Raw genomic sequence first — 125,029 nt, 5'->3', positions numbered from 1 at the left:
TACATCAATATGGGTATTTTTGTGTGTTTAAATGCTAATATTTTAGAAGAATATCTGGCTATTGACTGAAAAGATTGGATGGGATATTGAGCGACTTCAGGTTATAGAAGTTCAGAGGAACTCAGGAAAACACAGGCAAATAATTGAGGTTGAAATAAATGGTGAAGTTTACAATTTATAGGATGTGGAGGGGATTGGACAGGATGCCTGGATGATAAAAATGATCAAATAATGATTTGGATTCCTAATGAAATCAACAGTCACTTATTTCTCACCCTTGAAATGCTGTGCAAGAAAATTTAAAGTAGCCAACACATTTCATCTTCTCTCTAAGAACTCCTGGAGAGGTTGGCAGACTATGGCCAAATCTGGACAATGGCTTGTTTCTGTATGGCCCTCAAGCTAAGAAGTGTCTTTACATTTTAACAGTATTGTTTAAAACAAAAACAAAAACAAAGGCTGGGCACGGTGGTTCATGTCTGTACTCTCAGCACTGGGGAAGACCGGGATAGGAGGGTTGCTTGATTTCAGGAGTTCAAGACCAGCCTGGGCAACGTAGTGAAACCTTATCTCTACTAAAAATACAAAAAATATTGCTGGGTGTGGTGGTGCATGCCTGTAGTCTCAGCTACTTGGGAGACTGAGGTGGGAGGATCACTTGAATTCAGGGTTTCAAGGCTGCAGTGAGCAGTGATAGCACCACTGCACTCCAGCCTGGGCAATGGAGCAAGATGCTGTCTCGAACAAGCAAACAAACTAAAAACTAAAAAGAATGTGTGACAGAGACTATATATGGCCTTTAAACTCCAAACTATTTATTATCTAGCCCTTTTGCTGTGTTATAAATTTATCCACAGAGACACAGATATTGTACAGGCCTCTTACCAAACAATGCAAATTGAGAACTAAAGAAAAGGAGATCTTCACAAGAAAATGTTCTAACCAAGCACTTTCCGCTGTTCCAAACACAAAACTTAGAAGGTCCAGGAGAAAAAAACCCCAAAACTCCATGCGTAGTGGGAGCAGGGGTATAACAATAAGGGCTGACACTCATTCAGCATTTACTACCTGCCAGGAAGTCATCTTAAATATGTTCTACAGGTTTCTATTAATTTGCCACATTTACAGCTATGCAGCATGAGGCCCAGATAGAGAATGAATAACTTGCCAAAGGTTATACAGCTATGAAGTGGCAGCTCTAAATTTTAAACCTAGAAACATGGCCTCAGCTCCATTATGGAGGGAAAATCCTTGAAGATGTGAGAAGAGAACTATCTTTGAAGCTTGGAAGAGGCAGTGTCAAGTTGTTCCTACACCTAGCAGACAGCCACTAAAAGAGCTCTAAGTTAATTGTGGGAAGAGGCTTCTGGCCCCATGGATCAAAAGTGGTTTGTTGTTGTTGTTGTTGTTGTTTTTCTGAATCAAATCTTAAGTTTCCGAAAACTGTATATGCTTATCCAACCCTTTAAATGTGAGGACTTTTTTGCTCATCTGTGGTGATGGATATCACAAAAATTATGCACAGACCTTTTCTTCTTTCTTTCCCTTCCTTCCTTTTTTCTATTTATTTATTTATTTATTTTGAGATGGGGTCTCACTCTGTCACCCAGGCTGGCATACAGTGGCCCGATCTCAGCTCACTGCAACCTCAGCCTCCCGAGAAGCTGGGATATTTTTGAGATGGAGTCTAGCTCTGTAGCCCAGGCTGGAGTGCAGTGGTGCGATCTTGGGTCCAGGCGATTCTCCTGCCTCAGCCTCCCGAGGAGCTCTGATTACAGGCACCCACCACTATGCCCAGCTAATTTTTTGTATTTTTAGTAGAGACGGGGTTTCACCATGTTGGCCAGGCTGGTCTGACCTCGAGATTCGCCCACCTCCATCCTTCCTTCCTTCCTTCCTTCCTTCCTTCCTTCCTTCCTTCCTTCCTTCCTTCCTTCTTTCCTTCCTTCCTTCTTTCCTTCCTTCCTTCCTTTTCTTTTCTTTCATCAATTATCCTTAGTGAGCCTGTATTTTATGTGTGGCCCAACACAACTCTTCTGCTTCCAATGTGGCCCAGGGAAGCCAAAGGGCTGGACACCACTGCATGCCTCTTTGCAAGAGTGAATCCAATATGAGAAAGAAGGGAAGGCACAGATACATGGCTGAGCTGGCTGAGAGCACTGGGGAGAAAAACTGCCTTCACATCTCTGCCAAACTCTAAACAGCTGAAAATACTGGACAAGTTTGGTTAGAAACCAGGAAGAGCTTTAAATACCACTTGAAGTTGAATACCCAGACTGATTCTCTCGGAAAAACCAAACCAAACCAAACCAAACCAAACAAAAAACAACAACAAAAAAAAACACCTCATGAAAATCCAACTCCACGATCTATGACAAACATATTGTGAAATGACAGGAAAATACTTTTTAAGGTCCACTTACAGAGCTAAAAGTTCATTTCACAGTCGGTAGGTTAAAGTATCCCTCTTCAGAGGCCCACTACCTAACACATGGCTTGCTAAACATTACATTGAAACAGAACAAAAGTGTTGAGCTTTTGGTCAAAATTCTTACTTGCGTGGGGTACAAATGGCAACTTTGTTACATGCATATGCTCCATGGTGGTCAAGTTACATGGGGTATACGAGAGCTAAATAGCTTACATTGTACAAATTAAGTAACGTATCATTCATTCTTTCATCCCTTCTGAGTCCTGATTGTCTATTGTTCCACTCTCATGTGTGCAGTTTTTAGAGCCTGATTTTTGGTTTTTGGTGTTTTTTTTTGAGAGGGAGTCTGGTCTGGCTCTGTAGCCCAGGCTGGAGGATAGTGGCGCGATCTCGGCTCACTGCAACCTCCGCCTCCCAGGTTCAAGCAATGCTCTTGCCTCAGCCTCCGGAGTAGCTGGGACTACAGGCGCGTGCCACCCTCCCGGCAATTTTTTTTTTTTCAGTAGACGGTTTCATCGTGTTAGCCAGGATAGTCTCGATGTACTGACCTTGTGATCTGGCCGCCTCGGCCTCACAAGAGCCTGTGTACACTCACTATATTACTTGTTCCCTTCCTTAGGGGCAGATAGACAAGCAGGAAACACATTCCTCAAAGAACAGTAATACTTTTCAAAAGTTAAACTTCATCTGCACAATTGTCCCTATGACATATGTCTTTTTTGAATGGTAATTCTTATCAGTAGGAGCAGGTTCTGCATGTGGAATTGACTTAGCATATCAACAGCCTGTGACCTAACTCCTGCATTAGTGTGTTGAGCCACGACTACGTTTTGTCCACAACTTGTAAGTAACATGGATTTAAGACACGTCTCAAAATCTACAGCTTCCTTTCGGTGACAATTGAGGGGCTCTGAAAAGAGCCTTTTGGGGTTGGACAGACTTTTTGGGATGATAGAAAAACATTTATGCCCTCTCCCCTCGGATGCGGCGCGCAAGCTGGATGTCTTTGGGCATAATAGTGACGCGCTTGGCGTGAATGGCGCACAGGTTGGTGTCCTCAAATAGCCCCACCAGGTAGGCCTCGCAAGCCTCTTGCAGCGCCATCACCGCCGAGCTCTGGAAGCGCAGGTCGGTCTTAAAGTCCTGTGCGATCTCCCGTACCAAGCGCTGAAAAGGTAGCTTCCGGATTAGCAGCTCAGTGGACTTCTGGTAGCGGCGGATCTCGCGCAGAGCCACGGTGCCGGGGCGGTAGCGATGGGGCTTCTTGACTCCACCGGTGGCCGGAGCACTCTTGCGAGCCGCCTTGGTGGCCAGCTGCTTGCGCGGCGCTTTGCCGCCGGTGGACTTGCGAGCTGTCTGCTTTGTCCGTGCCATTGCTAAGTAGGCCTAACTACTCAACACAAATGAGAGAAAAAAAACTGATCATCCCTGTATTTATAGCTGCCCTCGCGTTCTGATTGGACAGTAGACTGTGGCATGCCACGTCTCACACACGGAATTGGCTCCCAGTTTAATCTGCCAGTGAAAGGGAGACATTCCGCCTCAGCTTTGGGTCAAGAAACGTAAAATGGTTTTGATAGCTAAAGAAAAACAAAAACGGAAACAAAAAATCCCCCTAAACTCTAGGAATTTTCATGCATCAAAATCCTGTTTAAATGTAAGCTTGAAAAATCTAAACTTGCCTTGCACTATTTGAATTATGTGGTGTCATTATTGGTTTGACAAAAAGTTAAGGAACGTGAAGGAAAAGTGAAACTAGAGTAAATTTTTAAGTGGAGGCATTGAAGGGGATATGAAACTCGAGCGTTGTAGGTATGCCAGTATTTCTCAAATTTAAACGTACTTAAGAATGTTTTAGAAGTTGGCCGACTTTTTCTGTAAAGGGCGATATTGAGGCATTTTGAGCGTTGCGGACTAGTGTCATAGTTACACAGCCCTTGCATTCATAGCGGGAAAGTAATCGACACAAGGTAAATGAGACCGGATGTTCCACTGTGACTTGCAAAAACCGGAGGTGTTATAAATTTGGCCGTCTATCAGAGAATACGACACTTTTAACCACTAAGTAATGCTGAAAGGGGCACCGAACCGCAATAAACCTTAGAGACTGCTTATGTAGAATCGCTAATTTGCCAAAACTGCCATACGTTTAGATGTTCTTAGGACATTAAGGCTCTAGTCTACAGCCCTTTCACAGATTTCATGGGTGGCCCTGAGAAGGGCCTTTGAGGAATGGGATAAGTAAGGAAAACACTCAGCCGCCAAAGCCATAGAGGGTGCGACCCTGGCGCTTGAGCGCGTAAACCACATCCATGGCCGTGACTGTCTTGCGTTTGGCATGTTCCGTGTAGGTAACTGCATCGCGGATCACATTCTCCAAAAACACCTTAAGAACTCCGCGCGTCTCCTCGTATATAAGGCCTGAGATGCGCTTAACGCCTCCTCGCCGTGCCAGGCGTCGGATGGCTGGCTTGGTGATACCCTGAATATTGTCGCGCAGGACTTTGCGGTGGCGCTTAGCGCCTCCTTTGCCCAGACCCTTCCCACCTTTGCCGCGCCCAGACATATCTTGTACTAAGTAAAATGCAACACAGCGAGTCTCGCAGCAGTACTTATACATATAGTGATAAATCGGACCTGATTGAGAACTGTCCACACCAGCTGCATCCGGTCAATCGCAGACCTTACGCCCTGCCAACGACTTCAGAAAAAAAATAGAAAGGGCGGTGCTTAAACTCCAGATTCTGAAAATATGCCCAATTAAAAGTTACTGAGCTCATCTTGCCCTTCCACAGTGTTTTAGGTTGACCGCCGCTGCAACGACATTCCTTTGGCTGGATCGTTGCAGCCTGTTTTTCCTGTCACTTCTTAGCATCGATTGCTGTAGTGCTTTGTGGCTGCTGGAATCAAGTGGCGCCATCTCTAGAGGGATAATCACAGTCGTTTCGGGCAGTTGTGAAATCGTGTGTAGAAACTGCTTCCGTACAATCTCGAAGTGATCAGCCTGTGGAGTGGCTGACTGCGAAAGACTACACCTGATGATAGCTCCAAGGTGGGATTCCTCACCTTTCCCAAATTTGGTTCTCTATTCTTTTCCTTACCTTTTATTCTTTCTGTAGCTGTCCTTTCTGTTCGTTTACCTCCCTCCCCGACCACATTTTTGGGGAAAGAACTGATTTCCTATTTTTTTCCCCCTCATTCCACCTAGAAACACTTCAGGAAGCTGTTTGAGAAAGAAAGGTGGCTTTTACCCTCTAGTTCCTTCGAGTGGTGAAGATGCTGCTTGAGCTCCCTCTTGTTCCTCTTTTCTGTTGAACTAGGAAATCAGCTGTGCCGGGAAACCCTGTCTTTTACATTTACAAATAAAATGCAGGAGGGAAAGACCAAGGATGACTTTATTCCAAGAAAAAGAGTTTCAAATGGCTGGACTCTGTGGCTTACGCCTGTAATCCCAGACCTTAGGGAGGCCGATGCAGGTGGACCACGAAGTCAGGAGTTCGAGACCAGCCTGGCTGAGATGGCGAAACCCCTTTTCTACTAAAAATAAAGAAAATTGGCCAGGCATGGTGGAGGGCGCCCATAACCCCACCTACTCGGGAGGTTGAGGCAGGAGAATCGCTTGAACCCGGGAGGCGGAGGTTGCAGTGAGCCAAGACCTCACCACTGCACTCCATGCACTCCAGCCTGGGCAACAGAGTGAGACTCCATCTCAAAAAAACAAAAAACAAAACAAAACAAAAAAACAGTTTCATGTTGGGTGACCTTCCTGACCTAGGCTGGCCCTGCTTTGCCCTGCCTTCCAGCTATCAGATTCCGTTTCTCAGTAATGTTTACCTTTTATATTTCAAAAGTGTTAGATTATTTATGCCTTTAACAAACATGTAATTTTATTCTAAAAGTCAGTCTCTCCAAGTATATTATGAACTATTCTATGATTACTGTATGTGCAAAACATTACATACTTATGTTGTATCAGTTAATCAATTTCTCGCTGAGCTAGGCTGGCCTCTCCCCCCCCTCCTTTTTTTTTTTAACAGAGTTTCACTCTTGTCCCCCCAGGCTGGAGTACAATGGCGCATTCTCTGCACACTGCAATCTCTGCCTCCCGGGTTCAAGCGATTCTGCAGCCTTAGCCTCCTAAGTAGCTGGGATTAAAGGCACCCGCCACCACGTTCAGCTAATTTTTGTATTTTTAGTACAGGCGGAGTTTCGCCGTGTTGGCCAGGCTGGTCTCAAACTCCTGACCTCAGGTGATCCGCCCACCTCAGCCTCCCAAAGTGCTGGGATTACAGGCATGAGCCACCAGGCCGGGCCTTTTCCCCTCTCTTTTAACAATGCAACCTAAGTGCTTAAACTTGAAGGTTTAAACCCTGTATCTCATGTGGAGCATTAATCTCAGCAATCCTCTTTTCCAACTACAGAAAAACTAGGCAGCATTTTGGACCATAAAACAAGGTATTGAATATGTTATTTTATAATTAATTTTTTCAAGATGAAATCTAGAAGCACTGAAAACCCTTATAAGTGCTCCTTTATCTGGTGAAGGAAACTGTAGAATAAGAAACTTTTATTTTACTCTGTTAGGCTTTGTAGTTGGGCCCTACAAATTAAATGGACAAAAGACAGATTAACAGGGGAAAAGATTTATTGCTGTATATATGCATATGGGAGCCTTCACAGAAAGGGAATAAAAGCCCATGGAGGCAGACAGACCCGGGGGTTTGTATACCATTTTAAAGAGGTGGTGGTTTCCTAGGGGAGTAAACTGTGGGAAGGAAAATATAGGGAGTAAACTAATGGAAGACAAGGATTATCTGATGAAGTCTTGTATGCAGGTTCAAGTCATCTCAGGTGGTAAGAATTGTCTCTGAGGGCCATTCTCCTCTTCTGATATAACCAAGGAGGACATCTTTACCAAGGGAAATGTCTTTTATACATGAAAGGAGTTGTGTTTGTTTTTGTTGCTTCATGAAAGAGAAACTTTTACCGTTTTCAGTGCTTTTTCTGTGTGAGCTGTTTCTCAAAATAATCCTTATAGCCAAGTGGTATATTTTGGGGGAGGAATATTCTGGTTGTCTATATAACATCCTGTAAACCAAAAGGTATCTGAGGCAGGTGTCAATCAATTTAGAAAGTTTGTTTTGCCAAGATTAAGGATGGGCCTATGATACAGCCTCAGGAGGTCCTGATAACATGTGCCCAAGGTAGTTGGGGTATAGCTTGCTTTTATACAGTTTAGGGAGACAAAAGATATCAATCAACATGTGTAAGATGTATGTTGGTTCGGTTCAGTAAGGCAGGACAACTCGAAGTGGGGGCTTCCAGGTTAGAAGTAGATTCGAGACAAAAGACTGCATTCTTTTGAGTCATTGATCAGCCTCCCATTGAATACACAATTTAGTCTGGCTCAGTGAATCTGCATTTTTACATAAATAATAGGGCAGAGGACGCAATCAGATACACATGTGTCTCAGGTGAGCCTCAGAAGGATGACTTTGAGTTCTCTTTATCCTTTGTCCACAAGGAATTTCCTTATGGGAAAATTGTAAGGGAGGTATGTAGCTTTTTATTATAGCTATCTTATTTAGGAATAAAATGGAAGACAGGTTTGCCTGACATAGTTCCCAGCTTGACTTTTCCCTTGGCTTAGTGGTTTTGGGGTCCTGAGATTTATTTTCCTTTCACAATCCTATGAAAGAGCTCTGGTTTACTGATTGCCTTGAAAATATTTTGCCCTTGGGCTGGGCGCGGTGGCTCACTCTTGTAATGCCAGCACTTGGGGAGGCTGAGGCTGTTGGATCACCTGAAGTCAGGAGTTCCTGGCCAGCCTGGTCAACCTGGTGAAACCCTGTCTTTATTAAAAATACACACGAAGTGGCCGGGAGCGGTGGCTCACGCCTGTAATCCCAGCACTTTGGGAGGCCGAGGTGGGCGGATCACGAGGTCAGGAGATCGAGACCATCCTGGCTAACATGGTGAAACCTCGTCTGTACCAAAAATACAAAAAATTAGCTGGGCATCACCGCGGACGCCTGTAGTCCCAGGGGAGGCTGAGGCAGGAGAATGGCCTGAACCCAGGAGGCGGCGCTTGCAGGGAGCCAAGATGGCACCACTGCACTCCAGCCTGGGCAACAAAGCGAGACTCAGTCACAAAAAAAAAAAAAAAAAGAAAACGAAAAAAGAAAAAAAATACACACAAAAATTATCTGGGCATAGTGGCGCATGCGTGTAATCCCAGCTACTCAGGAGGCTGAGGCAGGAGAATTGCTTGAACCTGAGAAGCGAAGGTTGCAGTTAGCCGAGATCACACCACTGGACTCCAGCCTGGGCAACAAAGCGATACTCTGTCTCTAAATAAATAAATATAAATACAAAAATGCTTTGCCCTGGGAATATTTACATTGTTGGGGCTCAGAACATAATTCCCCAAAGTATGGCATATTGACATGCTGTAGCTTCTCAGGAGGCTGAGGCAGGAGAATTGCTTGAACCCGGGAGGTGGAGGTTGCAGTGAGCCGGGATCATACCACTGCACTCCAGCCTGGGCGACAGAGCAAGACTCCATCTCAAAAAAATAAAGTAAATAAATACAAATAAATAAATAAATAAATAAATAAATAAATAAATAAGTGCATTGCCCTGAGAATATTTACATTGTTGGGGCTCAGAACATAATTCCTGAAAGTATGACATCTTGGCATGCTGAGTACTTTGAACTAAAGGAGATTGGAGGACCCTCAGAAGCAAAGTCTTTCCGACCTCCTCCTGTTCTCCCCTGGAAGAGAGTCATACAAACCAGAAGGTCTCTTCCCCAAAGTAGGTCACAGAAACTACAACTGTTCTCCCTCAAAGCAAGCCTTAAAACCTAGAAAGTTACCCTCCCTTCTCCCTTGAAGACTGTCATTCCAAAGGGGTCCTGCCATATCTAGGAGGATGGAATGCTATACAGAGAGGCCAAGAAGAATCTGGACAAGGTTTGCTAAGTTTCTTCAATACTGTCTTTGTCTAAACACATTTCTAAATGTCTGTCTATTCTTCATTGGAGGTACATATGAAAATAGATAGTTTTCCCTGGATCTTTGGAGCTTCATTTCTGAAGTCTCTAGTGTCAGGTAAAACTTTGATTAGATTCATTTGTTAGGCTTTACATTTGTCAACCTTTTTTTTTTTTTTTTTTTTTTTTTGAGACGGAGTCTCGCTCTGTCGCCCAGGCTGGAGTGCAGTGGCATGATCTCGGCTCCCTGCAAGCTCCGCCTCCCGGGTTCGTGCCTTTCTCCTGCCTCAGCTTCCCAAGTAGCTGGGACTACAGGTGTCTGCCAACAGGCCTGGCTAATTTTTTTGGAATTTTGGTAGAGACGGGGTCCCATCGTGTTAGGCAGGATGGTCACCATCTCCTGACCTCGTTATCCGCTCGCCTCGGCCTCCCAGAGTGCTGGGATTACAGGCGTGAGCCACCTGCCCCGGCTGTTAACCTCTTTTTTGTTATAGTTCAGGCTGTGACCCTTATGGTCTCCCAACTTCTGTGCTCTACAGCATTGACATCTGTGTTTTTCAGATATGTAATTTTTTTTTTTTCCCCAAGGTGGGCTCTTGCTCTGTCACCAAGGTTGGAGTGCGATCTTACCACCTCAGCCTTCCCAGACCCTGGGACTACAGGTGTGATCCACCATTCATGCTCAGCTAATTTTTATATTTTTTGTAGAGATGGGGTTCCACCATGTTGCCCAGGCTGGTCTCGAACTCCTGGGCTCAAGCGGTCCACCTGCCTCAGCCTTCCAACCTGCTGGGATTACAGGCATGAGCCACCACACCCAGACCCTTGAAAATTCTCTGTGTTAAATCGTTAAATCAGATACTTTGTTAGTTCTCTTCTCCTACCAGTATGGAAACAAATAGAAGATTTCTTAATTTTAAAAAAAAAGTTTGTTTCATTTAAATTAAGTACATTTTTAAATGACTCCTTTTTGTTTTCCTCACTTATGATAATGTTAATTGATATGACAGTTGCTCAGTATATCCTTGTTGGTTAACTGGAATATATTGTGTATTCTTTTCACATTAAAAAAGAGTTGTACTGCCTGAGGCAGGCAGATCACTTGAGGCCAGGAGAGTGAGACTAGCCTGGCGAAGATGATGAAACCTCGTCTCTACTAAAAACACACAAAAAATTAACTGGGCATGGTGGCCTGTACTTGTAATCTCAGTTACTCAGGAGGTTGAGGCACGAGAATCAATTGAACCCAGGAGGCAGAGGTTACAGTGAGTCAATATTGCAGCATTGCACTCCAGCCTGGGTGACAGAGCAAGAAGCTGTCTCACAAAAAAAAAAAAAAAAAAAAAAAAAGTTGTACTTCTACCATGCTCAAGATTGACTAGAAAAAAAGAAAACAAAAGAAATAAATAATAGAAATTAAAAAGATATTTTAAAAAGAGATTTAAAATACTTACTTTTCCTGGCCGGTCGCGGTGTCCCACGCCTGTAATCCCAGCACTTTGGGAGGCTGAGGCGGGTGGATCACGAGATCAGGAGATCGATACCATCCTGGCTAACACAGCGAAACTCTGTCTCTACTAAAAATACAAAAAACTGGCCGGGCGTGGTGACACGCGCCTGTAGTCCCAGCTACTCCGGAGGCTGAGGCAGGAGAATCCCTTGAACCCGGGAGGTGGAGGTTGCAATGAGCCGAGATCGTGCCACTGCACTCCAGCCTGTGCGACAGAGCGAGATTCCGTCTCAAAAAAAAAAAAAAAAAAAAAAGTTTTACTTTTCCAAGAGAAATGCTAGTAGTATTTTCATTTCCATATAATTCCCTCTATGCTCAAGCAAATGAATGAAGTGTGCTTATCTTTTCGATGTTCTGGGGGATGCTTGCTGATCTGCAGTTGTCTCTGACAATTTCTTAATGTCCTTACTTTAGAGTACTGTAACCGCCCAAGGTTGCCCTCTGCCTAGATAGAGCCTATTTATCAATACAGGGGAATTGCAATAAAGAAAGAGTAACTCACGCAGAGCCGGGCATTCGGGGAGTACAGGTTTTTTGTTTGTTTGTTTGTTTTGTTTTGTTTTAGCGGTAGCAAGGTTTATTGTGAAGAGCGAAAGGACAAAGCTTCCACAGCGTGGAAGGGGACCCGAGCTGGATGCCCAGGGAGTACGATTTTTAAGGATAACTTGGTGGATGGGGAGAAGCCAATGAGCCGGGAGTCCTGACTGGTCAGGGCTGAAAGCACAGGGAATCGAAGCTGTTTTCTGGCACTGAGTCGGTTCCTGGGTGGGGACCACAAGATCAGATGAACCAGTTTATCGATCTGTGTGGTGCCAGCTGATTCATCAAGTGTAGGGTCTGCAAAACATCTCAAGTGCTGATCTTGAAAGCAGTTTAGGGACGGTCTGAATCTTGTAGCCTCCAGTTGCACGACTCCTAAACCGTAATTTCAAATCTTGCGGCTCATATTTGCATCTAGTCCCCAGGCAAGAAGGAGATCTGCCCCAGGAAAGGGCTGTTATGGTTTATGGTTTTTGGTTTTTTGTTTTTTGAGATGGAGTCTCACTCTGTCGCCCAGGTTGGAGTGGAATGGCGCGATCTCGGCTCACTGCAATCTCTGCCGCCCAGGTTCATGCGATTCTCCTGCCTCAGCCTCTCGAGTAGCTGGGATTACAAGCGTCTGCCACCGCGTCTGGCTAATTTTTGTAGTTTTACTTGAGACGGGATTTCACTATCTTAGCCAAGCTGGTCTTGAACTCCTGACCTCGTTATCCACCCGCCTCGGCCTCCCAAAATGCTGGGCTTACAGTTTTTGTTTTTAAACTATAAACTATGTTTCTCCCAAAGTTAGTTCAGTCTATGGCCAGGAATGAACAAGGACAGCTAGGAGGTTAGAAGCAAGATGGAGTTGATTAAGTTAAATCTCTTTCACTGTCTCAGTCATAATTTTGCAAAGGTGGTTTCAGTGTTGGCCTCAATCCTTTTTAATATAGCTTAAAATTTCCATTTGATATGCCACCTATTTATCTCATTGACACCTAGTTTTGTTTGTTTTGCATAAGGCTTTAGAATTGGTTGATAGGTTGTGTTTTACATGGCTTTTCCCCCTCTTTGGTCTTCATTCACAAATAGTTTATTTATTAGTACTTCTAGTTCTCACTTCACCTGCTCCAATACACACACATAAACACACCACACACACAAAGACACCCCCCCCACATATATATGTGTATGTATATATATAGAGATGTGTGTGTGTGTGTATATATGTATATAAAACACAATGAGACCCTGTCTCAAACAAAACAAAACACCATTTGCAATTCAGTTTTTTCCTCTCCGTTAATTTATTCTCTGAAATCTTGCATTCTACTTCATTGGCCTTTGCCAGGTCAGAACCTTAAACATGAGACATGGAAACATCAAGTTTTCCTTCTTCCTTGGCCTCGCCTCAGAGAAATGACCATCCCTGCTCTCATCCTCAGAGCATCTTTAAGCGTTTTTTTGTTTTGTTTTTTGAAACAGGGTCTCACTGTTGCCCAGGCTGGAGGGCAGTGGTGTGGTCTACGGCTTACTGCAACCTAGGCCTCCTGGGTTCCAACGATTCTCCTGCTTCAGCCTCCCAAGTAGCTGGGACTAAAGGCACGCACCACCATGCTCAGCTAATTTTTGTATTTTTTGGTAGAGACAGGGTTTCACCACGTTGGCCACGCTGGCCTCCAGCTCCTGACCTCAGGTGATCAGCCCACCTCATCCTCCCAGAGTGCTGGGATTACAGGCATGAGCCACCGCGCCCCACCTGCATCTTTAAGCTTATAATGCCTCCAAGTGGTATTAAGACCTATTGAGACGCCAGGTAAGGTTATAGCCCCAGCAACTCCAGAGGGTGAGGGAGTAGTATTACTTTAGCCCAGGACTTCAACGTATCAGTGAGCTACGATGGCACCACCACACTTCAGCCTGTGACAGAGTGAGACCCTGTCTCTAAAAAAGCAAAACAAAAAGATCAATTAAAGAACTTTGAAGATACAGAATCCACTGCCCTTCTTGACTTCTCTTCCTCTTACTGTGCCCTTATTATTATTATTATTATTATTTGAGACAGAGCTTTGCTCTTGTTGCCCAGGCTCCAGTGCAATGGCGGGTGCAATGGCGAATGTCAAGGGATTCTCCTGCCTCAGCCTCCCGAGTAGCTGGGATTACAGGCATGCGCCACCACGCCTGGCTAATTCTGCATTTTTAGTAGAGGCAGGGTTTCTCCATGTTGGTCAGGCTGGTCTCCAACTCCTGATAGGTGATCCACCTGCCTCGGCCTCCCAAAGTGCTGGGATCTCAGGTGTGAGCCACAGCGACCGCCCTCTGCCCTCTTGCCTGACGTTTACTATGCCATATGTGCTATATTCTGAGTGCTTATGGTTTTTTTTTTTTTTTTTTTTTTTTGGAGACGGAGTCTGGCTGTTACCCAGGCTGGAGTGCAATGGCAGGATCTTGGCTCACTGCAACCTCCGCCTCCCAGGTTCAAGCAATTATTTTGCCTCAGCCTCCCGAGTAGCTGGGACTACAGTCGCAGGCCTCCACGCTCTGCTAATTTTTTGTATTTTTAGTAGACGGGGTTTCACCGTGTTGCCCAGGCTGGTCTCGAACTCCTGAGCTCAGTCAAACCGCCCGCTTCAGTGTCCCAAAGTGCTAGAATTATAGGCGGGAGCCATTGCTTCCCGCCGAGTGCCTACGGTTTTAAACCTGACTTGTAAAACTCTATCAGGAAACCTCTTAGTTTCTCCTGAAAGTCTTTCAACCTATCATTGAAAGGATCAGAATTTACTTGTAAAGAATTTAATTGGCTGGGCTTGGTGGCTCACACCTGTAATCCCATCCTTTTGGGAGGCAAAAGCAAGAATGTCAGAGGCGTGTGAACCAGAGCAACTCCATCTTAAACAGCAGCTGGTAAAATAAGGCTGAAACCTCCTGGACTGCATTCATAGACGGTTAAAGCATTCTAAGTCACGGCATGAGATAGGAGATCAGCACAAAATACAGGTCATAAAGACCTTGCTGATAAAGCAGATTGCAGTAAAGGAGCCAGCCAAAACCAAAATGGTGATGACAGTGACCTCTGGTAGTCCTCACTGCTACACTCCCAGCGGGCCATGACAATTTACAAACGCCATGGCAAGGTCAGGAAGTTACCCTATATGGTCTAAAGAGGGGCGGCATGAATAATCCACACCTCGTTTAGCATATCATCAAGAAATAACCATAAAAATGGGCAACCAGTCTGTTCTACGGAGTAGCCATTCTTTTATTCCTTTACTTTCTTAATAAACTTGCTTTCACTTTGCACTGCGGAGTTGTACTGAATTCTTTCTTGCAAGAGATCCAAGAACCCTCTATTGAGGTCTGTATTGGGAACCCTTTCTTTAACAGGAGGATCGCTTGAGCCCAGGAGTTCAGACCAGCCTACCAGCCTGGGCAACATAGCCACCCTGTCTCTATTAAGAATATATATTTTTTTAAGTTTATTCAAATGAAAGCTGGGAATAGCCATTTGGAAAATAGACTCCAGGATCAATGGAATTAATCAGACCGCCAAATATAAAAGTAAAGATCTTGCTTATATCGATAGAAAACAAAGAAATTTAGTAGAATTTTAAGTTTCTGTACAAAGGTGACTTACGAGTTACAATTTGACTAGTTACGGCTTGTTTTTATTTTCTTTCACATTTAAAAGAGTGTATTTAAAATTCCATCTTATACAATATGATAGTCAGGAAGTCTTTGTGTAAGATAGAAAACAGGGAAGTTCATCTATAATGAGACTCAATAGTGAAGAGGTAAGTGGTCTTCCCTGGTGTCCTGTAGTCATTTACAACATTTTACCACAAAAGGCAGATTTATAAGAGAAAAGGCTTACGAATGTGTTAACGTGCACATAGGAGACAACCGCAGAGTGTTTACCCACTTTCCAACTAGTATACAGAAGTTTACATTCTTTAGGCAGAAAATGTTTACAGAAAGAATGTGTGCTTGGGTCGTAGCTAAACAGGTTAACCAAAGGTTCTGAGAAGAGGGATTCTGCTGAGGAGCAGTAAATGATTACTAGGTAGAATGAGTGGATTGGGGAAAAGAGATTAACTTGTAAATAGTTCTCTTTGGAATTTGAATGCTCCTGGGAGACAACATTATCTTGAGGGTCTGTTCAGGTACGGTTACATTCTTTTTTTTTTTTTGAGTCAGAGTTTCACTCTTGTCACCCAGGCTGGAGTGCAATGGTGCGATCTCGGGATCTCGGCTCACCACAACCTCCTCCTCCCGGGTTCAAGCGATTTTCCTGCCGCAGCCTCCCGAGTAGCTGAGATTACAGGCATGCGCCACCACGCCCTGCTAATTTTTTGTATTTTTAGTAGAGACGGGGTTTCTCTGTGTTGGTCAGGCTTGTCTCGAACTCCCAACCTCAGGTGATCCGCCCACCTCAGCCTTCCAAAGTGCTGGGATTACAGGCGTGAGCCACCGCACCCGGTCAATGGTTATATTCTTGATCTTTTTTTTTCCATAATAGATAACGAGATTACAGGATAAAAAGAATAAAAAACAGTTGTTCTCGTTGGTGGGCTGGGACTTTAGGCCAATAAAGGAACTTCAGAGAACAACTTCATCTAGTGCTTTGAGATAGAGGATTTAGAGATTTTGCAAAGCATGGTCAGAGAGAACTTGAAGCTTCTTCAGTTCAGCATGTCAACCCACCATATTTTTGGTTATTAGTTTCTGAGCCTCAAGAAGATGTAACTGTCATGAGGTCTTGAGCATCATCTGGTCTGAGTTAGACAAAGGACAGTGAAGGAGGCAGATAATGCATAACTAAGATCAGTGATTGGAAGCGGGGAGGTCTGGATCTGTCCTAGACATTTACAGAACAAGAACAATGAGGAAAAGAGTTAAACTATAATCTAAGAGGCATAATTGAAAATATGCTACATGAATCAGTCTTCAGGGCTTAAGTTCACCTTTGGCATAATAAATTTAGAAGTCCCTGAAATTTTATTTTATTTATTTATTTTTTATTTTTGAGACGGAGTCTTGCTGTCACTAGGCTGGAGTGCAATGGCGTAGTCTCAGCTCACTGCAACCTCTGTCTCTCGGGTTCAAGTGATTCTCCTGTCTCAGCTCCCCAAGTAGCTGGGACTACAGGCGCACCACCACATGCAGCTAATTTTTTGTATTTTTAGTAGAGTCGGGGTTTCACCATGTTGGCCAGGATGACCTGGATCTCTTGACCTTGTGATCTGCCTGCCTCTGCCTCCCAAAGTGCTGGGCTCACAAGCGTGAGCCACCGCGTCCAGCCCTTTTCTTTTACAGTATGAATTGAGTGGCAATAGTAAGGTTGATGGAGTCTTGAGTTCAGCTCTTGTTTTTGACATTTACTTATATCTTGACCTCAAAAAAGAGAGCATTGGTTAGTATTCATCCACTATATTTTACTTATTCAATGACTTAAATTACCTCTACTTTCATGTTATCACAAATATCTTTGATGAATACTCTTGATCTGTCCTCATATGGGTCTACAGGAGAGTTTTCTTGGAGCATAGGCCTGGGCACAGAAGGAATGGTTCTCCAAACGTCTTTTGCAAAGCCACTATCACTAAACCACCACATGAGAGTGAGTTTCTCCATCTCCCATCCGACACTAAGTTATACCTAGTGCTATAAACTGAAAGTTTGTGTCCTCACAGAATTCACTGTTGAAGCCTAGTCTCCAATGTGGTGATATTAGATGTGGCCTTTGGGAGGCGATTAGGTCAATTTCCCAAGGGAATTATTTACATTTAATCTCTGTTCCCCAAGCCATTTATTCACCCTATTAATTATTTATTGTCCGTAAACAAAATTACCTATATTTCCCATCTTTTCTCTCCCTTCTGAAATCAGGCTATTTAAGTATTTCGGCCTTATTGGGATATTGGATGATCACTCAATGATTCTCTCCCATGTATACATCATAACTTCATTTGCCATTTCTCTTATTAATCTGCACTTTGTGAGTTGATTTTTCAGTGAAACTTCAGATGGCAAAGGGGAAGTTTTTCCCTTGGTTCTCTATAGTACTTGTATAGATTAAAAATTTAATGTAGCTTGTACTAGTTTCCATCTCAGAAAATTCAGTATTTCTAATCTTGTGCAGATAAGAAACCTTATTATTATCAACAGATATATAGAAAAACATGTTTTTTACATTTTAGAACCTTTTTGTTGCCCAGGCCGGAGTGCAGTGGTACAATGTTGGCTTTGCCACCTCTGCCCAGGCTGGAGTGCAGTGGTACAATCTTGACTCACTGCAACATTCGCCTCGTGGGTTCAAGTGATTCTCTTGCCTCAGCCTCCTGAGTAGCTGGGATTATAGGTGCGGGTCACCCCACCCGGCTAATTTTTGTATTTTTAGTAGAGACAGGGTTTTGTCGTCATGTTGGCCAGGCTGGCCTCAAACTCTTGACCTCAGGTGATCCACTCATCTTGGCCTCCCAAAGTGCTGGGATTACACGCATGAGTCACTGGGTCAGGCCTAGAATCTCTTTCATATTGAGAACCATATTTTTGGGAAACAGTTTTTGTAGAATCTCAAGATTCCATTTGAGTGGAAATCTACATAAGCTTTATTTATAATATATTTTCAGTGACTTTGTTTCCTGTCTTGTTTTATACGCTTTCAGGGCTTCATCACTTCTGGGAAGGAGGGAGTGGTTCTGAAGCATTTGTTCTCATCTTTTCTGCCTCCTAAACAAAAATGTTTCCTGTTTTGGAACACAAGATTGGAAAATGTTGCTTTGTGAAGCAGAAGCTAACAGAAATCATAAAAATAAATAAACAAATGAATGCTGGCCATTAGCAGAAGTGACATCATTACAGTGATTTGTTTCTGTGTTACTAATCAAACTGTATTATTTCCCAAATCTTGACCAATGACAAGAGTGACTTCTCAATCCAATCTTATCAGACAATTTAGGTGTATTTCCCCAGTTCCATGAGGATGAAGGTTGTTTTAAACTTCTGCTTTGATTTCTGAAGTTTCAATAATTTGAGTCTCTGGAATTAACCAACAGTAGAAAGATAAACAGGAAAAAAAAAAACAAGACATACAAATTTATTACCTGCATATGCACAAGAGCCTCACAAAATACAATGCTCCAAGAAATGATACTGTGGGCTAGGGGAGGTACCCAAATGCCGTTAGGATGTTGATCCCAGCCAGTGTCCAGGCCCTTGCCACTGTTGCCAGAAAGAATCCAAGGACAAGTCAGAAAATAGTGAAAGTACAGAGGTTTATTGCAAAGTGAAAAATACACACTCAAGGAAGGAAAGGGCAGGCTTACTCAAGAGAGTCAGTCTTGCCCAGCAGTGATTGGGACTTCTATCTTTGTGGGTTTCTTTAACCAAGGGGTGGAATATTCATGAAGATTTCTGGAAAAGGGTGACAATTTCTCAGAACTGTGGTGCTATCCATTTTTCCATGAAATATGGGTGTTCTCAGAACTGTCATGGTGTTGGTGGGTGTCTGATTTGTATGTTAATAAGTGTATAAAGAGGTCCCAGGTGAAATCTCGGTCAAATCCAGTGCCATGTTGGGTCAACTAGGACTTACTCAGCTTAGCAAACATTTCGGTTTTCAGGGTCTTTTTGGCTCCTAGCTTGTGCAGCTATTTCAACAGCTTCCTTTTTGCTAGTCATGTGAAACTGCTGCCTGGAATTTTCAATTCTCTTGTGACCACCCTATATTATTTCTCTCTCAGAAGGGCCAAATAATTGATGTTTTTATACCATTCTGAGACTACAGAAAGAAAAAAGGTCTTAGGACTTCTGGGGAGTTGGAGGAGGTGGTGACACAAGTTGTAGGAGGGTGAGGGAGGAAAGGCAAAGGTTTTCTTGTTATATAGATAAAGTCTCTCTGGTAATCGCAGAATAGCTGACAGCCTGTGACAAAGTAGTTTTCTCTCCTTTGAGTCAGTCTTAGATACTTCTTTAGGCAGGAAAAGGGGCCTCAGAAAAAGCCAGTACTTGCATCCATGGTTTACTAATGTAGATTTTCTTGATAGGTATAAATTTCTCTTACAAAAGAGTTTTTCAAAGCTATTCCTATGTTTGCAGTTTCTCTGAATAGCCATCTTGAAATAGGACAAAGTGTACTTTGGGATGGCATATTTTAGTCTCCCACAAGGGGTACTCCACACTAAGATTCAGAGATAAAATCAAGTTCAAGGAGTATTTTTTGTGCGCCTAATGTGTTTTCTGGGGCACTGTCCAAGGCCCTAGAATATACTACTGCATTTAACCTTTAAAGCAATCTCTTGAGGAAAGTAAAGTGAAGGAAATAAAACTCTTTTACCCCAAAAGATATTTCTTTAACCTATTTTGAAATGGCTGCCTCAGGGCCCGCAGACCAATGAGGCCCTGCGAATCATCAGTCTTTTGTGGGGGAAATTTCCATTTGTTGCCAGGCCTTCCCTTTCTAGTCCTTTCCTGGATCTAGGAGAGATTAACTGAGAGTCTGATACCTTTTTTATTTTTACTTTTTTAAGAGACCGTCTTGCTCTGTCACCCAGGCTGGAGCGCAGTGTTGCAATCATAGTTCACTTCATCCTTGAACTCGGTGGGCTCAAGTAATCTTCCTGCCTCAGCCTTCCGAGCAGCTAGAACTACAGGTGTGCGCTGCAACACCCAGCTTTTTAATTTGTTTTTCGTGGAGACAGGATTTTGCTGTTACCCAGGCTGATCTCAAACTGCTGGGCTCAGGGAATCCTCCCTCCACAACCTCCCAAAGTGGAGGGCCTGAGCCGCCACGCCCAGCCTGACAAGAGACATTTACCATCTATTTTTTCTGAGGACTGCTACCTGTGAGGTTTCAGCTACATAACAAGACCCCCCACCCCTTGCTAGCCAAGCCTCTTCCTTTCTCCCTCCTATAATCTGTTTTGCCAGGATCTAAGCTTGCATTCTTTCTATAACCTCAAAGTGATATATAAATTTCTGTATCTCATTGGTGGGTGGGTCTTCATTTTGAAGTCTCTCGCGTCTATGTGCTAAATACACTTGTATGCCTTTTCTTCTATTAATCAACCGGCCTCACGTCAATGATTTTCAGCGAGTTTCCAGGGATCCAAGGCCAGTGCCCGTTTCACAGTTAAGAATGGCATTTCATGTAACCTGTAATCTAATTGTTAGTTATGGGGTTCAGGACATGCTATCCCCAATGTTCGGCCCCAAAGGACAGCATGTGCAAGGATTTTGGCTTTCCCCTTGAAGCAGATTGACCTTGGATGTACAGATTTCCTCGGATAAAGTAAGACCCTTTTGTGAGATGGGCCCAGAGAAAAGGACCATCTTAGAAGACAAAGGACACAGGAAGGAATCAGAATGAACAAGCCTTGACGAGTTTCCCCCAGTTTACCCCTGTTTTAAAGTTGATTTAAGTCAACCAATGGTGTGACAGCTATCCTCCGTGAGAAAGTAAGTGGCTCTGAAAAGAGCCTTTGGAAACAAGTAGGAAACCCAAGCTAGAGCAGGGGATTATGCTCGCTCACCACGAATACGACGCGCAAGCTGGATGTCCTTAGGCATAATAGTGACGCGCTTGGCGTGAATGGCACAGAGATTGGTGTCCTCAAAGAGCCCCACCAGATAGGCCTCGCACGCCTCTTGCAGCGCCATCACCGCCGAGCTCTGGAAACGAAGGTCAGTTTTGAAATCCTGCGCGATTTCTCGCACCAGGCGCTGAAATGGCAGTTTGCGGATGAGCAGCTCAGTCGACTTCTGATAACGGCGGATCTCGCGCAAGGCCACAGTGCCTGGCCGGTAGCGGTGGGGCTTCTTCACACCGCCAGTCGCTGGAGCGCTTTTGCGCGCTGCCTTGGTGGCCAGCTGCTTCCGCGGTGCCTTGCCGCCGGTGGACTTGCGGGCTGTCTGCTTCGTCCGAGCCATAGTTGAGAAAGTTATGCTCTGAAAGAAAGCACTGAATGAACAGTGGCTTCTACCAGAATTTATAACGATGATCTGATCCTGATTGGTCAGAACTGCTGTGGGAATAACCTGATTGGTTCTTAGTACTATCTTCATTTGGTTCCTGCCACCTCTTCCCCCGCCAACCCCTCCCCCCGACGGAGTCTCATTCTGCAACCCAGGGTGGAGTGTGGTGGTGCGATCTCAGCTCACTGCAACCTCTGCCTCCCAGGTTCAAGCGATTCTGCCTCAGCCTCCGGAGTAGCTGGGCACTTGCCACGACGCCGCTAATTTTTGAGTAGAGAAGGAGTTTCACCGTGTTGGCCACGCTGGTCTCAAACTCCTGACCTCAAGTTACCCGCCCGCCTCGGACTCCCAAAGTGCTTGGCTTACAGGTGTGAGCCACTGCGCCCGCCCTCCGTGCCAATTTTATTTATTGTTTTCAACCAATCATGTTAAGATTCCCCCAATGAAAATATAATCTGACCTAGAATTTGTATAGGTCAGTCGTAGTCTTAAATTCATTTCCAATGGGTCATTTTTCCTATTTCGGATCGTGTAAAAATATATACAGTAGAACAATGTATTTGCTAGTACTTCCAAAAAGTAGTTCCGTTTTGTAACTGCTTAATTAAATCTTTTAATGACTATATCAACACCCAGAACAAAAACAACTTAAATTTAGTCTGGCACATTCTCCGCTAAAACACCAAAACCTTAGTTTTGCCCAGTGTAGTGTGGGAAAGGAGTTTGATAGGTGCTTGAACCAATAAATGGTATCTGACCTCTTCATTAACTGAGTTTAAAGCAACCCAATGGCTTATTGGATTAATTATGTAAATCATTGTTTAATTTCATTAGCATGCGCGGAATTATAGGTTTGGGTCAGTGATTAGATTTTTGCCAGTGAATCTGGGTAGTTCTGACAACAGCATTTTATTAGGATGGAGATTTTAGTTGATCAAAGGACTACCAGGTTCTGGTATTGATAAAGACCCATAAAAACAACAAAAATGTTGGTTTAACATTTGTTGTATTCACAGGAGCAAATGATCACCAGAAATACTTTTGTTTTTCTTTTTTTGAGACGGGGTCTCGCTCTGTCTCCCAGTCTGGATGCAGTGGCGAGGTCTTGGCTCACTGAAATCTCAAACTCCTGGGGCTCAAGTGTTCCTTCTGCTGTCAAGTTTCTTCTGCCGCCAAGTACAGGCAAGGGCCGCTGCGCCCTGCATTGATTTTTTCTTTTTCTTTTTTTTTTTTTTTTAGATGGAGTCTCGCTCTGTTGCCCAGGCTGGAGTGCAGTGGCGTGATCTCGGCCCACTGCAACCTCTGCCTCCTAGGTTCAAGAGATTCTCCTGCCTCAGCCTCCCTGGCAACGCTCGCCACCACGAACGGTTAATTTCTGTGTTTTTAGTAAGGACGAGGTTTCACCATGTTGACCAGGATGGTCTCGATTTCTTGACCTCGTGATCCACCCTCCTTGGCCTCCCAAAGTGCTGGGATTACAGGCGTGAGCCACCGCGCCCAGCTTTTTTTAAGAGGCAGAGGTCTCGTTATCACGGTGGTCTGGAAATCAAAGTCCCAAGAGATTTCTCCCCTCCCCACCCACCTGCCTCAGTTTCCCAAAATGCTGAGCACGCGTAAACCACCGCGCCCGGCCCCAAAATGTTTTTTAAAGACCTAGAAAGGTGTTTGTGGGGAGGGTACAATGAAGGACGGTCGTTTAACGGTATAATGAAGCAATTGGATAGTATTCACTAGGTCTGATTCAATACCTGCATTTTACCCAATAGGAAACTAATGACCTCAGTGCTTGAACTCGGCCACAAATTTCTGATAGGTTTGGAGAACAGTGCTCAGTTCTTCCGTAGAAACGGTGGGTGGCTCTGAAAAGAGCCTTTTGTCTTATAAGTTTACACTTTTAAAGTCCAGTCCTTACTTGCCCTTAGCTTTGTGGTGGCTCTCAGTCTTCTTGGGGAGCAACACGGCCTGGATGTTAGGCAGAACACCGCCCTGAGCGATGGTAACTTTACCAAGCAGCTTGTTGAGCTCCTCGTCGTTGCGGATGGCCAGCTGCAAGTGACGCGGGATGATGCGAGTCTTTTTGTTGTCGCGGGCTGCGTTGCCCGCCAGCTCCAGGATCTCTGCGGTCAGGTACTCCAGCACCGCCGCTAGGTAAACCGGAGCGCCGGCCCCGACCCGCTCAGCATAGTTCCCCTTGCGGAGCAGGCGGTGCACTCGCCCCACGGGAAACTGGAGCCCGGCTCTAGAGGAGCGGGTTTTGGCCTTGGCGCGAGCCTTGCCTCCCTGCTTGCCACGTCCAGACATGGTAAAACGACCTGTGACCTAAGTCAGAAAGTGACTGGAAGGAAACTAGAGGGACGCATTTTATAGCGGCTGCTGGGGGCGAAAAAGAAGCTGGGCCATTGGCTAAGCTTGCGGCTCTCTCTTAATGCAAATAAGGTTTCTGAAATACGTATTTTCATTGGACTATATTGATATCGACGTCATCTGAGTAACTTCCAATCAGACAGAAGAGTTTCTCAATCTCATCTGCATATAGACTTGTGAATAAATAGGGCATAACCTAGCTTGTCTTCATTCTTTTTTCTTGAGTGGTCTTTCACTCTCCTCCGCCATGCCTGACCCGGCTAAGTCCGCTCCAGCCCCCAAAAAGGGGTCTAAGAAAGCCGTAACCAAGGCCCAGAAAAAGGACGGCAAGAAGCGCAAGCGCAGCCGCAAAGAGAGCTACTCTATCTACGTGTACAAGGTGCTGAAACAGGTCCACCCCGACACCGGCATCTCATCGAAGGCCATGGGCATCATGAACTCCTTCGTCAATGACATCTTCGAGCGCATCGCGGGTGAAGCTTCCCGCCTGGCGCATTACAACAAGCGCTCGACCATCACCTCCAGGGAGATCCAGACGGCAGTGCGGCTGCTGCTGCCAGGGGAGCTGGCCAAGCACGCCGTGTCCGAGGGCACAAAGGCGGTCACCAAGTACACCAGCTCCAAGTGAGCTCGCCCGCAGCTGCCGACAATCCAAAGGCTCTTTTCAGAGCCACTCACGCTTCCAGAGAAAGAGCCGGTGCATTTTGCTTGTAGTCTTTTGAGTGGGCTACGGCCGGCCTCCGTTAGGAGGGAAGATGGCGGGAAAAAGTTGCGTGTGAGTATGTAAGCTCAGTCTGACAAATTTAGTTTAGGTCCTTAGGTGCCCTTGGGGAAAAAGCCTTGCAGTTGTGCTTTAAACTACAATCACAAGTTTGCTTTCGTTGACTCCTTCCTTCCTTTTTTTTTTTTTGTTTTTGAGACGGAGTCTTGCTCTGTTGCCCAGGATACAGTGCAGTGGCGCGATCTCGGCTTACTGCAAGCTCCGCCTCCCGTGTTCAACCAATTCTGCCTCGGCCTCCTGAGTAGCTGGGATTACAGGCGCCCGCCACCGTGCCAGGCTAATTTTTGCGTTTTTAGTAGAGACGGAATTTTACCATCTTGGCCAGACTAGTCTGCAACTCCTGATCAACCCGCCTCGACCTCCCAAAGTGTTGGGATAACCGGCGTGAGCCATAGCCCGCGCCGGGTCGGGTTAATCTTTAAATGCCTGTAACGTCCCCCTTCTCTGATTGGTCAACGCTCTATTTGAAAAGCCCGCCAAGGGCTGCAATTTGCCAGATAGTCTCATTCGGGTCGTGTTTTTCGAAGAGGTTCTCCGGGCATGGGAATGAATTTTCCGTTATCTGCAGGTGGGATTTTAAAGTCCATGATTAGGAATCCTGAGACAGAAGTTGGAGAATCCCTCATTTAAAGAGAAGCGGACCCCAGAAGAGATCACAGAAATAGGAGGTAAACCAAGAGCGTGGGAGTATAAGGGAGTGGAGACTTTCAAGGCATGATCCCCTCTTCTCAACAGTGCCTGAATTCTCAGCATTGCATCCTCTGCCACAGCGTTATCCTCTCTTAAATAAATAACTTCTACTGTAAATCTTTAAAAGCAAAATAGCAAGCCCCTCCACAATTCCACTCCAGGCTTTAAAATCACCCCGTAGCTTTTCCTTTATTTTCCTGCCGTTACTTCCTTTGCAGCTCTGGGTGGAAGGCTATCTCGGACGAATAGTGTCGTCTCTGTCACAGGTGACAAACAGCCCCGAATTATGCCAACTGGTTAGCGGGTCGTGCAAAATACATGTAGGATTTGCCGTTCACTACCCTAAAATGTTCTCTTCCCCAGTACCTTGTCATTAGTTTGGCGCCTTGGGCTTGGCGACAGAGCTTATGGACAAGCTAAGCTACTTGGAGAGCAGTCCCCTAATTTCATCATGTTCCTTAACTTGGCATCACATTTGTCGCCTCCCTTCATTCCTCGTCGCTCTCTTTTACGAGATTGCCCATCCCGCGTCCCTGAGAGAACATCTGAGGGATGATTAGCCTCCGAGTGGGTGAGAGAGCACGTGTGACTTTCTCTTGCCATCTTGTGGCAAAAAAAGCAAAAGCACAAGTTCAAGGCGTTGTGTTTTCTGGTCCCAGTTAAAATGCTTTCTTCTTAACTTTCTACTGAGTCAGTGGGCTAGGGTAGGGTTTCCATTTTTCACTCCTTTTAATTGCAGGATTCAAGCTTCTTCAAGAGTCGTTAGTGCGGAGGTTAAAAGGGAGCGGGAGGAGGGTGGGGGAGGTAAATAGAAAGAGCGAGGAGTGGGTAAGGGAGGAAGTCCTGTTGAGTTTTGTGATCTGGTCAGAGCTGTCCAAAAGAAATAAATAAAATCAAAAGCCAAAATGCTTTGTACCCTAAAATAAATAATAATAGGATCACGCTTTCTAGTTCTATTAGATTAAGACCCCACACTTACAACTCAATTTAACCTTAATTTTCCGTTTAAAGGCCCTGACTTCAAATACCAACTACACTGAGGGTTGGGACTTCAACATTAAGTTTTTTTGTTTTGTTTTGTTTTGTTTTGTTTTTTGAGACAGCCTCACTCTGCCGCCCAGGCTGGAGTGCGGTAGCGCAATCTAGGCTCACTGCAACTTCCTCCTCCTGGGTTCAAGCGATTCTTCTGCCTCAGCCTCCTGAGTAGCTGAACTACAGGCAGGCACCTGCCACCGCGCCCAGCTAATTTTTGTGTTTTTAGTACAGATAGGGTTTCACCATGTTGTCCAGGCTGGTCTTGGACTCCCAAAGTGCTGGGATTACAGGCGGGAGTCACTGCACCTGGTCTAAGTTTGGGGGAACACAATGAAGTCCATAACAGCACTTAAGACCATTTTCCATGCTTTCATCCCAACTTTCTATTCCAAGTTCTCCTTTATAAAATATCTACATTTAGCTTAATTTGCAGATAAGGTGACAGTTATGATATTCCTTAAACCAGAAGTTAAAAGTCAGTTGCTCACAAAGGCCCAGCACATTAGAGCAAAAATATCTGGATATTAAAAATCATGCCTTATCTCTATAAAGAGAGGTGCTATTTGCTATTTTTTTTGAAACACACTAACTTCTGACACCATATTTCATTTTTCCAGTTTTGATAGAGATAATCGACCAAGATATATTTAACTGTTTTCTTAATTCTGCTGTAAGAACAACCATAGCACAAGCATATTGATAAATGCCAACTAATATGGAAACTAACAGGACCAGTGGGAACTTGAGAAGTGAAGACAAAACCTGTGCAATTTGGTTTCACTGATTTCTCCCTTCTAGCAATGCAAGCACACGGACAGTGTGACTTCTAATTTTTCAAGATTATGTGCAGCTTAATATGAAATATTATAAATTTTCAATATTGACAACTAATAAAACATTTATATCATGGTACAGACTATTAAAAAAACAAATCTGCTGACTTCATCAAGCCCTTCACCTCTAAAATAGAGATCTCGTGAAGCCCTTCATCCTTGAAGTTGAGATCTCTGGACATTAACAAAGATTCCTGTATCCATGACAAGCTTTTCACCAAGCTGCTCTTTCTGCCATCAGGGCCCACATCAAATGCCCCGGACTTCCCAACTTTCTAAATCCTCAGCTGAAAGTAATTCTTTCCTCACTTGGCCCCTCTGGATAGCGCATCAGGCCTCACATACATCAGGCATTCAAGAGTTATTTTCTGCCAGTTAAGTAAACAGGCAAAGTGAACTAAAGAAAAAACAAAAAATTCAGTTCTCACGGCTATGAGGTAAAAGTGGTGAAAGACGTTCAGAGTTGTTCATCGTGGATTGAGTAGTTACCCGGGTAAATAAACCTGTTCTTTTCTATTTATGTTACATTTGTCTTATTTTTAAATTAATGTTATTCTTTGTGGGGGTGGGGACTTCCTAGCGAAAACCATAAGGCCTGCTAGACAAATTCTAAAAGAGCTGTAACACTATTTTTTATTATTAATATTATTCTTAATTGACAAATCATAATTGTATACATTTTTGAGAAAGAGTATGATGTTTTGATATATTGTTGGGGCTCAGAAAACTATAACCCAAAATGAAGGCCTCAGCAGCAGCCTCAGAAGCAGAAGCTTTTCCCTGACCTCCTGCCCTTCTGTCTCTGATCTGTCATTCTCCCTCAAGCTTAGCCACAGAAACTAAAATCTCTCTTCCCCAAGGCAGGTCATAAAAACCAGAACCCCTTTTCCCCAAAGCCAGCTGTAAAACCTACAAATATTATTGTAGCTCCCCTCACCCACCCCATTCCACAAGGCTTTTTGTATGAAAACTGGCCATTTATGGTCAGAAATTATCTGCCCTCCTTTGTTTGACTATAGGTCATAAGATCCCTATTCCAGAGAGGGACCTGCCCCATACCGAGAAGGAAGGAATGCTGCTCAGAGAGGCCAAGAAGAATCTGGACAGACAGGCCTTTCTGGGTTTCCCTACTGTGTTTATTATCATTAGATCCTACCCTTCATGTCCAATCATTTCTACAAGGCTGTCCATACTTTATAGAACCTTAAAAACAATGGACAATTTCCCCTGTATCTTTAGGCCTTCATTTTGAAGGGCTCCCATGTGATGTACAACTATGATCAATTTTTTTTTCTCCTATTAATCTGCCTTTTAGTCAGTGATTTTTCAGCAAACCTTCAGAGGGTGAAGGGGAAGCTTTCCTTTACTCTGTAATGTAATTCAAGGAGTGTTTCTTTCTTTTTCTTTTTTTGCCTTCACTCTGTTGCTGAGGCTGGAATGCAGTGGCACCATCCCGGCTCACTGCGATCTCCATCCCGGCTCACTGCTGTCTCCACCTCCCAAGCTTAAGCCTCATGTCTCACTCAGCCTTCCAAGTAGCTGGAACCACAGGTATGCACCACCACGCCCAGCTAATTTTTGTACTTTTCGTAGAAGGGGTTTTACCCTGTTGGCGAGGCTGGTCTGGAACTCCTGGACTCAAGTGATCCGCCCACCTTGGCATCCCAGAATGCTGGGATTTTCATGTGTGGGCCACCGTGCCTGGCCCCTTGCCTCTATAGTGTGTACTGAAGGAGTTCAGTAAATATCATCCCAAATATTTGCCGCATTGTAAATATGCCGCATTGTCATGCTGATTAATTCATGCTAAAGTCATTTGGGAAATAGCAAATGCACAGAGGGGCTTTTTCTGAATATCTTTTATTTGATTAAATGCAGATTCTCCAGGAGAAGGAAGTTAATTAATCATGAAAATCCTTCCTAGGCATTTTTATCTATCTTGGGAAGATTAACAGCAACAGAAGTGGAATGGAGAAGAGACTAGAAATTGGCTCCTCGTCCAGATAGGCCACTATCTACTCTGAAAGCCCATTCCTGTTTTCATTATCGTACTCTTCCTAGGTCGCTCCAACTCCCCTTTCTCCTTACTCCTCTATTTAAATAGAGAAAGAATTTAAGTTGTAGAGAGTTGATAAAATGCTGAATGGTTCCGAGTGATGAATGTGGAAAGGAGGTGGGGAGAGAGGAAAGCTAGTCTTAATACCCTTTTCCTCCAAACCTGAGCAGTTCTTGGCCAGAGAAATAGTCTCCCACACAAGGAGTTTCGTGGCATCTCTAAGAAATTCTGAGATTAGAAAATCTCTGTAGTTGGCATCCAAAAGAATAAAATGGGCAACTGAGGACTAATAATTTGAGGAATTAGAAAGTTTAAGTTCTATCCACCACTCGCCCTGGCTGCCATCACCTCATTTTATGTCATTTACTGGATTGTCTGTTCTTCCTGGTCTCTTTTTCCTCAACTAAAAGTGATTTCTAAAGTCTCTTCCAGAATAAATAGTTGGCTTGTGAAAATAGATCTCCTCCATATGGATCACATGAAGCTATCACTAACAAATGTCACATACCATAAGACTTGTTTCAATCATGGAAAAAGTAGTTCTACACTGCCAACCTAAATAACAGAGGGAGGCTCTCTAAAAGAAAATATATCTTGGGGGACTAGAGCATTGTAATGGGAATATGCATGCCAGAGTAAATAAGGTGAGTATATAGGAAGGTAAAAAAAAGACAAGGTTAAAAAATCAATTATTTACATAATTGTTTAGAAAGAATTATCCTTGACCATAAAGACTGAGGACTAAACTCTGATTTTTATCTTGCCCAAATTCCCAAATAAGGGGTCTGGGGAGTCATGCCCTACAAATCATAAATTCTCATCAGATGGGTTTTATTTAACCCTATATATCATGAGTTACTTTCCAACCTGACTCTGGCATAAAACATTATGAGACAAGGAAGAAAATCAAAATATTTTACACCAAAAACCATGTTTCTTTGCCATATTTTGAAATGACCCTGCAAAGTTGTTTTTTTGTGTGGGGGAAAATCTGCGTCTGTAAAGAATCTCTGTTCCAGACCCTCCCAATCCTAAAGAGATTAACTAAGATCTGAATAGGAAACATTTGTTGTCATCTATTTTCTCTAAGGGCAGCCACTGTAAGACTTCAAAAGAACTTGGTCTCCACAATCTTTTTGTTAACCTGAACACTCCCTTTCTGTTAATCCCAGGTCTTCAGACAAATTCAACCAATTGTCAACCAGAAAATGTTGAAATTCACCTGTAGTGAGGAAGCACCCCATCCCCACCCCCCACCCCAACACTCCTGCCCCGCCTGGGCATCCTGCCTTTCTGGACCAAACCAATGTATTTCTTAAATGTATTTGATTGATGTCTCCTGCCTCCCTAAAATGTATAAAAGCAAGCTGCGCCCTGACCACTTTGGTCTCATGTTCTTAGGACCTCCTGAGGGGTGTGTCACAGGACACAATCATATTTGGCTCAGAATACATATCTTCAAATATTTTACAGGGTTTGACTCTTTTCATTGACAAGATCAATAACGAAGGTAACACCAGTTCAAGGTTAGACAGACAGTTACTGGATGGATGTCCTTATAAAAATATTTTTGTGTAAATCTGCAAGGGCCTTTATACAAGGTTGTGGTTTTTATAATGTTTTGTGATAGTTTTTATGATCAGATATACAAATATAAAAACTCACTCCTCATGGCCTTCCTGGGCTCTATTTGTCAGAGTTTTCTTAACATTAGTGATTACATTTTGATTCTGACAACTTTCACAATACACTTGACAGTGTGCTCTGAGGTCCCAAAGTGTCTGTCTTTACAAAACGACTATCTTTATATAGCTGCTCTCTTTTCAATTTCATGCTTGCTAATAGGAAACTATATACAGAAAGAAGAATGGCAGCCTTGTACAAGATTAGGAGGTAAATTGAATTCACTACTTTGGAAGGAGGCTCTGTCTACAGTCACGATATCCAAGAATAAACTGAAAATTCATTATTAAATAGGATCCAGGAGAAAATAAAAAGTACAGTTCCGTTTTTCTTGTTTTTTTTTTTTTTTTTTTTTAAGATAAATCACATGTGTCCCTGCTTATCTGTGTGATTAGAAAGTTTCTTACTGAGAACAGTGTTGAGTTTGAGACCAGCCTGGGCAACATGGTGAAACCCTGTCTTTACTAAAAATACAAAAAATTAGCTGGGAGTGGTGGTGCACACCTGTAATCCTATCTACTTAGGAGGCTGAGGCAGGAGAATTGCTTGAACCCGGGAAGTGGAGGTTGCAGTGAGCTGAGATGGTGCCATGGCACTCCAGCCTGGGCGACAGAGTAAGACCGTTTCAGAAAAAAATTGTATTGCCATGGGGCTATATATAAGTAGGAGTGAAAACGAAACGTGACAGATGAACATCAAAGTCATAATAGACTTGCCCTGAGAAAGTCGTTAACAGGTCTGGGGATGGAATTGAAGAATACTTACATTTCATGAGTGTTTTCCTCTTTTCTCTAAATATAAAAGAAACTTGTAGTGAATATGTCATGATGTTAATAATAGATCAAATCCGTGTGGTCACTTTTAACTCTTCTATAATTTTTTAAAAGGTAAAATAAGGTGATGAGTAATGAAAAATGCTGATGTTTCGGTTTAGTGAATTGAAAATTGTGGCTATTAACTAATATTTACCAACTCACCAGTATCTAAGATGTACCAGGCCATGTTCTAGGTATGATGGCAACTACAGTGCCAAAACACAAAAATCTATCCTTTTAAATTTACTTCCCATGAGAGAGAAAATACTAAATGAATAAAGACACAATATACTGCATAGTAATAAGTGCTAAGGAAGAAAACAGACTAGGAGCAAGACATTTTTTGGAAGAGTTGTTATTGAAAATAACTTCATGGTCTGGCGAGAGGGTTCACGCGTGTAATCCCAATACTTTCGGAGGCCGAGGCAGGAGAATCATCTGAGCCCAGGAGTTCGAGACCAGACTGGGTAAAAAAAGTGAGACACCTTCCTCCCACCTCCCATCTCTACAATTAAAAAAAAAAAAAAAATACAGCTGGGCTAGGCGGGGAGCACTTGTACTTCCAGCTACTCAGAAGGCTGCTTAAGCCCACGAGTTCGAAGTTGCAGTGAGCTATGATCGCGCCACTTGGACTCCAGCCTGAGTGACAGAGTGAGGCCCTGTCTCAAATAAAATATAAAATAAAATATAAAATAATAAAAATAAAATAAATACTTCCAATTCTCTTTAACTGAATCTCTAAAATTTAACTACCTATAAACTGGAAACTAAACTTAAATTATAGTTTACAAAATGATAGTATGTAGAGGTGGAGGTATTTCAGCTCATGGACTTAGTATCAATTCCCGCTCTGTAAGATGGGATACCTCTGATTTCTTAACTGAAAGCTGCTTTCTCATTTTCTCCTCTAAGGAATGTGAATACTTCCATTTGCTGTCATTTTCCCTTTGATTGACCTAGCAAGGGAAGGAAGGGTGTTGACAGTATATCCCAAGTAACTTTTTGGGGGTGGGGGGAAAAAAAAAGGATAGCAGAGGATGGTTTCGATCCATCGACCTCTGGGTTATGGGCCCAGCACGCTTCCGCTGCGCCACTCTGCTACACGTGGGACTTTGCTCTGCCGGGAAATTCTTTGTGATGTTTACCTCAAAAGTTGGGGATTTTGGTTTTTTGGTACAGTTAAATAAATCTGATTTCCACCCCCCACCAAGGGCCACTAGTTCTATTTATGCTGCAAACATGAGGATGAGTTCAGCGTGTAGTGGTATCAAACATTCTGAAAGCAAAAAAAGGAAAACCTCGATGTTTCTGTAAGAAAATAGCCTGTCGCTACCCTGGCTGCTTTATCATGTAGTCAGGACGTAAGACTAAGGCAAAAAACCGTATAGGGAAAATATCCAACTTCTGAAATGTAATACGTAGTTTTCAAGAAGCATAAAACGTCACCGCTGCATTGGCCGGGAATCGAACCCGGGCCTCCCGCGTGGCAGGCGAGAATTCTACCACTGAACCACCAATGCTTGCTGTACAGGTAAGCCTTGCCGTCTCTAGGAATGCTTTGCCATTTTTCAGGAATCCAACTGACACCATCGACTTTGTTTTCAAAAAGATATTTAGGTAGCTTTCCGTTCTTATTGAATAGAGCCTCATAACAGAGCCTTCTTGCCTTCTTCCCTTCTTTTCAGGAAGAAAAAATCCCTTTCACTGCAACTTCAAAGCGTCTCTGGCAACACTGGAGGCTGGCCCGTGTGTGGGCTGCCCGGCTCCGGCACGGTCTCAGCGGCGCAGTTGGACTGCTCCGACTGGGCCTGCACCTTCACCACGCGGGTGCGGGCTCCTGAGCTGACTCTGTCCGCCGCTGCAGGGCCCTGGGTATCCACTTGCCGAGTGGTCTCAAGCTCCAGACTCTTAAGTTTCAGGAAGCGCTATGGAAGATGCCAAATTCCTTAGTTTGGGAGGCGGAAGACATTTTATGACCGTGGGGAGGCTCAAAGTCCAGATGGGTTCAGGAGGGAACGGGAGAGGTAGAATAAGGTTACATGAGCACCAAGAGTAAAGAAAATGAAGTGGAGGATCGCGGAGGAAGAGAACCCGAGCAGAGGATAAAGGAGGTAGGGCGGCCAAAAGAGGAGGGAGGAGGGGAGGAGCCAGAGGGAAGGGGAGGCAAACAGGAACCTAGTGTTGCTCTCCACTGGTCTCCCCAAAGAAAAGGGAGGCAGTGGGGGATTTAAGAGTTTTGTGGATTTACCTTATGCTTCAGTTGCCATGGTTATGGGGTGGCACTGGAAACTTCTTCCTGGCAAACTGAGCGCAAAGGTCTCATTGAAGAATAATTTCCACAACGGGTGCAGTGATGACTCTAATACAAATATAAAAATGAACCCGGGTAAAAAAAATTTGTGTAACTCAATGAGGTAATTGGTGAGGTGTTGATACCTGTTCAAAGGAGAATCCAAAGAGTGTTCGCAGCACATATAGGAGAATCCAAAGAACAGATGCTATTTATAGATCAGGAATATTAAAATAGGTGTGTAAATGAGGCCAAAACTGTTTTGGTGACAAGTTCCCCAAACGTGTTTAAAGAAGATGGCCATCCATTTTGTCCCTGCCGCAGTATATAATTAATTTGCATGTCCATAGATACGAAGAATTTTGTATTGCCATCATTATCTACAATTTGCAGAGTTGTAAAATAGTTCCCGTACAATCGGAATCAGATGACACAGAAAGATGTGTTATAGTTTTCCTTTGAAGCACAAATTTTTCCAGCAATCTTTTCCTTTTTAAGGTAGATTGCTGCTCAACCTTACCTGAGCATAAATGTAAGGGCCAAACTCAGAAGTTAAACTTGCTTTTGAAAGCTTATCAATGCCAAAAGCACTGGTCTGATATTCCTGATCATATTCTGGGGAAAGTCTTGGGTGGGGATTCTTTTCCTTTCTTTTCTTTTATTTATTTCTTTCTTTTTTTGTTTTGTTTGTTTTGGTATCTTTCTGTCGCCTAGGCTGCAGTACAGGGCTGGTGATTCTTAAGACCTCGGTTCACAGAATGTGAATGTTTGTGTCTCTCCAAAATTCATATGTTGAAGCCCCCGTTCCCCATGTGACATATTTGAAGGTAGCTGGGAGGTAATTAGGTCATGAGGGTTAAGTCCTCATGAATGGAATTAGTGCCCTTATAAGAAGATACAGGAAAGACGTTACCTCTTTCTGCCATGTGAGGACACATCATGGAGGTAACTGTCTGCAAACCAGGAAAAATACCCCCTTCAGAACCAGGCTATGCTGGCAGCTTGATCTTTCCAGCCTTAGAACTGTGAGAAATACATGTCTGTTTAAGCTACCCAGTCTATGGTGGCAGTTTTTGTTGTTGTTGTTTGTTGTTTGTTTGTTTTGAGATGGAGTCTCGCTCTGTCACCCAGGCTGGAGTGCAGTGGCGTGATCTCGGCCCACTGCAACCTCCGCCTCCCGGGTTCAAGCGATTCTCCTGCCTCAGCCTTCTGAATAGCTGGGATTACAGGCGCCCGCCACCACGCCCGGCTAATTTTTGTATTTTTGGTAGAGATGGGGTTTCACCATATTGGTCAGGCTGGTCTCGAACTCCCGACCTCGTTATCCACCCACCTTGGCCTCCCAAAGTGCTGGGATTACAGGCTGAGCCACTGCGCCCAGCCTATGTTGTTTTTTATAGCAGCCCAAGCTAAGACAGTGATGAAAGATCTGGACTCACTCTCTAGAAGCCTGTGCATGCACACACATATCTGCATTCGATTTCAGATATGGAACCTAGTTTAAATGAGGTAGGTTAGATATGGTGATCATAGCTTCTCTTAAAGGAGAACAAACTTGCTAAATAAATGGAGAGGACAAATTGCCTGACAGTGCACAAACCAGCCGCATCCTGGACTTATGGTTGGTGTCATGCGCGTTGGTGTGAAGAGACCACCAAACAGGCTTTGTGTGCACAATAAAGCTTTTTAATCACCTGGGTGCAGGTGGGCTGAGTCCGAAAAGAGAGTCAGCGAAGGGAGATAAGCGTGGGGCCGTTTTGTAGGATTTGGGTAGGTAAAGGAAAATTACAGTCAAAAGGGGAGTTGTTCTCTGGTAGGCAGGAGTAGGGGGTCACAAGGTGCTCAATGGGGGAGCTTTTTGAGCCAGGATGAGCCAGGAAAAGGACTTTCACAAGGTAATGTCGTCACTTAAGGCAAGGACCGGCCATTTTTCACTTCTTTTGTGGTGGAATGTCATCAGTCAAGGCGGGGCAGGGCATTTTCATCTCTTTTGTGATTCTTCAGTTACTTCAGGCCATCTGGGCCTATACGTGCAAGTCACAGGGGATGCGATGGCTTGGCTTGGGCTCAGAGGCCTGACAGTTGGAACATTCTGCAGCAAAGAATTAGAAGAGCAAAAAGGGGGAAAAGAATCCTCCAATAGGCGCAAGCACAGAAACCCGTGATTGGTGTCCTTAAATTGACCTATACTCATTATAGCAGTAAAAAACACACCCCAGGGGGATATTTAACATGCTAATGAGACATGCGATGTATGTGCTACCATGCAAAACCACAGTGCACCAAGAGACCACCCAGAACATGTTTTATAGCAATGTCCTCCTACCTGCTCATGAATAATCATGTAAGACTCCCGTGAGGCGAGTTTGTCCAGTATCAGCCAGTACTGTCTCTTGAGCAGCCCTCTCTGATCAGCTTTATCAGAGTGTACTTTCGCTTTGCAATAAACTCTTGCTTATTTAGGACTCACTTTCAAATTATTTTGTGCAGTGAAGTCAAGAACCTGAACTGGCCCACCAGCAACATTAGAAACCGTACTCCAGTAGTTCTAGGGCCTCTGCTCTCCCTCTTTTAACCAGGAAGGTGGTTTTCGGCCGGGCGCGGTGGCTCACGCCTGTAATCCCCGCACTTTGGAAGGCCGAGGCGGGCAGATCACCAGAGGTCAGGAGTTCGAAACCAACCTGACCAACATGGAGAAACTCCGTCTCTACTAAAAATACAAAATTAGCCGGGCATAGTGGGCATGCCTGTAATCCCAGCTGATCGGGAAGCTGAGGCAGGGGAATTGCTGGAACCCGGGAGGCAGAGATTGCAGTGAGCCGAGAGCACGCCATTGCACTCCAGCTTGGGCAACAAGAGCAAAACTCCGTCTCAAAAAAAAAAAAGTAGTTTTCATCAGTACCATCCCTCTCATGCTGCTCATTCATTCATTCTCACACCTACTCTTCAGCCTCGCCTTTGTGAAGGCCCCCTCCTTGGGGAAGCAGCTTAGATGGGAAGGGGACGGGGAGCAGATAATGTGTAAGTAGGTACACACCAAGCTGTATTCCTGAAAATCACCCACGAGGCCCTACTTCCCTGCCTCCTGCCACACATGCCTCCTCTCCTCCCACGCCAGGCCTTGTTCACTGTGCTTCAACCAATGAAGAGCCAGGTAATTCTTTGCGGCCTTCCAACCACAGTGTATTAGCCTGTTCTCATGATGCTATAAAGAACTGTCCAAGGCTGGGTACTTTATAAAGGAAAGAGGTTTAACTGAGGACTGGGGAGGCCTCGGGAAACTCTCAATCATGGCAGAAAGGGAAGCAAACACGTCTCTCTTCAAATGGTGACAGGAGAGAGAAACAAGAGCCCAGCAAAGAGGGAAGCCCCTTATAAAACCCATCAGATCTCATGAGAACTTACTATCACAAAAATAGCATGGGGAAAACTGCCCCCATGATCCAATTACCTCCCTCTGGGTCCCTCCCATGACACATGGGAATTATGGGAACTACAATTTAAGATGAGATCTGGGTGGGGACACAGCCAAACCATATCACACAGACTCAGTACAGGCTTTGCAGTTTGTCTTCCCTATGCCCATAAACCTCTTCCCCAAGAAATTCCTGCAGGTCTTTCACCTTCTTCAATTTTACTCCTCCTTTAAGTGTCCATTTGTCATCACTGAGGGCTTGCCTGATCACTATTTGACGCAGCAACATCTGCCTTCAAACAGAGAAATGTACACACCCTACCCCTCTTTCTTGCTTTGCATTTTTCTTCATAGCAGTTAGTTCCTTCTGACCTACCATAAATTTCACTTTATTTCCTGTCCACCAGATTAGATGTCCCCAAAAGAAATGGATTTTTGTCAGTTTTGTTTACTGCTGTGTCTGCAATTTCTGAAAATATGCAGGCACCGAGTAGATGCGCAGTAAGTACTTATCAGTAAAGTAATATCTTTTCCTCACCCATCTCAAGGTTCATGGCTGAGGCCCCTATAACAAAAGACAAATTAACAACAGAAACTTATTTATTCTAGGTTTTATGTGACACAGAAGCCTTCAGAGACAAATTTCAAAGATACCTGTGTATTTCTATGCTAAGTTTGATGAAGAAGTGGATAGCTGGGGAGAAATATCATTGTAGGACAGAAGGGGTATGATCTAATGGTAATAAACTGGGGGGATCTTAGCAGACCTGTTTAGATTCTTCTGTATTCCTATGTCTTCAGAGATAAGGACATTTCTTTTTTTCTTTTCTTTCTTTTTTTTTTTTTTTTGAGATGGAGTCTTGTTCTGTTGCCCAGGCTGGAGTAAAGTGGCACCATCTCGGCTCACTGCAAGCTTTGCCTCCCAGGTTCACGGCATTCTCCTGCCTCAGCCTCCTGACCAGCTGGGATTACAGGCACCCACCACCACACCCGGCTAATTTTTTGTATTTTTAGTAGAGACGGGGTTTCACCATGTTAGCCAGGATAGTCTTGATCTCCTGATCTCGTGATCCGCCTGCCTCGGCCTCCCAAAGTGCTGGGATTACAGGCGTGAGCCACTGCGCCTGGCCAAGATAAGGCGCAGTGGCCAAGATAAGGCTTTCCTCCAGGTTTAGGGAGGGTACCTTTGGAATGAAAGTGAGAGTTAATACTTCACTAATTCACTTTATGACCTACTTTAAAGGAAGGTTAAAGAGTGACCTTCCTGCTTCTGATGTTTTCTCAAATGCCAAGGTGCCATATTTTGGGGTAGCATGTCTTGAATCCCATCAAATGAATGAGTAAATTTGTACCCCTTAGCATGGTGTTGTTCACCTCGTAGACACTTGAAGGATGCAATGTTGGTTGGTTACTCAGCATTCAATTTGACAACAGCTCAATTTTCAAATAGTTTAAACCAGTGGTTCTCAAACTTTGGCATGCATCAGAATCACCTGGAGGGCTTATTACACAAAGATATTTGGGCCACAAACTCTAGGGTTTCTAAAGCAGTGTGTCAGAATAGAATGCAAGAATTTGCATTTGTAACAAGTTCTCAGGTGATGCCATCAAGGCATTCCATACCTTGCTGGCTGTAATACTAGCTGCGTCAAATCGGTATAGGTCTATAGCAATCTCACCTCCTGCCTCCTCAGAAGAAAGAATTAGACTGAGGGTCATAAGGCGGAGGGAGAGATAGAGGTAAGGTTTCGAGCAGGAGTGAAAATTTTATTATTATTATTGTTATTATTATTTTGAACTAGAGTCTCACTCTATTGCCCAGGCTGGAGTGCAGTGGGCACAATCTTGGCTCACTGCAATCTCTGCCTCCTGGGTTCAAGCAATTCTCCTGCCTCAGCCTACCAAGTAGCTGGGACTACAGGCACACACCACCACGCCCAGCTGATTTTTATATTTTTAGTAGAGATGGGTTTCGCCATATTGGTTAAGCTGGTCTCGAACTCCTGACCTCAGGTGGTCCACCTGCCTTGTCCTTCCAAAGTGCTTGCATTACAGGCATGAGCCACTGCGCCCTGGGAGAGAAAGTTTATTAAAACGTTTTAGAGAGGAATTAAAGGAAGTAAAGTACACTTGGAAGACGGCCAAGTGGGTGACTTGAGAGACTCAAGTGCGCTGTTTGATGTTTGACTTGGGACTTTAGCATGCTTCCATTGGCATGTTTCCAGGGAGTTGCATTCCTTTTCCCCTGATTCTTCCCTTGGGGTGGACTGCGCTCATGCACAGTGGCCCTGCCAGCGCTTGGAGGGGCTGCATGCACAATGTGTTACTGAAGTTGTACACATGCTTACTTGAGGCTTTCTTCTTCTTCTTCTCCTTTTTTTTTTTTTTTTTTTTTTTTGAGATGGAGTTTCGCTCTTGTCACCCAGGCTGCAGTGCAGTTACATGATCTTGACTCACTGCAACCTCCACCTCCCTGGTTCAAGCAATTCTTCTGCCTCAGCCTCCCAAGTAGCTGGGACTACAGGCATGTGCCACCATGCTTGGCTAATTTTTGTATTATTAGTACAGACGGGGTTTCACCATACTGGCCAGGCTGGTCTCGAACTCCTGACCTTGTGATCTGCCCTCCTCGGCCTCCCAAAGTGCTGGGATTACAGGCATGAGTGACTCTCATTTTTATCAACTTTTGTCTCTTGTTTTTAGAATTTTCTTCATGCTTAACAATCCTGATATTCTCATTTTTTTGCTCAAGTTTTCCTGTGAAAAACCAAGTTAACCTATAGTGTTTCTCTAGTGAAAAGGACATTTCTCTGTTAGATTGGCTGGACAACCTTGACTAGATAATTGTCATGTTTCAATTTCTGCCCGTGTACAATGGAAATAAGAACATCTGTTCAAAGAGATAAGAAATGTGATTTCTTTGAAAAGAATAAGCTGTTTCTTAAATAGAAGATGTAATTCAATTACACTTTTAACACATATGAAAAGAGTGGTTTAGTGGCAAACAACTGGAATTTGGAGGTACTGGCCAGAATTCAAATTTTGGAACTCCCTGTTACAAAGTATGTGTCAATCTGAGCCACAGTTTTTTTTGTTTGTTTGTTTGTTTTGTTTTGTTTTGTTTTTGAGACGGAGTCTTGCTCTGTAGCCCGGGCTGGAGTGCAGTGGCTGGATCTCAGCTCACTGCAAGCTCCCCCTCCCGGGTTTACGCCATTCTCCTGCCTCAGCCTCCGGAGTAGCTGGGACTACGGGCGCCCGCCACCTCGCCCGGCTAGTTTTTTGTATTTTTAGTAGAGACGGGGTTTCACGGTGTTAGCCAGGATGGTCTCGATCTCCTGACCTCGTGATCCGCCCGTCTCGGCCTCCCAAAGTGCTGGGATTACAGGCTTGAGCCACCGCGCCCGGCCGAGCCACAGTTTTTACCTGCTACTGAGGGACAATAATATTTGAAACATTATTGTAGCAGATACTCAGTGAGAACTTACTATGTTCCCAGAATTATGCTGAACCATTAAATTTCTGAATTCTTACAGTATTCCCTGTAATCCAGTAATAGTTACTATACCTATTCTGCAAATACAAACGCTGTTGCATTCTTGAGCTTACCAGAAAGTATTGTGAACCCCCAAAATTTGAGACAGGTCTCAGTTAATTTAGACAGTTTATTTTGCCAAGATTGAGGACACACACCCATGACACAGCCTCAGGAAGTCCTGACGACATGTACCGAAGGTGGTTGGGGCACAACTTGGTTTTATACATTTTAGGGAGACATGAGACATCAATCAATATATGTAAGAAGAACAGTGGTTCCGTCCAGGTAGGCGGGGACAACTCAAAGCAGGGAAGGGCTTGCAGGTCACAGGTAGGTGAGAGATAAACTGTTGCATTCTTTTGAGTTTCTGATAAGCCTTGCCAAAGAAGGCAATCAGAATATGCATCTGTCTCAGCGAGCAGAGGGATGACTTTAAATAAAATGGGGGGGAAGGTTTGCCCTGAGTAGTTCCCAGCTTGACTTTTCCCTTTAGTTTAGTAATTTTGATTTTTCTTTCACAGTATCAACAAAGTTTTCAGGATACAACTCAGACTTATAGTCCTTCCATAAATGGTCCTAAAATCATTTGTTGACTGAAACATGGAGGATTCCAGTTAGCCAGCTAGGCTATCAGGAGTAACAGTGAACTTCACACATTGCAATTCACAACTGCAATAGCAACTATGTTGTGACTGTCACCTGGCCAACACGATTGTAAAAGTCATAGATTATAGATGAACAGCAATTTTTAAGAGAAGTTAAATGTGAGAAAATATACATCTTAGAATTTATGAAATTTGGAATATAAACTGTGGGGCATAGAAGCAAACATCTATAACTGAACTAAAATTCTCTCAGGCTTGCAACAAAACGTGTTGTCAGGGAACATATGTTGCTATGATTTGAATCCTTTTAACTATACTGATAGATGTTTTATACTCTAGAACATGGTCTATCATGGGAAATGTGTGTGCGCTTGAGAAGAACACATATTCTGCTGATGCTATGTAGAGCCTTCTATAAATGTCAAATAGATCACTTAGGTTGATAATGTTCAAGTCTTCTATATGCCTACTGATTTTCTGTCTATTTGTTCTATCTATTATTGATGAAGGGGTGCTGAAATCACCTATAATCATGGCATACCTACCTCTTTCATCTCTACCAGATTTCTCTGTATGTATTTTGAAGTTTAGTTATCATGTGTATAAATGTTTAAGATTCACATGTCCTTTTGATGGATTGGTTTATTATTATTAAATGATTATATTCTTGGCAATATTCTTTACTCTGAAATCTACTTTTTCTTATAATAACATAGCCAATTCTTTTGATTAATGTTACTATGGCTACCTTTTCCAATCTTTTACTATTTACTTGTGTGTGTCATTATAGATACATATATATACACATACACAAACACACACACACATATATTTTTATTTTATTTTATTTTATATATTTTTTGGAACAGTCTCCCTCTGTCACCCAGGCTGGAGTGCAGTGGCACATTTCATGGCTCACTGCAACCTCCGCCTCCCGGGTTCAAGCGATTCTAGTGCCTTAGCCTCCCAAGTAGCTGGGATTACAGATGTGCTGCTACTGTGTCCTGCTAATTTTCATATTTTTAGTAGAGACGGAGTTTCCCCATGTTGGCCAGGCTGGCCTCAAACTCCTGACCTCAAGTGATCACCTTGGGGTCCCAAAGTGCTGGGATTACAGGTGTGAGACACCATGCCCGGCTAGTGTCCTTATATTTAAAGTACCTTTCGTATAGACAGCATATAGTGAGCCTTGCTTTTTTATCAGTCTGATGATCTGTGTCTTTTTATTGGAGCATATGTGGGGCACATTTTGGTACTGGAAATGGTGTTTAAAAAAAAAACCTGTGACATATTTATGGGACTATTATTGTTATTCTTAATGTAAATAACTTAGAAAAGTAAAATATGATAAATATGACAATGTATTTTGTGTCTATATTTAAATTATACACAGAGAGACAGACTGTATTATCTTCCTAATAATTCCACTATCCATATGGTGCTAATACTCATGCACCTTTTAAAAACTATATTGATTTCTTATATCTGCACAAAAGATTTTATTTTTTCACCAATTTTTGCCCTGTGGTCAATTCAGTGTATGTACTGAAAAATGATATAATCTATGTGTTTGTTGTTTTAAACAGGAAAATGTATACAGTTTACGAATTCTCATAAGATAGTAATGATACTACGAGTAGGAATACAGTTGGATTCTTGCTCATTTCCTTAAGAATCTAAAATTTAAAAATCTGACCCTTCAAAAGTAAATTTTATGCTCTTTTCTTTGGAAGATGATGGACTATATAGCCCTAAATGATACAGATGATGCAGTACCATGAATGATGGCCCTTCCCAAAAGATATGTCTAGGTGATAATCACTGGAATCTGCAAATGTTACCTTATATGGAGAAAGATGTGATTAAGAATCTTGGGAGGAGGCATTTATTCTAGATTATCTGAGTGAATTCTAAATGCCATCATGAATTCCTGTAAGAGACAGGCAAAGAGGGATTTGACTGAGGCTCACACAGAAAAGAAAGAGATATGAAAATGAAGCCAGAGCTGAGAGTGATGTAGCCACAAGACAAGGATGAGCAGGGCATGCCAATAGTCACTAAAAAACAAAAAAAGCAGAAACAAGTTCACCACCACCACCACACCTCCTCTGCCCACTACCCTCCAGAGAGAACATGGCCTTGCTAGTACCTTGATTTCGGACTTCTGGCTTCCAGAACTGTGAGATAATAACTTTCTATGGTTTTAAGCCATCAAGTACATGACAATTGGTTATGATAGCCCTGGGAAACTGATACAGTTGATTACTTCACTGTATCCTTTGTTTAAATATTCCATTAAACCCCATCTTTTATCTTCAGGAAGTTTTTTAAAAATCTAACCAAATTTCTCCTATATTGTAATTGGCAGAGCCATACACTTTTTGGATTGAAAGGGATCTTATAAGTCACATAGTCCAACTTCCCTTGGACTACTCATATTTGAAAATCGTTTCTCCACAGATATTTACCCATTCAAGCCATTTCATGTTTTCTAGCATTGACTTCTATATGCTAAATCAGAATAGCTTCCATCCAGTTCTTTCCTTGGAATCAACTCAATTTCTTTTACATGACATTATTCCAAAGGTTTAGTTATATTTATCATTTTCTCTGCCTGTTTTTGTTTCTTTGGTCATTAACAGAAATTGTTATCACAAATGTTATTTCACAAAAGAAAATTCCTAAAACAGAATTTAAAGAGGAAAGGCATTTTCCTCTTTAATCTCTATTTTATATAGAATTTTATTTTCCCAAATTGCCAGAAATGGTCAGCTATTTCATCATGGTATAACATCTATTTGTGTGTGTGTGTGTGTGTGTGTGTGTGTGTCCTTATATCATGCTCAGATCTACTTTTTAATTTTTATGCATTAGTAGGATTTCTAAACTTTATGAGACAAACTAAGCTATGCACATGATTTCCCTTTAAATACCTGAAGAAAGCTCTGCTTCATACTTTGACAAAGCATTTTCTACTCAACATTGAAAAAATAAATGCCTTCAATAATTCTTCAAGAGACATGATGTTCTGATTTTTCAATTCTCTAGTCATTATTTTGTGTAGGCATTTTAGTTTTATAATGTATCTCTTAAGATAAAAATCCTCAAACTAAAGCCAATAATCTACATGTTTTATTATCCATATGTCTTAGCTGGGCTTCTATGGGATTCACTGCCAGTCATATTTCTACTAATACTATTCTGTAGTATACGAATGAAGTAAATGAGTCCATCCTGATTTATGTTAAATTTCATCCTTTTATTTATTGCTTTTATTTTTTAATTTTAATTCTGATTTCTCTAGAATTATTAATTTCCCAAAGTTTAATGTCATTTTTAACTTACGAAGTCTGTTCTCTTTAAATTCATGCAAGTTATTTATAAGTGCATATTATAGTAGGACAAAACACTTAAGTCTTATAATGGTATTTTCAGGGTGATAGTGTTTTATTAATCACCTTTTGAGTGAGATTTTACAAAAAGATAGGGACAAATGGAACCACTTTGACATTTTGGTCATTATTGCTCCATGTTGTACAGAAGTAGATAAGAATTGTTTGCAAATTCTATTCAGAAATCAAGATTTATGGAAGTCCTAGCCAGAGCAATCAGGTGAGAGAAAGAAGTAAAACACATCCAAATAGAAAAAGAAGTGCAACTATCTCTGTTCACTGAGAATATGATTCTATCCCTAGAAAACCCTGAAGACTTTGCCAAAAGGCTCCTGGAACTGATAAACTACTTCAGTGAAGTTTCAGGATACAAAATTAACATTCAAAAATTAGTAGCATTTCTATACACAAATAATGTTCAATCTGAAGCCAAATCAAGAGGGCAATCCCATGTACAATAGCTACACACACACAAAATTCCTAGGAAGACATCTAATGAAGGAGGTAAACGATCTCTATTAGGCCGGGCGCAGTGGCTCACGCCTGTAATTCCAGCACTTTGGCAGGCTGAGGAGGGTGGATCAAGAGGTCAGGAGATTGAGACCATTCTGATTAACACGGTGAAACCCTGCCTCTACTAAAAATACAAAAAAATTGGCCGGGCATGGTGGCAGGCGCCTGTAGTTGCAGCTACTCGGGAGGCTGAGGCAGGAGAATGGCATGAACCTGGGAGGCCGAGCTTGCAGTCAGCCGGGATCGCACCACTGCACTCCAGCCTGGGCGATAGAGTGAGACTGCTTCTCAAACAAACAAACAAACAAACAAACAAAAAGATTTCTATTAGGATAACTACAAAACACTGCTGAAGAAATAATAGATGACACAAACAAATGGAAAAACATTCAATGCTCATGGATTGGAAGAATCAATATTGTTAAAATGGCCATATCAGCCAAAGTAATCTATAGATTCAATGCTATTCCTATCAAACTATGAACGTCATTTTTCACAGAGGTAGAAAAGCTATTCTAAAATGCATATGGAACCAAAAAAGAGTCCCACTGGCCGAAGCAATTCTAAGAAAAAAAAGAACAAAGCCAGAGTCATCACATTACCCGACTTCAAACTATCCTATAAGGGCTACAGTAACCAAAACAACATGGCACTGGTACAAAAAGAGACACATAGACCAATGGAACAGAATAGAGAACTCAGAAACAAAGTCACAAACATATAGCCATCTGATCATTGACAAAAATAAGCAATGGAGAAAGGACTTCCTATTTAATAAATCGTGCTGGAATAGCTGGCTAGCCATATGCAGAAGAATGAAACTGGGCCCTTATCTGTCACCATACACAAAGATTAACTAAAGATAGATTCAAGTTTTAAATGTAAGACTCAAACTACAAGAATCGAAGAAGAAAACCTGGGAAACACCATTCTGAACATGGGGCTTGGGAAATAATTTATGACGAAGTCCTCAAAAGCAATTGCAACAAATAAAAAAATTAACAACTGGGACCTAATTAAACTAAAGAGCTTCTGCATAGAAAAAGAAACTGTCAACAGAGTAAACAGACAACCTACAGAATTGGAGAAAATATTTGCAAACTATGCATCCAACAAAGGCATAATGTCCAGAATCTCTAAGGAGCTTAAACAATTGAACAAGCAAAAAGCAAATAACACCCATTAAAAATGGACAAAAGAAATAAACAGACACTTCTTGAAAGAAGACATACAAGGAGCCAACGAACATATGAAAAAATGTTAATCATCACTAATCACCAGAGAAATGCAAATCAAAACCACAGTGAGATATTATCTCATACCAGTTGGAATGGCTATTATTAAAAAGTCAAGAAACAACAGATGCTGGCAAGGCTGTGGAGAAAAGTGAATACTTATACACTGTTGGTGGGAAAGTAAATTAATTCACCCATTGTGGAAAGCAGTTTGGGGATTTCTCAAACAACTTAAAACTACGATTCCACTCAGCAATTCCATTACTGGGTATATATGCAAAAGAAAACAAATCCTACCAAAAAAACACATGAACTCATATGTTCATCACAGTACTATTCACAATTGCAGAGACATGGAATGAGCCTAGGCACCCACCAACAGTGAATTAGATAAAGAAAATGTGGTACGTATATACCACGGAATACCATGAGTCATAAAAAAGAAAAAAATCATGTCATTTGCAGCAACATGCAGCTACAGGCCATTAACCTAAGTGAATTAACACAGGAATAGAAAACCAAATACTATATGTTCTCACTTATAAGTGGGAGCTAACCATTGGGTACTCATGGACATAAAGATAGCAACAGTAGACACTAGGGACTACTAGAGTGGGTAGGTGGGGAGGGGGACAAGGGTTGAAAATCTAACTATTGATACTGTGCTCAGTACCTGGGTGACAAGATCAATCATACCCAAAACCTCAGTATCACAAAATATGCCCAGGTAACAAACCTGCAAATGTACCCCCTGAATCTAAACTAAAAGTTGAATTAGAAAAAAAAAAAGAAATCAATAATTATAGGCTGGGTGCAGTGGCTCACGCCTGTAATCCCAGCACTTTGGGAGGCCAAGGCAATTGAATCACCTGAGGTCAGGAGTTTGAGACCAGCCTGGCCAACATGATGAAACCCTGTTTCTACAAAAAATACAAAAATTAGCCAGGCGTGGTGGCACTTGCCTGTAATTCCAGCTACTCTCCATAGGCTGAGGCAGGAGAATTGCTTGAACCCAGGAGGCGGAGGTTGCAGTGAACTAAAATTGTGCTACCATACTCCAGCCTGGGTGACAGAGTAAGACTCCGTCTAAAAAAAAAAAAAAAAAAAAAAAAAATTATTATACGTATCTCTATAACATAGTTTAGTAATTGTTATTCTAAATGAAGCCAGAATATATATGTATATAGTCACAAGGTAACTGATGGCAAAATATATATAAAATTTTGTCATATGGCTTTAGAACTTACCAATATGCAATTTATTAGATCAATTAATGGCTCATTTAAAAAAAATATAAAATACTTCAATCTCCATCACTCTGGTTTCTCTACTATTTTCTCATAATTCTTTAAAGGACCCTGACATTGCCTTTGAGCTGACATCAAAATTTGTCTCTGGAAATCTAGTATATCATTTAGTTAGACTTTAAGATATGAATACATTTTTATTAAGGAATGTCCCCTCGTATTTCAATATACTCTATTAGTGTTTTCTCCTATTTTCCTTTAAATTATAACTCATTTCTAAAAATAAAGGATAGAAACTCAGCAAGCAGCATACCTTTATTTATTTTAACTGTTAGCACAGCTGTTCCTAAAGTGTGGTCTCCTAACAGGCAACATAAGTATTACCTGGAAATTTGTAGAAATGCAAATTATCAGGCCTCACCCCAGACTTACTGCATTAGAAGGTCTGGGGGTAGGTGACCCCCACCAATCTGAACTTTAAAAGCCCTACAGATGATTCTGATGCAAGTTAAAGTTTTAAGATCCACCATGTTGGGTTAGAATTATGCTGAAATTTATGTTGTTACTGTAAGGTTTTGAAGTAAAACATTCTAATTGTATTTCTTAGTTACTGCATTTTATACTTTTATGACATATTTGATAAAAGAAAAAATTGGAAAAAGAATAATAATGAAGCAGTTAATATAATTATAGTGTAACTCACAAAATCAACCAAATAATCAACTTATAGTGTTTATTTTCTCTAGCATTTTTACGGGCTCTGAAGTCCATATGGAAGAAGTTGAAATTACGATCTATGCTACCTCAAGGGAACTAACATGATATTAATAAGCATTTCTTTTTGTACAAGAAATGTGCATTAAACAAGCTGTGGACATGATTATATAATGTGCTTTTTAATGACTTAACCTATAAGTGCTTGCTTTCGTTTCCTTTTTTTTTGAGATGGAGTCTCACTCTGTTGCCTAGGCTAGAGTGCAGTGGTGTGATCTCTACTGCAACCTCCACCTCCTGGGTTGAAGCGAGTCTCCTGCCTCAGCCTCCCTAGTAGCTGGGACTACAGGCCCACACCGCCACGCCCAGCTAATTTTTGTATTTTAGTAGAGACAGGGTTTCACCGTTGTTGCCCAGGCTGGTCTTGAACTCCTGACCTCAGGCAATCCACCCGCCTCAGCCTCCCAAAATGCTAGGATTACAGGCGTGAGCCACCATGCCTGGCCCCTTTAAGTGCTTTCGAGGTTAAAAGGAGAGAGATAATATATACAGTAGAGGAATAATTTTAAAAGGTTAAAAGCAGGCATTTGATTTCAGTCTAAAATGTAGCTACAACTTTATTTGGTAGATGGAATAAGACACTTCAACTTAGGAGAAGTGCGAAGTACAGAAACAACAAGATCTAAGTAAAACTGGGGGTTGGAGAATCATTGTGGATTTTAGTATTGTGTTGATGTGCGAATAGTGTTAAAATTTAGGCTAGGGCTGTTAACCTTATATCGATAATTAAGACAAGGTTTTGGATACTTCTGTTAGATCTACAATTGTCTGAAAAATAATTTGTGCCATGGAGTTTGTGTGTGTATGTGTGTAAGGATGAGGGCATCTGTATGTGTATCAAATGTTTTCTTTCTGGGGAAAGAATTTCTAAGCTTTTAATTCTGGTTTCAGAGAAGTCTAAGACTCTTCCTGATGTATACAGACTAGTGCTAAGATGTTTGAGACCTTAAAGATTTTAAGGCTACGCTATTTTGATAATTCATAAAAGATCAGTTCTCAAGATTTGTGCAATGAATATATTTAGGCAGTGGAAAACAGATATAGTTCTCTGTCGACATTTTACTTGAAGACCACCATAATAGTTTTTCTAAGAATAGTAATGATAAAGCAATTTGGAGAGAATTAAATTATAAGCTATGTAAAATTGACGTCTTTAAAAGGCCTATAATTTGGGAATTCCTTATTTATTTATTAACACCCTTGCAAGCAACCTCTCAAAAACTCCCTTTACATCTTTGTTTCTAAGTGTGTGTGTATGTGTGTATTACTGAAGAAATGATTTCTGGATCAGAAAAGTCTAGTTTACATTGAATTGTACAAACATTGATGTAAAGTTTGACAAACCTTGAAAATGTTTTGATTAGTTTTTGGTGCATTGGAAGGCCAGTTCTGGGGGCTTGTTCAATGAAAATGTTTAGGCAACAGAAATAAATATAGCTTTTTGTCAAGGAAATTTTCTTTGAGGGAGATTACAATAGTTCTCTATAGTAATGACAAAAATAGGGCAACTTGCAGAGAAGTTAGTAAGCTAAGTAAGCATTGTGTCTTTAGCAAAACTTATCATTTGTATATTTCTTATTTCTTGATTAAGAAGACTCTTGCAACCAACCTTTTAAAGGCTTCCTTTACCTCTTTGTTCCTAAGTGTATATATAAGGGGATTCAGCATGGGTGCAATGATTCCATAGAAGAGAGAAACCATCTTTCCCCGGTCTTTGGAGTGGGGTGAAGGTGGTTGCAGATACATGGAGATAGCTGTACCATAAAAAAGTGACACCACAATTAGATGGGAGCCACATGTCCCAAATGCCTTTCGTCGACCTTCAGCAGACTGGATTCTCAACACTGCTTGGACAATAAAAGCATACGATATAAAGACAAGTGTCACGGGTATTAGAAGGAACAGCACACTGATGAAGAATAGTTCAGCCTCATTTGCTGTTGTCTCAACACAGGACAACTTGAGCAGAGCAGGGACTTCACAGAAGAAGTGATCCACTTCTTTGTGACCACACAGTGGCATCTTAAGTGTCCAGGTGGACTGTAATACTGAATTGCTAAAGCCACTAATCCAGGATGCAGCTGCCAACTGGAGGCAGAGCCTCTGGTGCATGACAATTGAGTAATGTAGTGGCCGACAAATAGCTACAAACCTATCAAAGGACATGATGGCCAGGAGAAGACATTCAGTGGAACCCAAGGCTAGGAAAATGAAAAGCTGGGCCACACAGCCACCATAACTGATTACTTTCCTGGTGTTGCATATGTTTACCAGCATTTGTGGAACTGTACTTGTGGTATAGCAAAGGTCCAGGAGTGAGAGATTGCTAAGAAAAAAGTACATAGGGGTGTGGAGTTTGAAATCCAAATGTAACACAAGAATTATTGTCAGATTGCCAAAGATTGTCAAGATATAGGAAAACAGAAACATCACAAAGAGTGGAATCTCTAGCCATGGTTGATCTGTGAAACCTAACAGAATGAACTCCTGTGGGACACTCTTATTTACCCAATTCATGTTGAATGGTTCAACTCTTCATTCTCTGAAATACAAGAAGTCAGGAAGTTAACAACACACTTACTGATTTTGTCAGCTATAATCATTTTGCCAGCTATAATCATTTTGCTAGCAATTTACATAAAATTACAGACTGATCCAATTAATGTGAAAAAGTATTGATAAAAATATAAATATTTATCCATCCAAGTATTTAAAAAGTGTTTATATATTTGTAACAGCGTATCAGCAAAGTGAATTTCAAGAATCCATTTTTTTTTTTTTTTTTTTTTTTTTTGAGACGGAGTTTCGCTGTTTTGCCCAGGCTGGAGTGCAATGGCGCCATCTCAGCTCAACGCAACCTCTGCCTCCATGGCTCAAGCAATTCTCCTGCCTCAGCCTCCCCAGTAGCTGGGATCACAGACATATGCCACCACACCTGGCTAATTTTGTATTTTTAGTATTGATGGAGTTTCTCCATGTTGGTCAGGCTGGTCTCAAACTCCCAAGTTCAGGTGATCCTCCCGCCTCAGCCTCCCAAAGTGCTGAGATTACAGGCATGAGACACCGTGCCCGGCCTAATTTCAAAAATCTTAAGCCATATTTTCAGTTTCCAAATTGACATAATGTATCCTTTGATATTTTCCTGTTTGTAAATGTATTTTTCACATTCTTCCTACCTAGATATCTACTGTGAGGTAGATGTAGATACAGTTTCCTCTCATTTGAATTCATTCTAATTTCTCCTCAAGGCCAGTGAGATTCCCTGATTGTAGGAATCAGTTAAAATTAGTTAAAGCCACCTCCCATTATTCCCCTTCCCTCAAAAAAGTCATGTAGACAGTATCTAGTAAGTTATCAGACACAATTTAAGGAGACACATCCTTTTCATTTTAGAAGCTCATAGAATTTGTATAGATTCCTTAATAATATGATATTTGAAGTTGACAGGCTGGTCTCATATCCCTACCCTCTCTAATTAGTTACATTCATGATATTGGAATGCTTCTAACCCTTTGATCTCCACACTTCTCATTTGTAAAATGAAGATGATACAGTGGTCCCCCTTTATCAATGGGGGATACATTCCAAGACCACCAGTGGCTAGATACCTGAAACTGTGGGTAGTGCCAAACCCTATATATACTATGTTTTTTTTAATACCTACACAACTATAATAAGGTTTAATTTATAAATTAGGCACAGTAAGAGATTAAGAACAATAATAAAATGGAACAAGTATAACAGCTCCACACCCCCATTTATTGTAATAAATGTTATGTGAATGTGGTGGCCCTTTCTTTTTTTCTCTTCAAAACACCTTATTCTAGTGTACTCACCCCTCTGTGTTCTGATGATCTGATAACCGAGATGGCTACTCAGTGACTAACAGGCAGGTGGATGCTCTAAATCAAGCTTGTCCAACCTGAGGCCCACGGGCTGCATGCAGCCCAAGATGGCTTTGAACGCAGCCCAGGACGGCTTTGAATGTGGCCCAACATAGATTTGTAAACTTTCTTAAAACATCCTGATATTCACTGATGATTAAAAAAAAAAAAAAAAATCATCAGCTGTTGTTAGTGTTGCTGTATCTTATGTGAGGCCTAATACAATTCTTCTTCCAATGTGGCCCAGGGAAGACAAAAGATTGGACACCCCTACTCTAAACAGAGGGAAGATTCCTGTGACTGGGTGGGACAACACAAGACTTCATCAGGCTATTCAGAATGGCGTGAATTTAAAACTTCTGAATTGTTGACTTCTGTAATTTTCCTTTTAATATTTGCAGACCGTGGTTGACTGTGGGTAACTGAAATTGTGCAGAGCAAAACCACAGATAAGGAAGGACTACTGTAATATTTTTCTAAGTTGTCTTGATGTGGAGTATAAATGATGTGAGGTATAAGCGCACACATTTACCCTAGACTCACGCCTTTAGAAATGGAGAAAAGTGGATGAAAGGAACTATAGTGATCCAAGGTCTGAGGTGCTCAGAGAGGAATTACTTATGATTTTTAGAACTTTAAATTTCCTAGGGTTACCAATGGAAATGACTATGCCTGTTAAAACTCAACATCTGATTTCCTTCTTAACCCACAAACCATCAACTCCAACAAGAGGGGGTCATAGTAAGCATATGATGTGAGTATAAATGTGATCTTTACTGTAAATTGCCTAGCAAAGTGCCTGGCACATAGACGCACAGCCATGTCAGAGAAAGTACAACAGTTCTGCAGGAACTCTGAGATGCTTTGAGTAGAGGCTATTCAGCCCCATACATTTCCTGGAGGGACTAATACGCCAACTCTACCAGCTAAACATGTATTCATCCCCCCCAAAATCTTAATGGGACACTTAATTATTTTATTACTTTATCAATATCAGAATATTTGTTTTTCAATTTCCTTCATGTTCAGCAAAATGTTAGCAATGTGAATTTTGATTTTTCTAGTTATTTTAGAGCCATTCGTTCCCTAATAAATGTCTCCTTGACTCTCATATGAAAAGAAATTTGACATTTGTAGTCATAGATGTGGATATGAAATGATATTCAAAGGTATTTTTAAGTGAAAAGAGGAAGTTACTGAACATTTGTATAGCATGATTCCATCAGTTTATAAAAAGAATATAATATTAGTATAACATATATATACTAATATATAAATTAAAAACTACCTTGAATGATACAGAAGAAAGTATTACTCCTAGGAAATCAAAATGGTGGTGAGTAAAGCAGACTTTACTAATAAATTTACCTATTTTTTGTTCAAGTTTTTAATAAGCAGACATTACTTTTGTAATTTTTTTTTAAATGACTGTGCTGACCAATTTATTCTCTGTATTCTACTTTCAGACTAGCATTGCTTTAGTTAAGACTTTGATCTCCATGAGGGTGAAAATATTATAAGAAATATAATTTTTTTATTTCTTGGTAATTCCTTAAAATTCAGTCTGAAAGTACAAAGAGTTTTTTAAAGGATGGATTGTAGGAGCATTTTGTATCTTACTAGTAATATATATATATTACTATAATATATATATATTACTATTATATATATATTACTATTATATATATATTACTAGTAATATATTTTGCTAGCAATTTACATAAAATTACAGACTGATCCAATTAATGTGAGAGACAGAGAAAGAGAGAGCGCCAAGGAATGCAGGAATCAGATAAAACAAGGCAAATGGCCTCAGTAAAGACAGATTTCATATACTTCACAATTTCTTTGAGTTGCACAAGTATTGAAGAGATCCCCTCAAACCCATAATTTTGGGATGGCTGAAATGCCCCAGTTCATTCAGGACTGCTGAATGTACTCCTGCTATCTTGACATAGTCACTAACGGAGTCACTCCTATTCTCAGACACGTTCCTGTTTGGATAAATTATAACGTCTCCTGTCATTTATTGCTCAGGAGATCTCTCACTATTAAGGACACTGCATGTGCTTTCTCCTTTAACATGGGTCAATGGCCCTTCCTTCCTGACCAGGCCGTCTGTCTTACTTTTCTCCTTAGAACTCAGCTAAGAGACTGCCTCACCAAAAAGCCCTTTCACTGAGGATTATAGAAGAAGGAGAGAATCAGTTAACTCTTTTCAAATTAATTGACTGCTTCACTCTGAGATTCAGTCCTTACAAAATAAATAAACTGCCCTCTCATCAATATAACATATTAGTGTATCCTGTTATGTAATATCCCCTCGCATTCTGTAGTAAGGGCACAAGGAGGGGGGAAATATTTATCACTCAGGTAGGAAGCCCTGGAGCTGAATAACAATGATGCAGCTGGAAAGCAGTGAGGGGAGGAAGCTGGAGATTTCAGAGCACTGAATTCTAATATTCTGTCTTACTCATCTTTGCATACTTTCTCATCTTCTAAACAAACCGTTGCCTCAAATATTTATCCACTCTTAAAAGGATATCTTTAAATAGCTGTGGTATCCTTTTGTATTTCATACATTTTATGTAATTTAATTTCTGATTCATATCCCTAATTTTAGGATTAAAATGTTTGTCAACAACTAAAAAGCAAAACAAAACAAAACTAGGAAGTCCTTATCTGCATCTTTAAGATTATATCAAATGGGCTACTGAGTACTTACGTGTTAATACCTGTTCCAATTGCTTGCAATTGTGGCTAATGTCTTAAAGGTGGTAGATTTCTCTGCTTTCCAATAAAATCACATTGCCGGCATCTCCAGCTACAATTATTCTCATTTTGAATAGCAAACATTCCATTGACTAGCAAAACAAAACATTTGAATTATGTGATATATCTAGCAGATCAGAAAGAGAGCGTAGCAAGTGGATTAAAACAGAAGTTAATGGAAGAGAATTTTAGAAAGCTGCTGAGGGGATCTTTATAGTTTTTATCTGTGGTCACTTTAGAATGTTTTAATCCCTAGTTTAGAATACTTACCTAGATGAATACGCATCCTTACCTCCTTTCTTACCTGTGTATTGGTTGACCTTATATTTGTCATCTCCCTCTTGAATTTTCTCATTATATATTTTTAACATTAAAAACAGATGAGGCTCAACAGAGTCTTGGAAGCATCTTTTTAAATTGCACTGTGGAAAAAAAAATCGAGACAAGAGAGGCAACAAGAGTTTTAGTCCCAAACCTGCCATCCGAAGTCACTGTATAATTGGGCGAGTTAGTTAATAGCTTCGGCTGTCAGTTTTATTTTCTGTAACATTATAGGGTTGCTATTTTCCTTACAGCATAAAACTGTTTACTTCTATGTTTTCTTAAAGTTTCTCATATCCCTGTGAGATACATTTCCAGATACCGTCTTTTTGCTGGAGTATGAGAATGAATCGTAGGACCATTTTCTCCACACAGCTGATACATTGTACAAGGAAGTTTGTAAAAGAAAAAAATTCCTGTTTATAAAAGATTAATTTTGTAGGTAGAAACCTGAAATTATATACTCAAAGAAATTACTTTCCCGAGTCCTAGGTCTTGTAAGCAGCAAACTGAAGATTAGAACAAAAGACTGACCTTCTCTAAAGTTCTTATTTCCCATAGAAATTACAGATATGCTCAAAATAACATTATGTATAACAATAAAGCACCTAAAAGATGAAGCTAAGTCAGATTTTTCCAGCAGATAATTTGGTCTTTGCTGAGATTTGAATTACAGACTATAACATGAGTGCTTACTTAGAACACTCAAATTTTAATGTAATTTTATTTCATAATTTTTAGAAATGTTTTCTACTTACCTCCATTTTAAGCAATTAGAGGTAGATCTTTGTGTGTGTGTGTGTGTGTGTGTGTGTGTGTGTGTGTAAGAAGGCTTGAGTTCAAACGGGACTAATTTAAAGTGCACAGATAAACATCTTCATACATTTAGTTGTATAATTGATTTCATGAAAATTTTTACTTAATTCCACTCAATATGCAGTAAGTCCTGAAGTTTCTACTCAGAGTTAACTAGATAATAAGGATGAAATATTGCTGATGACCAGAATGTGGTGTGCAGCATCACATCACTTGGAATTTAGGGTGTCAACTGCTATTCTCGGAGAATCTTTCGAGTCAGTTTTGCAAAATGGATAAAAGAATTTTCTCTATTGATTGTAGTGTTTGTTTTGGTCACTGGCAGAAATCTCAATCACTGAACTGCAAAACCCTTCCCCGCCCCGGCGACCCCAGTTTATAGTAGTAAACAGCATACCCAGTGGGAAGAGAAAGGAGATGTCTATGAAGTGATGTTCCTCTTTCAAAACTGATTTGCTAAGCAAAATCCTTTCTCTAGGGACTGAATCCTCAACTTTTTCTAATGCAAAAGGCATGACAATGGGGACTAAACTACTTTATCAAAAAACACTGGAATTTTATGCTATTGAATTGAAGTTAGTTTTCTTCTGTAAACTATTTCATGAGTTCTTTAAAGCCAATTACTTCTATCAGGAAAGAAGTCTTTATTTTTATTACTATTTTTTTAAAATCACAGCTGCACATGCCAAGGGAATAATTTTTTTTTTTTTTAAGACAGAGTCTCACTCTGTTGCCCAGGCTGGAGTGCAATGGCGTGAGCTCGGCTCACCGCAACCTCTGCCTCCCGTTTCAAGTAATTCTCCTGCCTCAGCCTTCCGAGTAGCTGGGACTACAGGTGAGTGCCACCACGCATGGGCTAATTTTTTTGTATTTTTAGTAGAGACGGGATTTCACCATGTTGGCCAGGCTGGTCTCAATCTCCTGACCTCGTGATCCGCTCACCTTGGCCTCCCAAAGTGCTGGGATTATAGGCATGAATCACCGCGCCCAGCCCAAGGGAAGAATGTTTTTATTTCACGTGTAAAATCTCTAAGATGCAATCCGAGATCATGTTCCCAAAACTTTGATTTCTATATCAGAAAATAAGCTACCATTTATCTCAAGAAAATAGTGTATTAATTTGATTTATGGTATATTTTGTATAAAATGGCTTTTTAAAAAGTTAATGTGCAGCAATATATCTAGTATATATTTTCTTTGATGGATTTTGAGTTTTCAGTCTCAGTTTCTAAGGTCTTCCTCAGTTCAGAATTGTATCTGGCCCCTTAAATTGCCTGGTTTAAAGTTTATTTATAGTACAGTATTTAATAAAAAAGTAATACTTTCATTTTCTATATGTTGTAATGTGCAGATTCATTTAAGTTGTTTTCTAGATTAATAAAATGAGAAGACATATGTTTATAATTCTAGAAAAAATATTTGGTATCTATTAAATAGAAAAAAACACTTTTAACAATTTTGAAAAAATACTACAAATAGCTCAATAGGAAAATAAATTACATAGGCAGTTTAGAGAATAGCACATTCAAATGATCAATAGATATAAGAAAATATGATCAAGTTATCAAATATAGAAAGATATATCTTTTTAGTTCAACATCTCCTTCTGAGAGAAGGATATATTAAAGTAATGATGATAAAGCTCCCCATTTTCACCAGATCAGAAACAAAAGGATAAATGAATTTTATTGCTAAGGTGGATGAAGGAAGACAGTTACTCACAGATTATTGGTGGATATTTAAAGTGTTATAGGCATTCTGGTGAGAAATATGGCAATAGTTGCTTACAAACTATATATATTGTCATTCTAGCACTGTTACTCCTGGGAATCTTTCCTAGGGAAAGGAAATTAACAGTATGTAAGGACAAATGGGCAATGACGTTTATTGTAGAGATATTTTAGTGACCAGAGATAGAGAAAAACGTGGTTTTTTTTTTTTTGGTAGATAGTTTTCTAAATAATTAATATGTTCACTGAACAGAATAATATGCATCCATCTAAAATAAGGAACTATAGGTCTAACAGACAGCTTGGAGATATTTTCCTGGGGTATCGCTGGGTGAGCAAATAAAGAAGCAAAAAAGGTAAAAAACATGGTCCCAGTTTTATAAAATAATTATTTAAGGCACCATAAATATGATTTTCTGTATTGTATGTCTGTGTGAGATTACATAACAAAAGACCTTTTTTTCCCCCAGAATAGTAAGAAAGGCCACTTCTTACATAATTAACAAGAGTAACTTGGAGAGAGGCAGACAGTAATATTAGGAGGAGGAGCGGGGTGAGGAGGAGAAAGAGGTAGATGGGACATGAAGTAAAACTGGAAAGAGAAAGAAATTAAGATTTTACATACAATTGATTTTTTAAAAATGTAATAGCAGTGGTTACCCCTGAATAGAAGACCAGGAATAAGGGCAAAAATTGTACTGGTGTGTGAACTTTGTTTTTTTACAATATTTTCAAAAAGGTTTTATTTATTTATTTATTTAGACAAGAGTCTTGTTTTGTGGCCCAGGCTGGAGTGCAGTGATGTGACCTTGGCTTACTGCAATCTCCACCTCCTGAGTTCAAGCAATTCTCCTGCCTCAACCTCCCGAATAGCTGGGACTACAGGCATGCAACACCATGCCCAACTAATTTTTTTGTGTTTTTAGTAGAGACAGGGTTTCACCATGTTGGCCAGCCTGGTCTCGAACTTCTGACCTCAAGTGATCCGCCTGCATCGGCCTCCCAAAGTGCTAGGATTACTGGTGTGAGCCACCGGGCCTGGCCAAGAGGTTGTAATTTAAATAAACAAAAGTATAGTTTGAAAAGAAAGTAAAGAACTAAGCAAGAAAATATGAATAAATATAAATATTCTGTAGAATGAAACAATTATGCAAAAATGGAAATGATTTCAAAAGTTCTGAAACTTAGAAACTATCAAGTGATACCCACTTACGCAATTCCGGAAGTAGGGAAGGATCTGCTGAATTTATTATTACTAGCCAGACATGTGCCATCCTTTCAAAGGATTATTTCACTCAGTCCTCATAAGTGCTCTCTGAGAAAGCAATTCACTATCTGCATTCTATAGATGTAGAAACTGAGGCTTAGGGTGATTAAAATAGAATGTGTCAGGGAACTGGTGACATAATATGGCTGTTCCACTTTTATTTATTTATTTTTGTATTTTGTATTTTTGTTGTTGTTGGTTTTTTTTATGCCTTCCTTCTTACCACTAGGACTTATTTTTCAGAAATATACTTGTTAGCATTTTAAAATAGAAAATGTATCGAATATTAGAACAAAATTCTGTAAGTAGCAAGGTGGGCAAAGTGTTTTCTGTCAGATAAATATTAAGGAAGCATGAAAGACTGGATATAACAACTTTCCCAGGAGAAATGGAGATAGGATAAGGACCAAATTTTACTAACATTTAAAATGAACCCTTAGTACTGGAGTCCAAAGGGAGTGGGTAGTATTCTAATAAATCAAAGGGAATGCTGAAGCTTTCTCCAAACAAGGCTAGCCCAACAATAATTTCCTCAACTAATTCCATGTGGCCATAAGAAATCCAAAAAAGCAAAGCCTTCAATACAAAGAATCAAGTCCTGTTTTATAGTTCTCTCTCTCTCTCTCTAGATACACATGTGTGCATGTATAAATTTTTTGAAGCATTTGTGTGTGTTTTGGACCTGATACCCACTACTCCTAAAGTTTTCAGAGGGTATATCCTCCAAACAAGAATATTCTCCATTTCCAGCGTAACCATCACAACTAGGAAATTCACACCATTGCAATACTGCCATCCAATCTACACACCACATTTAAATTATGTCAGTTGCCTTAGGAGTGTCCTTCATAATCAACTTTTCCTTTTGGTCTAGGATCCAACTCAGAGTTATGTGTTGTATTTAGTTGTGATGTCTCCTTAGTTTCCCTGTATCAGGAGCAGTTCTTCAGCTTTTCCTCATCTTTCATGACATGGTATTTTTCAAGAATGTTGGCCTGTCACTGAGTAGGTTGTCTCTCAATTTGGGGCATTTGACTTTTCTTCATTATTTATTTTTGGCAGGAATACAACAGAAATACTGTTATCTTCTCATTCATCATATTAAGAGGCATCTGATATCCATGTGTCTCATTATTTGAGATTTTTTACTTTTATTACCTGGTTTATGAAGTGTCTGCTAAGTTTGTCTGCTACAAAACTAATTAATAAGTATTTTGCATTTATTAACTGAGATGTATGTTGTAGAGAGTTACTTTGAAACTGTATAGACATCATGCTTGATGTATATATATATATAGACATCATGCTTGATGTATATATATATATAGACATCATGCTTGATATATCCAGGCATTGCCTGGATAAATTCCTTTCTACCTAGCAAAGGAAAAGGTGAACATCCTGAATCAGAGGAAATGACCACAGACTGGATTTATGGACTCCCAGGGCCCACATGAAATGAATTTAGGTGAAAACAGTATTTATCATTTGACTGCCACCAATCTCCACACTCAGTAGTTGACCAAGTAGAATCTCCCTTCTGGGGAGATTTCAGAGAATAATGTTTCTGTTAAACACTTGAAAGATGTATTGAACTCCAGTTGCATTATCTCTTTAGCCTGTGCATAAAGCAAATTGAGATTGATGAATGAAATGGATTATTATAAGCTTCATAAGGTGGCAATTTTAATTAATTATTACTTTCAGTTTGACTTGCTGTCCTATTTGACCACCTTGACATCTGGCAACCTCTCACTGACACCTCGATTTTAGCCCACTGAAATAGATTTTTATCTTTTGATCTCCAGAACTGTAGGATAGTACATTTATGTTGTTTTAAGTCACCACGTATGTGGCAATTTGTAAAAGCTGCCACAGGGATATAATAAACTAAGTGAGCTAAATTTCAACTTTGGAGAAGAAATTAACTGTATTTGAATGTTCTGCTTCTATTTCTGAATCAACTCATGAGACTGTTAGCTTTGTGTGTGGCTGAAAGCAAGAGAAAGATCTTGAATCTGTCCATCTATAGGTGAGCAATTGTGGCTTTAGCTGTCATACCCAAGAAAATCCAAAAGTGCTTGATCTGTCTGAAGCAGATTGGAATGCTATATGGAGGCCATATATGCCTTGATAGAAGTATTTTAGCAGAGGCTACCAGATTTCTGCAGCATAGCCATGCCTTCTTTAGCAAAAAATGATCAACTGAGGGAAATAGAAAGGTGAGAATCCTAAATTACTGCTTTAAAAACAGGACATTCAGATCTTCAGACTCACGGCTAAAAAAATAAAATAAAATAAAAGGAGACCTCACATTCTTAATTGTCTTAAGAAATGTAGATTATAGATATATGTATATAGATATACACATATATCTGCGCATAATTAAATGCAAAGCTCTTTAAATGAATTGCTGAGTGTATTTTACTGATTCTGTTAGCTTTTTATTTTGAAATAATTTTAGACTTACAAAAAGTTACAAAAATAGTTGAGAGAACTCATGTATACTCTTCAACTAGACATTTTACATAATCATAGCATAATTTTCAAAGCACAGGAAATTACCATTGATAAAATACTGTTAAAATTTTGCAAACTGGGCCAGCTGCAGATGCTCACACCTGTAATCTTAGCACTTTGCCGAGGTGGGAGGATCACCCAAGATCAGAAGTTCAAGACCAGCCTGGCCAACATGGTGAAACCCGGTTCTCTACCAAAAGCACAAAAATCAGCCAGGTGCAGCGGTGCACTCCTGTAATCCTAGCTCCTCAGGAGGCTGAGGCAGGAGAATCGCTTGAACCTGGGAGGTGGAGGTTGCAGGGAGCAAGATCAAGCCATTGCACTCCAGTCTGGGTGACAGAGCGAGGCTCTGTCTCAAAAAAAGAAAGAAGAAAAAAAAAAGCAAACTCTTTCACAAATGTCCTTTTACTATCCCAGGATCTCATCCAGGATCCTACACTGCATTTAGTTGCTGTATCTCTTTAGTCTCCTCCTCCAACCTGGGACAGTTCCTCAGTCTGTCTTTCAAGACTTTGACACTTTTGAAGATTATTAGCCAATTATTTTATAGAAGTACCTTCAGTTTGGGTTTGTCTGATGTTTTCTTATGGCATATATTGAGGTTATATATGTTTGGCAAGAATATCACAAGAACGTTGAGGTGCTCCTTTTAGTACCTCATATCAAGATGTTCACGATGTTTTATTGTATTACTATGACAATAACTTTGAACACTTGGTTAAGATAATTTCTTCCAGGTTTCTCCACTGTAAAGTGACCATTTTTCCTTTTTAAATTTATAATTATCTTGAGAGGGAATATTTTGAGATTATGCAAATATTCTGTTTCTCATAATATTTTTGCTACTTACATTGGTGTTTATCAGTGATTCTTGCCTGCAACCATTATTTCTGTAGCATCTATTTTCTATTTCTATTGCTAATTCTACATTTATTTATTGGAATTCTACTGTAAAGAAGAGCTGTTATTTTCCCCCGTTTGTTATTTGTTCAGTCATTTATTTAAACTCATATAGACTCATGGGAATTTGTTTTATTCTATTGTTTGTAGTCCCAATACTATCATTATTTAATTTACTGCTAAAATTGTCCTAGATTTGGCCTTTGGGAGCTCCTTCAAGTTGACTCATGTATCTTTTTAACATGCCCCATCACTATTTGAGAACTTCTATACTCTGTGTCACCACCAACTGTTCTAGGGTCATCTTGGACTTTTACTTCCCCAGCCCTAGAATCAATAATTTTTCTAAGGATCCTTGGTTCCTTTTACTGGAAAATATATTTAGAAATCAAGATCTAGGCACCAGGTGTGCTCATTGCTACTGATTTGTTATTGCTTCCAGACTCTCAGTGAACAGAGCATACACATACATTTTTATTTCTGTACCTAGCTCTGCGTGTGTGTGTCTGTGTGTGTGTGTGACCACAGTTCATACTAATGCCTCCGATTCCAATCTAAATACCACAGAGTTTATCTGCATCAACTCCCTCCATTCCTTTCTTGTACCTTCTTTCTTGGACAGTGAGAAATTTGGCTCTCATTATCCATAATATATGTACTTATTTGCTCAATTCTAATACACAAATAGCTTTAGAATTACTAATCCACTCTGTTGGGAATAACAATTTTACTAACTAGAGTACAATATTTATGTACAGTTCTTTTTGCTTTTATCCTTAGATGAGTCTGTCATCAGCAAAATAGTCAAGATACTCTTTTTCCCAAAGTGAATTAGGTTAGTTTTTTTTTTTCTTCCTTACCCTCTTTAACTTGCTTTTGTTGCTCATTTGTAATGCAGGTGGGTTAATTTATTATTCTCTGTATTTCTTTTGGGTATCTTCCATTCCGGTTGACTTTAATTATTTATTTAAATTTGGATATATGAAGCATTACTATGGCTATAAAAGTTAGAACACACAAAATGTTATATGTACTTACGAAAGTGTCACTCCCCCTCAGCCTTTCCATTCCACTAATTCTCCCATTTTTAATACTGTATTCCAAATCACCACCTCCTCTAACCCTGTGGGTAACTAATCTTATTAGTTCCTGGTTTATCATTCCTGTCTTTCTTTTTGTATAAAGGGGCAGATATGTGTATCGTTCATTACATGTCCTTCTTTCTTATATGAAAGAACTGTAAGATAGTACATTATATGAAAGGTAGTATAGACTGGGTACAGTGGCTCACGCCTGTAATCCCAGCACTTTGGGAGGCCCAGGCAGGTGGATCACTTGAGGTCAGGAGTTTGAGACCAGCCTGGCCAACATGGCAAAACCCTGTCTATACTAAAAATATAAAAATTGACTGGGTGTGGTGGTGTGCACCTATAATCCGAGCTACTTTGGAGACTGAGGCAGGAGAATCGCTTGAACCTGGGAGGCAGAGGTTGCAGTGAGCCGAGATTGTGCCACTGCACTCCAGCCTGGGTGATAAAGTGAGACTTCATCTAAAAAACAAACAAACAAACAAAATAGAACGATGATATATAGTACTCTTTGCACTTTGCTTTTTCCATTTAACAATATAACCTGAAATCACTCTGTATTACTTCATACAGATCATCTTTATTCTATTTTAAAAGTCTCTTTAAAAACTTTTTATTTTGAAAAAGTTACAGATTTACAAGAAATTGCAAAAGTAATAATAGAGGTCTTTTGTACCCTTTACCCAGTTTCCCACAATGGAACATCTTACATAATAATAGTAAAATAACCAGGAAATTGACTTTTATACAATCCATAGGTTTTACTCATTTAACTAGTTTTACAAGCATGTGTGTGTGTATAGTTCTATGTAACTTGTCACATGTAGATTTGTGTAACTATTGCCACAATCAAGATACACTATTGTTCCATATCTACAAATATCTCTTGTGTTACTCCTTTCTAATTACACCTATCTCTTTCTGTTCTCGATGCCCCATTCCTAACTCTTGGCAACCACTAATTTGTTCACTATCTCCATTAATTTGTCATTTTTGAGAATGTTTGTTCATAAATGAAATCATATAGCATGTAATATTTTAAGATGAACTTCTTTCACTCAGATTAATTCCTTTGACATTCATTCAAGCTGTTGCATGTATCAATAGTTTGTTCCTTTTTACTGTTGAGTTATATTTCATGACGTGGAAGTACCATAGTTTGTTTATTCACTCACTGAAGGACATTTAGGTTGTGTCTGTGTTTTGGTACTACAAATAAAACTACTATAAACAGCAATGTCTAGAATTTTCTGTGAGCATAAGTTTTCATTTTTCTGGGATAACTGTCAAGAAATGTGACTGCTGGGTTATATGGTAAGTGTATGTTTAATTTTTTAAGCAGTTATTTTCTAGAGTGGTTGTACTATTTACATTTCTACCAGCGATGTATTATAGCTCATTTCTCCGTATTCTTGTCAGCTTTGGTGTCATCAGTATTTTAAAAAATTCTTCTATTAAGTATGTAGTGATATCTCTTTGTGATTTTAATTTGCATTTCCCTAATAGGTAATGATGTTGAACATATTTTCGTGTGCTTATTGCTGTCAGTGGTAAACATCAGCTCTGTGGTAAACATTAGCTCCTGTCTTTTGGCCATTTTCTAGTTGGATTGTTTGCGTTTTCACTGTTGAGTTTTGACAGTTTTAAAAAAATATATTCTAGTTAGGAGTCTTTTGTCAGATATATGGTTTGTAAATACTTTCTCCCTGTCTATAACTGTTTTTTTAATGCTTTTAACAGGGCCTTTCACAGAAAAACATTTTCAATTTTGGTGAAGTCAACTTATTTGTTTTCCTTTTATGGATTACACTTTTGCTGTCACGTTTTAGCATTTACTGAGATTCTTGAATATGTTGGCTGATGTTTTTCATTGGTTTTGAAAAACTCTTAGCCATTATCTCTTCAAATTTTGCTTCTGCCTTGTATTTTCTCACTTCTCTTTCTGGTACTCTATTTGTATCTTAAATTATTTGTATACATCTATACAAATCATTATGTTCATAATTTGTTTCTATTCTTTTTTTCTTTCTTGTTGTTAGTTTGGGATTTCTTCTACTTTTTTGTCTTCCAGTCACAATTCCTGTATTATGAGGTTAAAATAAAACTACAGGGGTTGGTGGGTTTTTTTGTTTTGTTTTTTTTTGGGGGGAGGGTTTGCCTTGAAAAATGAATTACATGCTAATATCCAGAACCTACAAAGAACTCAACCAAATTTACAAGAAAAAAGCAAACAACCCCATCAGAAAGTGGGCAAAGGATATGAACAGACATTTCTCAAAAGAAGACATGCATACAGCCTACAGACACATGAAAAAATGCTCATCATCACTGGCCATCAGAGAAATGCAAATCAAAACCACAATGAGATACCATCTCACACCAGTTAGAATGGCGATCATTAAAAAGTCAGGAAACAACAGGTGCTGGAGAGGATATGGAGAAATAGGAACACTTCTATGCTGTTGGTGGGATTGTAAACTAGTTCAACCATTATGGAAAACAGTATGGTGATTCCTCAAGGATCTAGAACTAGAAGTACCATATGACCCAGCCATCCCATTACTGGGTATATACTCAAGGGATTATAAATCATGCTGCTATAAAGACACATGCACATGTATGTTCATTGCGGCACTATTCACAATAGCAAAGACTTGGAATCAACCCAAATGTCCATCAGTGACAGACTGGATTAAGAAAATGTGGCACATATACACCACGGAATACTATGCAGCTATAAAAAAGGATGAGTTTGTGTCCTTTGTAGGGACATGGATGCAGCTGGAAACCATCATTCTCAGCAAACTATCGCAAGAATGAAAAACCAAACACCGTGTGTTCTCACTCATAGGTGGGAACTAAACAATGAGATCACTTGGACTCGGGAAGGGGAACATCACACACCGGGGCCTATTATGGGGAGGGGGGAGGAGGAGGGATTGCATTGGGAGTTATACCTGATGTAAATGACGAGTTGATGGGTGCTGACGAGTTGATGGGTGCAGCACACCAACATGGCACAAGTATACATATGTAACAAACCTGCACATTATGCACATGTACCCTAGAACTTAAAGTATAATAATAATAAAAAAAAAGAAAGAAAAATGAATTACATTTATGTATTTTTAAAAATAATTTCAACTTTTATCTTAGATTCAGGCGATACATGTGTAGGTTTGTTACATGGGCATATTTTGTAATGCTGAGGTTTGGGGTCTGATTGATCTCGTCATCCAGGTATTGAGCATAGTATCCAATAGTTAGTTTTTTAACCTTGCCTTCATCCCTTCTCCCTTGTAATCCCCAGTGTCTATCTTTATATCTGTGTGTACCCAATGAACATGCTGTATTTGGTTTCCTGTTCCTGCATTAATTTGCTTAGGATAATGCCCTCCAGCTGCAACCGTGTTGCTGCAAAGGACATGATTTTGATATTTTTAATGGCTGCATAGAATTCCATGGTGTGTATGTACTACATTTTCTTTATCCAGTCTACTCTTGATTGGCACCTAGGTTGAGTCCATGTCTCTGCTACTGTGGATAGTGCTGCAATGAACTTATGAGTGCAAGTGTCTTTTGGTAGAATAATTTTCCTTTGGATATATATCCAGTAATGGGATTGCTGGGTTTAACGTTAGTTCTGTTTTAAATTATTTGAGAAATCTCCAAACTGCTTTCCACAATGGCTGCACTAATTTACGTTCCCAACAACAGTGTAGCCAGACTAAATTTGTAATTTGTTATTATTTTACTTTTTATTTCTAGAATGCATATTTTATTCTTTTTTGTGTATTTCAATTCTCTGGTGAAAATTCTATAAGTTTATGTATTTTATCCATATTTTTCTCTAACAAAATAATCATAGTTATGATCAAATATTTGTTTGCTAACCTTAAAATCTGGTTCATCTAGGGATCTCTTTCTAAGTCCTCTTTAAAATTTTTTGATTATTGATTATATGGTCTTCTTGGTCTTCTCATGTCTAGTAACTTTTTATTATATACTAGACATTGTGTAAGTGGACAATAGGAGCAATAGATGATGTTATTCTCCACCAAAGGGGTTTCTGCTTTAGGTAGATCAAGTAAGCAGATTTTCTTCCACTTCACTGTCCTTCACCCCTACTTTCATATCTCCTCACATACCAGCCACAGTAAGCATTTTGATTCTTTCATTTTGGTAAATTCTTCTAAATTATCACTTTTCCTTTCTCTCTATATACATTTTGTTCTTTTTATTAGTAATTCACCCCTTAATCATCCATCTCTCTAAATTTTCTTCAAAATAAACTAAAATCAATGTAGAGTAAAATAAGTGCTAAAGTCAAACTGCAAATAAAGAGCTTCTGGTATTCTGCCAAATACAACAGAGAGGAATAGCTGTATTAGTCCATTTTCATGCTGCTGATAAAGACACACCCAAGAGTGCGAAAGAAAAAAAAAAGGTTTAGGCCAGGTGTGGTGGCTCATGCCTGTAATCCCAGCACTTTGGGAGGCTGAGGCAGTCGGATCACGAAGTCAGGAGTTTGAGACCAGCCTGGCCAAGATAGTGAAACCCCATCTCTACTAAAAATATAAAAAATTAGCTGGGCATGATGGCGGGCATCTGTAATTCCAGCTACTCAGGAGGCTGAGCCAGGAGAATCACTTGAACCTGGGAGGCTGAGGTTGCAGTGAGCCAAGATTGTACCACTGCACTCCAGCCCGGGTGACAGTGTGAGGCTCTGTATCCCCCTACAAAAAAAAAAAAAAAGAAAGAAAAGAAAAGAAAAAATGATTTAATGGACTTACAGTTCCACATGGCTGAGGAAGCCTCACAATTATGGTGGAAGGCAAGGAGGAGCAAGTCACATCTTACATAGATGGCAGCAGGCAAAAAGAGAGCTTATGCAGGAAAACTCCCATTTTTAACACCATCCAATCTCGGGAGACTTATTCACTATCATGAGAACAGCACTGGAAAGACCTGCCCCCATGATTCAGTTACCTTCCACTAGGTCCCTCCCACAACATGTGGGAATTCAAGATGAGATTTGGGTAGAAACATAGCCAAACTATATCATTCTGCTCCTGGCCCCTACCAAATCTCATGTCCTCACATTTCAAAACCAATCATGCCTTCCCAACAGTCCCCCAAAGTCTTAACTCATTTCAGCATTAACTCAAAAGTCCACAGTCCAAAGTCTCATTTGAGATAAGGAAAGTCCCTTCCACCTATGAGCCTGTAAAATCAAAACAAGTTAGTTACTTCCTAGATACAATGTGAGTACAGGCATTGGGTAAATACAGCTGTTCCAAATGGGAGAAATTGGCCAAAACAAAAGGGCTACACGCCCCAGGCAAGTCCAAAATCTAGTGGGGCAGTCAAATCTTAAAGCTCCAAAGTGATCTCCTTTGGTTCCATGTCTCTCATTCAGGTCATGCTGATGTAAGAGGTGGGTTCCCTTGGTCTTCGGCAGCTCCACTCTTGTGGCTCTGCAGGGTACAGCCTCCCTCCTAGCTGCTCTCATGTGCTAGTGCTGAGTGTCTGTAGCTTTTCCAGTCACACGGTGCAAGCTGTTGGTGGATCTACCATTCCGGGGCGTGGAAGACAGTGACTCTCTTCTCATAGCTCCGCTAGGCAGTACCCTAGTAGGGACTCTGTGTGGGGGCTCCAACCCCACATTTCCTTTCCACACTGTCCTAGCAGAGGTTCTCCATGAGAGCCTTTCCCCTGCAGCAAACTTCTGCCTGGATATCCAGGCATTTCCATATATCCTCTGAAATCTAGGCAGAGGTTCCCAAACCTCAATTCTTGACTTCTGTCCACCTGCAGGCTCAACACCACAAGGAAGCTGTCAAGGATTGGGGCTTGCACTCTCTGAAACCACGGCCCAAGCTGTACATTGGCTCCTTTTAGTCATAGCTGGAGTGGCTGGCACACAGGGCACCAAGTCCCTAGACTGCACACAGCATGGGGACCCTGGGCTTGGTCCATGAAACTATTTTTTCCTCCTAGGTCTCCAGGCCTGTGATGGGAGGGGCTACTGCAAAGTTCTCTGACATGCCCTAAAGACATTTTCCCATTGTCTTGGTGATTAACATGTGGCTCCTTGTTACTTATGCAAATTTCTAAAGCCAGCTTGAATTTTTCCTCAAAAATGAGATTTTCTTTTCTATTGCATTGTTAGGCTGCAAATTTTCCAAACTTTTATGCTCTGTTTCCCTTTTGAAGCTGAATGCCTTTAACAGCACCCAAGTCACCTCTTCAATGCTTTGCTGCTTATAAGTTTCTTCCACCAGATACCCTAAATCATTTCTCTCAAGTTCAGAGTTCCACAAATCTCTAGGGTAGGGGCAAAATGATGCCAGTCTCTTAGCTAAAACATAACAAGAATCACCTTTGCTGCAGCTCTCGACAAGTTCCTCATCTCCATCCAAGACCACCACAACCTGGATTTCATTGTCCATATCATTATCAGCATTTTGGTCAAAGACATTCAACAAGTCTGTAGGGAACTACAAACTTTCCCACATTTTCCTCTCTTCTTCTGAGCACTCCACACTGTTCCAACTTCTGCCTGTTACCCAGTTCCAAACTTGCTTCCACATTTTCGGGTATCTTTTCAGCAGCATCCCACTTTCCTGGTACCAATTTTCTGTATTAGTCCATTTTCATGCTGCTGATACAGACATACCTGAGAATGAGAAGAAAAAGAGGTTTAATGCACTTATCATTCCACATAGCTGAGGAGGCCTTACAATCATGGTGGAAGGCAAGGAGGAACAAGTCACATCTTACATGGATGGTGGCAGGCAAAAAGAGAGCTTATGGAGAAAAACTCCCATTTTTAAAACCATCAGATCTCGTGAGACTTATTCACTACCACAAGAACACCATGGGAAAGACCTCCCCCCATGATTCAGTTACCTCTCACTGGTCCCTCCCACAACACATGGGAATTCAAGATGAGATTTGGGTGGGAACACAGTCAAACCATATCAATAGTCAAGTGCAACAGGAAGAATTTTTCACCTGGGCCTTGATTCTTTCAGTATTATTTTTATAAGATGAACATCCTCATCTGAAAGAACATCATAAGGAAGGAGATATAGTTAAAGGAGTAATGATAATTATCAAAGAGTTACTGTATGTCAGGGACAATGCTAAATATTTAGTGTTTCTTACCTTATTTAACTTTCACAACAACTCTTCAAAGCAATTTTTCTCTCTAATGGTAGTAAATGAGCCTTCCTAATTTTCGAGCCTGCAGTGATTGTTTCTGAGCTAGAGTTTCAGCCATTCTCTAAAGGCTATTCTTCTTTCTCTTTATTCCAGAGATGATTTAAATTCTTATTCTTTATGAAAAATGGTCAGTAGTTTAATGCATTTGGAGCATAAAACAAACAGGCGCTCTTTAGATAGAGGTGGAAATGTGAAGTTGGTACAGAACTACATCAATATTAAAGAATATGCATGTATTTCTCTAGACAGGGTCATTTCAGGACTTTACGTATGGGCATAACAAAGCCTATATTTTAGGAGGGCTCCTTTTGTAGCAAAGCGAAAGATGGTTTGAAGTAGCAAGATACTAGAGATTAACAAAGGAACAGGCTAGTATAACAAATCATGCAAAAGTTAATGAGCTACTGAGCTAGCACAAGATGAGTAAAAACAAAAAAGTTAGTTGGAGGTATGAAAGACAGAGGTTAAAAGTAGCCCTAGAGACTTATTGAATATGAGCATTCAGGGAAATAGATGGCCTAAGAAAATGGTGGTATTTCAAGACTTGTTGACTGGACAAATCACAAAGGGATGAAAATCAAAAAGAGCAGGTTTGAAAAATAAAGTTTGAAGAAATAAGAAATAATGGACATTTGACATCAAATTTTATACATACTTGTGATGTAACTATTATAAGTAATCTGTTCTTCACTTCCACAAAATCTACAATGATAACAATTAAATTGCAATAAAAAAGACTGAATTAAATGTAATTGCATCTGATGGAAAAGATGACTGATATAGCTTTCATTTCTTTTCCTGAAGACATTCTATGATGTCATATTACAAAATGTTAAGTCGTATGGTAACATGTTGGGAAGCACTTCTTGCATCACATATAACCCTTTGATTGTATCATTTTATTTCACAGAAAGTAGCTTTCCATGACTATAATAGTTCCATCAGTTACAAGTTTAAATGTATTTGTAATGAGTTAGGAATGGTGGTGGGCCAAGAGTGAATAAAAGGGGTAGAAGCGAGGTGGCAAAAAATAAATTTAAATATTGCTTCTAAATTTTCTTCTTTGTTTAATAACTTAATATCCCTTCTTGAGTTAACTGCCCCATAAGGACCTCATCTCCTTCACTTCTCAGAGGGACTCATTATCTCAGATAGGAAATTCTTGAGAGCATCAAATTCTCTAGGTATTTTTCCCTAGTTTCCAAGAGAAAATATTAGCTAACAGATAGTAATATGAGCTAATAACTGAATCTAAGCATAGAAAGCAATTATCAGGAGGAATAGTCATCTGACCATGCCAAGAAGTTTGTTGGCATACAGAATTAATATTGATTAATTTTGACTGCACCTCTATGTGTTTCAGTATTTCTGTCTAAAGAAAACAAGTTGCATGTCATTTGTCTGTAAATTAATGGAGATGATAGTATTATCATTGTTTCTAGCTAATATATTCTCTCTCTACTTATATAGTTAGTGGTATTAAGATTACATGACTTTAATAATGTTTATATTTAAAACATAGTATTTGACAAACTAATGACCAGATATTTTCTGTTCTGTTGACAAAAGTACCTGGAAATAGTCACTGAAGTTAGTAGACTATTAGCCTACTATTAAAATTTAAATAACATTTTAAATGTACAAACTGCATTTATATGTTATATTTCATGTGTGTCATCAATTAAAACCTTCGGTTGCAGAGGTAAAATGTAAAATTTATCTCCCTTAGAAGCCTTTGATAGGTAAATATAGAACATATGCTTTTGAGATACAGTTGTTTCTATATTGTTTACTTAATGACTATAACAGATAATCAAGTGATCTGAAACGATTGCATACTGTTATTTACTGCCTTTTTAAAAAACTAAAACTTGTTAATTTATTCTGACTTAGCTGATGTCATTTGTCAGTCAGATTGATAATAACTCTCTTGAAATAATTTTATACCAAATTTGGCAATTTTGAAATAAAATTATTTTAATATTTTTGGCCTTTTTAATATTAATTTTAAATGTCAAAAATCAATCTTTTTCTTTTTTTAATTCACCCTCCTCTTGATATACCTATATTTGTCTTAAATAGAAAACATTCAAGTTAAACTTTATGGTTAAGGATTTTTAAATTGCATAGAAAATTCATCTTAAGTAAACAAAATGGTGAAAGCACTTTAATAATAGCACTTCTTTGCACTGCATATACTAAGCAAGTGGTAGAGGATAGGAAACACAAAAAGAAACCAAAGCACACATATATCCTGGTACATCTTTTCCATGACTCTAGGTTCTGCTCTGAACTAAGTATAAGGTGGCCACTTTGGTACCTTAATGCTTATTACCATGTACTGGTCTTGATGACGAAAATAGACTCTTGAAGATTTGGTGCTGTCTCTTGTCTCTCTCTTGGGTGAATCTGCATTGTGTGTGTGCATGCCTATGTGTGTGTCTGTGTGTGCTGGGAAGAGCGATATTTCCTCTGAGGCCATACTGTCCCCCAAACCTTGTTAGGGATAATTAGTGACAGGAGTTTTTGAAAAGCAGGTTTTACTCCTTAGGGTGATCAGAAAAGGAAGTATCCAATCCCATATCAACTCCGAACACTATAAGGAGAGTTTCCTTTTCAGACTTGAATCTTTAAGTGTTTCCTGTGCTGGGTGTACATCAGAGAACCCCCAACTTCCCTCATGCTGCTTCTTATCTGGCTCCTTATCTGGGGCTGGGTGGTGGAGTATGTGGATGTACCTCATAGCTGTACCTCGGGTGATGTAACTATTGCGTGCTCATCAACATTCTCTCTTCATTCACTCAGATTTAGCTCTGCTAGGTACTGTTGCCCCTTTGTTTTTTTCCCATTCTTTTGGATTTCCTAAATGTCATCTTTCTCCTCTCCTTGTCTTCACTCTGGTCATCCCATTTGGACTTCCAAGTGAAGTCCCAAAAAGAGAAGCAACACAGACATGGCTTTTCTGAGGTTGCAGTCAAATTTGGTAAGTTAATGGTGTAGTAAGAAATGTGACCTAGGCCTCTAAACTACCTGAGGATCTGGTTTCCCTAGAACCTTAGGCTGTGGCCAAAATCATGGACAATTAAATGTATTATGCCAATACCTCACAGTCTGTCTATGCACTTTATTTACATAGATTTGGTCAAATTTTAAAGATTGTGGTGTAATACCATTAATGTTAGGAGGAAGCTAGAGAGAGATCTTTGAGTTTGTTAGTGGAGTTATTACCAAAAACTTAATTTAGAGAGTAGAACTTAATGTATTGGAAAATCTTAAGAATAAAATTATGAACTGTAGTTCTGCATTGCATGAGAGTATGTTGAATAATGACCTCTCAGTAATTGTGAGTGGTAAGTATTGATACTGGGACTTTGAACTCCAACATGGAGAGTCAATGAAAGAAACAAAATGTTCTTCTAGGTTTCTTATGACTTTGAATTTACCTCATTTTCCATTTGGCACAGAACGAGCAGCCTATCTAGCTATGAAGTGTGCCCACATGTTTCTTAACCCTGGGACCTGATAATCCATTCCTCCAAACTAACTAAGCAGTAAATCCCCATTCTGGTTCTTTATAAGCTAATTAGCTAATAGTTGGTGTTGGAGTATTATTTGGTTCAATTTTTTAAAAATATTGTGAAATTTATATTACCTGGTCATGGTTACAGAAGTCACTCAAGAAAACAAGTTTGTCTTGTTTTCCAAAACAATAGTAACACATTTAAATGCCAGAACTGATGAGCTGCTTCACTATAATTAAATAGTTAATGTGTATGGCTCTTGTGAGAAAATTGTCATGTCACTGTATTTAGAAGCCATTCTATTGAATTCAAATAAGGATAGACATACACATATCATTTAAAATAATATTCTTGGCACACAAAGAAATTATGCATTAGTTATTTAAAGTCCATAAACACAGGAATGCAATTCTCACAAAGGGAAGGTTCGATAAGGAAGAGTAATAACTGAATTGATATGATCATATAAGGAGAAAGGCAGTGAACAGATGGCTTAACCACTTTGAATCAAAATGAAAAATTTATGAAGATAATCCTAGTTGAATAATCCCTGGTTGATTTGAAAAAGAAGAAAAATAATAAAACAACTTGGGTTTATTATATTCCACTTTATGGCTGATAAACATTCATAGGGAAAATGCTGATTATGATAACTATGGAATGAGACAGTCACTGCCAATCACAGTCGCCTTGCACTTTCTTCCCGTAAGTACAGATGATGCCAGGCCTAGGCTTATTTTGGCAGCAGAGTTTCTGTGCCCAGTGAACTTGGTGTTAACCCATCCTAGCAGGCAAATTTTAACTGTATTTCTCATTTTCCGAATAAAAATGTGATTTGTTTCTCTACATCTTTGCCGGTAATACCAAGACAGTTACCTACCTACCTTATTCAATTTATAACCAATAAGTCTTTTTATATTGAACTTTGTGCAACAAGTCAAAGGACATGAGTTTTAGTCAAATTTTACAACTTATTTTCTCTCTTTATGTGCAGATTTAGTATAATTACTGCGCTGCTCAACTCTACAGTGAGAATTGTGATTGATGAAGTGATCTTTGGAGTGATATCACAGGGGATCTAGTCGGCTCCATGACCCATTCCTGTGATCTGGAGCAGGTTATTTCATCACTCTCAATAGCTTGATGTTGACAAATAAAACTGCTGACCTCCTGGGACTTCTTTGAGAATGAAGTGAGGTAAACTCTATCACACAGTTAACATTAGTGCCTTAGCTCATAAGAGGTACATATTGGTTACATTAATATTTAAATAACTTGTAATTTATATTTCTAAAACATTTTGAGATATCTAAAACACAGAAATTTACAAAGACTAATAGAAGAAAACATGTATACTCTACCATTCAGAATTAATAGCTATTCCTTTATGGCCATATTTTCTTCCAGATATTTTTAAAGAAATAAAACATTTTAGATAAAGAGAAAGTCCCAGTCCTTAATCCAATTTTCTCTCCAGAGGCATCCAGTATCATCAGTTTGGTATCGACCTTTCCAGTTCTTTTGTAGGTACCTATATGTTCTTCTTTAACCATTATATAACATCATCTTTTAAAATTCCCATTTTATCCAGCTAGATATTATCACATCCACCCTTCACTACTGTAGAAACTTGTTGCAGCCTCTGGACTGATGATTTTGACAATCCTTTAATTTCCAATGTCAACATTTGTGTGTGAGTGTATGTTTCTGCAAAGATTATGGCGACTTAAATTAAGTGTCAAAGTTTAATGTATAAAATCTTAAAGCTGTTGCTGGGAACACATGTCATAACATGATTTAATTATGGCAAAGCAGTCTTATAACAGTGGGTTTGTACCCTGTTTTGTGCCTCTATGTACCTGAGAGATACAAAAGATTCCCTTTTAACAGTCACAATACTATTGCTTTTTACTAACTGCTTAGTTAGAAAAGTATTCAAAAATATTAGTAAGTGGGACTCTGCCTTTAGTTAATTAATATTATATAGTGCATTCACCTTAAGACATAAAATCACCACCAAGTGATTAAAAATGTAAGGAATGAAATCTTTTCATTCTATGAGATCATAAGAATCAACTAAATACAATATTCGATTCGGCTTCTTAGAAGTGGATTCTTTGGGAGAATAAAATGTGGAATACTAGTTCCATTGGAATTGAGTTTGGGGATTGCCTTATTTCTGTCTTTCTATCTGTGTGGAAAAGCATTCCCAACATCAGAAAAGTCACTCAATCGCAGGGTTTAAATACATCTCAGTGGTGTAAAACAATTGATCACAGAGGCTTTGGATAGGCTGAGGATATTGAGGTGATGATGTAAGCTTTTCATTGCTGTCTTGTCTGACACATCTATGTCAGAGTCATGCCCAGTAAATAAAATGAATAGGATCAGAGATGTAGATATAAATAATAATGAAGTAATCTTCTTCCTAAAATTTTGCTTGATCGCTTGCACCTTGTTGAGTTTAGATATGACTCTAGGTGTTCCAGGATTTATGAGACAGTATTTAGAGTGAGATTTCACCTAATAGCAAGTCTGGTTCTCTGATCCAGAGACACAAACCACTATTTATTTATTTCTTTTTTTGAGATGGTGTCTGGCTCTGTTACCTAGGCTGGAGTGCAGTGGTGTGATCTCACCTCCCTGCAACCTCCACCTCCCAGGTTCAAGCAATTCCCCTGCCTCAGCCTCCCAAGTAGCTGGGATTACAAGCGCCAGCCACCACACCCAGGTTTTTTTTATTTATTTATTTTTTTTTTGGTACTGTTAGTAGATGTAGGGTTTTACCATGTTGGCCAGGCTGGTTTTGAACTCCTGACCTCAAGTTAATCCACCCGCCTTGGCCTCCCAAAGTGCTAGGATTACAGGCGTAAACCACCACCATGCCCGGCCCAATCCACTTTGTCTATCCAAGGGTCACGTATGGCTAGAAACATTTACTACTTCTCCATTTTTAAAAAAGGTGGAACATTTTGAGTGTTAATTCCCTTAGCTTTTGAAAGTAATTTTTTACATCCTGCCCAATTGAAAAACAGTGATGCAAAATGTTGGTAAATCATCACAGCCAGGAGCAAAAAAAAAAAAAAAAGGAACTCTCCCCAAATTCTCTGCTCCTCAGACCAAATAATGATTTAATCCATACCTATTAAAATTTTGGGTCAAGCATCCCACATATCTAAGGAAGTTGCCATTCTACTATTTTACCAATCATTCACTTTTGAAGGGCTATATCTCTGCTATTCACAGGCACTCATCTTTCTCTCAACAGGTAATATGTAGCCACAGGTGATGGAAAAGGATAATACAAGTTCTTTTGAAGGCTTCATCCTGGTGGGCTTCTCTGACCGTCCCCACTTAGAGCTGATCCTCTTTGTGGTTGTCCTCATCTTTTATCTGCTGACTCTTCTTGGCAACATGACCATCATCTTGCTTTCAGCTCTGGATTCCCGGCTGCACACACCGATGTATTTCTTTTTGGCAAACCTCTCATTCCTGGACATGTGTTTCACCACAGGCTCCATCCCTCAGATGCTCTACAACCTTTGGGGTCCAGATAAGACCATCAGCTATGTGGGTTGTGCCATCCAGTTGTACTTTGTCTTGGCCCTGGGAGGGGTGGAGTGTGTCCTCCTGGCTGTCATGGCATATGACCGCTATGCTGCAGTCTGCAAACCCCTGCACTACGCTGTCATCATGCACCCACGTCTCTGCGGACAGCTGACTTCAGTGGCATGGCTGAGTGGCTTTGGCAATTCTCTCATAATGGCACCCCAGACATTGATGCTACCCCGCTGTGGGCACAGACGGGTGGACCACTTTCTCTGTGAGATGCCAGCACTAATTGGTATGGCCTGTGTAGACACCACGATGCTTGAGGCACTGGCTTTTGCCCTGGCAATCTTTATCATCCTGGCACCACTCATCCTCATTCTCATTTCTTATGGTTACATTGCAGGAACAATACTTAGAATCAAGTCAGCTGCTGGGCAAAAGAAAGCCTTCAACACTTGCAGCTCCCATCTAATTGTTGTCTCTCTCTTCTATGGTACAATCATATACATGTACCTCCAGCCAGCAAATACTTCTTCCCAGGACCAGGGCAAGTTTCTTACCCTTTTCTACACAATTGTCACTCCCAGTGTTAACCCCCTGATCTATACACTGAGAAACAAAGACGTTCAAGAGGCCATGAAGAAGGTGCTAGGGAAGGGGAGTGCAGAAATATAGTAAGGGGTGATTAAATTTTGGGATTGTCTTTTGACCCATCTTCTATACATGTTGTTAGACCTAGCAAATATAGGAATGTTTTGGCATTGCAGAATGAAGAGGCATTTAATGAGATGGGGGAATTCAATGGTTAGGTAGGTCAAGAACATAGGGACTGGGAGCAGCGGCTCACACCTGTAATCCCAGCATTTTGGGAGGTGGGAGTATTGCTTGAGTCCAGGAGTTTGAGACTAGCCTGAGCAACATAGTGAGACCCCCATCTCTATGAAAAATATAAAAAGTTAGCCAGTCATGGTGGTGCATGCCTACAGTCCCAGCTACTCAGGAGGCTGAGGTGGGAGGATCACTTGAGCCTGGGAATTTGAGGCTACAGTGACCATGTTTGTGCCACTGCACTCAGTCTGGGTGACAGAGCAAGACCCTGTCAGAAAGAAAGAGAGAGAGAGAGGGGAAAGAAAGAGAGAAAGAAAGAGGAAGAAAGAAGGAAAAAGAAAGAGAAAGAAAAAAAAAGAAAGAGAAAGAAAGAAAAAGAAAGAGAAAGGAAGGAAAAAAAGAAAGATAGAAAAGAAGGAAAACATGTAAAACATGTAATATTCCTCCTGAGTTGACAATCACTTGTATTCCTTTCAAGTCCTTCTAAATCAAGCATCATCACCAGAAGCCTCCAAAATACTGGCCGTGAATATAGACACCAGCCATTTTTGTTCTCATACCAGTTTCTATTACAGTTATTTAATAGGTCCTCAACAATATATGAAAAGAAATATCTTAGAAGGACTTAGTAGGTCCTCAACAGTATATGAAAAGAAAGATCTTCGAAGTCGTGCTGAAGAAGTACTTATTTTTTTCTAGAAAGTTCAAATGTGCTTTTATAGTGCCAAATGCTTGAATGAGAGCCAAAATAAATTGTTTAATTATCTAGCTTTAGTATCTCCAACACCATAACCAACCATGGATTCCGCACATGTTGAATTATTTATGTAATTGAGTTTAATGACATTTATGTTTGATTTTCTGAGGTGATAGAGAATCAAGAAGAAAGGAGATAAAGCAAGACCATGAGGTGTTTGCTTTATATAGAAGGAAGAATTTCTTGTTACTACTCGATCCTTGTTATTATTTGTTAATGGCAAAAGAAAGCTAAGGAGTCTTCTTGATTAAAATGTTTGAAGATTATTCAATCTCTGCTTTTCTCATATGTTGTCAGGATAACCTTGAATAGAGGCAGAGAGAAATGAGATCAATTCTGGGGGGCTGTTAGAATCTTAATGATTGGGTATTCCCCAAGTGTTGATTTCTTCACATTTACCTTAATGATAGCAGTACCTCAACAGTCATCAGGGAAATTGATTTGAATGGTTTATGTCAAATGAATGGATGTCCACCTTAAAGGTAAGTGTGTTTCTTCAGATCTGACATATCATTTGAATCAATCTCATCTCAAAACTTTGGAAAACATCTATTATGTTAAAATTTCTGCAAATGAATAAGGGATTCCAAAATTTGGGAGTATTGCCAGCAGCATCATTAGGAACTGGATACAAAATGGGTTTAGCAATTTCTCAGTTAAGCTCCCTCAAAAATTTTAAGAAAGGTCAGGTTAATCTAGAAGCCTTAGAAAATATACCACATAGTTAATGTATTTTCCTCAAAACATATAATTGTCAGATACAATGTGCGTATTTGCCACTTTTTGAGCTCTAACTCTTGTATTTTATCCAGGTGGATTATATTATATTATATTTAGATTAGTTAGGGTTTATGAGAATGGGGTTTTGGTTTGGTTTTGATTGTGGAAGATATTCAGTTATTTCCATAAGAAGGCAGAAAAATTAGAATATATTTGATTTTTCCTACATTAATTACACTGAGTAAAATATGATATTTGTCCATGATGATGTTTATTAAAGGGATCAATTCAGCCAACAGAATTGAGACCCACAGCTTAGCATTTTCCATCTCTTCTACTAGAAAACAACTTATGATATGTGTCTTACTAGCATGTATATACTATACATTTCTAAATAAATAAAAGTCCTTTTAGAATCATTCTCTAAAAACAATGATTATATTAATTTTTTATAATCTCCATACTGTTTAGACATGCATTACTTTAGAATTCATAGGTAAGACAGAAGATTAAAAAAACAGAGTATAAATCTCTATAGATACATTGATTTTGGAAGCACCCTGTGGAATTTCTGACTAATTTTCTTCAAAACTTTATTTTTTCTCCATAAGCTTTATGTTAATTACACTCTCTTCTAAAAAACTTAGAATCATTATTATAGGTTTTAGGGAATAATCAGTGTCAGATCTCAAGGGAAAAATGTCCTTAATAACATTGGTTATGTCCTTAAAAACATTAACATGGCCCAGCATCACCTTTTACTTATTTTGTAGGATAGTTTATAAAGTTGACATAGCTTACTTAGGCATAAAGTGAGTTGAATCAAATATATTCTAATAGTTCTGCCTTGGGAATCATTCATGGGAATCACATAATACTGCCCATAATTTTAAAAAAATCAGAAACATTTTATCCTCTACAGATTCTTCCTTTTGCTAATCTATGACTCATTCTTACAGTCTGGTCTTTTACACAGACAGAGCAGATGGAGGTTTAGATAAAAGAGCATCAGGATCCAACCCACTGTGCACAATTGCATATCTCTTAGCCATGATGCTGAAACTAACTCCAGGAGAAATAAATATTACATATATGCCTCTGTGCATGTTTTTCTACTCACTGTGATTTTGAATTATGATCTATAAGAGGACAGCTCAATGAGTGCCTATTAATCAGATTAGCACATCACTTTCCATCTTGTTGTCTTGATGGGTAATACAACAGCCATGAAGACAACTTTCATCTATTTTATATGTTGTCTATTTTCAAGGTTTTCTTCCTTATTTATCCATTCAGTAAATATGTATTAAGCACCTACTATGCACCAGGCATTGTTCTAGGTACTGGAACAAAATAAACAAAAATACAGACCCACAAAATCATCATAGCATTGAGCTTATATTCTAGTGGAGAAGAAAGAAAACTGACAAATAAAAGAAACATGATAGTTAATATCTTTGTAAGTGTTATGACGATAAGTATAACAGGGAAAGGTGGGAGGAATTATGGAAGGGCTGCAATTTCAAATGGAGGAAGTCAGGGAAGACCTTAGAAAGTATGTTCAAGCAAAGATCTGATGGAGATAAGAAAGCAAAGAAAACACATCTGTGGGAGAGTGATCCCAGCAGAGAAAGTCGCAAGCACAATATTTTTTATCTCAGGAAAATGAGGAAGAACCAGAGAAAGGGATTGAGTGAGCAGGAGGAAGATTAAGACCAGGTGTATCCTGAAAGAGCAGAAAGCGTTTCCAGAATGAAGGAGTGATCAACTGTCTAACATGTGACTAGTAGGTCAAGTGAGATTAGAAGTTTCATGCCGTAAATGGGAATCATGTATATGCAATTCCTAGGAGAAAGATTTGTAAAGCCTCCTTCACATGATGTGCTTTCATAAGCTCCTCCTAGTTAATTCCACTCCTATCATCATAATATACCCCATCCAATAATAAGCAGTCAGGCCTGGTATCAGAAGTCAATATCTTAAGTTTTTCTTCTGGGTTTTTCAGTTACCTTCCGGTTACCTTCTGGTCTCTCCCTGACCCTTTCGTGTGGTATTGCATGCAGCTGCAGCCTATCAACACTCAGAGAGTTCTCACCTGAAGTCAGGCATACAGAGTCTCAGGAAAATCATGCTGCTGCAAGCCACTCTTTCTTCCCCCAAATCTGATACACATATGTCAAAGATAAAGTTAGCTTTGAGGTTATATAGATCCACAGAGAGAAGGGTCAAGTGTTTGAGAACATGGGCTTCCTTGCATAATTGGAATTTCATCTCTACTTTAGATTTAACTTCTCCATTCTTCAGTTTCTTCGCTTAAAAATGTGAATAATAATACTGCCATTCTCCAGGGGCTATTTTGATGTTTAAATGAGTTAATACATGAAAGCATTTAGAATGGTTCCTGGCATGTTGTAAGCACAATGCACATGTTTATAGTGTTGTCGCAATATATAAAACATGGTAGAGATAAAGACCGTTAGAACAGTATTAGCCTGAAACAAGTTGATAATAAGTTCAGATGGAAAAACAAAAAAATGAAAGAATAGCTAAGAAAACACTGAAAAGTAAAAACCATGAAGGAGCACTGGCCCTTCCAAACATTATCATAAAACTCTATAGTTAAAATAACATGGTACTAGTGCATGACTATGCCAGTGAAATAGAATAAAAAGTCCAGAATTAGACCCAAATATATATGGTAATTCAGTATATTACAAAGATGACATCTGAAATAACTAGGTAAAAATGGAATTATTTTTATTCGTGCAGGATCATGTAGATCATTATTAAAAAACATGAGATCCTTTCCTTACACCCACTACAAGAATAAACTCCAAAGGAATTGAGGATCTAGATAAAATTGAAAACATAAAAGTATCAAAAGGAAATGGATGAATTCCTCTTGATGATTGACTAATTTGTCTACATATTAAAAAAAATTATGGCAAAAATATTGTAAACAAAGTCAAAATGCAACCGACAAAAGTAGTAGAAACTATTCACAATGTACAGCACAAAGGGCTAATATCTCTAATATATAAAGAACCATTGAAGGAGGAAGAGCCAAATATCAAATAGAAAAATGGAGAAATGAAGCAATCAACAAACCAGACAAAAATTATTCTCAACATATAAAAAATTTAAATGCACATATAATTAGACAAGCACAAATTAAAACAATATTGAGATACTATTTCTCACTTATTAGATTGGCATTAAAAATATTGGCATGTTCTTTTAGTGAAGCTCCGTGGAAGCAGGAGTTCCAATGGCCAGCAAGAGCTGAGCTGAGCTGCCAGTTGTGGGAGAAGTCAATTAAAACAACAGCCAAAATGAAAGGAGCAATCCTTTAAATCCATTAAAGTAGATGCCTTTAATCACTTACTCTGATAATATTGTAAAGCAGCTAAACTGGAGTAAGTGCTCCCCACACGTCCATTATACCCTGTGAACTAGCACAAATCTGGGGAATCTTCTCAAATGCTGAAAGTCCCAAACAAAAGGCTCCTGCAGTTCTGTCAGAGGCTTCCTAACCAGAGTGACTCCATCTTGAATAAAGGCTGGATAAAGCCAAACCTGCTGGGTTGCCTTCCCAGGGAGTTGGACACTCTTGGTTACAAGATGTTTATGGTTGAGGGACTGAGTTAATGATGTTAACTAACTAAAGACCCAGAACTTATTGAAATGTCCCAATACTTTAAGAATGAAAAGCATTCTTAGTTTAAGGATAGATTTTGCTTTAAAAAATAAAAGAATACTCATAAATTCTTACTGAAATCAATAGTAACATAGGAAAATAACAATACTAGTAGCCTGTCAGAAGCTGATCCTAGACTTTTAATAAACACTCTATTCTTAACACCCTATATAAGCAAGCAGTATGTTTAAGGTGGTGTGTTCCTCCTCTTGCTTTCTGAGGATGCTCTACTTTGTAACTGAAGTCTCTAATAGGTCATCTTAACTTCACTATACTCTGTGACTTGCCCTGAGTTCTTTCCCATGCAAGATCCAAGTACCTGCTCTTGGAGTCTGCGACAAGTCCCCTTTTTCAGTGACAGTTTTATGGACCCAGTGGTTGAAGGGAGGGACAGGAAGAAAGGCTGCAAGTAGAAAAGTAGTTAATATTGAGTAAAAGTGAATAAAAGTGCCTTTAAGTTTACCATCCCCTTCTTCCGGTATGGAGGTATTGGCAGAGGCACCTGAGGAAGATGTTGGCAAAAGACCCCAGATAAAGAGGCCTCTAAAAGAAAATGCCTGGGCTAGGAATGCCAAGACACCAAAGAGCATAGCAAGCCAGTGGGGGGCCCGAGTTCTTGGCTGCAGCTCTCCTAGGATTGCCATACATTGGCTGTACATCCAGTCTGGTGTGAGGAGGCAGTTTTCCCCTAGGGATTCTGCCAGGTAAAATCTTTGTAATTGCCTGTGACCAGACTTGAAACATCGCACATAGATTTCTAGACAGGAGCCAGAATTCTCCTAGTGTACATTGCTGTTGGGAATGCAAATGAGTTCAACCCTTCTGGAGGAAAATTTGGGAATATCTAACAAAATCACACATGCTCTTATCTTTCTACCCAACAATCCCATGTCTAAGAACTTACCCTGAAGATACATCTCTTTCAGTACAACAACACATATGTACAAAGTTATTTGTGCAGCATTTCTTATAAATTAAGAATATTGAAAACAACATAAATGCCTCTACATAGGAGTGATCATATAAACAATGATATAGTTATACAATAGACTATTATGGAACAAGGAACATCTTTAGGAACCAATATGCAGTAATTTCCAGGACATACTGTTAGGTGTAAAAAGCAAAGTACAAAAAAAGTATCTATAGCATGTGACTTTTGATGAAAGAAAGCAGAGGACATTAAAAAAATACATGGATGTATGCTCATAAGAAAAAATAAAAAGATAAGCAAAAATGAAGAAATTTATTTCTGAAGAGACAAGTAGAAAGAGGGTATGGAAAAAATGGTTCAGTGAGAATGATGATGGAGTATCAGGTTTATTCTTAAAAATTACATATTTTTGATACTAGCATAAAAAGTATTTTTAGTTTTCATTTCTATTTATCTGTTGCTACTAGATAGAAATGCAATTGAATGTTTGAGTATTTATCTTGTATATTGCAAACTTGCTGAATTCACTTAGTTCCAGAAGCTTTACTGTATACTCAATCAAGTTTTTTACACAGGCAATCATGTCATCTGTGAGTAAAGCTACTTTACATCTTCTTTTCCAATCTAGATGCCTTTTCTTTGCTTTGCCTTAATGCACTGGCTATAACTTCCAGAACAAAGTTCAATAGAAGAGATAAGAGTGGACATCCATGCCATGCTTCTTATCTTAGGAGAAAAGCATTCCATTTTTCCTCAGTAAGTGTGCTGTTAGTTATACATTTTTCATAGATGCTCTTCAGCAATTTGAGGAAGTTCTCTTCTATTAGACTACTATCAAAATTGATGTTGCATTTTGTCAGACACTCTTCCTTCATCTACTAAGATGGCCATATGGCTTTTCTTTTATATTTTCTGTCTTGATGAGTGGCAGAATATTCTATCAGATGCCAAAATATGCCACTTCGGCATAAGGATTGTTTTGAGCTAAAGGCACATGAAAAACAGTAGGTACAAGAAAGGCACTCTGACCTTTCTTTTTCTTCCTAAAATCAGTAGATAAAACTTCCATTGGAAAGAAATGTTCTTATCACCATAAATGGGAAGTTGAGTCCAAAAGAATTCTGTACAAACAGACCTTGTTAAAGTAACTCATATCTTCCTTTGCTCTCCCCCATTTATTTTAGTTACTTTTCTACAAATGGTCTTTCTTCAACGTAGTGTAGAAGCACTTGGGTTGTGCCACTTCTTTGGGTCTTCATTTTCCTATGAGGCCTCCCATGTGTATGTAAAAAATCTGTGTGCTTTTCTACTGTTAATCTGTCTTGTACCAATTTAATTCTCAGACTTAGCCAGAGAGCCTGAGAGGACAGAGGTAAGTTTTGCCTCCCCTACAATGTTTTATACCCATATTGAAATTTGGTCAGCTCTTCCTATGTACTATTTAGAAAGGTATATTGAAGTATCCCAATATGATTGTGGAATTGTTTCTATCTCTTTTTAACTGTCTATTTATCTTGTACATATTTTGAATAATTGTTATTGGATACATACAGAAATTAAAATTGTTATTTCTTCCTGGTGAATTGAATCTTCTTCCATTCCAAAATATTGCTCTTCTTTAGCTGTGCATCTTGCTTTAGCGTGTACTTTTTAAAAATAATAATAGAGCAACATAAGCTTTGTTTTCATTCACATTTACATATGCTTTTTACTATTCTTTTACATTCAAATATTGTGTCCTTATATTTAAGTCTTATTTTATAAGCAGCTTATGGTTGGATTTTTTTCCTCCAGTCTCATAATTTTAGACTTTTAGTTTATTTATTGTATTTGTATTCAATATAATCATTGATATATTTGGATTTATAGTTACTATGTTACTATTTCTATTTGATTCACTTGTTTTACATTCTCTCTTTTTTCTTTCTCTTGAATTTATCAATTTTTAAATTTCATTTTACCCTATACTAGCTAATTAGTTTTACATTCTTTAACATTCTTTCAGTGGTTGCCCTGGATCTTGTATGTGCATATTTGGGACCAATTATAGATTAACACAATTTATGACATTTATTATTTTTTAAAATCTTAGACAACCTTAATACCATTTGCCTCATCATGCCTTCTATGTTATTCTCTTTATGCCTTTTAATCCTATAAGATATTACTATTAATGTTTTGCACAATCAACATTCATTTATAGTTACCCATATGTTTACTTTTCCTTTTGCTCCATATCTTCTTGTATTTTTAGCATTTTCACTTGAGTTAATTTTACTTCCTTTTCAAAAACTTATTTTAGTATTTATTGTCATATCTCTCAACTGGCAATTAATTCTCTTGGTTTGGGTTTTTTTTTCTTTTTTCTTTTTTTTTTTTTTTTTTTTTTTTTGAGACAGAGTCTCGCTTAGTCGCCCAGGCTGGAGTGCAATGGCGCGATCTCGGCTCATTGCAAGCTCCGCCTCCCGGGTTCACGCCATTCTCCTGCCTCAGCCTCCCGAGTAGCTGGGACTACAGGCGCCCGCCGCCTCGCCCGGCTAATTTTTTGCATTTTTAGTAGAGACGGGGTTTCACCGTGTTAGCCAGGATGGTCTCGATCTCCTGACCTCGTGATCCGCCCGCCTCGGCCTCCCAAAGTGCTGGGATTACAGGCGTGAGCCACCGCGCCCGGCTGGGTTTTTTTTCTAAATATGCTTTTACCTTGAATTGTACTGGTGCAGGTCAGGTTCCTGGCAAGAAGATTCTGAGACAGAGGTGGGTGTGCAGGAATTTATTAGGAGATACTCTGTAAAACACTTGGAAAAGAGAAACAAGCTTGGCAGAGGGAAAAGTTGAACTTTAATGCATTCACAAAGAAGACCTCAGCAGATCCCATAGGGAACTCTGGAACTAGGCTGGCTCTTAAAAATTGTCCCTATTTGAGGCAAGAGTGACTTTATGCCACCATTTTGATCGGTCATTGTATGTGGGCTGCTTCTGGAAGAAGGAATGACCTCTGGCAGGTCAGTTTTCTTTAGCTAAGACAACCCCTAAAGAAAGTTGACAGCTAGGAAATACGTCTTTTATTTCTGAATAAGGACTGGCTAGCATGTTGCAGTGTCTACCATAGTCCACTCTTTGTGTTTTGATCCATTTCCTTATATGTATTCTTAGATACGTATTCTCTTTTAAAATTCCACGGAGCTTCTTTTCCTAAGGAAAACTAGTGAAGGTTAGTGAGATGATCTACAACTTCCATCACTCCAGCTGGTTTAGAGGCCACGGCTGATGTTTATCATAGCCTTTCTCTGTTATCTATTCCAGACCTCCCCCATCTTCAGCAGATCCTGGTAACTTAAACTGGTGAAGTGACTCAAATCTTGATTCCTGACTCTAGTCACTACGTCCTTTTAAAATTGGGCTTGCTTCACTTGTATGTTTGCTCTGAAAATTGGGCAAGGATTTGCCTAGAGTTGACAAAGATACCACTTCCTGTCTCCTCATGTAACAGTAGCTCTAGCTCTCCCTGATGATCAGGGTAAATTGTCCCTGCTTAAGGTGATGACTCCACTTCTTACCTGCTGGTCCGTTAGTCTGAGAAGCCTGATAAGTTAGATTCTTGCCTTGGTCTTTGGTGGAAGTTTTCTCCCTTTGGGAACCAGGACCTCTGAACCCACAAACCCCAAAACTGTGGGGATGGGATGCACAAATTCCTCAAGTGGATCACTGACAGTGATGAAAAGTACAGCCATTCCTGCTTCCACTCCTTGGTTCCCAGACCCATGTATTTTGTATACTAGATACAAAGTATCATCTAAGGGTGTTTGATTTAGAATGTCAACTGAATCCTGGAGCACACCTCCTAGTCTAGTAAAGTTCTGCCTCCATAGTGGTACTTTAGCCTTACCATTAAAAAGACATTCGTTGTTTTTTCAGGATAGCAGCTTCTGTGTGGTGTAATATATGACACAACCAATGGAGTCATAATCATTTACCCACTGCCATACTTCTTCACTGCATTATTCTTCACAAAATGTTATATGAAATCTCATGCCACTCTAATATAAACCACCAGATAGTAAAGAAGGTTGAAGACTTATAGGCAAGAAAGATAGGCTCATACCCAGCATATTCTTGCCTATACTTTTCAAAATAAATTGGTGCCTCTTCTGATTTGGAAAGTGTCTAAGCTGGTAAACTTATCTTCAATCTGGTCACCAATTTGCTAGATCAGTTTTGATAAGAGGGAGCCAAAGATGTTGGGTCCACACATTGCCTCCAGCTCTTTTACCAGAACTACTGCATTTACAACTCCGTTGTGCCAGGACTGGGATGGTTAATGATAGAGGTTGGCTGATGCCAACTAGCTTAGGCAACTATCCAGATGTTGAGTCCATCTTCCATAATGGATAGTCCCTGGTGGACATTAAGGTGTAATGCAAAGTTCTTCACACTTATACTAACTTCCATGTAACCATCTACATACCCTGTTTAAGAAAAAGTGGTCTCAGATCTTCCATTCTTGCTCCTTAATTAATCAGCCAGGCCATTTTTTACCTCCCATTATATTCTTTCTTGGGTCACTTCTTTCTTCACACAAAAAATAGATGGCCTAGTTCACTTCCCAGAGTTCTTCCCATTGGGAAGATTTCTCACCAATGTCTTTAGGACCACTCATGAGTGGTGTTGTAGTGTAAAAGCAATCCATTTTCAGCTCCTGTGAACACATTGGGCTGACCCCTCTATGAGCTATGTATGAGCTTTCTTCTCTACTGCAAGCTAGTTATTAGCCACCCCCAATTTCTGCCACAGACAGACATAGAAATGAACTGAAGGAGAGGTCCCAATGCAAAAAAGATGAACATATAAGACCAGGCTACCTGCTCCTGAAGCTTACTTAGACTGCCAGCCTTGCTTGTGCCCTGTCCAGGATATACCATTTCCATCTAATATTGCATTGCTAACGGCCCACCCAACCTTATGATTTAATGAATCTGGACAGAACCCAGCTCATGATGGGCAGTTCTTGCCTCATAGTTACTTGACGTCATGCGGTCAGACTCTAACTCTACAATGCCTACTAGCATGTCATAAACTGGTTTTACAAACGTTTATAGTTCTCTATTTCAGATAACTTTAAGAACTCTAGGGGTCTACACTGCAATTCTACTATTTGAGTTTAACCTGTGGCTTCACATGATGCCTAGAGTTGTGGAATACTATAATTATGTTGCAGTCTGGAATTTCTGAAGAGCCTTTTCCTGTTCTAGGGCCCACTCAGAGATGGCAACCTTCCCTATTGGTAAATACGTTGGAGGAGTATCCAAAATGCATTTACTTTGTGAGGCTGCAACTCACAAAGTCTTATGGGGAGCTTAGGAGCTAAGCTGGCCTTTCAGAGTTTTCCCAATAGAAGCAAAGAAGATGAGTCTTTGTAAACTGTGGAGGAGGTAAAACCTTGGCCAAGGCATTTCCCTATGGCCAAACAAATTTCTAGGGATGATTCATCAGTCATCAGTATCTTAGGACCTTGGGGATGAGTGCCTTGGCCCTGAAGACGTTATCTGGGTGGAGCACCATAGTATCTATGAGACTAGGTCTGTAGATCAAGAGGAGCTGCATCCAAACGCAATGCTGGTCATAGGATCCTGGACTTTGAGGCTGATGCCATGATTGGACAGACTTTTGGGGATCATGGAAAGAAGTAAGCATATTTCTTATACGAAAAGATTGTTAACTATGATAGATTGATTATAAAAATATTTCTAATTCTATAGCCCTCTCTCTTTGTAAGTATAAATACACTTACAAATACATATTGTAATTTATGTAATTTAGTGTATTTATGCCACTTACAATGTAACTTTGTAGCATCCCCCATCAAGAAGTAAAGTCTATTCCCTGAGCCCTTGAATCTGAGTTGTTTTGTGACTTCTTTGGTCCACAGAATATGCCAGAGGCTTTGCATGGTTCCAACTCCCTTTCATGCTTCTCCAATTTTATCTTGAGAACATGCTCAGGATAGCAAGGTGAAAAATGACATACACTGAGTAGAGCTATTTTAGCCCAATTTTCTCAACTGAGGCTTCAGCCAAGGCTAGCAAAATTATTGTGCCAAACTGTATTGTCCACAGATACATACATGAGACTTGAGGAACTGAACCACTCAGCTAAACCAGGGACTTCTAAGCAAAAATAATTATTTTTGGATGTCCCAGGGATTTTGTGGTTATTTCTTCCATAGTATTATATTGAAAATAGATAGCAGATATAATTTATGACCCCTTTTGTAGGGCCACCATAATTTAAATACCAAATGTGATAATGACATTGCAAGAAAGGAAAACTAGGGACCAATCTCTTGTGAGCCTAGATATGAAAATCCTAAACAATTGTTAATCAATTTTATCTAGTGTTATACAAGAAGTATAGCATATTGCACTGGTGGTGTTTATCACAGGATAGAGTGGTGTAACATCTGAAAATCATTTCATACTATTTATCAATTAAAAAATTTTTGGCAAATCTCTATAGATTTGGACAAAGCATTTGATAAAATTAAATGCCTATTTATTTTTTTAAATCTTAGCAAACTAGGAATATAGTGAAAATTCCCTTAAGCTCATGAAGAATACTTACAAGAAATCTGCAGCAGATATCATACACAATTATAAAGTATTGAATGAGACACAGAGGCCCACTATCATCACTTCTTTTTGGCATTATACTGATGGTCCTAGTTTGTGTAATAAGACAAGAAAAATAAATAAAATACACTAGAAATGGAAAGAAGTATAATTATCATTTTTTCCCAATGACATGATTGTATGGGTTCAAATGCAAAAGAGTCTACATAGAAACTATTAGACTAATTAAATGAGTTCATGAAGGTCACTGGAAAACAGATCAATGCACAAAAATCGATTGTATCTATACATATCAGCAACAGACAAATAATAAAATGAAATAGGGAGATAATTTGATCAAGATTTTGTGACAATAAAAATGACAGATTTTACTACTGGAGGTATTTTTAAAAGGAAGCCTCAAAAGAACACTTTCATCTTTGTACCCAAATAACTTCTTTTTGATAATTGCAGCATCAGATTAAGGGAATCACTCTTTTGACTGTCCTTTCTTGAAGGAAACCTTATTGTTGTCTTCAGTTACTTCAGATATTTCTCATATCATGTGATCTTACTATTCACTGCTTTAAAATCATTATTCTTATGAATTTCAGTATGGAGCATTTTATAATTATAGTAGAATTTCAGCCTCTTCCCACACCACCCTCATTTCCTCTTAACGTGAGCCAACGTCTTCAGTCTTTTCTGCTGTTATAGAATTTCTTTTACAGAAAATACAACTGGCTCACCTGCCTTATTGATATAGAATTTGATTCTAATTTTCAGCAAATTTGCAAGACAGAGCATTTTATATAAAACATGATGTTCTCCCTCATTACTTTTCCTTTCCGCAGTGCATTCATCATTTATGTACATGAAAGAACATATTTCCACTCAATAATTTTTGCAAAATATTCAGTGCAAAGAATAGTATAAAGTATATTTCAACCAAATACAGGCATCAGAATGAGATAAATATTGCTAAGGATTTATTCAGCTCTCCCACTAAAGCATTCACACATTCCTATGCTTTCACAAACTAGAATACTATTTCTAAGGCCAATAAGATCTGTAAGGTTCTCAATCTCACACCTTTCCAAATTTTCCTATGCATTTGTATCTAGCTTCCATTCTTGAATCCTTGCTTTTTGGAGGCCTAGCTAGACCCTGCCCTGAACTCTACATATACCCAATATACAGGCATAAGGTACCAAAATTACATTTATGAAAATGCCTAAATTCTTCCAGAATCATGCCACTCTAATTTTGGGGGCAGTAACTAAAATTGGTTGAGTCATAATATCAGTTCATGGAAACCTATCTAATCCAAGAATGCTCCAAGTTTTATCTGAGCTTCTACATACTAAACATAATGATGTTGCTGACCTTCCCATCATAAAAGGGAAAATATAAACTAAGAATGAGGTTTGGGTTGAGAACATGTTATGTTCTCAGGTACCATTAAATCAAGCACAAATACCCATGCACATTTGTGGCAGTAGCCCAAGACCCTCTCTTGTTTTGCTCTGATACACTGTTTTTCAAATTCTATATTCACCTAGTCTCTCAGATATTTAATACTTGGCATTTCCTAAAGTACTATTAAAGGTTTATCTTTCTCAATGCTCAGTTCCCCCTTACATACAAAGTTCTTCCTGAGAGCTAAGCCTGAGTGATCCAACCCCCAAGGCTAGTCACTAAAATATTACTGTAGCCAAGCCTAATTCATTCCGATATAAGGAGAGGTAATTGATTAGATGGTCATAAATTAATATACAAAATTATAATTATATTGTTTCAAGAGATCTTTCACTACTAATCAAGTAAGTAGTCCTCTGGGAAATTAGGGTAAATGGGGAGTGTTGAGTTTGGCAAGAATCATCCTTAAGCATTAGTCAAAGAGGAGAAATTAAACTTGAACAAAAATGTAGATTCATAGTAGATCTAGGTTTCCTAACAAATTATGTTAATTTAGGAAGTTTGTTTAACCTCTCTAAGCCTCCATTTCCACATTAAAAAAAATAAAGTGTAGCAATTGTAAGGATAGAAATGTAAGGATACAAATGTAAGACATTGTAAGGATAGTAAACATTGATATTAGTAGTAGTAGTAGTATTAAACTGCAGATTCTCCCCTGTTTCCAGTCCCTTGATAACTGAGCATTATTTCTTAATTTTTCACTTTAAGGACTACTGAAATTTTTTAGTTTATTTACCTTGGTTCATTCTGCAAACTAAAGATTTGTCTTTATTTTCTTATTTGTTTAACCCTCTGTTTTTTGGTGTTTTTTTTTTTTCTTTAAATACTATTCCCTTTACTTAAATTATCTATTATAAGCATTTATGGGAAAAAAGAAAATTCAACATTATAAACATTTTCCCCTGATTAATCCCGCCCTCATGCTCACTCTTACTTTCACTGATAAGCACTGTTACTAGTTTGGGAAGGTTTTAAATGGTATGCATTATTTTTTGTGGATTACATCTTACTCTTTTTCCCTGGTTTACTTGATGCCCCTTCCTTCTCCCTTCACAGTTGTCAGCCTCTGCCCTCTTCAGATTGCCCACATGAAGGAGCTAATAAGTATTCTTTATTATTCTTCACTCTCGTGTAATTCCATGCAGGTGCACAATACATAAAGTTATTGTTTATGTAATTAAGATCATGTTATTTATTCCTTTTTACATCTTCATTTTCTCACTCAGCAACATCACAGGCAAATACTTCTGGATTAGGTTAATTACTTAGTCAATTTCCTATTGAGAAACTAATTTTTTCTCTACTTTGGCCACCACAAACATTGCTACAATAAAAATCATTATTTCTATGATTTGTGTACTGGTAAATTTACTCCATAGGATAGATTTCCATGAATGGCATTGCTATGTTGATGAGTAGAATATTTTTTTCAAGATTAACTGCCCTATTTATTTCTAAAATGTCAGTGACACTTTGAATTTCTAACCATAATTTATGAGAGCCTTTTCCCTTCAGCAACATTAGAAATAGGAGTTACTGCTAGTTACATTGTTTTTTCAGTCTGATAAGTGACTCATCATTACTACTTTAATATATTTGTCTGAATATTTGGGAATTTAAAATCATATATAGATTTTCTATTCTGAGTTCACAGTATATATATGGTCATATCATTTAGCATTTTTTCAGTTGTGTTATTTGTATTTTTCTTGGGCTTTATAAAAACTCTACTTATAGATACCAACCTTTTTCATAACCATATGAGAAAATATATTTTCTCATATCTACTCATCCTTAAAAGCTGATGAAACTACATATTAGAATGTATAAAAACAAATCCCGTATAGAAAAAACTATAGAAAAATATAAATCTTTTTTTAATCTTGGAAAAATATCTAGGAAATTACATTGAACTGAAGAAGAGTTTTTTAACTAAGGCTAGAAATTCAAAATCTATGAAAGAAAAGAAACCTATTTGGATACATAATGAAGAAATCTACTTTATGTAAATCAAGGTAAAAATATTTCTACATCAAATTAACTGGAAGCCTATTTTATTGCATAATAATTGACCTCAGGATTTCAGAGTAAATGGACAATTTTCTGTGGCTTGACAGAACTTGCTTAGTAAAAAGGAAACGAACACTCAGTTTGGTGGCACAAAATCCAGACTTTATTTGGTAAAGTATTTTAGTCCCTACTGTCATTCCCTTTTGTCTCAGAAACAATTGAGGAGACAATCCCCAGAGAAAGGGCATTAGGGAGAAAATCTAAACTAAAATGAAGTATCACATCACAGAGATCTCCTCCTTCTCTCTTCTCATCAGGTATCATGGTCAATTACCATAAACCACATGAGGATTGTTATCTTCCCCTGTAAGCCAGAGCACACCCAACATTCGAAAATAAAGTTTCCTATCCCTCTCATTTATTTTGTAAACCCGGTGAGGAGAATTCTGGAAAGACGAATAAATACCTTCTTACTTGGTAATATAATATCAGAAAAACATGTAGGATTATCTGTAATGCTTTGTACCTACTCTTATATTTTCTAAATTAATCCTGAATGGAGATCTTGTAATTTGCCACTTACAGAGTGAAACAAGGGAAAAGTGAACAAACTTCACTATATCAGTTTTACAATTAATAGCTTATGAAGAGGTTATTGAATCTGCATGCTTCCATTTCATCCTATTTGAATTTAAAGCTTCTTGGACACACAATCATCCTATCACTAATGCTTAAAATAGAGGTAGGTAGAACACATTTCAGAAATTTATTATATAAAACTTGCTAAAATTTGGGTGTTTTGAGCACTTATGGACTGTTTATGATTATCTCACTTAGAAAAATTTGACTAAGGCTCCAGTTTCTTAATTCCATTTATTTGTTTTATACTACTATTTGCAATGTTTTGTTAACTCTACTGGAAATTAAAACTTTAGAGCAGAGCAGTCTTGGATTCAAGCCTTCTGTCTGCTATGTACTAGCCTGCGAAAATAATCTCTCTGAACCCCTAGATTCAGATTTCCACCTGAATAATTAACCTTTTGTGAAACAGACAAAAAATATTGGCAAACTTTTCATCTATTCTAAGCCAAATTGCACTGTTGTGTGAAAAAATTACTCCTAGTATTTATCCTTATACTCCAGCAGGAACATGGGGGTTCACTGTAGTATTTTTAAAGCTTTTTATACATTCTCAGAGGTATGATAATTATAGAAAACTTAGAAGCAAACAATTTTTATATCGAGTGGAAAACAGAAAACTCTGGTGTTACAATAGATTAAACTGCTTCCCAAAGTCATTGAGTAACTTGCCCAGTTGTGAAGTGACTTAGTAGCAGCATCTAAACTACAGCTGTTGTCATATTTCTTATCTCAATGCTCATTCCATAGTAAACAGCTTAAAATAAAATTTTCAGGACTTTGCTGAACCTCATTATTCTGAATCCTCTGTCAGCCATGTACTGAAAGACTTCAGTATGTAGCTGATGGATGCAATCCCAACTAATATACAAGCAAATGGGTGGTGATTGTATTTATTCGGGCAATAAAATTGAAATATCCTGAGTTATATGTAGATAAAAGTTCTAAAAGTCCAAATAAACCTTTTCAGCTCTTGCTTTTTACAATACTCACTTTTGTTTTTGCTTTTTTTTTTTTTTTTTTTTTTTTTGAGACAAGGTCTCTGTTGCCCATGCTGGAGTGCAGTGATGCAATCATATCTCATTGCAGCCTTAACTTCCTGGGCTCAAACAATCCTCCCACATCAGCCTCTTGAGTAGCTGAAACTATAGGCACATGCTACTACACCCAGCTGATTTTGTATTTTTGGTAGAGACAGGGTTTTAACATGTTGCCCAGGATGAACTCCTGGACTCAAGCAATCTGCCCTAGCTTCCCGCTGGGATTACAGGCAGGAGCCACTACACCTGGCCCAATACTCACTTTTTCTTACCTGCAGTTGTAACACAGTTGCTATGCTATCTGATCCCTTTTGTCTCGCATTATTAAAATATGTTCCTATCTTGACCAAAGGAAAGCTTGTTAACTCAAAATGAGAATGATATCTTCCGAAGATGCTGTAAACAGAATTCTATTCAGGACCAGAGGAATAGATTGTGTAGCCTTTTGAGGTGTCAGCCATGACTGGGCACCACCATCAGCACAGGTGTAATCCGTGAAATAACTGGTTATGTTATCTGCAAGGATTTCCGAGATACAAGTTTCCTACTTGTTTCCACTGTTAACAAGTCCTTCCAATCCAATGATAGTGATAAGAATAACAATTCAAATTACTTGAAACTTCTGTGTGCAAGATAATATTTCAACTTTTTTTTTTTTTTTTTTTTTTTGAGATGGAGTCTCACTCTGTTGCCCAGGCTGGAATGCAGTGGCACGATCTCAGCTCACTGCAACCTCCATCTCCCAGGTTCAAGTAATTCTCGTGCCTCTGCCTCCCGAGTAGCTGGGATTACGGGCATGTGCCACCATACCCAGTTAATTTTTGTATTTTCAGTAGTGACGGGGTTTCACCATGTTGGCCAGGCTGGTCTTGAATTCCTGACCTCAGGTGATCCACCCACTTCAGCCTCCCAAAGTGCTGGGATTACAGGCATGAGCCACCACGCCCAGCCAATTTTTCAACTTTTTAACAAAAGTTCTCTTTTTTAGAGTGGATATGTATTGAGGTTACTAGATATTTGAAAGATGGGGAAATTTTGCCCCAAAAATGAGCAGAGCAGAATATAAGAATGAGTTGCACTACAGTCTCTCCAGTACTTTTCTTCTCCTGCAGGAGAAATTTGGGGCAAAATTTCCCTTACTGCTGTGGATCATGGACATTACCTATAACAGAAGTGCATTTAATACTTTTGTAATTGCTGAACCTCAGTGAGAAAGGGTGAGAAGTTAATTGAATTCCTCCCTTCTAGAATTGTCATTAGTCAGGGCTTCTTGGAGAGTTTGTTTTTGGCTGAATTCTAGGCAGAGAAATGCCAGATACAGGGCTGGTCAGGGAAAGCCACTGGCACAAGTAAGGAGAAAGCATATGCAGTGTCCTCAGTGATGAGGTATCTCTTGAACAATAATTTGAAAATTATTTTAGTCTCCAATATTACAGCTAGAGAGACTTATAACTTATCACCCAAACATGAACCCTTTTGAAGATTGAGCGGTTCTATTAGTAATTGTGTCAGAACAGCAGGAGTAAACTCGCAGTCCTGGGCAAACTGAGATATGCAGTCAGTCACCCTAATTATATAGACTGAGGGTATTTTCCAACACTTGTTAACTCAAGGAAATTGTGAACTTGTGAAATCTCTTTCTATGGATTCCACTTGTTCTGCTTTTCAGAATTCCTATAATGAGTGGCAACCCTTTTCAATTTTTTTTGTCAATAAGATGCCGAATGCCCAATGCCCCTGCAGTCCAGTCTTTAGAAAATGTCCATGTAGATTAATGTAGATTCTTTTTTAAAAATCTGTTAAGAGATAAAAGTCTAAATTCATATAAGATTGTTTCAGTTATAAAGTCTAAAGCAATGCTTGTCTTTATAGTAAAACATACAGTATGAATGTGTCCTCACTTAAAGTAATTATGTAATATATAATAATTTTTATTAATAATAAAAGGCATTATAATATTTATTAAAAATTAGAAAGAGCAAAGATAAAGTCAAATATCAAAATCTGATTTTTCTCCCTCTTTCTATTTCCATTCCCCAGAAGTAACAACTTTTAACACGTCTGTATCCTTCCAGGTAATTTTATGCATATATGAATATGAACAATATATTATATTCCCTATGTAAACACAGGGACGCATGCTAAATACATGTTCAGGAACTTGTTTTTTTCCTTGAGGATTTGAGTATTTTTGTACATTTATAGCTATATCTGAATTTATATCTATACCACATTCCTAATTTTATTGACAGCTGCATAGCATTGGGACTCATTTGAGAGGCTATAAAAGCTTTCCCTCCCATTCTATACTAAGAACTGTAGAATAAGTGAGCAAAATTAAAATACATATTGAATAATAATTTAAAATTTGTGATCTTATCCTTAAACTTACACTTTTACACTAACAAAATAATAATAAAACAATAGAGGGTGGCGTTAGCAAGATAGATGACTTGGAAATTTTTAACGGGTAGCTTTGACTTATATTAGTACTTAGCAAATTTAGGACTCTGAACAGCCTCTGCCTTGAATGTCTCAGAGTTCCTGTATCATATGATACTTTCATTCACATTGCTGTGTGCCATTATGCCAGGCAATTTACATTAAAGATCACATTTATACTTCACATCAGATAGTTACTATTATCTCTGTTGTTAAAGTTGATGGTATTGGAGCTGTGGAGAGAATAAGAAGATAAATTTTAACTCACAGAGTCATTTTTTATTGGCAACCCTGGGACATTTAGAGTTCTGAAAATTATACATAATTTTTCTCTGAGCATCAGAAGATGACTACAGTTCCTTTTGTCTACACTTTGTACCACTATCCCAGGAAGGCACTATTATACTCATTTTATAGATGAGAAGCTTGAAGCTCACAAAGAGTAAGAAGTAATCCCAGGAGGATGTAACTAATGACTTATTTAGTAGGGACATGGACCCAGATTATCTGCCTCCAAATTCCATGCTAATGTCTTTTTATTCTGATTTGATAAAGTCCTAGAAGGCAAAAGATGTTTCCTTGAGATGTGTCTAATAGCTTGCTAAAGCCTATATGTATAGTTTTTGAGGTGGTCTAAATAATTTTAATTGTTTCACGTTGTATGTTCCCACTGATAAGTGGGAACTAAGCTATGAGGAATGACACAACGGACTTTGGGGACTTGGGGGAAAGGGCGGGAGGGAGCTGAAGGATAAAAGACTACACACTGGGTACGGTATACACTGCTCAGGTGATGGGTGCACCAAAATCTTAGAAATAACCACTAGAGAACTTATTCATGTAACCAAACACCTCCTGTTCCCCAAAAACCTACTGAAATTTAAAAAAGTAAGAAACTAACAAATTCTTTGTTTCAGATGACAAGACAGTTTCCTTAGCATTGAGAAATTAGAGTGAAAAAAAATGTGTTAGGGATTATGACTGAATCTAAAAATAGCTATCTATGTGGAAAGTATTAGAAAGATTAACCAAACGACAAAAAATCAAAGAACAAATTTTGTGATAGTTGTTTAAATCAGGAATCTACTTTTTACATTTTAGCTTTCACTTTTGCAGTGGTGATACAGATATAAAAAGATTAAATTTTAGAAACACTTTGGTAATTATGAGCATTTTCAGCTCTATATTTTTCATGTTATAAAACAAGCAATATCAATTCTGTAAATATCTTCAAACAGGTAGTAAAATGACTATAAGTAACTGAAATAGTCAACAAATGGGTGTTAATTGACTTCCTGAATTTTTCTGTTTCAGGAAACCAAGAGTTGAAACATTGATCATGAATTGGGTAAATAAGAGCATCATACAGGAGTTTATTCTGCTGGATTTCTCAGATCCACCTTGGCTGGAATTTCTACTCTTTGTGGTCTTCTTGATTTCTTTCGTCATGACCATCTTTGGCAATCTGACCATTATTCTAGTGTCATGCCTGGACTCCAAACTCCATACCCCTATGTATTTTTTTCTTATCAATCTGTCACTCCTGGATCTTTGCTACACCACATGTACAGTCCCACAAATGCTAGTAAATTTATGCATCATCAGAAAAGTAATCAGTTATGGCGGCTGTGTAGCTCAGCTTTTCATATTTCTGGCCTTGGGGGCTACTGAATGTCTTCTCCTGGCTGTCAGGTCCCTTGATAGGTTTGTAGCTATTTTTCAGCCTCTCCATTATTCAGTTATCATGCACTAGAGACTCTGTCTCCAGTTGGCAGCTGCATCCTGGATTACTGGTTTTGGTAACTCAGTGTGGTTGTCTACCCTGATTCTCCAGCTGCCACTCTGTGACCCTTATGTGATAGATCACTTTCTCTGTGAAGTCCCTGCACTGCTCAAGTTATTCTGTGTTGAGACAACAGCAAATGAGGCTGAACTATTCCTTGTTAGTGTGCTCTTCCATCTAATACCCCTAACACTCATCCTTATATCATACGCTTTTATTGTGCGAGCAGTGTTGAGGATACAGTCTGTTGAAGGTCGACAAAAAGCATTTGGGACATGTGGTTCCCATCTAATTGTGGTGTCACTTTTTTATGGTACAGCTATCTCCGTGTACGTGCAACCACCTTCACCCCGCTCCAAGGACCGAGGAAAGATGGTTTCTCTCTTCTATGGAATCATTGCACCCATGCTGAATCCCCTTATATATACACTTAGGAACAAAGAGGTAAAGGAAGCCTTTAAAAGGTTGGTTGCAAGAGTCTTCTAATCAAGAAATAAGAAACATGCAAATGATAAGCTTTGCTAAAGACAAAATGTTTACTTAGCTTACTAATTTCTCTGCAAGTTGTCCTACTTTTGTCATTACTGTAGAGAACAATTGTAATCTCCCTCAAATAAAATTTCCTTGACGAAGAACTATATTTGCTTCTGTTGCCGAAATGTTTTCATTGAACAAGCCCCCAGAATTGACCTTCCAATTCACCAAAAATTGTAATCACAACATCTTCAAGGTTTGTCAAACATCCCATCAATGCTTGTACAATTCAGTGTAACTTAGACCCTTAGAAAAGCCAGAATTTCTTTCTCCAATATCACACACACACACACACACACACACACAAAAGCACACACACACTAAAGGAGGCTCACTGAAACTCTCAAACCCCACCACTTCAAATTTGGATCTGGGTTAACAATTCTAATTTTAAAATTTCCACTCCCACATCAGCATAATAAGGAAATCTATAATAATTTTTATTCTAAAATTATAACCAGATTTTCCATTTTCTTACCATATTTCTGTAGTCATGTTTTTTCTACTAAATGAAAGCATTCTTTTTATTTCCTTTGCAAATCAAACCCTAGATATTTATTAGGTCCAGCTAATTTTCTTTTACATGAATTTTTTTTCCTAATTCTCCCAACTATCATATTATCTACCATTCTTTTAAACCCTAAAGCACTTACAGCTTAGATTCCAAAATAGCACATTATGTAATGATTTCCAAAGATTTATTGTTTAGTACTTTTGTCTTGCATAATAGTAGTCTAATTATATTTTATTCTTGAGTGTACAAAAACTACAGCATACATTTTACCACATCACCTTTAGAAGTCATCGTAGTGCTGAGGAAATAGCATGCATTTACATTATTAGTTGATTCTTTTGGTTATTGAGTGATTCATTTACATTATAATAATTTAACAACCTTGCTACCCTTCTTTATCCATTGTTTTCTTCTACTAATGCATTATACATGTAGAAAATACAGTAGCTTAAAATATATTTATCATGTTTCTTAACAAAACCTACAGCACTTTTGCCATAATAAAATGTTAACAGAGAAATAAATCTGGTTTGCCAAGTTCTGACTTCAGTTTTCTCTCCTAATGGGAATAATTATCATAAAAAGCATAAATTGAAGCAAAATACTGATAAAGTGTATTTAAAGCGTAAGATAATAATTTTCGGCCGGGCGCGATGGCTCAAGCCTGTAATCCCAGCACTTTGGGAGGCCGAGACGGGCGAATCACGAGGTCAGGAGATCGAGACCATCCTGGCTAACACGGTGAAACCCCGTCTCTACTAAAAAATACAAAAACTAGCCGGGCGAGGTGGCGGGCGCCTGTAGTCCCAGCTACTCGGGAGGCTGAGGCAGGAGAATGGCGTAAACCCGGGAGGCGGAGCTTGCAGTGAGCTGAGATCCTGCCACTGTACTCCAGCCTGGACGACAGAGCCAGACTCCGTCTCAAAAATAAAAAAAAAAAGAAAAAAAAAGATAATAATTTTCTCACTGAAAATTAATTCATTGCTAAAGGTCCAAATAAATGACAGGTCAGATTACTGGAGACAAACGTGTATCTCAAAGCCAATGTCAGTGTAGTTTGATGAATTATGAGGACATAGAAGAGAAAACAGAATTCCAGAAATTGAAATAGTTAATTTTTAAAATGAGAGGTTGATTGATTTAACTAATTTTATAATTGCAGATTTGGTTTTAACTAGTATTTATACTTGTATCCTGGTGTATAATTTTATACTGGTAACTTCTATAACTAAGCTATTATCAGTTACCTTGAGAATACAAAAAATATATTAATGATTCATATAGAACAAGACACATTAAACTAACTGTGTCTCTCCTTTTTTGCAATTCTGAGAAATTTATTTTTCTAATACAAACCACTTTTAAGGAGAATGTATTTTGCATTTTTTTATACTTATAATAAAATATACATAAAATTTCATAGTTTAACCATTTTTAAGTGTACAGCCAGTGGCATTAAGTGCAATCACATTGAGCGTCAATCTCCAGAATTTTTTCATCTCCTGAAACTAAAACTCTGTACCCATTAAAAAATAACTACCTATATTCCATATTTTGTCCCCACCAGCCCCTGGCAACTGCTATTCTCTTTTCCATCTGATTTTGAACAGTCTAGATACCTCATATGAATGAAATTGTAGAGTGCTTTTTCTTCATGGCTAACTTATTTCACTTAGCATAATGTCTTTAAGGTTCATCCATGTTGTAGCATGTGTCAGAATTTCCTCCCTTTTAAGACTGAATAATATTCTATTGTATGTATATTACCACATTTGGTTTATCTCTTCATCAGTTGATAGGTATTTGAGTTGTTTTCACCTTTTGGCTATGTTGAATAATGCTGCCATGAATATGGGTGTATAAATATCTGTCTAAGTTCCTGCTTTCAGTTCTTTTGGGTATATACCCAGAAGTGGAATTGCTAGATCATATGGTAATCTTACTTTTAATTTTTTGACAAACTGCTATACTGTTTTCTATAATGGTGGCACCATTTTTCATTCTCACTAACTGTCCACAAGGGCTGTAATTTCTCCATATAGCTCATTTTAATAAAATTAATTTTTATAAAGTGTTTTGTGATATATATTTTATGATACAGAGAATAACCAGAAAATAGTAGAGTTCTTTTTGTTCATATCTATTTCTATATTCTCACTCAAAAATTGATTAATGGAAATTACTCAAGAAGAGAGGTTTTATTGTAATGGGACATAAATATTCAAATAAAAGAGCAATCAGGTCCAACCAGGAATAGTAAACTAAATTTAGGGAATAAAACTGCACATCATATTTTGGAGGCTGAGGCAAGAGAATCGCTGGAGCTCAAGAGTCGAGGCCAGCCTGGGCAATATAGCAAGACCCATCTCTAAAAAAATAAAAAATAAAATTGAACATCAATGCAAAAGCTTTTACTACATGTTATATTCTATGTAATAGTAGAAATTATAAGATTGCCAGTGACTCTCATAAGGATAGAACTAAGGACATATATTCATGGTACCACATGTAGATTATCAAATTCAGTTCAACTCATAATAATCCTTATAACAGATATACCTATCCTTATGGGAGTTTTTGTAATAAATTGCATCCATGATAACCATTTCCATTGAGGTCCAGAGAAACAAAATGTGAAAAAGAAATGACAGATAAATTGAAACATTTGGGAAAATGTCATATAGAAAAGGAGTTAGACTTTATTTGTTGGTTTCTAAAATAGAAAGAACTAGTAAGAAGTATGTGGAGACAATATTGGTTGTATGGTAGGACTTGCTCACAGTCAGTAAAAAACAAAAATGGAATGATTTGGCTTCATGAATAATAAAATTTCCTGGCCAGGCACAATGGCTCACGCCTGTTATCGCAGCACTTTGGGAGACCAAGGCAGTCAGATTACTTGAGGTCAGGAGTTTGAGAGTAGCCTGGACAACATGGTGAAATCCCATCTCTAAAAAAATACAAAAATTAGCCAGGCGTGGTGGCACACACCTGTAGTCCCAGCTACTCGGAAGGCTGTGGCAGAAGAATCACTTAAACCCGGGAGGCGGAGGTTGCAGTGAGCCAAAATCGTGTCATTGCATTCCAGCCTGGGCAACAAGAGCAAGACTCTATCTCAAAAAAATAAATAAATAAAAAATTTAAAAATAAAATAAAATAAAATTTCCTTAGCAACAGTTATTCAAGTATATCACTTTGTGGAAATATTTCATATGGTATTCAAATACTGGAAGGATGGTTGGATTACATGACTTACAGGATGATTTCTAACCCAGAGATTCTGTGAGTCTGTGAGTATAAATAAAGAAGGAATTTAACTTAGGAATAAAATAACTGTCTAGAGCCAAAAGTTCTGAAGTTTTGGAATGTTTAATTAAAGATTAGGATGAATAGTTATCTATAGACATTCATAGACTGAAGCTATGTAGCCTATTATCCTCTGATTAAGCAGCATAACATTAACTTGCTTTTTATTGTTTTATGACTTTTAGTAAATTTATACAGTTGTTCACCAGTTGTACTTTATGATTGTTTCCAGTTCGGGTTATTTTGAGTATGTTTATATGAAAATGCATAGACAATTTTTTATATAGATAAATTCTCATTTTTCATGAGCACACATCTAGGAGTAGAAATGCTAGGTTGTAATGGCAAATCCATGTGTACATTTTTAACAAAATACGAAGCTGTTTTCTACAGTGATTATACCATTTTATATTTTTCTCCAGCAACACATGAGGGTTTTAATTTCTCCCCATCCTAACTGACACATGTTTTCAGACTTTTGCAGTATAGCCATTCTAGAGTATGTGTAGTAATGTCTCATTATGTACTTATTAGCATTTTCCAAGTGATTAATGATGTTGAGCATATTTTCATGCACTTATTAGCCATTTATACAGCTCCTTTTATAAAATATACATTCAAATATTTTGCCCATTTGTCAAATGAAGTGTCTTATTATTATCAAGACTTTTCTATGTATTGTAGACACAGTCTTTTATCAGATACATATTTAGCAATTATTTTCTCCTAATCTGTAGCTTTTTTGTTTCTTTTTCATTTTTGACAGAGTCTCACTCTGTTGCCCAGGCTGGAATGCAGTGATGCAATCTGAGTTCAAGCTTGTTTCATTTTTAACACCTTCATTGAGATATAATTTACATACCAGAAAACTTTCTCATTTAGAAGTACTGTTCAGGCCCTGCCAGGTTCAAGCTTGTTTCATTTTTAACACCTTTATTGAGATATAATTTACATACCATAAAACTTACTCATTCAAAAGTATAGTTAGCAGGTGGGGTGGCTCATGCCCGTAATCCCAGCAGTTTGAGAGGCTGAGGTGGGAGGATCACTTGAGTCCAGGAAGGTGGAAGCTGCCGTGAGCCCTGATTGCGCCACTGCACTCCAACCTGGGTGCCAGAGCAAGACCCTCTCTCAAAATAAAATAAACAAAATGAGAAGTAAAGTTCAGTGGTTTTCCAGTACATTCACAGAATTCTGTAATCATCACCACCGCTGAATTTTAGAAATTATAATTATCCCCCATAGAAACCTTGTGTACCTTAGCAGTCATTTTCCATTTCACCTGCTCTTCACTTCCAACCCAAGCCATTGGCAACCATTAATCTACTTTTCATATCTATACGTTAGCCTATTCTAGACATTTCATATACATGGAGTCATATAATACACAGTCTTTCGTGACTGACTTCTTTCACTTAACATAATGTTTTCAAGGCCCATTCATGTTGTAACATGTTTCAGTACTTCATTCTGTTTTATTGCCAAATAATATTCCATTGCATAGATATACTTAATTTCATTTATCCATTCATCAGTTGATGAAAATTTCAGTTGTTTCCACTTTTTGGTCTTTATGAATAATGTCACTATGAACATTTAAGTATAAGTTTATATAGACACATGTTTTCATTTCTGTTGGGTATATATTCTATGTATGAGTGAAATTGCTGGGCCATATAGTAACACCATGTTTAATTTTTTCTTTTTTTTTTTTAGACACAGTCTCACTCTGTTACCCAGGCTGGAGTATAGTGGCACAATCTCAGCTTGCTGCAACCTCTGCCTCCTGGGTTCAAGCGATTCTCCTGCCTCAGCCTCCCAAATAGCTGGAATTACAGGCACCCGCCACCATGCCTGGATAATTTTTGTGTTTTTAGTAGAGACAGGGTTTTGCCATGTTGGCCAGGCTGGTCTCAAACTCCTGACCTCAAGTGATCTGCCTGCCTCGACTTTCCAAAGTGCTGAGATTACAGACATAAGCCACTGCACCCAGCCACTATGTTTTCCAAAGTAGCTACTCTATTTTAATTCCAACCAACAACATAAGAGGATACTAAGTTTCCACTTTATTGAAAACACTTTGGTACTGCCATTCTTCATTATTATAGACATCCTGTTGGTTGCAAAGCAGTATCTTGTGGTTTTGTTTTTATTTCCCTAATGACTAGTGATATTGAACATCTTTTCATGTTTTTATTGGTCATTTGTATATCTTCTTTGGAGAAATGTGTATTCAAATCATTTGTCCACTTTTTAAGTTGAGTTGTCTTTTTATTACTGAATTATAGAAGTTCTTTACATATTCTGGGTACAAGTCTTTGTTGGAGATATAATTTGCAAAGATATTCTCCTGTTCCATATTTTCAATTACTTGATGGTGTCCCTTGAAGCACAAAGTTTTTCAATTTTGATGAAGCCCAATTTATCTTTAAGTATTAAGAAACCACTGTGTAAATGAAGACCATAAAGATTTTTACCTGGGTTTTCTTCTAGGGACTTATAGTTCAGCCTCTACATACATTTAGGTCTGTGATCCATTTTGAGTTAATTTTTACGTATGGTGTGAGGAAGGAGTCCAGCATCATCTTTTTAGATGTGCATATCTATTTGATGTTTGTCCCAGCATCATTTGTTGAACAGACTATTCTTTCTTCAATAAATTATCTTAGCACCCTTGTCAAAAATCCATTGACCATAAATCTGTAAGTTTATCTATGGACTCTCAATTTATTCCATTGATCCATATGTCTACCTTTATGCCTGTACCCTGCTTTCTTTATAACTGTAGTTTTGTAGTAAGTTTGGAAATTAGGAAGTGTGAGTCCTTCAACTTTGTTCTTCATTATTAACATTGCTTTGACTATTTTGTGTCTCTTGCATTTCTATACTAGTTTTAAGATCAGCTTGTCAATTTCTGCAAAACAAAACAAAAAACAAAAAACAAGAAAGCCAGCTGTGATTTTGTTACAGATTGCATTGGATCTATAGATCAATTCGGGGGGTTTTGTCATCTTAATAATATTGTTTTCCAACCCATGAACATGGGATGACTTTCCATTTATTTAAATCTTTCATTTCTTTCTACAATGTTTTATAGTTTTCAGTGAACATGACTTTTACTTTTTTTAACAGAGCTCCAAAAGAGGTCAAACCTCTCTATTGACTGAAAGGCTGCCAGAGTTTGAATACGATGCCACTGAGCTTGGGATCCCCAAGTTAAAATATCACAGACCCCAACTAGCTTACTAAGATTCAGCAGTTTCTCTTGGATAGACCATTTAACTTTGTTCGTTCTGTGCCTTAGCTTTATTTCCAGAGTTGCAGAAAAGACAAGTCACAGATCGGGAGAAAATATTTGCAAAACATACATATCATGACCCACGAGGCCCCTCCTCTGCCACTGCCACTGCCACTGAGATGCTCTATCTCACTTCCTACCTATTACCTTCCCTTGTGAGCAACACCTCCCTTAGTGCCAAGGACATCAAGAAGATCCTGGACAGAGTAGGCATGGAGGCAACTGATGACTGGCTAAACAAGGTTATCAGTGAGCTGAATGGAAAAAAATATTTAAGATATCATTGCCCAAGGTATTGGTGAGCCAAAGCTCAACAATAAGAAAACATGTAAACCAATTAAAAAATGGGCAAAATATCTGAACAGACACCTCAACAAAGAAGAAATACAAATGGCAAATAAGCATGTAAAAAGATAGTCAATGTCATTTTTTGTTAGGAAATTACAAATCAAAAAACAGGGAGATACCACTACATTCTCATTAGAATGAACTAAAATCTAAAAATCGACAATCCAATTGCTAGCAAAGATGCAGAGTGGCAGAAAGTCTCATTCATTTCTTCTGAGACACAGAATAGTACATCAATTTCCTGATCACTGTAATCCATTCCATGACCCACATAGATATTTTTCTCCCCACATGTTAGGAAAGCAGATCTCCCATGGTATTCATGGACTTCTCTTTCTGAGTGGAAATTCACAAGGGTATCTTCTAGTTATCTATTCCAATCTCCCCCACCCTCGTCTAGCATCTTGAAGGGTCTTGGTTGCTAACCTGGGATTGTGACCCAAACCTTCATTTCTAAAGGTCTGAACCCTTGGTAATCATGCTGTCTTCAGTCTGAAGTTGCTGCATCTGTCTATTCATAGTTATGATGGAACACAGGAGGTAGCCAAGTGGATCTCCTGTACTCCACATGAATTCTTCTGTGGCCCCTTGTCTAAAATGAGCCCTGCTTCCTCCTGCTGATCAGGGTCAATTTCCCCTGACAGTATGGTAAGGTAGTTATCTATTGCTGCATAACAAATCACTCCAAAACTTACCAGTTTAAAACAACAAACATTTATTACTTCACAGTTTCTTTTAGGTTAGGAATTGAGGCACAGCTTAGTGGGGTCCTCTGGCTCAGGGTTGGTCTCACACAAGGATACAAAGTGTTGGCTGGAGCTACAGGCATCTTAGGTCTTAATGGGGTTTCCAATCTCACCCACTGATAGTTGGCTGGTCTCAGAAGACCTACTTGCAGGGTTACTCATTTAGGCCTATTCATACGGCTGCTCCATGACATGGAAGCTATCTTTCTCCACCATGAGTAATCCATCAGAACGAGTGAGAGTGAGTACATGCAACATGAAAGCCAGTCTTTTTATAACCTAACATCTTGGAAGTGACATCACAACACTTCTGCTTTATTCTAATTGTTAGAAATGAGTCAATAATGTCACAGGATCCTTCAGGTGTCACTTCGCCAGCCAAAAACCTCTGTGGCCGTCTGCGCCTCTCCTTGAGTTTAGCTCGTGCCCACTGGGCTCATTTTGCCCACTTGGCTCAGCAGGCTGCACTCTGTTTGCACTACCGGCCCAGATCCCATGCCCGCCGAGGGTGAGCCAGGCACAGAGTAGTGAGGGTTGTGTGAGTGAGTGTGGGGTCTGGCCACTGAACATAACCAGGTGCACCAACTGCTGTGGCAGAATAGGCAGCTCCTGGTGCTGACTCCACGCAAGGCTGTGGCTGGACCAGGTGTACGGCAAGCAGCTTCCACTGCAGGCACTGGCGCCTGGATGAGGGGAATGTGGTGGTGCCTGAAAACTTGACGATGCCACAAGAACCCCAAGGGTTGGGCGGGGCACATGCTACATCTCTCTTGTTCACACCACCTGCAGCTTGGTGAATGGAGAGAGGGTCGGTTTCAGCCCGTTTGTGTTACAACTGGTTCAGTCCCACCATCCCAGTCCAACCTACTCCTGGGCTGGCCCAACCACACCCTGCCTCCCATTGCATGGGGCAGCCACCTACACCAGTGAAGGTGGGCAGGGCTATAGTGTTACAGCTCTGGTAGGGGAAATCCCGAGGTCTGGGCCCTCAGAAGAGTCCCCAGTCACCAGGTTTCACTCCCACAGTTTGACAAACAGGAGTGTGTCACTGCCCACAGCTCAGTGAGCCAGCCTGGAAAGTGTTACAGCCCTTTTCACACCTGCCATTCCATGGGTCTCGAGTTCTTGACCTGTGTCCAGGAAGAATGAGGTCACATGGACAACTGGAGGGTGTTCAAGGTGAAGAAGAGCTTTATTAAGCAACAGAACAGTTCTCAGCAGAGAGGAGACCCGAAGTGGGTAACTCCTATTCACAGGCAGGATTGGACTGAATCTGGGGTTTTTATGGGCTCAGAATAACCCCAGGAAGGTTATAACCATCCTCGAAAAGGAGGAAGTACATGCTGATTGGTCCATGGGCGGGAGAATTGGTCCATGGAGAAAGTACATGTTGATTGGTCAATGAGTAGGCCCGGAAGAACCATCTGATTAGCCAAAAGGCATCAAGGAAGTTCTCAATCTATGTCTTGGACTCCATTTGGAACTGGCAGCCCAGTCCCGAGGCTTCAGGCCATTCTTGGCTTGAAGGTCGGGACTCACTGCAGACCCGCCCCTTCCCACCTAGTAACCTATTTGCCTCCTGCCATCATCAATAAGACTAACTCATACTTAATAGAAGGGATTACACATGGGGGAATATAGCAGTAAGCACAATACTTAATGGAAATGAAAATATCAAAGAGTGGAAAAATAATAAGCACTTAACAAACATAATAGAATAAATAATCCAATGTTTATCTTTTTCACTGTCTTGGATAAGATAGTAATTGTGACACAATATTGTAACTTCCTCATTCTTACCTTTCTCTGGATTGTGAGATCCTTGAGGGCACATATGTAACATTTATTTACATCCCAAGTGTCTTTCACAGTGCCTGAAAATGTCTAATGATAGAAACGTATTGCATATCCCAGAGTCATTCTGCATTATAAGATTTTATGGGAATTATTCCTGAAGGATATGCATAGAACAAAAAAGTCACTGATAGAGAATAGCTTTCCTAGGTACTCTCACTAAATCTTTACTCACCAAAATGCCATCCAGAAGTGAGGGGATGATTATTTGAGTTCTATTGGGAAAGTTTCAGATGTGATGGTGTGAATAATAGTATTGGGTAAATCCCCAGGGCTGCTGAATAGCTCTAAGATGCAACTGTAAAGCAAAGGGAAGACAACAGTGACAGGAGCTGACTCACTTTAGCTCTCCACTGTAATTAGTCCTTAACTGACTGTTTCTCTTCTAAGGCAGACAACCCCAGAGAGTATTCCATTTTATGAATTATAACAAAACTCATTTGAAACTTTTTAATAATTGCATGCAGCATAGGCAGAACATGTTAATCGATTCTACTCTCCCAAGAGCTGGATCCCTGTGGACATGGAGAAAACAAGATCATTGCTGTTGGCAGCTGAATTCTAATAATTATTATAATGAGATCTCTAAGGTCTTGTTCTTCCTTCCAACTTTTATAAAGAACTGCAGAAGTTGAAAATCACTTTCCCACTTGCTCTAATTTTAAATGTTACCCATCGATGTCATCACTCAGACTCCCTTAAGATTTTTCAGTTATGCAGAGAGAATCACATGAGTAAATGTAACCATCTTTTAATTTTACCAAAAAAGATGGCCTAAGAAAAACTTCTTTTATCAATAAATCCAAACATTTCTCATTCTTTAGTCTCTCCAATCTATAATTCCATCTTTTTTTTCTCATCTCCTTCAGAACTTAACTATCAGGGACAATAAGTCAATTGTTAAATGAGTTAGTGGGTTGAGTATCTTTCCTTTTTATCTAGAAGACAGAGAAAACATGAAAAAACAAATGACATTAAACTGAAGCTTAATTTTAAAAATTTACTTCCAACATTTATTTAACACTTATAAATGTTAAAGCAACATATAGTCATAATTATATATTACATTTTCATATGCTTATATGTTAACTTTTTTATTTTTACAAGACTAAACAGGGAAAATTAAAAATTCACTTATTTGAAACTCCTGTTATCTTTGCATATTTATGTAAATCATAGTATTTTAGAAATTGAAGAGGAAGAAATTCGTGCAAACCCATTCTACAAGGCCATTGTTATTCTTATACTAAAACCAGACAAAATGCAACAAAACCAGAAAACTCCAGGCCAATATCCCTAATGAACATAGATACAAAAACTCTTAACAATATAGCAAACCAAATTCAATAGCACATTACAAAGATCATTCACTATGATCAAGTGAAATTTGTCCTATGGTTGCAAGGATGGTCCAACATACACAAATCAATAAACATAATATATCATGTTAGCAGAATCAAGGACAAAAATTACATGACAAATAAAAGGCATTTGATAAAATTCAATAGGCTTTATGATAAAAACTCTCAAACCAAGTGTACAAGGAACATACCTCAAAACAATAAAGTCTATATATGACAAGCTGACAGCTAACATCATACTGAATATGGAAAAGTTGAAAGATTTTCCAATCTCTAAGATTTGGAAAAATATAAGGATGCCCATTTTTAGAACATTTATTCAACATAGTACTGAAGTGCTAATCAGAGCAAGTAGGCTGGACAAAGAAATAGAAGACATACAATTTGGAAAGGAGAAAGCCAAATTGTCCCTGTTCACAGATGACATGATCTTATAGATAGAAAACCCTAAAGACACCACCAAAAAAACTGTCAGAACCAATAAACTAATTCAGTAAAGTTGCAATATACAAAATCAGTATCCAAAAATCAGTAGTGTAATAGCAAACTATCTGGAAAAAAAAATCAAGAAAGCAATCCCATTTATAATCACTACAAAAAAAGATACCCAGGAATAAATTTAACCAAGGAGGTGAAAGACCGCTACAATAAAAACTATAAAACATTGTTGAAGTATATTAAAAAGTACACAAATAAATGGAAAGATATCCATGTTCGTGGATTGAAAGAACATTGTTTAAATGTCTATGATACCCAAAGCAATCTATAGATTCAATGCAATCTGGAGTGCAATGACATGATCTCGGCTCACTGCAACCTCCACCTCCTGGGTTCAAGCAATTCTCCTGTCTCAGCCTCCTGAGTAGCTGGGACTAAGGGTGCGTGCCACCATGCCCAGTGAATTTTTGTATTTTTAGTAGAGATGGGGTTTCACTGTGTTAGCCAGGGTGGTCTCGATCTCCTGACCTCGTGATCTGCCTGCCTTGGCCTCCCAAAGTGCTGGGATTACAGGTGTGAGCCACTGCACCCGGCCTGAAATAATTTTTTTTAGGGTCAGTCATGAGTTTCAAATAACATCAGTTTGAGGAAAATGTAAGCTTTAGTCTCTCACAGCAATGAATGTGCTCAATGTTTCTTCTTAAGCTATGAGCCATTCTTAAAGAAATCTCTGTAATCCTTAACTTCTCTTAGAGACAATATTATGATTTTGGAGGTTCTTGGGGGCCGATTTTACCTTCTCCAAAGGGTAATCAGTGTGACTTCAGTTTTTTGTTTGAATATAATTTTATGAGCATCAGTCGACCAAATTTCATGTGTTTATTTTGTATGTCATACATTCCAGTAACTTTGCCAATCGAACCTGTAAATAAAAGTTACAAATCCAGTGACAATGGCAAAAAAAAAAAAAAAAAAAAAAAAAAAAAAAAAAAAAGAAACTCTTTGGATTTAATATAATTTTCAATTGAAAATTATATTAAAATATAAATAGTGCTGGAGAGGATGTGGAGAAATAGGAACACTTTTACACTGTTGGTGGGATTGTAAACTAGTTCAACCATTATGGAAAACAGTATGGCGATTCCTCAAGGATCTAGAACTAGATGTACCATATGACCCAGCCATCCCATTACTGGGTATATACCCAAAGGATTATAAATTATGCTGCTATAAAGACACATGCACACGTATGTTCATTGCAGCACTATTCACAATAGCAAAGACTTGGAATCAACCCAAATGTCCATCAGTGACAGATTGGATTAAGAAAATGTGGCACATATACACCATGGAATATTATGCAGCCATAAAAAAGGATGAGTTTGTGTCCTTTGTAGGGACATGGATGCAGCTGGAAACCATCATTCTTAGCAAACTATCACAAGAACAGAAAACCAAACACCGCATGTCCTCACTCATAGGTGGGAACTGAACAATGAGATCACTTGGACTCAGGAAGGGGAACATCACACACCGGGGCCTATCATAGGGAGGGGGGAGGGGGAGGGATTGCACTGGGAGTTATACCTGATGTAAATGACGAGTTGATGGGTGCAGCACAGCAACATGGCACAAGTATACATATGTAACAAACCTGCACGTTATGCACATGTACCCTACAACTTAAAGTATAATAATAATAAATAAAATTAAAAAAATAAAATAAAATAAAATTGCAGGATGGGTGCTGTGGTTTACACCTGTAAACCTAGCACTTTGGGAGGCCAAGGTGGGCAGATGACTTGAGCTCAGAAGTTCTAGACCAGCTGGGAGAATATGGTGAAACTCCATCTCTACAAAATATACAAAAATTAGCTGAGTGTGGTGGAGACCGCCTATAGTCCCAGCTGCCCTGGTCACTCGAGCCTGGGAGGTTGGGGTTGCAGTGAGCCATGATCACGCCACTGCACTCCGGCCTGGGTGACAGAGTGAAACTGTATATATATATATATTTTTAAAATCCAATTTCAGTTACAGTTGGCCCTTGAATGACATGGGTTCAAACTGTGCGGGTCCACTCATATGAAGATTTTTTTTCAATAAAAGTTACACTGAGAAAAAAAAAAAAAATATATATATATATATATATATAAATAAATTAGACTTCAATATTCTTTCCTAAGAAAACTGACAAAAATCTCAATTTAAGTACAAAGAAGTATTCAAATACTGTTCATATTTGTGCTATCTTGCCAAATTTACTTTTTTGCCTCACCAAACACCAAGAGTATTTTACCATAGAAATAAAAAGTCAAATTTTAAGGATATGAACAGCTATGGCCCAGACTAAAACCTAAAAATGGACCTAAGAGTTTTGATTCCCAATCATCTGATGATTTCCCTGATGACTCCATGATTTCCCACAAGAATTTACTCTTCTATTTCCTTCTGCTGCACTAGTTAATTACCCAAAGGGACCATGCAACCCCCATGATCTTTGCAAGAAAATATGTTATGCCAACTTTCAGGTACGGCTTTTGATCCTAAGATATTACCCCTCCATTTTTTCCCCCATCTGGGTCTATAAGACCTTTCAAATCTGCCTTGTTTATTTTCTGGAGTCAGCAGGACATCCTTGTCTTGGAGTTTTGGTTGACAGCTCCAGAAAGCCTGCTGAACACCAGGTGTTTGTCCCAAATGGCAGGTAGACAGAGGAAGAATGTGAATACTATGTGCTATTACAATTGCCTCTTTTCTCTATAATTTAATTACCCTATTGCAATTACTCCATTTTACCATTTTCTGAAGTAGTGCAACACCATTACTCTATCACTTCAGTCAAATTGTAAGAAAAGTAATCACATGGCTTTGTTCCTCTTTTATCTTGAGAGAAAAACTAGAATGTAAAGCAGAGAAGAGAGTTTGGGGCTTGTCAGGTTGTTTCTTGACAAGTTGAGATCGTTGTAATCACTTCTTTTTTTTTTTTAACTCTAAATTTTTTTCTATTTATTTATTTTTATTTTATTTATTTATTTATTTTTATCTTTTTTTTAAATTATACTTTAAGTTCTAGAGTACATGTGCACAACGTGCAGGTTTGTTACATATGTATACATGAGCTATGTTGGTGTGCTGCACCCATTAACTTGTCATTTACTTTAGGTATATCTCCTAATGCTATCTCTCCCCTCTCCCCGCTCCCCACAATAGGACCCGGTGTGTAATGTTCCCCTTCCTGTGTCCAAGTGATCTCATTGTTCAATTCCCACCTATGAGTGAGAACATGCGGTGTTTGGTTTTGTGTTCCTGCGGTAGTTTGCTGAGAATGATGGTTTCCAGCTGCATCCATGTCCCTACGAAGGACATGAACTCATCCTTTTTTGTGGCTGCAGAGTATTCCATGATGTATGTGTGCCACATTTTCTTAATCCAGTCTGTCACTGATGGACATTTGGGGTGATTCCAAGTCTTTGTTATTGTGAATAGTGCCATAATAAACATACGTGTGCATGTGTCTTTATAGCAGCAGGAGTTATAATCCTTTGGGTATATACCCAGTGATGGGATGGCTGGCTCGAATGGTATTTCTAGCTCTAGATCCTTGAGGAATCGCCACACTGTTTTCCACAATGGTTGAACTAGTTTACAGTTCATTTCACTGTTAGCTTGAGTTGCCTTCTCCTTTGCTGTTATATCATTCCCACTGGCACCTGGAAATCCTTCCAAAATGTTTTCCTGGCCTGGGGCCATCACACAGCCCACCTGCATGGCCAACCTAACTGCTGAGTGTTTGGTCTTATGACCTTGAATAGCCATGTAGGAACTCTATGGTGGACTGAGCCACTACTGGGTAAAGACTGGATCTCTGTACAAACTTGGATAACCGGACAATATATATAAATAGGTACCGTAGATCCATCTAACACCACACATGCAAATGTGAGTGATTGAGATATGACATTGAACAACTATAGACAAAATTTAAGTTTTTCCCTAAACATGTCCCACAGGAGGCAACCATAAAAGTGAAAACTGCCCTGAAGAGCACCAGTTTCTGGCAACGGAGATCATACTGGCAAATGTGGGATGGCTTTCTTTAGCTCATCCCTACAGCAAGGATGCTCTCTTGAGTTGCAGAGATCTGTTAGGAACAACTTAATCACGCTAAAGACATTCAGGTAATGCCTAAGGTATTCTAGTACCTAGGTTTCCTCCCAAATGCCCAATGCCAATACACCATTATCCTTAAGGACACAGATTGATTTGTCACAAACAGTCTTGTAGGCCAGGAATATACTGAATTGCCCCAAATGGTACCCAGTGGCTCTGTGCTACTAACCTCCAGCCCAGGCTTCCCCTGGGGTGGCTTGGATGACTCCAGAATCTCTGACACCATTCCTGTATCCCTCAATGAGTCCATCTGGAGAAGTCAGTGGAGTAGGTCTGTTTTTTCTTGGTGGGATTACTTATTGACTATATTTGTGCCTCCAGTAGGTTCTTCTGATATCATGTAGAAGCTGGAAGCCCTTCAGAGATTCATCTCCACAGCTTTGAATGATGCCAAACATGGTATGGAGGCCTTGAACATTGAAAAAGCAGCAATGAAAAAAGTTGTCTACAAAACCAAATGGCCCTAGACATGCTGACATCTGTGCAAGGGGGAACCTGCGCCCTTTTCAAAAGGGAACATTGCGTGCATATTCCAGACAAAGAAGCTGAAGTTAATCAATCCATCCTTCACTTATAAAAGCAATTACAGCTTACTGACCACATAAGGTATGCCAAGTGGTCTACACAAAGTCATGTTTTCCAGGATGGGGTCCTTGGTGGAAAGCTCTGCTAGCAAGCGTTTTGGAAAATGTGATTTTAGATCTTGTCATGTGCACTTGTATTTACTGTTAGCTAGGTTTTGTTTGCTGTGTTTCATAAAGCCAGGGGAAAGAAATTGCCGACGATCCCACCCTTTCTGACCAGCTCAGGGAACATATAGGAAGAGATGGGCATGTGAAATTGTAAGAGCCAATCAGGAAAATGGATTGCAGGATCTCTGACTGGAAATCATAGAGCCTTGACTATTCTGTGACTGAAAATCAGAGTGCCTTGACCTCTCTTTGACCTAGCCAGCTGCAGCTTTTTCCCAGCATGCTTGAACCCAAACTTGGGTCTTGAACATTCTCAGGCACTGATAAAGGTATCTAAGTTGTCGCCAAAAACACTGAAAGAAACTAGCTCTGGCCCTGAGCCAAATTCTTTAAACCCTCATATAAACTCCATACCCTGACCCCCTCACTGTAGACATATCTAGGTAGAACACCCCTTTTCTCTCCTATCCATGGGGAGGATTTCTGCAACACGATGTAAGTTCCCTCAATAAATGCTTTAGACTGATCACCTTGGCACATAGTGCTTCTTTCTTTGGAATTCCAACCAGCCCCAACTAGGACAGTTTTGGGCACTCCCTTGTGTGAACTCCCCTGCCACCACTTTCGAGGGACAAAACAGTACATATCTAATGGAATCATCTTGTTAAAAAGCAAGGGAACAACAAATACAAAATTTGTGATAGTGTTTCCTCAGATGAGAGGTAGTATAGAGAGGGACTAGAAAAAGAGTAGTATTAAATCTAAGTTGTTGTCAATCTATAGTTCTTATAGATCAGGTAATGGATTAAAAAATGTTCACACTTTAAGGCCACGCATGGACCAATGACAGCCAGTGGTTATAATTAATACCATTTTGAATATCTGAGTTCCACTGGAGTAAGGCGATGAATCAAACAAGGCCTTAGAAGAAAAGTTGCATGGGAATGCAGGAAGGTTTTGCAGAGGAGGTGAAGTTTCAGTTGCATCCCTGTTGCGTGGGCTTCACTTTCACCGTCTGAGATTTAAATAGAGGCAGGAGTCACTCAGGCTAGAGTGCACAGCTCACTATTGCAGCCACCACTTCCTGGGCTCAGGCGATCCTCCCGCCTCAGCTTCGTGAGTAGCTGGGAGTACAGGTGCACTCCACAACCCTCGATTTTTTTTTTTTTTTTAATTTTTGTAGAGACAAGGTCCCAGCTATGTTGCCCAGGCTGGTCTCGAACTCCTGAATTCAATTAATCCTCCCGCGTTTGCCTCGCAAAGTGGGGAATTAGAAAAGTGAGCCAACACGCCCGGCCCACTAGTGTTAAAAAATAAAAACAAAAGCAAGAATCTAACAGATAGAGCCAGGGTCTCTTCAAGGGTCTCTTCATAGCCCTTCTCAGGCTTGTACGCCTCATAAGAAAACTATCACATATGACTGTAAAACCCACCTTACACCAAAAATACTTCTGCAAGGACATCTGCCCAGCAACTGTTTGTCTAACCTCAGACTGGTGTCATCCTTGTTACCAATCTTTGTAGTCAAGGATGATTTTAAACAATCACATAAACCTCCTCATTCTTCCTTTAAAAACCTTTGTCTTCCCTTACCTCCCTGAATAGAAACATAGTTTACTCTGGCAAGTCTATTCTTTAATGCAATTTCCTATTCCCGAATACATTTTTTTTTTTTTTTTTTTTTTTGGTGGAGTCTTGCTCTGACGCCTAGGCTGGAGTGCAGTGGCATGATCTTGGCTCACTGCAACCTTCACTTCCTGGGTTCAAGCGATACTCCTGTCTCAGCCTCCCAAGTAGCTGGGACTACAGGCACTCGCCACCACACCCAGCTAATTTTTATATTTTTAGTAGAGACAGGGTTTCACCATGTTGGCCAGGCTGGCCTTGAACTCCTTGATAAATACAGTGAGTTCTAAATTTCTCTTCAAAGAACCAGTATGTCAGTACCTTCAGTTCTTTGTTCTCCATTTTAAAGTTTAACTTCCTCATTTTCCTCATCTCCTTGCTTCTAGTTTCAGTAAACGACCTTTTCCGCCAGTTCTAATCAGTAGTTCACATCTGTTTCCCTGGTGACCTGCTCCGTCCTGAGTCACCCCTAGTCACCTGCTCTGTCGTGAGTCACCCCGGTGACATGCTCTGACCTGAGTCACCTTTAGTCACCTGTTCCGTAACCGTCCTTCGAGCCGAAACTACTCACCTCACCACCCCGGCTCTTACCCCTGCTCTCTTTAAAATAGCCAATCGGAATTAACTTAGACTGTGCGGTCCAACCCTAGCCAGCACGGGAACGACACAGCACTAGGGACTACCTGCGTCAGGGATAAGAACCCCTTCCCTTCCTTTGATCAGGTGTGCTCTAGCCATTGCTCTATCCGTGAGACGCACCCTTCTATAGAAGTAAATTGCTTTGCTGAGAAAATTTGTGCTCGAGTGTAAATATTTTTTTTTTTTCCTTCTTCTTCTTTTTCTGAGTCTCACTCTGTCACCCAAGCTGGAGTGCAGCGGCGCGGTCTCGGCTCACTGCAAGCTCCGCCTCCCGGGTTCAAGCGAGTCTCCTGCCTCAGCCTCCCAAGCAGCTGGGACTACAGGGGCGTGCCACCACGCCCGGCAATTTTTATTTATTTATTTATTTTTTTTTTTGTATTTTCAGTAGATACTGGGTGTCACCCTGCAAGCCAGGATAGTCTCGATCTTCTGACCTCGTGATACGCCCGCCTCGGCCTCCCAAAGTGCTGGGATTACAGGCGTGAGCCACTGCGCCCGGCCAACGTCATTTTCTTTTCGAGAGTCCCCTCTGTTATTTAGCGAGACACACTACTACAATGGAGAAAAAAGACGCCTTCTCCTTCAATCCCTGAGAGCTTCAGGACTTTGGCGAAAAGTCTGCGCCTGAAGCGACCCAGGAAGGATTCTCGGAATCATAGTCCAAAGGCATCCTGTCTTCTGCGCAGACTCACAAGTCCCTGTGGACGGAATCCTTGAAGTGTAGTGCCGCTCAGTCCTTCCACCGGAAGTGTCCGATCGGAATCAGCCCTGTCCGAGAGGTGAGTCCGGGTTTGGGGACCCAGACGTCCAGCCCTGTTTCCCCCTCCAAACATCCAGTCCCTCTCATATTGCCTTTGAAATTAGCAGCCTCTGGGTGACTAGACCTTGGACCTCAGAGGAATCCCGGAGAAAGGTGGAACCAGCTTCGGCGTTGGGAGGGCAGGCGCGCTTACGTATTTAGTGAGGGTTTGGCGGTCTCCATAGTTACCTCCGCCGCGCGTGACGTCATAGTGGGGCGCTGAGAGGGCGTGGTGGCGTGGGGTGGGGGCTGTCCTGCTGATCCTGAATTTGGGGTCACTGGTAAGAGGAGTTGCCCATTCCAGCCAGGTGGAACGGGGAGGGGTGTCAAATGTCTCGCATCTGTCATTGTCTGCCAAAAGAAACTGCTGTGACGACCATCCCCAGTCCCCTGCTTCCCTTGGGAAGAGTAACTGCCGTTTTGTAGGACACTTGGGGACAACCCCGGCTTGTCCTGAAATTTATTGACACGGTAAATAGTATTTCCTGTGTGCCGAGGATGCAGTGAAACCAACACTGACCTACCCTTGAGAAACACAAGGTACTATGGGAGTCTTTACCAGCATGCCCCTTGACGCCTCTGTTCTGCTTTGTGGTCTCTACCGGATTTCCCCTGACTCTCTCCCGCTCCACCAACAAAACTCTCACCCGTTTTCCCCTCCTCCATATACCCACCAAGGCATGGTCATCCATCAGGAGCCCTCCTCTTTAACCTCCACCTTTCTCATAATTAATTACTCGTTCCTCTCTGTTCTCCTAGCGTTTGTTTACACTTCTGCTTACCCGTTTTTGTAAGTCCTCCTAACAGTATTATAAGGCACTAGATGCTCAAGAAATATTTATTAAAGCTACTAACTTTAGAGGGACTAGGTTTTAAATGGATGAGAAGTGATAAAACACCTGGAGATAGGACTGTCAGCTGAGATAACATGCTTAGCATAATTGAAGTTTCATTCGGATTATATGGGCCTACTTTATACCCATCTACTATGGTAAATGAGATCATGCTCATTAAGCATTAGGACACTACTTGGTTAGGGCATCTAGGAAACATAACAAGAAACATCAAAGGAATGGCCCAGTAAAATATAAGGGATTGAGACTCTCTGGTTAATATACCATGGAACTAACCCCCTCCTTTTTTTTTTATCATTGATAAATTTTGTTCTTATACTCACTCAAACTGTTTGTTTTCCAAGGTTCAGTCTGAACCTGTGATATTTATTTCATAGTCTTGGAGAATTAATACTGATAGATATCTTCAACTACCCTTTTCATGAATCTTGTCTGCGGAGACCAACTCGGTCGTAGAAACCCTAACGCAGTGGCGCTAGAGAAATTAAAGACACACACACAGAAATATAGAATGTGGAGTGGGAAATCAGGGGTCTTACAGCCTTCAGAGCTGAGAGCCTTGAACAGAGATTTACCCACATGTTTATTGACAGCAAGCCAGTCATAAGATTTACTAAAAGTATGTTAATGAATATATATTAAATATTCATATAATTTCTTGCAAATATTAAGTAAATGCACATTGAATTTAATGTCTATATGTTTAAAAATGTATAGATATATGTATAAAAAATAAATTCATCTAAATATTAGTAGCATTTAAAAAAAAAAAGTATTCCTTATGGGAAATGAAGGGATGGGCCGAAATAAAGGGATGGGCTCTGGCTAGTTATCTGCAGCATGAACATGTCTGTAAGGCACAGATCGCTCATGCTATTGTTTGTGGTTTAAGAACTCCTTAAGCCATTTACCACCCTGGGTGGGCCATGTGTTCCTTGCCCTCATTCTGGTAAACCAACAGCCTTCCAGCGAGGGCATCAAGGCCATGATGAGCATGTCACAGTGCTGCAGAGATTTTGTTTATGGCCAGTTTTGGGGCCAGTTTATGGCCAGATTTGGGGCCCTGTTCCCAACACTTGTCAAAATCTGTCTTCCCATTCCAAGTTCCTTTCCATTATTGAAATATCATTGTTTCTGTTGGAAATATTTTTCCAAGTAGATGTCTTATTATCATCTTAAATACAGATCATCCAAAACAGAAGTCATCTGAAACTTTCCAAATTTTTCCTTTCATTCAATCAACAAATATGAAGCCTTAAGAACACTTAATAATGCATGGTCCTTAACCTCATGGAACAGCAATCAGTTGATGAAAAAAAGAGCCAAACAACTAAAAATAATACAAGGACTTATATATTCATATATGTATGTGTTAGGAATTGTAAGAACTCAGACTAGAGTTGAGCAATTTCTTAACAGAGGCAGTAGAGTTCTTAGTCACTCCAGCCACCATACCCTGTAAGCTGATCTCACCATCAACCTGCTGCTCATTCCCACTTCCTCAACTCTGTTCCTGTCCTTTCCTTTCTGAATCTTTCTCATCCTTTATTGTCCAATTTAAGCCCCATGTTAAATACAGTGAGTTCTATATTTCTCTTCAAAGAATTATTATGTCAGTATGTTCAGTTCTTTGCTCTCCATTTTAAAGTTTAACCTCATCTCCTTGCCCCTAGTTTCAGTAAACAACCTTTTCCACCAGTTCCGATCAGTAGTTCACATCTATTCCCCTGGTCACCTGCTCTGACCTGCATCACCTTAGTTACCCATTCCATAACTGTCCTTCCCGCTGAAACTGCTCACCCCACCACTCTGGTTCATACCCCTGCTCTCTTTAACATAGCCAATCGGAATTAGCTTAGACTGTGCAGTCTAACCCTAGCCAATAGGGGAATGACACAGCAGTAAGGGCTACCTGCGTCAGTGATAAGAACCCCTTCCCCTCCCTTGTTCAGGTGTGCTCTCGCCATTGCTCCATCTGCAAGACGCACCTTTCTATAGAAGCAAAATTGCCTTGATGAGAAAATTCATGTTCGAGTGCTATTTATTTTGCCGCCCAAAAATTTATTTCTAACACCCACCACCTCTGGGAAATACCTTCTACCATTGACAGTCTCTTCCCACCGCAGGACAGTTAGAACATTCAGCATCTCCACCATAAATTCATTTTATACTTCAATATTCAACATTTAACAAACATGTGCAATGTATATGTCATGTTAAATGTTTCTCATTTAAATCTTTTATTTCCATGTTTTATAATTTCTTCCCAACTAGTTCACAAACTCAAACACTTCTTGTTTAATCCATTAAGCTGTATATTAGAATACAGATTTTCCAGGCATATGCCATACTGACCAAGTTACCATCTCTAGGAGCAGGGCCCAAGTCAGCATCTCCAGAGGTAGGGTCTAAGAAGCTGTTTCTACCAGAGATCCCATATGATGATTAGGCAGCAAGCCCAGTGTCAGATTCAGACTTTCTTGTAAACCATCGCTATACAACTTATAGCCCAACACTGTGCTTGTGATAAGATTCTTAATAAAATGTATGTGATTGCATCAGTCAGTAGTCAACTTAGTGAAATGTTCAGTAAAAGAACCTCAGGCCTGGCACGGTGGCTCACACCTGT

General features: G+C 39.4%; 9 protein-coding genes and 3 non-coding genes across 14 annotated transcripts in view; 4 read left to right on the top strand and 8 right to left on the bottom strand.

The window, feature by feature from the left end:
* Positions 1-2,887: 2,887 nt before the first annotated feature.
* On the bottom strand, positions 2,888-3,836 carry LOC139363196 (histone H3.1). The gene has a single exon (XM_071096098.1). The coding sequence runs from the start codon at positions 3,803-3,805 to the stop codon at positions 3,395-3,397; it is 411 nt and encodes a 136-aa protein (XP_070952199.1). The 5' UTR covers positions 3,806-3,836; the 3' UTR covers positions 2,888-3,394.
* Positions 3,837-4,632: 796 nt separating this feature from the next.
* LOC139363195 (H4 clustered histone 13) lies at positions 4,633-5,035 on the bottom strand. Its single transcript, XM_071096097.1, has one exon. The coding sequence runs from the start codon at positions 4,995-4,997 to the stop codon at positions 4,686-4,688; it is 312 nt and encodes a 103-aa protein (XP_070952198.1). The 5' UTR covers positions 4,998-5,035; the 3' UTR covers positions 4,633-4,685.
* A 13,525-nt stretch (positions 5,036-18,560) lies between these two features.
* Positions 18,561-21,418, bottom strand: LOC105491636 (H3 clustered histone 12). The gene has a single exon (XM_011758215.3). The coding sequence runs from the start codon at positions 21,379-21,381 to the stop codon at positions 20,971-20,973; it is 411 nt and encodes a 136-aa protein (XP_011756517.1). The 5' UTR covers positions 21,382-21,418; the 3' UTR covers positions 18,561-20,970.
* A 1,674-nt stretch (positions 21,419-23,092) lies between these two features.
* Positions 23,093-23,775, bottom strand: LOC105491635 (H2A clustered histone 17). The gene has a single exon (XM_011758214.3). The coding sequence runs from the start codon at positions 23,725-23,727 to the stop codon at positions 23,335-23,337; it is 393 nt and encodes a 130-aa protein (XP_011756516.1). The 5' UTR covers positions 23,728-23,775; the 3' UTR covers positions 23,093-23,334.
* A 220-nt stretch (positions 23,776-23,995) lies between these two features.
* On the top strand, positions 23,996-24,469 carry LOC105491634 (H2B clustered histone 17). The gene has a single exon (XM_011758213.3). It carries the CDS (start codon positions 24,038-24,040, stop codon positions 24,416-24,418), a length of 381 nt encoding a protein of 126 aa, XP_011756515.1. The 5' UTR covers positions 23,996-24,037; the 3' UTR covers positions 24,419-24,469.
* A 3,226-nt stretch (positions 24,470-27,695) lies between these two features.
* On the bottom strand, positions 27,696-27,758 carry LOC112428346 (U7 small nuclear RNA). Its single transcript, XR_003020386.1, has one exon. It is a non-coding gene; the product is annotated as a U7 small nuclear RNA (small nuclear RNA).
* A 4,953-nt stretch (positions 27,759-32,711) lies between these two features.
* On the bottom strand, positions 32,712-32,783 carry TRNAM-CAU (transfer RNA methionine (anticodon CAU)). Its single transcript has one exon. It is a non-coding gene; the product is annotated as a tRNA-Met (tRNA).
* A 349-nt stretch (positions 32,784-33,132) lies between these two features.
* TRNAG-GCC (transfer RNA glycine (anticodon GCC)) lies at positions 33,133-33,203 on the bottom strand. The gene has a single exon. It is a non-coding gene; the product is annotated as a tRNA-Gly (tRNA).
* Positions 33,204-33,374: 171 nt separating this feature from the next.
* On the top strand, positions 33,375-101,844 carry LOC105491633 (olfactory receptor 2B6). The gene is given in 2 exon segments (XM_071097436.1): positions 33,375-33,794; positions 100,753-101,844. A coding segment is annotated over 1 exon segment (930 nt). The 5' UTR covers positions 33,375-33,794; positions 100,753-100,777; the 3' UTR covers positions 101,708-101,844.
* LOC105491631 (olfactory receptor family 2 subfamily B member 2) lies at positions 50,265-51,364 on the bottom strand. The gene has a single exon (XM_011758209.3). It carries the CDS (start codon positions 51,204-51,206, stop codon positions 50,265-50,267), a length of 942 nt encoding a protein of 313 aa, XP_011756511.2. The 5' UTR covers positions 51,207-51,364.
* Positions 77,880-79,491, top strand: LOC105491632 (putative olfactory receptor 2W6). The gene has a single exon (XM_011758211.3). The coding sequence runs from the start codon at positions 78,024-78,026 to the stop codon at positions 78,960-78,962; it is 939 nt and encodes a 312-aa protein (XP_011756513.2). The 5' UTR covers positions 77,880-78,023; the 3' UTR covers positions 78,963-79,491.
* A 19,598-nt stretch (positions 101,845-121,442) lies between the features above and the next one.
* The window catches only part of LOC105491628 (zinc finger protein 165), an 8,682-nt gene continuing 5,095 nt past the window's right edge, over positions 121,443-125,029 (top strand). The window contains exon 1 of one of the 3 annotated variants that reach the window (XM_011758204.3): positions 121,443-121,526. The gene's annotated coding sequence lies outside the window, so the exon portion shown is untranslated. Of the gene's footprint in view, positions 121,527-121,759; positions 121,828-121,946; positions 122,087-125,029 lie in introns of those variants that run through there. The other 2 variants (XM_011758202.3, XM_011758201.3) reach the window with 2 other exon arrangements.

This window comes from Macaca nemestrina, chromosome 5 (assembly GCF_043159975.1).
Source record: "Macaca nemestrina isolate mMacNem1 chromosome 5, mMacNem.hap1, whole genome shotgun sequence".
NCBI lineage: Eukaryota > Metazoa > Chordata > Mammalia > Primates > Cercopithecidae > Macaca > Macaca nemestrina.
The sequence above is the reverse complement of the archived record's forward strand: the minus strand, read 5'-3'. Positions and strand labels throughout refer to the sequence as shown.

What these genes read in the sequence shown, in the direction of transcription:
- LOC105491631 (XM_011758209.3), bottom strand. Translation starts at nt 51,206, where the DNA reads ATGAATTGGGTAAATAAGAGTGTCCCACAGGAGTTCATTCTGTTAGGT.
- LOC139363195 (XM_071096097.1), bottom strand. Translation starts at nt 4,997, where the DNA reads ATGTCTGGGCGCGGCAAAGGTGGGAAGGGTCTGGGCAAAGGAGGCGCT.
- LOC105491634 (XM_011758213.3), top strand. Translation starts at nt 24,038, where the DNA reads ATGCCTGACCCGGCTAAGTCCGCTCCAGCCCCCAAAAAGGGGTCTAAG.
- LOC105491635 (XM_011758214.3), bottom strand. Translation starts at nt 23,727, where the DNA reads ATGTCTGGACGTGGCAAGCAGGGAGGCAAGGCTCGCGCCAAGGCCAAA.
- LOC105491636 (XM_011758215.3), bottom strand. Translation starts at nt 21,381, where the DNA reads ATGGCTCGGACGAAGCAGACAGCCCGCAAGTCCACCGGCGGCAAGGCA.
- LOC139363196 (XM_071096098.1), bottom strand. Translation starts at nt 3,805, where the DNA reads ATGGCACGGACAAAGCAGACAGCTCGCAAGTCCACCGGCGGCAAAGCG.
- LOC105491632 (XM_011758211.3), top strand. Translation starts at nt 78,024, where the DNA reads ATGGAAAAGGATAATACAAGTTCTTTTGAAGGCTTCATCCTGGTGGGC.